Genomic DNA, 144179 nt, shown 5'->3' with positions numbered 1-144179 from the left:
TGGGGTTGAAATGAAACCCCACCACCTTATATATAAATGGAGAATGGCATTCCCGTAGATATTGAAAAAGGTACGATGTGACATAAAGGTAAAAAATAAATAATTATTTACCAGGTGCACAGACCTCCGATTTGCAGTCCGTTTCAGCTTGCGTTTCTCCCAAACAGTGACCGATAATATCAAGATGGAACTCTAGACGACAGTCAATTTTTACAGAACAGCGGCACCAGTCAAAGTACAGACGACAGTCAACAGAAAAATAATTGTTAGTTTGAATCATTCTGGACTAAAAAGACGTTCCTATCGAACCATTCAAACCTCCAAGACACTAGCTCTAGTAAGAAAATACAGACAACGGTGTTTTAAAAGAATTCAGAATCGTTAGAAAGAACCTTTTTTGCCCTTGAGCCATCTTACCTACGGTTCACGACCGAGGTAGCTTTTTAGCCATCTTACCTACGGTTCACGACCGAGGTAGCTTTTTAGCCATCTTACCTACGGTTCACGACTGAGGTAGCTTTTCAGCCATCTTACCTACGGTTCACGACCGAGGTAGCTTTTTAGCCATCTTACCTACGGTTCACGACCGAGGTAGCTTTTTAGCCATCTTACCTGCGGTTCACGACCGAGGTAGCTTTTTAGCCATCTTACCTACGGTTCACGATCGAGGTAGCTTTTTAGCCATCTTACCTACGGTTCACGACCGAGGTAGCTTTTTAGCCATCTTACCTGCGGTTCACGACCGAGGTAGCTTTTTAGCCATCTTACCTACGGTTCACGACCGAGGTAGCTTTTTAGCCATCTTACCTACGGTCCACGACCGAGGTTGCTTTCGAGCCATTTTACCCACAGTCAACTCAGGCTAGGGTCCGTAAGAAGAACATCCGCCGGCAGCCGATTCAAAGGCAAGGACGGAAAGAATCGAGAACGACGCCCGAACGCGCAGCGCAAAGGTCAGGTATTCTTCCTCCTACTCTTTACGTGTCTCTTACTTTTATATGTTTTACATTGCATGTGTTGCGTTAGCAAAAAACGTTTTCAAAACACACACATCACTGTTAAAATAGGAAAGTAGGGGCAACTGTAGACACCGAGTCGGAGGACCTGTGACGAAAACCTGTAAACAAGACGGTCGAAGCGGTTGATTCCCAAAGTTTTAAAACAAAAATATATAATAAGAAAAGAAAAGTTAATGTGAGTCGCGGTCGTCAAGTGGACGGCTCGCGGGTGCTCAGCGACGTGGGGCGAGCGCCTAGCGGCAGCCGACGCGTGTCCGACGACAATTGGACGCACGCCCGGCAGCGCGGGACGCACGCTCGACGTCCGTTGGGCGCGCATGTCCGGCAGCGTGGGGCGTATGCCCGGCAGCGCGGGGCGCGCGCTCGACGAGCGTGGGGCGCGCGCGCCCGACAGCGCGCGGCGCACGCCCGGTGGCTGCTGGGCGAGCACGCCCGGCAGCCGCTGGTCGAGCGCCCAGCGACGTTGGGCGGACGCCCAACGATCGCCGGGCGAACGCCCAACGTCAGTTGGGCGCGCGCGCCCAATGCATTTGAAGGAAGGACTTTTTGGGAGGAGCTTCTCACTCTAAACATTTTTAGAGAGAGAAAATCTTTTTTTGGGAAAAAACATTTTTTTCCTAAAAATTCCAACTTTCCTAAAAGTTAAAATTTTACTAAAAACACAAAAACACCGGGAAAGCACGATTCGTGGAATCAACCGACTTCAACCGTCAATACCGAACTTGAGGTATTATCCGAGGACTAGACTCGTTTTATTTATTTCATTTATTTTATCTTCTTTATATATTTTTTATGTTCTAATTTTATTTATTTAGTTATTCATTTATTTATCACGTTTTATTTATTTCCCGTATTTATTTATTTTTATCCCGTGTTAAAATTCGGTTTTGTTTTAAAATGAAAACCTCGTTTTAATATCCCAATACGAACCGTGATCCGATTCAACGGTAGTTCGAGTATTAAAAACGTTGTAATTATAAGTTTTGAAAAGATATTTCCAAATAACGGTTTAAAATAAAAAAACGTCGTTTTAGGAAACTCCGTTATAGACTATGATCCATTTTTTGTAGTTCGGAGATCTAAAACGATTGAATTAGACTTAATTTAAAGATTTTGAACGAATCTGGAAAGTTTTGGAGTGCTGCTGTAATTCTACCTTTTCTGTCACTAAATACTGTTTACCGACGGATATTCCGTCGGTAAATCTGCTGAAATGTAAAAAATACTGTTTTAGTCCATTTTTCTCAACTTTTAGGCTATTGGTCCTTCATATATATATGTATATTTATGTAATAGATACTTTCAAGCTATTTTTAAATATTTGGCACATATGTTTATTTATATATCTCTTCTTTCATTAATTTGGTTTAATAAACTATATGTATATATTTTCTATTTAATTTAAACTACATTGGGTATTATTTTAGAAGGTTATTTACTTGGGTATTTTGGGGCAATTAACTAGTAGATGTTTTGGGGATAATTAGGTGTTATTTTGATGCTTAATGTATATTTAGGAGAGTTATTTCCCATATATTTATTATAATAGGTATTTCGGGGTTAAAAGTTATTTTCTTATGTAAAAACTATTCTTGGGTCAAATGCCATTTTCTTATTCATAAACCTTATGCATTATTTTTATAAGTTTTAATTAGGATAATAAGCATACTATTCTTAGTATTATTTTCCTTTTTGTTGGTACATACCCATAACTATAGTATATATTAGGTTTTACCTTATTTCTAATCTATAGGTGTAAATACCATTTTATCCAAAATGTATCTATTTTAAAATATATTTAGTGGGGTGAATTTTGGACTTAATTTGCTAATTGTTATAATTATGTTCAAGTAAAGGTTAGTTGAGTGAAAAAGGAAAAATAAACCACAAAAAGAAATTTTAATTTGGCTATTTAAATTAAAGTTTTCTAGATGTTTCTAAAGTGTAAATGCCGTTTTTCTTGACATTTTCAAACCGTTTCTCAAAACATCACGTTTTAAAACCTTAATTCGTTCCAACGACGGATTAAGCGAACCTTATAATTAAATTGTTTTTGTTGTAAATAATAAAGTTTTGAATCGTTTTCTTAAATGATTTGTACAAAATAAATTGACTTGTATGCCTAACCACATTTTCGGGTTAAAATTCTTTATCTCACGTCTTCAAACGCTTGAGTCGTTCCAACGGCGATTCGAGTCGAGGCCATGTAAATCAACGGGGTTTTGAAACGTACCTAAATCGTTCCAACAGCGATTAAGGTACGAACCATGTAAATAAACTCGTTTTCGGGGAGTGAGTTTAGTGTAGAGTTAACATACGAATCGAAGCATAAGACACATTGTAAATAAATCGATTCTTTCTTCTCCCCCCTCTCTCTCCTATGTATTTTGAACTGATGTAAATGGGTGATTCTTTACCAAAGTGGCTTTCAATAATATATGCTCAAAACGGTCTTTCAAAACGAGAAAGAAAAGGTTTCAAATGAATTTTAAACTTAAAGAAATATGCGATTAGTCTGTTATCGCCTAACATGCTGAATAGGAGGCCGGTGGTTCATAACCGGGCGATGTCGGGGTGCCTAGTAGCCTTTCTCCGGAAAGGAGCTAGCCTTCTCGGCTCGTACCTAAGTTTTCCGAACCCTCACCGGTCTCCCGCAAGGGATCGGTGTTCATTTTCCCATTCGTGGGTGACGACTCTTCCATACTCCGATCTCCGGTCCTGCCGAGCAGCTTGATTCCACGATTGGTTGCTTTAGGCACCAATCACCGCTTACGTCGCCATGAGGTGTCAACCGCCCGGTCCGCCCGGGAGATTAGGCCGCGACACCTCGTCTAATAGCCGCCGTAGTAGTTACCATGGAATCCGTGTTGTGAGCTTGGAGGAATGAAGAACTCAGGGCGCCCGGTCCAAAGTTTAACAAGAGTCGGGATGATACAGTTGATGTGGACGCCATGCTCCAATATGGAGGAAGGGTCATGAACGACCGCAAGCGATTCCCTATCTCAGGTCCAAACCGCTCTCCAATGGCCTATGCGCACATGCTGATGAAAGCATCAGGGTTCATACTACTTTCGACGTGCGTTCCAGGAGCAATTGAATCTGTGCGACCGGCACTAGATGGTGTAACTAATGGTGTTTCAATCCCTGAAGAGGGATTCTGATCTCTAGTCGTCATAGTTTCTTAATGTGAACGAAAAACCCTTTGTTTGATTAAGGATTCCACGTTCACCGCACCAATTGATAACTGGTAGGGAAATTCCAATCAACATCCGTCCCTGTGGGGGCGTCGTTGGGTTCGACGGGGGGAAGCTCCGATGCCAAAGTCAGTAAGGTGAATCAAGGAAACAAACTGAATTGACAAAGGTTGTGAGAATGTGTACCTTGATAGCCTAGGTAATCAGGCTATATATAGCTAAGAAGCTGTAACCTTCAGGTAACTAGAAAGCCTCCATTAATGGCGGTTACAAGTTATCTTTAACCTGACGGTTAGCCAATTGATAACTCATTTAATGACCTTTATGGCCGAGTCGGCGACCAGCCGTTACAGTGGCGAATCGGGCGAATGAAGAGATTCGCCTCATAGGTCCGCCAGCGGATCTCTCCAAGCAGATCCGTGGAGATCCGCCTGCCGGCTCCCCTTCGGGGATCAATACGCGGCGTTCTTGAGGTGAATATCCCTTTTAGTCCTTGGGATAATATCACGATGTTATCAAATGGTGATTGAGAGCTCAATATCATAAATTGAGAAATTAGAAAATAATGTGGAAAAATATTCTGTTGTAACATTAGTTCCACAGAAATGAGTGAAACTATATTAACTCATGTTTATAATTAACTCATTTGATAACCAAAGGACTTAATGTGAAATTTTTTCACAAAAAATTGAGGGCTTAATGTGAAAAACTTAGGCAAGTTTATTGTATTAATCTCCTTCAAGGTTTGCTTAACAGTATATTGAAAATGGACTAATTCACCTAAAAAGATTTTGAATTTTCATTTGAAATCTAGAAAAGAAAATATAGCACATTAAGATGAAATAGAAGCTAATTAAAGAAGCATATTCTATGAGTATATTTGTTATATTTGGTCTCTACAATTATTTTCATTAGGCAAAGCAAGTGGATAAGGATATTTATCCCCACTAAAAGTTCCTACAACAATAAAATGTTTCTGTAGAAATCAATAAAATTAAATTTCTATAGTTTTAAGAATTAAGAATGAGTAATTTTAAATTTAATGGAATTGCAGAAATTATTAGACGAATAAAGTTCTCCAACTCAAATGAAGGATGTTCTATAAAAAAATTGGCATGTGTTATATATCTCACAATGCGTTAATAAGTTAAAAAAATCATTTCATCTATTTATATATCAATTTTTGTATGGAGGGTCCTTTATTTATGTTAGAACACTTGATTCCTTTAATAATTTATTCGTAGAATTGAGCCAAATTTATCGTATCAATTTTTTTTTCTTTAGAAAAAATATATTCCCTCCATTCTAGGCGTCGTAGGCTCATCTAAATGTGTTGTAGCAGACATTGTTTTTATTAAAAAGTTTGGTCGAATAATTAATGCACATGTGAAAAATTAGATTGACATGTTGCAAATAACATAGTTTCTATGATTATGAAAAGAAAAATCGAATAGATATTTTAATCCATATATATATATATATATATATATATATATATATATATATATATATATGAGTGAGATCCAGTGTGACAAGAGCTTAAGTTGTGACAATGAATTTATTGTGTGACATAACAAAACTACGTAGTTTTGATGATAATTAAAAAAAGGAAGGTGGCAAATTGGTAAATAAAATGAAAGAAAGGATGGAGAAAATTGTTTTATTTTTTTTCTTTAAAATACATTTTCTCGACATCTCTAACATCATTTTTCAAAATTTTTTATACTATTAGACTCATCTAAATTATACGGTCATTTTAAGATCCCTGAAGTTCAAGTAAAAAAAATTCCGGTGAACGGAATCCGGGTGGGCGTTTTTCGGCGAGAAAAAAAGTGCCCAGAAAATTCTCAAACAATTCCAGAAAATGTAAAACATTATTATAAGAAACTTTAATTCTTGGGTCAAAACAGAATTTCTTATGGTTTAGTCCCAATAAAATGTTTTTCTTAAGTTTATCCATTTTACATGCTTCAACAATTTGTTGGGACTATACCGTAAGAAATCTCGCTTCGACCCAAGAATTAAAGTTTCTTAGAATAATGTTTTACATTTTTTGAAATTTTTTGAGAATTTTCTGGGTACTTTGTTTCTCGCCAGAAAACGCCCACCCGGATTCCGTTCACCGGAATTTTTTTTACTTGAACTTCAGGGATCTTAAAATGACCGTCTAATTTAGACGAGTCTAATAGTATAAAATTTTTCGAAAAACAAGGTTGGAAATATCGGGAAAATATATTTTAAAGTAAATAAATAAAACATTTTTCTGTTGGAACAATACAAGTATTATGCTGGAACAAATGAAACACTGATTTGGAACAAATGGTACACTGATTTGGAACAATGTAAGTAGGACAAAAAACGTCCCCAGAAAATTATCAAAAAATTCGAAAACATGTAAAATATCATTTTAAGAAACTTTAATTCTTGGCTCAAAGCGAAATGCCTTACAGTTTTGACCCAATAAATTGTTGAAGCATGTAAAATTTATAAAATTAAGAAAAAAGTTTTATTGGGACTAAACCGTAAGAAATCCCGCTTCGACCCAAGAATTAAAGTTTCTTAGAATAATGTTTTACATTGTTTGGAATTTTTTTAGAATTTTCTGGGCACTTTTTTTCTTGCCAGAAAACGCCCACTCAGATTCCGTTCACCGGAATTTTTTTTACTTAACCTTCAGGGATCTTAAAATGATTGTTTAATTTAGACGAATCTAATAGTATAAAAATTTTTGAAAAACGAGGTTAGAAATGTCAGAAAATTGTATTTTAAAGAAAAGAAATAAAACAATTTTCTGTTGGAACAATATAAGTATTTTGGTGGAACAAATGGTACATTGATTTGGAACAACGTAAGTAGGACAAAAAATATGTCCAGAAAATTATCAAAAAATTTTAAAACATGTAAAACATTATTTTAAGAAACTTTAATTCTTGGCTCAAAGCGAGATTCCTTACAGTTTTTACCCAACAAATTATTGAAACATGTAAAATGGATAAAATTAAGGAAAATATTTTATTGGGACTAAACCGTAAGAAATATCGCTTCGACCCAAGAATTAAAGTTTCTTAGAATAATATTTTACATTTTCTGGAATTTTTTGAGAATTTTCTGGATACTTCTTTTCTTGCCAGAAAACGCCCACCCGGATTCCGTCCACCGGAATTTTTTTTACTTAAGCTTCATGGATCTTAAAATGACCGTTTAATTAAGACGAGTCCAACGGTATAAAATTTTTTGAAAAACGATGTTGGAAAAGTCGGGAAAATACATTTTAAAGAAAAAAAATAAAACAATTTTCTCTTTCCATTTATTTACAAATTTACCACCTCCTTTTGGTTAATTACAAAATTGGTATTTGTCACACAATAAGGCTTGTCACACCATAAGAGATGTGTCACACCTGATCTCTCATATATATATGACAAATTAATTAAACTACCTAGTTACTGTTATAAATAATTTACCATTAAGGTTAATTATCTTTAATGGATGTCCACCATATTAAATGCATAGCCACCAAATTAAATGTATGTACACCAACAACTAAACATGTATTAAATATACACATCTTATGCTTAAAGATAAGCTTTTAATTTAGGACCACTCATTTTGTAAGTCTACTACTATAAATAGGCTTATACCCCCATTTGTAATGTACACCAAGATTAAGCTTTTATGCTATTATAATCTTTCTCTCAATCTAAGTTCTTCATTATATTATTATTAATCTCCATATATATTTACATATATTTATTAATCTATATATAAGTGTGGTTATAATCACACTATAATTTCGGTAATTTTATAACACGTTATCAGCACGAGTTTGCTCTATTAATTAATTTCGACACAAATTTTATCTTCCAATAATCTCAAGTAAGTGCTATTAATTTTATTTGTTACATATTATAATTTTATTTCTAATACAATTCTTTGTATTATATTGTCCATATACCTCGTATACATATACAGTAGATATACACCGTACATATACACCGTTTTACATATGCTTTAGACGTATCAAATACGTCATTATAATGTCAGCATATTGTCATCATTCTGCCCTAATATATGTACATATCAAATACGTCGTCGTACCATATTTAACCCTAAAACTGACACACTATATAAAGACACTTATATATCTGCTTATCCACGCCTCCATTAACTCAGTGCCTATTCACCATCTCCCATCCTCTCTTCGTCCACACAAAAAAAAAATGGCGAATCCGATAGAGCTAGAATGTCACGTCCGTGACTAAATTTCTAGAATTATGATCTTTCTATTTCACGCCCGATGCCGATTGAGGTTGTTTAGGGTCGGGTGTGACATAGAACCCATAAATGAAATCGGTTACCTCCTACTCACAGAGATAATTCTTCTTGCCGTCCTCCTCATAATATTCGCCTATTTCCTTTCCGAGATCGTTCTCGGTCCTCGATAGGGAGGAAGGAAACAATAGAAGTAGGTAAAATAAAATAAAATATATTTTTGTTGAAGTTATCAAGTGTATTTGAATCACTTGCTATTGTTATTTTCTGCAGAGAGGGATAATGTACTAATCCTTGCAAAAATCATTTTTATCTTCTACTAAAACAGTTTAATCTTTTGATTTATTCTTTTGATTAGCATTAATAGAAATTAAAAGTAGGAAATTATTCATTATCCACTTAATTGAGAATAAATTCTAGTTTGATCCTTATCAAACACTATTATTTTCACCGTAATCTATTACATTAAATTGTAATTATTTAGGTTCTAGATGGGTTGAAATTTTATGTGGAAACAAACCGATTTGAGTTTTAATATATACAGATATTACATGTATTGAACAATGTATAGTATACAAATGCAGAATATTTTTCTTTGAGAAAGGGATAAACAGTTGTTACTACAATATAGTAACACAAAATTAATTGAGGGCTCCAGCAGTGCCAGTATAATCCTACTACAATATCTGGTAACACAAAATTAATTGAAGGCTCCAGAAGAGCCAGTATAATCCTACCAAGAGGAACAAAGTTTATTATAAATAATGCATTATTTTCCCCAAAATCTCACAGAAATTTGCTAAGTTTCAAAGATATTCGCAGAAATGGATATCATATTGAAACAGTAAGTGAAGGAAATCAAGAATGTCTTTATGTTACTAATATAATTTCAGGGAAGAAATGTATGATGGAGAAATTTAATACTTTATCCTCTGGTTTATATTTCACATTCATTAATGTGATTGAAGCAAATCTTACAGTAAACCAGAAGTTTACTGATTCAAATATTTATAAGATTTGGCATGATAGACTGGGTCATCCTGGTTCTATAATGATGAGAAAAATTATAGAAAATGCACATGGGCATCCATTGAAGAGCCAGAAGATTCTTCAAAGGAATGAATATTTTTGTGCTGCTTGTTCGCAAGGCAAATTAATTATAAGGCTCTCGAAGGGTAAGATTGGAATTGAATCACCGATATTTTTAGAACGCCTTCAAGGCGATATATGTGGACCAATTCATCCACCATGTGGACCATTTAGGTACTTTATGGTTCTAATTGATGCTTCTACTCGATGGTCACATGTATGTTTATTATCATCACGCAATATAGCTTTTGCAAGATTACTTGCTCAAATCATTAGATTAAGAGCACAATTTCCTGATTATCCAATTAAGACAATTCGTCTTGATAATGCCGATGAATTCACATCCCAAACGTTTAATGATTATTGTATGTCACTTGGGATACGTGTTGAACATCCTGTAGCTTATGTTCATACACAAAATGGTCTAGCAATATCATTTATTAAACGTCTGCAATTAATCGCTAGACCATTACTCATGCGAACTAATCTTCCTACATCTGTGTGGGGATATGCAATTTTACATGCAGCATCACTTATATCTATTAGACCAACAAGCTATCATGAGTATTCCCCATTACAATTAGCTTTTGGTCATGAGCTTAATATTTCTCATCTAAGAATTTTTGGATGTGCAGTATATGTTCCTATTGCTCCACCACATCGTACTAAAATGGATCCTCAAAGGAGATTAGGAATTTATGTTGGTTATGAATCTCCCTCGATAATTAAATATCTTGAGCCATTAATGGGAGATATGTTTACTGCACGTTTTGCAGATTGTCATTTTGATGAATCCACATTCCCTAAATTAGGGGGAGAAAATAAACATGTGGAAAAGGCAATAACATGGAAAGCTTCATCACTCTCTCACATGGATCCTAAAACAAAGGATTGTGAACAAGAAGTTCAGAAAATAATTCATCTTCAAAATTTAGCAAATCAGTTGCCAGATGCACTTGCTGATCCAAAACGAGTAACAAAATCGCATATACCAGCAGTTAATGCACCAATTCGTATTGAAATTCCTGAAGAAAAACATGATAATCATTCTCAAGCACGCCTGAAGCGTGGACGGCCTATCGGTTCAAAGGATAAAAATCCAAGAAAAAGAAAATCAGTCAATGAAAAGAATGAATCTATTGAAGATGAAAATACTAACATAGACACACTTCCTGAAGAAGTGCAAACCCCTGAAATAGTGCAAACACCTGAAGTTGTACAAACACCTGAAGTTGCACAAACACCTGAAGTTGTTACTGTTGGTCCCTTGTTTAGTTGCAAGTATAGTTCCAAGGGGGTGTTAGGAACTATTTAAACTTTTTATCCAGTTAAGGCAGACTTCTTTTTCTAGAGAAAAAGGTTTTAACAGCGACGCTGAGTAAACAGCAAGATACTGGCTTAGTCAACAGGTGACTAGGTCAGTTTCTTAGCTTGAGTCAGGAGATAGCACTTAGAGTCTATTCCTGAGCTCTTACGTTTAATGCGCACAACTCAACTTGACCTCTTTACTTAGTCAGTTTTTGATTATTTAAGCAAGCAATACAAATAAGGAGTTAAAGGTTTAGGAATACTTCACTCAACAGATTTATCCAGGTTCGGCTTCTTCTAAGCCTACGTCCTGTCCCCGGAACACTTCCGAGATTTCAAATCCTCTACTGAGCTCTTTAAAGGTAGAGCCTCAAACTTTTTACAATATCAGCAATTGAGTATGACAAGAGTACCTTCCTCTATACTTCTACTCAATCCTAATCTCTCCGTTGAGTACTTAAAACCGAGTACTCAGCCTCTCCTTTCTATCTCTAGAAATGATAAGTGTTTTGTCCTAATACAAAGATGTGCTAAGACACTTTAGACGATTTTACAATCAGTCTAGACTTTTACACAGATGAGAAAATTGTAGTGTAAGAAATTTGCTTTGCTTCTTGGCTTGCAGAACTTGTAGAGATTTGGTCAGCGTAATGGCTTGATCAAGTTCTGTGTTTTGTGAAGCTTGTGATGGCACTATTTATAGAGACGTCTGGGTCATCGGTCATTTCGAATTTCGAAATAACCGTTGGAGGGAAACAGCTATGTGTCGTTGTCATCCTGACTTGTATAGAGCTCTCGGCCAATCACAATCGTGTATCTTCTGTCCTCGGTCAGCTCAGCAGATGGTCTCTCCTTTTATGGTAAAGTCAACTGGACAGCACACTGTGTCGTCTGAACTTTGCCAAAAGAGGAAACACTTTGTCTGGAAGTTTTCCTTCGCCAGCTGCTGTCTTGTACGTTTGTCGAGACTACTCAGCAGCTTTATCTTGAAGTTGTTCCCGAAGGACTTCTAGATCCTTCCGTTTGCTGAGTTGCGATTTCATTCAAAACGGCAACGTCTTGACATACGCGGGCCGAGTGTACTGAGTTGTTTGACATGGGCCTTGGATTCCGTATTGGGCTTGGGCCTTCCAATCCTTATGACTTATAACATTTATAACTCAACATTGAACAAACACATTAGTAGAATAAATCAAAGCATTTAACCTTAGTGTGTTTAGAATATGTATATTATACTTAAACAATTTTGTCAAATCAAAATTATGTGGAAAGGTGTTTCAACAAACTCCCCCATTTTGATGTTGGCAAAACTATTCAGCAAGGAACTCAGTATGAGCTCCCCCATGATAGTTGACCTAATATAATTTAGCAAACTCCCCCGTAAGGGTTGAGCTACTGACTTAGTTTTACTTAAAACATTTAAGGATTTAAATGAGTAAGTCTAAGGTCAGTTTTAGGTATAGGTCAGCTATATCACATATTCTATTTACTCAGTGTTAAGCGGAAGGTTTAAACATACAGAGCGCGTGCTGAGTAATTTGTTGAATGAGTTCTTATCAGAATACTTCATAAGTACATGGGTTCATGTCAAACATGTTATCAGCATATCATTTAGTCAATAAACATTGCAAGTTTTAAACATAGCTGATTTAATTGAAGATACATAATAACTCAGTACTTTAATAGCATATATCATAACTCAAGATTTGAATAAGAAAAGTAAGTATGATATATATTGATAGCAGTCAGTAATTACATAGAGAAAAGAAGGAAGACAAATAGATTGCAACTGTTTTGGCCTAAGTTATGCTTATTTCTTTTTCTTGCCCTATGACTGACTTCGCTCGTACTGACGTCACTCATGCTGAGCTCTAGCAGCTTGCGCTTTCTCCCCCGTTTTGTCAACTTCAGGGAGCTTGAACGCATCGGTTAAGACAGCACGAGTCAGTTCTTGTGAAAGCTCTTTTAGCTTGTCGGCACTATCATTGACGCCATAAAAAATGGCAACTCCATCAGCTGATACTTCTACTGGTACTCGAAGATCAGCAGCACTGAGCATATTGATGCTGAACGCTTGAGCTTTGGCTTGCCAGATGAGAGCTTCAGAGAGGCCAGCAAAGACTTGGTGGAATGTCTTCAAGAGAGCTGAGTCATAATGATGACGCTGGAGATTATTATGACGGATGTGGTTGAAAGATTGCTGTGCGAGAGACAACAACTCATTCTGCTTCAACGCATCAGTATCCATCTCTTGCTTGTTGAGGTTAAGTAGCCGGATGGCCTCACCGATTTGCTCGACGGGGCACTGACTATAGGACACCATTTGCTCATTTCTCTTAAGTTGCTCAGTATGAAGCTGAGCAAAAAGCATTTTGAGTTCTGAGGAAGTGGCGTAGTCAGTGTTCACAGCAGATAACTTCTGAACTTGCTGATGGAGAGAGTTCAGGTGTTGAATTGTTGACAGCTGTATCTCTGCCAACTTGGCAAGTGAATCCTGCTTAGCTTGCTGGGCTTGGAATGACAAGACTACATTCAGCAGATCCTTGAGTCCCTTGACTTCGTTGAGAAGTAGAGTGACCTGGGAGAGCTGAGTTGTCTCAGGAATTGAAGATCGAGCAGCAGGCGAAGCGGAATGTTGAAGATCGTGGATGAGTGCTTGTACTGAGTCAATGAGCTTTTTGTCGGACTCAGTGGCATCCCGATGTATATCAGTATGACCAGAAGAAAGTGGAGTGAAGGGAGTGCCCTGGTCAGTGACTGGATGACTTGGCTCAATCTGCACTTGAATTGGAGGTAATGTTGATTGATCAGCAGAGAGGTTTGTTGTGGAAGTAATAACCCGAACACTGTCTGTGCTGACGGCGGAAGGATGGGGAGTCAGCACCATGCTTGAGGAGACGGCATGAGCAGTGGTCGGTTCAACCTGACTAGTTGAAGTGGTTGAAGTGTTATGGTCGGCATGTTCCTGTTGAGAAGAAACAGAGGCTTGTTTTTCCAACGGCGTCGTAGTAGAGGAAGTTGATGGCCGTTTGAAAAACTTTAGTTGAACAGTAGAAGGGTCCTTTGTTGTCTTAGAGAGGACAAGTTCAGGAATAGATGGTGATTGCATAGGAAGTTCACTGACCATCTTCTCACTGGCCTTGACCAGCTTTCGCCTTCTACGTGGTGGAGTGGTATGATGAGCAGGTTCTTCTGAGTGAGTAGGAGAAGGTTCCTTGTGCTCAGTATGAGTCTGGTCATCTTGCTCAACTTGCTCAACTCCAGTAGCTAACTCGGTGTTAGTTTGCACATTTCCACCAGCTAACCCAGTGTTGGCATCCTCAACCTCAATTTCGCTGTCATATTCCTCAGATTCATCAGCGACATCCTGATCGCTGGTTTCAGCTTCTTCTTCAGTAGTGCTGTCTCCATCAAGTTCTTCCTCAACTTGGGAGATGAAGTGGTCATCTAACTGGACCTCATTCTCCTCAGACTCAGCACCTGTACCTTGACACTGGGTGAAGTAAGAATCACCCGGTACAATGAAGTCTGTCGGCATAGCTTCTAGAGGTGCCAGTGTTGAAGGCTTCTGCTTCTTCTGAGGTAGCTCAGCAGCTTCCTCAGTGCCAGGCTCATCTTGCCTGTTTCTCTTCTCAGATGACTTACCAGCTGATCTTTGCCTCTTTATTGGAGACTCAATGTTTGGTAAAGGAGTCTCAGCAGATTTTCTCTTACGAGAAGTTGGGGCCTTAGTTCTTCGCCCTTTCTTAGGCTCAGCAACAGATTCCTCAGCTTGGTCAGTTTGACCAGCAGCAGCTTTTCCCTTCTTCAAGGGCTGTCCAAATTTCAGTGCCCTCAGCGAGGCAGCTGTGATCTCAGTTCCTCTGACGGATTCCTCACCTTCGAGGTCAATCTTGTGGTCGATGAGGATCCTGGTAATAATTGACCCTAACCTTAGTGTACCAGTGCTGCGTAGAAAGCCAGCAACAAGAAAAACTGGTAGGTTGATGGGGGTGTACGTCAGTATGTGCCAGATGAAGCACTGCTCGAAGTTCGTTGCTGATGTAGTGCAATTGATCTTCGGATAGATAAAGTATGGCAGTAGATAGTGAGCCATCTTCTGGTGCTGACCCATTGAAGATGCTGAGACTTCTCCTGAGTAGCCCTCAGGTTTGCAGAAGGTAAGGACATAGTTGGTTTTGTCCTGATCTCCTGACTTCCTCAGCCTTACTCCCTCAGTTTTGAGCTGGGGGAGATTTCCTATGTACAGAGGGTTGATGAAGATGGTTTTCCCTCTTACTTCAGTGCTTAGGTAGTCGGCGGAGTCACTGGCAACCTTGAGGTTGTGGTAAAACTCCCTTACCAAGTCAGGATATGTCTCATCTCTGACTGAGAACAACCCAGTCCATTCGTTCTTAGAAATCCATTCAGCAAATGGTTGTTCATGTTGTACGAAATGCTCAGAGACCCATCTGGAGGGCTCAACCTTCCATTCGTGGACATTTTCGAAGACCTTGGAGTAGGTCCTGATCTTAACAGCTTTCCCTTTGCCAGAAGTTTGGCTAGTTTTACCCTTGCTCGGTGTAGAGGGGTTTTGTGAAGGTTCATCGGAGCTGGACTTTTGGTGGCCGGCACCGGAGACGTTGAAAGATAACTTAGTCATTCTTCGAAGATGGAGGAATTAGAGAGATTTGAGAGAAAGGAAGTTCTAGGTGATTTCTTTGCCTTAAGAATTGATTAAGCGTAAAGAGTAAAAGATGGGGAAATACCCATAATTTATAGACGAAATGAACGGTGTGGATCTTAATCGAATCCATGTGTCAGTTTTGCCTTGGGATCATGTACTGACAATGATCCTGGCATTTATGACACATTACGGCGAATACGTCATCCTAGGCTATACGCGTGCTTTGCATTTATGCTAACGGATCAATCACTCAATATTTAGAATGTCAAACGTTTGATATTCTGATTGGTCAGTGTAGTATTTAAGGATGATTTTAAGTTCAAGTTCTAAACTAATTTACTCAGTGTGCAAGTTTACTCAGTATTGTATTTTCAGTCAGTTTCGATGAGATGCTCAGCAAACAATAAATCATTCAGCATGTAATTCACTCAGCATTCATATTCATTTAGCGTAGGAATTTACTGAAGAGGATTAAACATACCAATTGCTTCTCTCAGTATGCTAAACTGCTCACGGGCCAGTGGCTTCGTGAAGATATCCGCAAGCTGTTCGTCCGTTGGGACAAAGGTCAGCTTGATCTCACCCTTGAGTACATGGTCTCTAATGAAGTGATGTCTGATGCTGACATGCTTCATTCTGCTGTGTTGAATTGGGTTCTTGGAAAGATCAATTGAACTTTTGTTGTCACATTTGACTTCAATTGTCTTCGTTTGAACACCATAATCTTCAAGTTGTTGCTTGATCCATAGGACTTGAGCAACACAATGACCAGCAGCAATGTACTCAGCTTCAGTGGTGGACAAGGCTACCGACGCCTGCTTTTTGCTGAACCAGGATACAAGACAGCTTCCTAAGAAGTGGCATCCTCCAGAGGTGCTTTTTCGTTCCAGCTTATCTTGTCCATAGTCAGCGTCAGTGTATCCAATGAGTGTAAAGTCATGAGTATTTGGATACCATAAACCTGCGTTCACTGAGCTTTGCAAATATCTAAGGATTCTTTTTACAGCAATGTAATGAGATTCCTTAGGGTTAGATTGATATCTAGCACAATAGCATACTAAAAACTGAATGTCCGGTCTACTGGCTGTTAAGTAAAGTAGAGAGCCTATCATACCTTGATGTACTTTGCTGTCTACTGACTTACCATTCTCATCAGCGCAGATGACAGTGTCAGTGCCCATAGGAGTGGATATTGGCTTGCAATTTTTCAAGTCATATTTCTTTAAGATCTCCTTGGCATATTTGGCTTGACTGATGAAGATGCCATTCTTTCCTTGTTTAATTTGAAGACCGAGGAAGAAGTTGAGTTCTCCCATCATGGACATTTCGAACTCGGTCTGCATTTGCTTGCTAAACTCCTTGCACATTGATTCGTTAGTTGCACCAAATATTATATCATCAACATAAATTTGGGCCAGCAGGGTATCTTTACCCTTTTTCTTAATGAATAAGGTTGTATCAGCTTTGCCCCTGACGTAATTTCTAGTCAGCAGGAAACTGGTCAGCCTCTCATACCAAGCACGTGGTGCTTGCTTGAGGCCGTACAGAGCCTTTTTGAGTTTATAAACATGGTTTGGGAATTTAGGGTCCTCAAAACCTGGAGGTTGATTTACATAAACCTCCTCGTTTATAACTCCATTAAGAAATGCACTTTTGACATCCATTTGAAATAATTTAAAATTCATGTAAGATGCATATGCACACAGTATTCTAATTGCCTCTAGCCTTGCCACTGGGGCGAAGGTCTCACCGTAGTCAATACCTTCTTACTGACTGTAGCTCTGAGCTACAAGCCTTGCTTTGTTCCTGACTACGTTTCCTTGTTCGTCCATCTTGTTCCTGAAGACCCATCTTGTTCTGATGGTCTTTTGACTCTTTGGATGAGGCATTAGCTCCCATACATCATTTCTTCTAAATTGATCGAGCTCCTCTTGCATTGCGATCATCCAGAATTCATCGTACTCAGCTTCAGCGAAATTCTTCGGTTCTTGTACTGAGACGAAGGCAACATTGCTGAGGTACTTCCTGAGTTGATTCCTAGTCATCAGGGTATTCCCAGCAGAATCAAGGATTGCACTTTCGGAGTGCCCTCTTGGAATCCTTATTTCTTTGGGTAGATTTATGTCTTGTGCTGTTCCTGTTTCAACAATCTCTGCAGAAGTAGATGGGTCAGCAAAAGTAATCTTAGGTTCACTCTTACTCTTGGTCAGCCTTTTCGTGAATGACTCAGTAGCTGATTCTAGGTCAGCGATGGTTACTGAGTTTGGATCATCTTCGGTCAGCGGCTGGTATCTACCTGCAGGGTCAGTTTCATCGAACTCTACATGTATTGACTCTTCTAGAACTTGAGTTCGCTTATTAAAAACTCTGTATGCTTTGCTGTTTGTTGAGTAGCCCAAAAAGATAGCCTCATCAGCTTTTGAATCAAACTTTGCTAAGCTATCTTTGGTATTTAAAATAAAACATCTACAGCCAAAGGCACGAAAGTATCCAATATTGGGCTTTCGTCCTTTCCAAAGTTCATAGGGGGTTTTCTTGAGTATAGGTCTAACTAGAGCCCTATTAAGAATGTAGCATGCTGTGTTAACAACCTCTCCCCAAAAATACTTTGGAAGCCTATGCTCATCCAGCATTGTCCTGGCTATTTCAACCAGAGTTCTGTTCTTCCTTTCTACAACCCCATTTTGCTGAGGTGTTCTAGGAGCAGAAAAATTGTGGTCAATGCCGCTGGCTTCACAGAATTCAACAAACTTTTGGTTTTTGAATTCTCCACCGTTATCACTACGGATATGAGCTAATTTTAGGTCTTTTTCATTTTCAATTTTTCTAACCAAATTTGAAAATGTCTCAAAAGTCTCATCCTTGCTGGTCAGCAAGATGACCCACGTATACCGAGAGAAGTCATCTACAATGACCAAGGAAAATCTTCTTCCACCCAGACTCAGCGGCTGGACTGGACCAAAGAGATCCAAGTGTAGTAACTCTAACGGACGTTTAGTTGAGACAATGTTTTTACTGTGAAAAGATTGTTTGGTTTGTTTTCCAGCTTGGCAAGCGTGGCATAATTGATCTTTTTGAAATTTAAGTTCGGGCAGTCCCTCAACCAATTGCTTTCATGCTAGTTTGGCCAGGAGGTCCATGCTTACATGACCAAGTCTCATGTGCCATAGCCAGGAATTTTCTTCATTTGTTACTAAGCACACAGTTTTTGAAAACTTTTTTTCTAAGTCTAGCATAAAGACATTATCTATCCGAGGGGCAGTTAAAATTAACTCATTTGTTTTACCCTCGTATATTTTACATCCAGTAGCATCAAATATAACTTTTCTCCCATTGTCACATAGCTGAGCTACGCTGAGTAAGTTATATTTGAGTCCGCTGACTAGGGAGACAGATTCAATAGTAGGATTACCTCCGATGGTTCCTGACCCTACTATCTTACCCTTCTTATTGTCTCCAAAACTTACGCTCCCTCCTCATTTACGCTCAAACGTGATGAACTGAGTTTCATCACCCGTCATATGCCTTGAGCATGTGCTGTCAATATACCACATCTTTGACTTCTCGGCACATCTCAGGCTTACCTGCATTGTAACTAGTACTTTTAGGTACCCAATTCTTTTTGGGTCCTGACTTGTTAGGTGCAACAGGTATAGCATCATATTTTATTTTATGGCGACATACATGGACAGTATGGCCATTCTTTCCACAAAAGTCACAACTGACCTTCTGTTTAGGATTTTTTACTGACTTGTCAGCACCCCAGTGCTAAGCGTGCCAGCACACCTTAGTGGTGTGTCCTAACTTCCCACAAAAGTCACACTGGACTTTTCGCTGGGGATTCCATCTCTGCTGAGTACCTTGGTACTGAGTTCTCAGAGGAATGTTATTTTTCTTAGGAACCTATAGTTGGTTCTGGATAGTTGTGACGTCCTTCCTCAGTTTCTTTGAAACCGACTGGACTTCAGAGACAGACTCAGCAATGATTTTCATATTATCATGCAGAGTTGAGTTGTCCTGAAGAAGGAATCTGAGGTCACTGAGTTTGACCTCTTCCACTTCGTCACAACGCCTGCTGAGTGCTCTAACTTTCTTATTACACTTCTTGACAAGTGTATAGAGATCACTCAGGGCATTAACCATATCATTTCTGAGCTGGGGAAGAGAAATTACCTCATTTGATTGCTCCTCATCATCTGATGCGATAGATGGGTCAGCATGCTTAGAGACGCATGGCTCAGCAAGTTCGTCAGCCATGAAGCATATCTTCGCTGACTCGGTGGCCTCAGTTTCTGTGGATGAAGACTCATCACTGTCGCTCCAAGTAGCCACCATAGCCTTCTTCCCACTCTTCTTGTCTTTCCTCATCGTGGGGCAGTTTGACTTAATATGGCCAGTTTGATGGCACTCAAAGCATGTAATGGGCTTTGAGCTGTCCTTTCTGTATTTGCTGTCACTTGAGTCAGCCTTATACTTATCAAACTTTTTGTAAGGCTTTTTAGAGTATTTGTCACTCTTCCTGAATAGCCTTTTCATCTTCCTTGTGAACATAGCCATCTCCTCATCATCAGTTGAACTCCTGTCAGTGGAGTCAGCTTTCATGACAAGTGACTTCTGCTTCTTGTCATCAGATTTTTCCTTCACCTCAAAGTTTTTCATGGATATCTCATGGGTCAGTAATGAACCGATGAGTTCGTCATATTTGTAGGTGGTTAAATCCTGAGCTTCCTCAACTGCTGTCTTCTTTGCTTGCCAGTCTTTCGGAAGACTCCTGAGTATCTTTTTGACTTGTTCTTCCTCAGTGAAGATTTTCCCAAGTCTCTTGAGCTCATTAATGATGTTGGTGAACCTTGCGTTCATGTCTGAAATGCCCTCATCATTGTTCATCTCGAACAGCTCGTACAGTCTCATCTGCTGATTCACCTTGGATTCTTTTACTTTGTTTGTTCCCTCGTAGGTGACTTCCAGCTTTTTCTAGATCTCTTGTGCCGAGTCACAACCTGAGATTTTATTATATTCTGCAGAATCGAGCACACAGTGAAGCATATTGATAGCCGAAGCATGGTTTTTAAGCTTCTTAAGATCATCCTCTGTCCATTTGGCCTCAGCTTTTATAACTGTTTGGCCAGCCACAACCTCGACAGGTACAAACGGGCCTTGGACTATAGATAGCCAGGCACTCATGTTTGTAGCCTGAATGAAGTTTTTCATCCTATTCTTCCAGAAGGTATAGTTTGACCCGAAGAATAGAGGAGGCCTAGTAATGGACAGCCCCTCAGGCAGTATTTGAGTTGTTTGGTTTCCAGGGAGAAACCGAGTGCTGTTTTCGCCCATGGTAGGGATCAGCTCAAGGTTGTTAGACCTTTTAAAGTGAGCTTTTAAGCTCTGATACCACTTGTTGGTCCCTTGTTTAGTTGCAAGTATAGTTCCAAGGGGGGGGTTAGGAACTATTTAAACTTTTTATCCAGTTAAGGCAGACTTCTTTTTCTAGAGAAAAAGGTTTTAACAGCGGCGCTGAGTAAACAGCAAGATACTGGCTTAGTCAATAGGTGACTAGGTCAGTTTCTTAGCTTGAGTCAGGAGATAGCACTTAGAGTCTATTCCTGAGCTCTTACGTTTAATGCGCACAACTTAACTTGACCTCTTTACTTAGTCAGTTTTTGATTATTTAAGCAAGCAATACAAATAAGGAGTTAAAGGTTTAGGAATACTTCACTCAGCAGATTTATCCAGGTTCGGCTTCTTCTAAGCCTACGTCCTGTCCCCGGAACACTTTCGAGATTTCAAATCCTCTACTGAGCTCTTTAAAGGTAGAGCCTCAAACCTTTTACAATATCAGCAATTGAGTATGACAAGAGTACCTTCCTCTATACTTCTACTCAATCCTAATCTCTCCGTTGAGTACTTAAAACCGAGTACTCAGCCTCTCCTTTCTATCTCTAGAAATGATAAGTGTTTTGTCCTAATACAAAGATGTGCTAAGACACTTTAGACGATTTTACAATCAGTCTAGACTTTTACACAGATGAGAAAATTGTAGTGTAAGAAATTTGCTTTGCTTCTTGGCTTGCAGAACTTGTAGAGATTTGGTCAGCGTAATGGCTTGATCAAGTTCTGTGTTTTGTGAAGCTTGTGATGGCACTATTTATAGAGACGTCTGGGTCATCGGTCATTTTGAATTTCGAAATAACTGTTGGAGGGAAACGGCTATGTGTCGTTGTCATCCTGACTTGTACAGAGCTCTCGGCCAATCACAATCGTGTATCTTCTGTCCTCGGTCAGCTCAGCAGATGGTCTCTCCTTTTATGGTAAAGTCAACTGGACAGCACACTGTGTCGTCTGAACTTTGCCAAAAGAGGAAACACTTTGTCTGGAAGTTTTCCTTCTGTCTTGTACGTTTGTCGAGACTACTCAGCAGCTTTATCTTGAAGTTGTTCCCGAAGGACTTCTAGATCCTTCCGTTTGCTGAGTTGCGATTTCATTCAAAACGGCAACGTCTTGACATACGCGGGCCGAGTGTACTGAGTTGTTTGACATGGGCCTTGGATTCCGTATTGGGCTTGGGCCTTCCAATCCGTATGACTTATAACATTTATAACTCAACATTGAACAAACAAATTAGTAGAATAAATCAAAGCATTTAACCTTAGTGTGTTTAGAATATGTATATTATACTTAAACAATTTTGTCAAATCAAAATTATGTGGAAAGGTGTTTCAACAGTTACAAATGAAGAGATTTTAATAAATTATGTTAGTTCTGAAAAGAGATGTGATAGAAAGAAAATAGTTGTGGATCACATTTTTGCATATAATGTGGCAATGAACATTATAGATGAAAATATGGATCATGAACCACAATCTGTTCAAGAATCTCAAAGTAGAGATGATTGGCAAAAATGGAAAGATGCAATCCAAGCAGAATTAAATTCTCTCAACAAACGCGAGGTTTTTGGACCAGTAGTCCATACACCGAAAGGTGTTAAACCCGTAGGATACAAATGGGTATTTGTTAGAAAGAGAAATGAGAAAAATGAAGTTACGAGATATAAAGCAAGACTTGTTGCACAAGATTTTTCCCAAAGACCTGGAATTGATTATGAGGAGACATATTCTCCTGTTGTGGATGCAATAACTTTCCGATATCTCATTAGCTTGTCAGTACAAGAAAGATTGAGCATGCGCTTAATGGATGTAGTTACAGCTTATCTATATGGCTCACTTGATAACGATATCTACATGAAAATCCCTGAAGGATTTAAGCTGCAAGAAAAATGTGAAAAACGAGAACTTTATTCGATAAAGTTACAAAGATCCATGTATGGACTGAAACAATCTGGGCGCATGTGGTATAATCGTCTTAGTGAATATCTATTGAAAGAGGGTTATAAGAATGATCAAATTTGTCCATGTGTTTTCATAAAGAGATCGGGAACTGGATTTTCTATCATTTCTATTTATGTAGATGATCTGAATATTATTGGAACTCCTGAAGAGATTTCAAAAGCAGTGGATTATTTGAAAAAGGAATTTGAGATGAAAGACCTTGGAAAGACAAAATTTTGTCTTGGGTTACAAATTGATCACCTAGAAAAGGGAATCTTTCTTCATCAATCCACTTACACAGAAAAGATCCTTAAAAGATTTTACATGGACAAAGCACATCCATTGAGTAGCCCAATGGTTGTTCGATCACTTGATGTAATCAAAGATCCTTTCCGACCTCGGGAAGATAAGGAAGAGATTCTTGGTCCTGAAGTACCATATCTGAGTGCAATAGGTGCACTCATGTATCTTGCTAACAATACGAGGTCCGATATTGCTTTTTCTGTCAATTTGTTATCTAGGTACAGCTCTGCACCTACACGAAGGCATTGGAATGGAATTAAGCATATATTCCGCTATCTTCAAGGAACTATTGATTTGGGTTTATTTTATGAATATGAATCCAAACCTAAATTAGTAGGCTATGCAGATGCGGGTTACTTATCTGATCCACACAAAGCTCGATCACAAACAGGCTATTTATTCACATATGGAAGTACAACTATATCTTGGCGTTCTACGAAGCAAACTATTACAGCTACTTCCTCAAATCATGCTGAATTAATATCTATTCATGAAGCAAGCGGAGAATGTGTTTGGCTAAGATCATTAACCAAGCATATACGAGAGTCATGTGGTAAATCATCAGATGAAGGAACACCGACTACAATATATGAAGATAATGCAGCTTGCATTGCTTAACTGAAGGAAGGCTACATTAAAGGAGACAGAATAAAGCACATTTCACCAAAAATTTTCTTTACTCATGATCTTCAAAAGAATGGTGAAATCAGTATCCAGCAAATTCGATCAAGTGACAATCTGGCAGATTTGTTCACAAAGGCATTACCTTCTACAACTTTTAAGAAGTTGGTTTACGGTATTGGAATGCGCCGTCTCAGAGATCTTCAGTAATACTGCGAATAGGGGGAGTAAACACTGTACTCTTTTTCCCTTAACCAATGGTTTTTTCCCACTGGGTTTTACTTGGTAAGGTTTTTAATGAGTATTCGCATGGATGAACATCCAAGGGGGAGTGTTATAAATAATTTACCATTAAGGTTAATTATCTTTAATGGATGTCCACCATATTAAATGCATAGCCACCAAATTAAATGCATGTACACCAACAACTAAACATGTATTAAATATACACATCTTATGCTTAAAGATAAGCTTTTAATTTAGGACCACTCATTTTGTAAGTCTACTACTATAAATAAGCTTATACAAATGTACACCAAGATTAAGCTTTTATGCTATTATAATCTTTCTCTCAATCTAAGTTCTTCATTATATTATTATTAATCTCCATATATATTTACATATATTTATTAATCTATATATAAATGTGGTTATAATCACACTATAATTTTGGTAATTTTATAACAGTTACAAATTTATCATTTATTTGATTATTACAGGAGAAATTCCAAAGTCCATTGGCAATCTTATAAATTTGGAGACATTAGTCATGTGGAAAAATTCCATTGGTGGTCAAATTCCTTCATCTATTAGAAATCTTACTGGGATAACGATTCTTGAGTTAGAGGACAACAAGTTGATAGGTATATATTCTTAATCTTACATGTCAAATTAGAATTAATCTAATTTCAATCTTTACTATTTTATGAATGCAAGAAATTTCTATTAGTAATACTTGATAATAAGGTTACTAATTTATATCAAAGTATTAAGTCTTGACATCTACTTGCATTTACATATTTAAAAAGCTAATTTTATCTTTAGCCCTTTTATTTTGTACTTGTTTAAAAAAAGTTAAATTTCCACCTATACTTAAAAGTTCTATTTACCTCCTGAACTTGCTTAAAGTGATATATTAGCTCTCTAAAATATATTTCTTATCCTCTTGAACTTTCTTCAAGCGATTAGAGATGAACATGATCTGGTTCGATTCAAAAGCTGAACCTAACAAAAAAGTATCGAACCGACTAACATGGTTGAACTGAAATGTAATTCAGTTCATGTTTAAATTGCACTTTCCTTTAGTAATATGTTCCTTTTTTTTAAGTTTTTGCTAATTTTATAACCTTTATCTATAATTAATATGTCATTCCATAATAACTAATAAATATTCATGTGTAATTTATCCAACTATATACTAATATATAATAAATATATATCTTTCTAATGATATTTTGAGAGTAGGGAAGAAAAAGTTGAAAACCTATATAATGATTATATTTATATGTGACAAATATGTTTATTTGAGTTCTAATTATATATATAATAAATATTCATCTGTATCAAAATAAATTGAAACAGAGTTTTAGGTATATATATATATATATATATATTCAAATGTTTCAATTTATCTGAAAGCATGATAGATCAAAGTTGAAAACCTAAAAATAAAAATTTATTTTGGTTTTATACGGTTTTAAACCGAACAAAATCGAACTGACTGAGAAACAAGAACTGAACCGAATTATAGTTTGGTTCGATTTGTTCTGTTCGTTTTTTATTTTCAATTTTTGGTTCGGTTTTACGTAGCCTATAACTGATATATTGGCTCCGTGAAACTTGCTTAAAGTGTATAGATTTTCAACTTTTCAAAATTTCTTCTTAATATGCCACGTGGATTTTAGCAGGTTAATAAGTCACTTTAAACAAATTCGAAGGGTAAATGTTACATTTTAAAAGTATAAGGAGGCAGTTGACTACTTTAAAAAAGTAGTCTGGAATTAGGAATGTATCGGGCCAATTTAAAATCACTTGAAATTATAGCATTAGTTGTGAAGAAATAACCATAAGAACCAAATAAATTAGGATTGAACCAATCAAATTTCCAGTCTTGAAAATCATGTTTTGAATATGGTCCACACGGTTTGAAAGAGTCAAATGATATGTCAGATAAGTTATACCCATAGCCATTGAACTTTACCATATTTCACGATATAGCTACAGAACTTTAAAATGTAACATAAAACCCACTGAATTTTACACTTTGTTACGACCATGGCGAATAAACTTTAACTAACTCCTTAAAATTACCTTTAACAACCTCAAAATGAAAATATTCAAGAATTAAAGTCGTTCACAATAACATTTACCATGAAACCACATTTTTTATTTTCCAAAATCACCATTTTTAGAGATGTATCTCTCTAAAAATTCACTATCTCCTAACCAAACAACACATAAATGACCTCAAAACAAAAATTTCAACAATTAAAGTTGTTTAAAATATCATCAATTCTTATAATTTTTTATTTTGATGCCATCAACGGTTGTTTTGAGGCGTTGAGTGGCCACGAGTCTAACAAAGTTAAAAATCCAGTCGCTTTTATTTTACATTTTAAAGTTCAATGGTCATACTATGAAAATTGGTAAAATCCAGTGGCCATGGGTGTAATTTATCCATGATATTTCATGTCTTTTGATATGCAAAAAAATCTAAGTGGTGAAATTAAAAGGATATTAATGCCAAAATTTAAACCTAACAAAAGTAAATTCAAACAAGCATATTCAGAATTCATTTGGAAATGAAAATTAAAATTTACAACTAATATACCAATTATAACTTTTTTACCCTTATAAAAACATCTCAGACTTGTATGAAAAACCTCAAGTATATATTTTTAGACGAACAATGAACTCGTGTATTATTGTTAGCTCTAACTCCTTGTATTATCTAACTTGGACGTTTAAATTAACAATGAACTATACATCTTTATGAGTGTTAAGTTGATGATGTTCAAAGATTAACAATAAGAAATGAGAATAACACTTCTGTAATTATAGTTGAATTTGGTTAAAATACCAACTTAAAATTTTAGTTGAATTTTTTTTATAAACACAATTTAATTTCTAATTTCTCAAATGAATTGTTACTGCAGGTGGAATTCCCTTTCAAATAGGTAAACTTGCTTACCTAGAAAAATTGCTGCTCGGATTTAACAACCTTGATGGAATGATTCCTTCTAATATTTTTAATATTTCAACATTAAAAGATTTAGATTTAGATAACAATAATCTCTCAGGTAGCCTTCCTTCAAGCTTTGGTCTCCATCTTCCCAATCTTGAGAAATTTTATATTAATGAAAATATCATGGTCCTATTCCCATATCTCTCTAATGTTTCTAGGCTCACTCTAATGGATTTGGATTCAAACATGTTCTTTGGCTCTATACCCCTTGCTCTTGGCAATTTAAAAAATCTTCAAATTCTCAGTTTAGAGAACAATCAACTCACTACTCAATCTTTATTGACTTTATTTTTCTCGTTGGCCAATTGCAAAAATTTGAGAGTTTTAAGGTTGGGTGAAAATCCATTAAATGCTACTCTACCAATTTCCTTAGGAAACCTATCTTCTTCACTTGAACATTTTAGTATGAATGGTTGTGGACTAACAAGAACCATTTCTGATGAAATCGGCAACTTAACTAGCTTGATTTATTTGGGTCTAGGTGATAACAATTTAAAAGGATTCATTCCTAAGACAATGACAAAAATGAGGAAGCTTCAAGCATTACATCTTGAGTCAAATAGAATCCAAGGGTCCACACCTTCTGAATTATGTGGCTTACCGAAATTGACTGATATATATTTTGGGAAAATGAGCTCACTGGAAATATTCCTTCTTGCCTTGGTAATCTCACTTCTCTTAGGAATATTTATTTTCAATCCAACAAACTCAATTCTACTATTCCATCAACTTTTTGGAGGCTTAAAGATCTTATTGAACTCAACCTATCATCAAATTCCATAAGCGGTGAACTTCCAATAGATATTGGCATATTGAGGGCTATTATATTGCTTGATTTGTCTGGAAATCAATTTTCAGGTCGTATCCCACCCACCTTTGGAGGCCTCCAATCTCTAGAGCGTCTCTCTTTATCTAATAATAGATTAGAGGGTTCCATTCCTGAATCATTTAGTGATGCGATAAACTTGGAATTCATGCATTTATCAATCAATAATCTTTCAGGAGAATTACCAAAGTCTCTACAGAAATTAAAATATCTCAAGGTTTTTAATGTGTCCTTCAATGAATTACAAGGAGAAATTCCTAATAGAGGGCCATTTATGAACTTATCAGCGCAATCATTTCTAGAAAATAAAGCACTTTGTGGGGAACCTAAATTCCAAGTCAATCAGTGCAGAACTAGCAATCAGAACCATTCAAAGAAAACCAAGATAACGCTGGTTGCAATTGTACTAATAGGTTTGACACTTGGAATTGTTATTGTCATCCTGATTTGGTGTTGGAAAAGGAAAACAAGATTGTTGACTCCTCGAGTGAATTTTCTAACTTTGTCAATATGGCAAAGAATTTCTATTCATGAGCTTGAACGGGCAACAAATAATTTTGATGAGGTGAACTTGCTTGGCAGAGGGAGTTTTGGTTCAGTATATAGAGGGAATCTTTCAAATGGCTTGTGCGTTGCGATTAAGGTTTTCAATTTAGAGTCAGAACGAGCATTCAAGAGTTTTGATATGGAGTGTGAAATACTACGTGGGATTCGGCATAGAAACCTTGTGAAAATAATCACCAGTTGTTGTACCATTGAATTTAAGGCTTTAATCATGGAGTTCATGCCGAATTGGAGCTTGGAGAAGTGGTTGTATTCTCACAACTACTTTTTAGACATTTTCAGAGATTGAACATAATGATCAATGTTGCATCAGCAGTTGAATATATTCATCATGGTTCTATGAATCCTATTGTTCGTTGTGATTTGAAGCCTAGTAATATCCTTCTAGATGATGATATGGTTGCTCATGTAACTGACTTTGGCATAGCAAAACTCGTCGGAGAAGATCAATCTTTCATACAAACTATAACTCTTGCAACTGTTGGATACATGGCACCAGGTGATGTTTGATTTTTTGTATATATATTATACTTAAAATAGTAATTGCTTTTATGAAACTGATTATATCAAATTCTTATACAGAGTATGGATCAGAAGGACTTGTTTCTATAAAAGGTGATATTTATAGTTTTGGTATTTTGTTGATCGAAACATTCACAAGAAAAAGGCCTACAGATGAGATGTTTAACGAAGATATGAGTATGAAGCAATGGGTTAAAGATTCGTTGCCTTCTGGAGTCACTCAACTTGTTGATCCCAATTTGCTTAGGGTCAACGAACGACATTATTTGGCTAAGACAGATTGTACATGTTCAATTTTGAACTTAGCCTTAAAGTGTTGTGTTGATGTATCTGGGGAGAGGATTAGCAGCAAAGATATTCTAAGTGATCTCAACATGATCAAAGTTAAACTTCTCAATGATGTTTAACAGAGTTAATAAATATGTAATGATTCATATATTCAAATATATCAACAAAAGTTATTTCCAGTGCTAATGTTAGGTATTTTATTTTTATTCTAAATAAATTGATCTAAAGATAGATTATGATACAAAAACTATATAGATGTTAACTAATTTGAATGTCTATAAACTGTGGTTAATTCAATTAGCTAATGAAATTTCCTTTATGGCTTGCTGATGAATGCATTTGTACCGAACAAAGGAAAAATATTAATAAAAAGTAAATTGACTACTCTTAATATGCGTCTGATGATGGAACGTGTTGTATATGCCTGCAAGGAAGGAGATCTGACTTACAAGCAATATTATCAGAACCTGAGGTGTAAAGATATAACGGATAAATGAAGTTTAGAATAACTTGAAATATATCAAAATATTCTATGTCATGAGTGTTGGTCCCTTGCAAGGTTGCAAGTATAGTTCCAAGGGGGGGTTAGGAACTATTTAAACTTTTTCGCAATTAGGGCAGATTTCTTTTTCTCAGGAAAAAGGTTTTAACAGCGGCGCTGAGTAAACAGCAAGACACTGGCTTAGTCAACTGGTGACTAGGTCAGTTTCTTAGCTTGAGTCAGGAGATAGCACTTAGAGTCTATTCCTGAGCTCAGATGTTCAGCGCGCACAACTCTACTTGACCTCTTTACTTGGTCAGTTTTTGGTTATTTTAAGCAAGCAATATATATAAGGAGTTAAAGGTAAGAAATACTTCACTCAGCAGATTTATCCAGGTTCGGCTTCTTCTAAGCCTACGTCCTATCCCCGGAACACGTTCCGAGATTTCGAATCCTCTACTGAGCTCTTTAAAGGTAGAGCCTCAAACCTTTTACAATCTTAGCAACTGAGTATGACAAGAGTACCTTCCTCTATACCTCTACTCAATCCTAATCTCTCGCTGAGTACTAAAACCGAGTACTCAGCCTCTCCTTTCTATCTCTAGAAATGATAAGTGTTTTGTCCTATACAAAGATTTGCTACGAAACTTTAGACGATTGAAACAATCACTCTAGACTTTTACACAGATATAAGAATTGTAGTGTAAGATTTGCTTTGCTTCTTTACTTGCAGAACTTGTGTAGAAATTTGGTCAGCGTAATGGCTTGATCAAGTTCTGTGTAGAATGAAGTTTGTGATGGCACTATTTATAGAGACGTCTGGGCATCGGTCATTTCGAATTTCGAAATAACCATTGGAGGGAAACGGCTTCCTGTCGTTTCCTGACTTGCTCAGAGCTCTCGACCAATCAGAATTGTGTATCTTCTGTCCTCGGTCAGCTCAACAGACTGTCTCTCTTTTTATGGTAAAGTCAACTGGACAGCTGTAGACACCGAGCACGCCCGGCAGCCGCTGGGCGAGCGCCCAGCGACGTTGGGCGGACGCCCAACGATCGTCGGGCGAACGCCCAACGTCAGTTGGGCGTTCGCCCAACGATAGTTGGGCGTTCGCCCAACGATAGTTGGGCGTTCGCCCAACCATGTTGGGCGTCCGCCAACGAAAGTTGGGCGTTCGCCCAACCGACTTTGGGCGACGCCCAATTCTCTTCGGGCGTCGCCCAAAGTTTCCGGGGATCCGGTGCCTATATAAGGCACGGATCCCCATGCATTTGAGGAGAGGACTTTTTGGAGGAGCTTCTCACTCTAAACATTTTTAGAGAGAGAATCTTTTTTTGGGAAAAAAACATTTTTTTTTCCTAAAAATTCCAAATTTCCTAAAAGTTAAAATTTTACTAAAAACAGAAAAACACCGGGAAAGCACGATCCGTGGAATCAACCGACTTCAACCGTCAATACCGAACTGGAGGTATTATCCGAGGACTAGAATCGTTTTATTTATTTCATTTATTTTTTTTATGTTCTAATTTTATTTATTTAGTTATTCATTTATTTATCACGTTTTATTTATTTCCCGTATTTATTTATTTTTATCCCGTGTTAAAATTCGGTTTTGTTTTAAAATAAAAACCTCGTTTTAATATCCCAATACGAACCGTGATCCGATTCAAAGGTAGTTCGGGTATTAAAAACGCTGTAATTATAAGTTTTGAAAAGATATTTCCGAATAACTTTTTAAAATAAAAAACGTCGTTTTAGGAAACTCCGTTATAGACTATGATCCATTTTTGATAGTTCGGAGATCCAAAACGGTTGAAAGACTTAATTTAAAGCTTTTGAACGAATCTGGAAAGTTTTGGAGTGCTGCTGTAATTCTACCTTTTCTGTCACTGATTGCTGTTTACCGACGGATTTTCCGTCGGTAAATCTGCTGAAATGTAAAAAATGCTGTTTTAGTCCATTTTTCTCAACTTTTAGGCTATTGGTCCTTTATTTATATATATATATATATATATTTATGTAATAGATACTTTCAAGCTATTTTTACATAATTGGCACATATGTTTATTTATATATCTCTTCTTTCATTAATTTGGTTTAATAAACTATATGTATATATTTTCTACTTAATTTAAACTACATTGGGTATTATTTTAGAAGGTTATTTACTTGGGTATTTTGGGGTAATTAATTAGTAGATGTTTTGGGGATAATTAGGTGTTATTTTGATGCTTAATGTATATTTAGGAGAGTTATTTCCTATATATTTATTATAATAGGTATTTCGGGGTTAAAAGTTATTTTCTTATGTAAAAACTATTCTTGGGTCAAATGCCATTTTCTTATTCATAAACGTTATGCATTATTTTTGTAAGTTTTAATTAGGATAATAAGCATACTATTCTTAGTATTATTTTCCTTTTTGTTGGTACATACCCATAACTATAGTATATATTAGGTTTTACCTTATTTCTAATCTATAGGTGTAAATACCATTTTATCCAAAATGTATCTATTTTAAAATGTATTTAGTGGGGTGAATTTTGGACTTAATTTGCTAATTATTGTAATTATGTTCAAGTAAAGGTTAGTTGAGTGAAAAAGGGAAAATAAACCACAAAAAGAAATTTTAATTTGGCTATTTAAATTAAAGTTTTCTAGATGTTCCTAAAGTGTAAATGACGTTTTTCTTGACATTTTCAAACCGTTTCTCAAAACATCACGTTTTAAAATCTTAATTCGTTCCAACGACGGATTAAGCGAACCTTGTAATTAAATCGTTTTTGTTGTAAATAATAAAGTTTTGAATCGTTTTCTTAAATGATTTGTACAAAATAAATTGACTTGTATGCCTAACCACATTTTCGGGTTAAAATTCTTTATCTCACGTCTTCAAACGCTTGAGTCGTTCCAACGGCGATTCGAGTCGAGGCCATGTAAATCAACGGGGTTTTGAAACGTACCTAAATCGTTCCAACAGCGATTAAGGTACGAACCATGTAAATAAACTCGTTTTCGGGGAGTGAGTTTAGTGTAGAGTTAACATACGAATCGAAGCATAAGACACATTGTAAATAAATCGATTCTTTCTTCTCCCCCCTCGCTCTCCTATGTATTTTGAACTGATGTAAATGGGTGATTCTTTACCAAAGTGGCTTTCAATAATATATGCTCAAAACGGTTTTTCAAAACGAGAAAGAAAAGGTTTCAAATGAATTTTAAACTTAAAGAAATATGCGATTAGTCCGTTATCGCCTAACATGCTGAGTAGGAGGCCGGTGGTTCATAACCGGGCGATGTAGGCGTGCCTAGTAGCCTTTCTCCAGAAAGGAGCTAGCCTTCTCGGCTCGTACCTAAGTTTCCCGAACCCTCACCGGTCTCCCGCAAGGGATCGGTGTTCATTTTCCCATTCGTGGGTGGCGACTCTTCCATACTCCGAGCTCCGGTCCTGCCGAGCAGCTTGATTCCACGATTGGTTGCTTTCTGCGCCAATCATTGCTTATGTCGCCATGAGGTGTCCACCCCCCGGTCCGCCCGGGAGATTAGGCCGCGGCACCTCGTCTAACAACAGCATACTATGTCGTCTGAACTTTGTCCAAAGGGGAAATACTTTGTCTGGAAGTTTTCCTTCGCCAGCTGTTGTCTTGTACGTTTGTCGAATCTACTCAGCAGCTTCATCTTGAAGTTGTTCCCGAAGGTCTTCTAGATCCTTCTCATGCTGAGTTGCGTTTTGTCTAGAACGACAACGTTTTGACAAACGCGGGCCGAGTTGTACTGAGTTGTTTTACTTGGGCCTAGGCTTCCGTATTGGGAAGTTTTAACTCAACATTGAACAAACACATTAGTAGAATAAATCAAAACATTTAAACTTAGTATATTTAGAATATGTATTTTAAATTATACTTAAACAATTTTGTCAAATCAAAATTATGTGAAAAGGTGTTTCAACAAACTCCCCCATTTTGATGTTGGCAAAACTATTCAGCGAGGAACTCAGTATGAGCTCCCCCATGATAGTTGACCTAGTATAGTTTAGCAAACTCCCCCATAAGGGTTGAGCTACTGACTTAGTTTTACTCAAAACATTTAAAGGTTTAAATGAGTAAGTCTAAGGTCAATTTTCAGATATAGGTCAGCTATTTCAACATATTCTATTTACTCAGTATTAAGCGGAAGGTTTAGTCATATAAAGCGTGCTGAGTAATTTGTTGTTCAATGAGTTCTTATCAGAATGTTTTATAAACACATAGGTCAATGTCAAACATGTTATCAGCATTTGATTTAGTCAATAATGTTACATGTATTAAACATAGCTGATTTAATTGAAGATACATAATGACTCAGTACTTAGTAACATATATCATAACTCAGGAATTGAATAAAGGATGCAGATATGATATATAGATAGAAGTCAGTGATTACACAGCAAAATATATATAGTTAAGGCAAATAGATTACAACTGACTTAGCCTATACTGAGCTAGCCTATCTATTTCTTTTTCTTGTGTTGTGACGACTGACTTCGCTCATGCTGAGCTCTAGCTGCATGTTCTTTCTCCCTCGTTTTGTCAACTTCAGGGAGTTTGAAAGCATCAGTTAAGACAGCTCGAGTCAGTTCTTGGGACAGCTCCTTAAGTTTCTCAGCGCTTTCATTTACTCCATCAGCTGATACCTCTTCGGGTACTTTGAGATCAGCAGCACTGAGCATATTGACGTTAAACACTTGAGCTTTGCCTTGCCAGATAAGAGCTTCAGTAAGACCAGCAAAGATTTGGTGAAAAGTCTTTAAAAGAGCTGTGTCGTAATACTGACGTTGAATGTTGTTATGACGAATGTGGTTGAAAGTTTATTGTGCGAGAGTCAGCATCTCATTCTGCTTCATTACGTCAGTATCCATCTCTTGCTTATTCAGATTAAGCAACCGTATAGCCTCACCAATTTGCTCTACCGAGCACTGACTGTACGAAACCATTTGCTCGTTGGTCTTAAGTTGCTCAGTATGAAGCTGAGCAAAGAGCATCTTGATTTCAGATGAAGTGGCATAGTCAGGATGCGCAGCTGACAAGTTCTGGACTTGTTGGTGGAGAGAGTTCAAGTGTTGCATGGTTGTCAGCTGGATCTCAGCCAGCTTGGCAATTGAATCCTGCTTAGCTTGCTGTGCTTGGAAGGATATGACGACGTTCAGCAGATCCTTGAGTCCCTTAACTTCGTTGAGAAGCTGAGTGACTTGGGAAAGCTGGGTGGTCTCAAGAATTGAAGAGCCAGCAGCAGGAGGAGTGGAATGTTGAAGGTCTCTGATTAATGCTTGCACTGAGTCAATGATCTTTTTGCCGGACTCAGTGGCATTCAGATAGCTTTGTGAACCTTCAGAGACATCAGTATGACCGGAAGGAAGAGGAGTGAAAGGAGTAACCTGGTCAGTGACTGGAATAGTATTCTCAATCTGCACTTGAGTTTTAGGGATAGTTGATTGATCGGTAGAGAGTTGAGTTGGAGAAGTTGTAATACGAATACTGTCTGTGCTGACGGCAGAAGTGTGTGGAGTCAGCACCATGCTAGAGGAAATAGCATGAACAGTAGTCGGCTCAACCTGACTGGTTGATGTTGCAGAAGCATTGGGGTCGGCATGTTCCTGCTGAGAAGAAACAGAGGCTTGCTTTCTAATGGCGCCGATGTAGTGGAGGTTGATTGGCGTTTGAAAAACTTGAGTTTGATGGTAGAAGGGTCCTTAGTTGTCTTTGAGAGGACAAAGTCAGGAAGAGTTGGTGGTTGCATAGGAGGTTCACTGACTAGCTTCTCACTGGCCTTGACCAACTTTCGCCTTCTACGAGGTGGAGTGACAGTATGATCAGGTTCTCCTAAGTGAGAAGGGGAAGATTCTTGTTGCTCAGTATGAGGCTGGTCAGCTTGCTCTTCAGCTGGATCAACAGTGTGTTGGTCGAGTACTTGCTCAACTCCAACATCCAACTCAGTATCGGCATGCTCAACCTCATTCTCACTGGATGTTTCCTCAGAGTCCTCAGCGCCATCCTGACCGCTGGCTTCTTCTTCTTCTTCCTCTGAGCTATCACCATCAAGTTCTTCTTCAACTTGGGAGATAAAATGATCATCCAGTTGTACATCGTGCTTATCATGCTCAGCTACAGTACCTTGACACTGGGTGAAGTGAGAGTCATCCGGTACAATGAAATCAGTTGGTATAGCATTGAGGGGAGTCGGTGTAGAAGGTTTCTGCTTCTTCTGAGGTTGTTCAGCAGCTTCCTCAGTTCTAGGCTCACCTTGCCTGCTTCGTTTCTCAGCTGACTTTCCAGCTGACTTCTGCCTTTTTGCTGGAGACTCAACGTTTTTAGAAGGAGTCTCAGTAGTTTTCCTTTTGTGGGAAGCTGGGGCCTTAGTCCTTCGCCCTTTCTTTGGCTCAGCAGTTCCCTCAGCTTGGCCAACAGTAGCAGCAGCTTTACCTTTCTTCAAAGGCTGTCCAAACTTTAGTGCTCTCAGCGAGGCAGCTGTGATCTCAGTTCCTTGAGTCTTCTCCTCACCTTCGAGATCAACCTTATGGTCAATAAGGATTCTGGTGATGAGTGATCCAAGCCGCATCGTGCCAGTGCTTCGAAGGAAACCAGCAACGAGAAAGACCGGCATGTTGATGGGAGTGTACATCAGCATATGCCATATAAATCATTGCTCGAAATTTGTTGCTGATGTGGTGCAGTTGATCTTTGGGTAGATGAAGTAGGTCAGCAAGTAGTGAGCCATTTTCTGGTGCTGACCCATTGATGAAGCTGAGACTTCTCCTGAGTGGTCCTCAGGTTTGCAGAAGTTGTGTTCATAACCAGTTCCATCCTGATCTCCAAATCTTCTCAGCCTTGCTCCCTCAGTTTTCAAATTGAGCAGATTTCCTATGTAGAGAGGGTTGATGAAAATGGTTTTGTCTTTCACCACTGTGCACAGGTAGTCAGTGTTGTCATTTGCAACTTTGAGGTTGTGATAAAACTCCCTCACCAGGTCAGGATAGGTTTCATCCCTAGCCGAAAACAGCCCAGTCCATCCATTCTGTGAAATCCACTCGCAGAACGGTTGTTCATTTTGCACAAAGTTTTCCGATACCCATCTTGAGGGTTCAACTTTCCATTCACGGACATTCTCGAAAACCTTGGAGTAGGTTCTGATTTTTACGGGTTTTTCCTGACCAGCTTTTCCTTTGCTGGGTGTTGGAGGATTCCTTGTAGGTTCATCGGACCTGGACTTTTGGTGGCCGGCACCGGAGATATTGTAGGATACCTTAGTCATTTTCGAGGATGGGGAAGGTTTAGAAGGATTTTGAGAGAGAAAGAGTTTCTTTGCCTTAGAATTTGATTAAGCGTAAAGAATAAAAAATGGGGAATTACCCATTATTTATAGATGGAATGAGCGGTGTGGATTTAATCGAATCCATGTGTCAGTTTTGCCTTGGGATTGTGTACCGACAAAGATCCTGGCATTTATGACACATACGGCGAATACGTCATCCTAGGGCTATACGCGTGCTATTTCATTTATGCTAACGGATCTAACACTCAGCGTGTAGAATACTAAGCGTTTGATATTCTGAGTGGTCAGTATTGCATTAAACGGATGATTTCTAAGTTTAAAAACTAACTTACTCAGTATGCAAGTTTACTCAGTATTTGCTGTTTAATTAATGTCAATAAGTACACAGCAAAAGACAATCATTCATCATAGTAATTCACTCAGCATGCATATTCATTTAGTTCAGGAATTTACTGAACAGGATTGAACATACCAATAGCTTCTCTCAGTATGCTGAACTGCTCATGGGCCAGTGGCTTCGTGAAGATATCCGCAAGCTGTTCGTCCGTTGGGACAAAGGTCAGCTTGTCTCACCCTTGAGTACATGGTCTCTAATGAAGTGATGTCTGATGCTGACATGCTTCATTCTGCTGTGTTGAATTGGGTTCTTTGAGAGATCAATTACACTTTTGTTGTCACATTTGACTTCAATTGTCTTCATTTGAACACCATAGTCTTCAAGCTGTTGCTTAATCCATAGGACTTGAGCAACACAATGACCAGTAGCAATGTACTCAGCTTCAGTGGTAGACAAGGCTACTGACGCCTGCTTTTTGCTGAACCAGGATACAAGACATCTTCCTAAGAAGTGACATCCTCCAGAGGTGCTTTTACGTTCCAGCTTATCCCGTCCATAGTCAGCGTCAGTGTATCCGATGAGTGTAAAATCATGAGTATTTGGATACCATAAACCTGCGTTCACTGAGCTTGGCAAATATCTAAGGATTCTTTTTATAGCAATGTAATGAGATTCCTTAGGGTTAGATTGATATCTAGCACAGTAGCATACTGAAAACTGAATGTCCGGTCTACTGGCTGTTAAGTAAAGTAGAGAGCCTATCATACCTCGATATAATTTGCTGTCTACTGACTTACCATTCTCGTCAGCACAGAGGACAGTGTCAGCGCCCATAGGAGTGGATATTGGCTTGCAATTTTCCAAGTCATATTTCTTTTATATCTCCTTGGCATATTTGGCTTGACTGATGAAGATGCCATTCTTTCCTTGTTTAATTTGAAGACCGAGGAAGAAGTTGAGTTCTCCCATCATGGACATTTCAAACTCAGTCTGCATTTGTTTGCTAAACTCCTTGCACATTGATTCGTTAGTTGCACCAAATATTATATCATCAACATAAATTTGGGCCAACAGGGTATCTTTACCCTTTCTCTTAATGAATAAGGTTGTATCAGCTTTGCCCCTGACGTAATTTCTAGTTAGCAGGAAACTGGTCAGCCTCTCATACCAAGCACGTGGTGCTTGCTTGAGGCCATACAGAGTCTTTTTGAGTTTGTAAACATGGTTTGGGAACTTAGGGTCCTCAAAACCTGGAGGTTGATTTACATAAACCTCCTCGTTTATAACTCCATTAAGAAATGCACTTTTGACATCCATTAGCATCAAATATAACTTTTCTCCCATTGTCACATAGTTGAGCTACGCTGAGTAAGTTATATTTGAGTCCGCTGACTAGGGAGACAGATTCAATAGTAGGATTACCTCCGATGGTTCCTGACCCTACTATCTTACCCTTCTTGTTGTCTCCAAAACTTACACTTCCTCCTCGTTTACGCTCAAACGTGATGAACTGAGTTTCATCACCCGTCATATGCCTTGAGCATGCGCAGTCAATATACCACATCTTTGACTTCTCGGCACATCTCAGGCTTACCTGCATTGTAACTAGTTACTTTTAGGTACCCAATTCTTTTTGGGTCCTTGCTTGTTAGGTGCAATAGGTAAAGCATCATATTTTATTTTATGGCGACATACATGGACAGTATGGCCATTCTTTCCATAGAAGTCACAACTGACCTTCTGTTTAGGATGTTTCACTGACTTGTCAGCACCCCAGTGCTGAGCGTGCCAGCACACCTTAGTGGTGTGTCCTAACTTCCCACAAAAGTCACACTGGACTTTTTGCTGGGGATTCCATCTCTGCTGAGTACCTTGGTACTGAGTTCTCAGAGGACTGTTTCTTTTATTTGGAACCTTTAGTTGGTTCTGGATAGTTGTGACGTCCTTTCTCAGTTTCTTTGAAACTGACTGGACTTCAGAGACAAACTCATGTATGATCTTCATGTTATCATGCAGAGTTGAGTTGTCCTGAAGAAGGAATATGAGGTCATTCAGTTTGACCTCTTCCACTTCGTCACAACGCCTGCTGAGTGCTCTAACTTTCTTATTACACTTCTTGACAAGTGTATAGAGATCACTCAGGGCATTAACCATATCGTTTCTGAGCTGGGGAAGAGAAATTACCTCATTTGATTGCTCCTCGTCATCTGATAGGTCAGCATGCTCAGAGACGCATGGCTCAGCAAGTTCATCAGCCATGAAGCATATCTTCGCTGACTCGGTGGCCTCAGTTTCTGTAGATGAAGACTCATCGCTGTCGCTCCAAGTAGCCACCATTGCCTTCTTCCCACTCTTCTTATCTTTCCTCAGCGTGGGGCAGTTTGACTTAATATGGCCAGTTTGATGGCACTCAAAGCATGTAATGGGCGTTGAGCTGTCCTTTTTGTATTTGCTGTCACTTGAGTCAGCCTTATACTTATCAAACTTTCTGTAAGGCTTTTTAGAGTATTTGTCACTCTTCCTGAATAACCTTTTCATCTTCCTTGTGAACATAGCCATCTCCTCATCGTCAGTTGAACTCCCGTCAGTGGAGTCAGCTTTCATGACAAGGGATTTCTGCTTCTTGTCTTCAGATTTTTCCTTCACCTCAAAGTTTTTCATGGATATCTCATGGGTCAGCAATGAACCGATGAGTTCGTCATATTTGTAGGTGGTTAAATCCTGAGCTTCCTCAACTGCTGTCTTCTTTGCTTGCCAATCTTTCGGAAGACTCCTGAGTATCTTTTTGACTTGTTCTTCCTCAGTGAAGATTTTCCCAAGTCTCTTGAGCTCATTAATGATGTTGGTAAACCTTGCATTCATGTTTGAAATGCCCTCATCATTGTTCATCTCGAACAGCTCGTACAGTCTCATCTGCTGATTCACCTTGGACTCCTTTACTTTATTGGTTCCCTTGTAGGTGACTTCCAGCTTTTTCCAGATCTCTTGTGCCGACTCACAACCTGAGATTTTATTATATTCTGCAGCATCGAGCGCACAGTGAAGCATATTGATAGCCGAAGCGTGATTTTGAAGCTTCTTAAGATCATCCTCTGTCCATTTGGCCTCAGCTTTTACAACTGTTAGGCCAGCCACAACTTCGACAGGTACAAATGAGCCTTGGACTATAGATAGCCAGGCACTCATGTTTGTAGCCTGAATGAAATTTTTCATCCTATTCTTCCAGAAGGTATAGTTTGACCCGAAGAATAGGGGAGGCCTAGTAATGGACAGCCCCTCAGGCAGTATCTGAGTTGTTTGGTTTCCAGGGAGAAACCGAGTGCTGTTTTCGCCCATGGTAGGGATCAGCTCAAGGTTGTTAGACCTTTTACAGTGAGCTTTTAAGCTCTGATACCACTTGTTGGTCCCTTGTAAGGTTGCAAGTATAGTTCCAAGGGGGGGGGGTTAGGAACTATTTAAACTTTTTCGCAATTAGGGCAGACTTCTTTTTCTAAGGAAAAAGGTTTTAACAGCGGCGCTGAGTAAACAGCAAGACACTGGCTTAGTCAACTGGTGACTAGGTCAGTTTCTTAGCTTGAGTCAGGAGATAGCACTTAGAGTCTATTCCTGAGCTCAGATGTTCAGCGCGCACAACTCTACTTGACCTCTTTACTTGGTCAGTTTTTGGTTATTTTAAGGAAGCAATATATATAAGGAGTTAAAGGTAAGAAATACTTCACTCAGCAGATTTATCCAGGTTCGGCTTCTTCTAAGCCTACATCTTATCCCCGGAACACGTTCCGAGATTTCGAATCCTCTACTGAGCTCTTTAAAGGTAGAGCCTCAAACCTTTTACAATCTTAGCAACTGAGTATGACAAGAGTACCTTCCTCTATACCTCTACTCAATCCTAATCTCTCGCTGAGTACTAAAACCGAGTACTCAGCCTCTCCTTTCTATCTCTAGAAATGATAAGTGTTTTGTCCTATACAAAGATTTGCTAAGACACTTTAGACGATTGAAACAATCACTCTAGACTTTTACACAGATATAAGAATTGTAGTGTAAGATTTGCTTTGGTTCTTTACTTGCAGAACTTGTGTAGAAATTTGGTCAGCGTAATGGCTTGATCAAGTTCTGTGTAGAATGAAGTTTGTGATGGCACTATTTATAGAGACGTCTGGGCATCGGTCATTTCGAATTTCAAAATAACCGTTAGAGGGAAACGTCTTCCTTTCGTTGTCATCCTGACTTGCTCAGAGCTCTCGGCCAATCAGAATTGTGTATCTTCTGTCCTCGGTCAGCTCAGCAGACTGTCTCTCCTTTTATGGTAAAGTCAACTGGACAGCATACTGTGTCGTCTGAACTTTGCCCAAAGGGGAAATACTTTGTCTGGAAGTTTTCCTTCGACAGCTGCTGTCTTGTACGTTTGTCGAATCTACTCAGCAGCTTCATCTTGAAGTTGTTCCCGAAGGTCTTCTAGATCCTTCTCATGCTGAGTTGTGTTTTGTCCAGAACGGCAACGTTTTGACAAACGCGGGCCGAGTTGTACTGAGTTGTTTGACTTGGGCCTAGGCTTCCGTATTGGGCTTGGGCCTTTTAATTCTTATGTCTTATAACAGTTTTAACTCAACATTGAACAAACACGTTAGTAGAATAAATCAAAACATTTAAACTTAGTATATTTAGAATATGTATTTTAAATTATACTTAAACAATTTTGTCAAATCAAAATTATGTGGAAAGGTGTTTCAACAATGAGATCTTTTTAACGATATATTATAAACTCAAAATGGACAAATGATGAATGAGAAATTGATGCTAAAAGTGAACCTCTTGAAATGGTTTGGAAGAAAATAAAAGAAAATTAAGCATTCTCATCCCACGTAGAAAAGAAATGAGAATTTTAACTAATTTATAAGTAAATGACATTTACAATGCTTTGACCAATTACAAGGGGAAAGGCTATCTCATGCACAGGTCACAACGTGGGCGATGCTAATGCAACACCGAGATAAGGTCCCTTTGACTGGCCACTTTTGCTATTAATTAAAGGTTACATTGTGGTTTAAATAATTTCCTATGACCTAAATTTCCTATTTTGATTCCACACCTAAAAGTTCATTCTAGATTCACGTTTTCTTAATTTCAAACTGGTTCCCAGTTGGGTCCCGGTTTAACCCCGGGTCTCTCCGATTTGTTGAGCATTCAACAAATCAGATAGGTTCAGACCGGCTTCCTGGCCGATTCTTGATCCGATCGGACGAATTGGTCGGTCCGATCCAAGCCTGATAACACTTCTTACAAGTACAAAATGTGCGGCAAATTAAGGATAAAAAATACGCCTTAATTCAGTCTTTCACACTACAAGAAGATAAAGACAAAAATAAGGTAATTACACCAATGGCCTTTTGTATATTTTGATGACATACTGATTTACATCCAGACATTAGAAGACCAGGTAGAGCATTTGTGGGTAGAATTTGACCTGTTGAGTAATCATCAGTTGTACGCCAACACCAAGAAATGTGACTTCGTCATGGAGAGTCTAGTATTCCTCGGGTTTTTGGTTAGCAGAGACGGGATCTGAGTGGATGAGGAGATGTGAGAGTTATCAGAGAATACCCTACCCTAGGAATATGGGCGACATTCAGAGTTTTCATGGGCTAGCAACCTTGTATTGATGGTTCATGCGAAACTTCAGCACCCTAGTAGCCCCGCTGACCGGATGGCTGAAGAAAGGAAAAGGATTTAGGTGGGAAAGAGAGCATGAAAACAGTTCTACCTTGATTAAGGAGAAATTAAGTACATTGCCAGTGTTAGCCTTTCCCGATTTCGATAAACTGTTTGAAGTTGAGTGTGATGCTAGTGGAGTTGGGGTTGGGGTTGGAGGTGTCCTAATGTAAGAGATGAGACCCATCACCTACTTTAGTGAAAAGTTATGTGAATCCATCCAGATAGAAGTGGGCTACCTATGATCATGAGTTCTATGTTGTGGTCAGGGCTTTGAAGACAATGGAGCATTACTTGGTGGGGAAAGAACTTGTCCTCTACACAGACCACCTCGGTCTTAAGTATTTAGGAAGTCAAAAGCAGCTCCGAAGCTCCATGTATGCCTGATGGTCCATTGTAGACACTGGAGTCGGAGGACCTATGATAAAAATCTTTAAAGAACGATCAAAATCAGTCATTCTAATTCAGATTAATTAATTAACCAAATGATTAGTTAATCGAACCGAAATTTATTTCAGATTAATTAACAGACCAAATGATTAATCAGATCAAAAATCTTTTTGGATTAATTAACTGATGAAATAGTTAATAAATCGAGCCAAAATTGTTTTCGGATTAATTGATTAGTTACCGAATTAATTAAATGAAGAATTTCCGCGAAGAAAAATTGAAAAAGGAAGAAAATGCATGAAATCTAACGTGAGGCCCGTGAAAACCAGACCATTTCCAGCTCATGGGCCTCGGAGCTCCCGAACTGAACCCCGGGCCCCTGGGTCTAATTTATAAGCCCCGTGAATTAGATGTTGCACTCGTTCCGGAATGGGATGCCCAGAAACCAGGTATTAATCTGAGGAACTAGACCCATTTGAATTCATTTTTATTATTTTTGCACGTATTCTGATTCGTTTAAATTATTCAATAGCGTTTTAAATTAAAAAAACTTCATTTTGAACCCCTTTGCATAAATAGTGACCCGATTAAGGGTAGTTTGAGGGCAAAATGATGATTTAGATTAAATTTGGCCCAAATGGAAAGGGAGTTTTTTTAGTTTTTGGATGTTTAATATATGAATGTTAATAAAGTTGATTAATGTTAATTAGTTTAAGTTTTTTATTATAACTAATTTATTTTATTTTTTGGTTAGTTATAATAATTTATTTACTTGTTATATACATATTAGTTATATTATATACTTTTATCGTGGTGAAGCTCTTAGCCTAGTGGTTGAGAGTTTACCTATGCCTTGGGAAGTCATGGGTTCGAATCACATCCGGGTCTGGTGGGGATTTTTCTTTCTTCTTTAATGTAAGCGCATTGCGCAAATTTTTAAAAAAATATATATTATATACTTTTATTATTTATTTTTTTCTTTGGTGGGGAAAAGAAAAATAAAAACAAAACACCACAACAGTCTAGCCCGAGATTAGCCGAGGAAAGCTAACTCCCACATTATCATCAAAAAGCAAAGAAAGCAGGAATTCAGGGGGAGAATAAAAAATAGACACGCCCAAGACCCTCTCATGGCCCTCCGCAGCAAGACGATCTGCCACCCGATTTTTCTCTCTATAAACATGGAAAAAGTTGATAGAATCGAAAGAGGAGCTAATCCTTCTAATCGCCTTAACTAAATTCTGGCTACCCAAACACAGAGTCCTTTTATCCGAAATCATATTAACCGTTTCGAGATTGTTTGACTCCACGAGCTGCTTTCTAATCCCCAGGTCCTCCGCCATGCTAAGCCTAGAAAAGATACCCCAGAGTTCTGCAATAAATGAAGAACCCAAGCGCAGATTCTGAGAAAAACCTGAAAACCACGCACCTCCCGCATCTCTCAAAACACCACCAGCAGAAATTCTCCCGTTCTCTTTACACGACCCATCGGTATTCAACTTCACCAACCCCTCACCTGGTCTTCCCCAACCTATCAGATGAACAGCCGCCCCTTGGTTAGACCCAGTCAAACTATCTACCTTAAAACTCTCATTTATTGTTTTAATTTTCCTGAAGATGAACTCCAGCATATTAGGAATGAAAACAATTCCCTCTCCAAACACCTCTACATTCCTCCAATGCCAAATTTGGTGGCAGACCACAACAAACAAAATTACTCCATACTCAAACCCAACCAACAGTTTCTATTGTCCTAAAAGTAGACTCTAGCAAGTGTACTAGATACAAGTAATATTTCAGTAAGTAGAGTATCGTCTCCTCAGGGATTGATGAATAACTTTAACAGAAAAACTTTATAAAACAGGGTGTTCGTAGTAACGTAATTTATTTCTTAATTGGAAATGGTCTTGTGGAATTTGCTTGGAAATAAATTAAAAGTGAATGACTTTCTACTAGTTTGTTTAAAAGATAAAGATTTGTCACAATAAAAGGGTGGAACAGGATAAGCCACAACAGGAACATGGTGCTTACAATATAACTTTAGTTTATTTATTCATGAATGTAATATGGTGAGGTCAAGGTCTCTGCTTTGGATTCACTTAAGTCAACTATCATGTGTTCTTAAGATTCTAAGACTTACTATAGCTTCAAGCATCCTTAAAGATGGTTCTTTCTTGCATTAAACACGAAGCAACATTTCATTTTCAGAAAACCCTTTATACAAACCCCTTATATTCCCATTTCGGGTTTTGTATGTTTAATGAGAGATGTGAGAATATAAGCAGTTCCTTATCATTCATTAACACTAGGATACATGTATTGAAACATGCATTTAAGAGCATCATTAAACACCACATGCAATAACTGTTGGGGTTTAGTGTCCTATAGTCAATTGTTCTAGGATATAAACCAGCTGTAAATGAATGGTTCTTTATATCATTTGTTCTAAGATATGGTCTCCATACAAATAGTTTCTTCTTCTAAATTGGATTTCCTCTTCTGAAGTTTGAAGGTAAATAGTAAAGGGTAATTTCGTCATTTCCGAAGTCATAAACGGTAAAAAAATCTAACAAACAGACGGAATGACTAAACAGTTAACTGAGAAAAAGGTTAGGGACCTTACCACGTGTTTTTGAAAATACAGGGACTAAACAGTGTATTTTATCAAAATATAGGGACTAATAAATTAATTACCCTAAGAGAAATTAGGGTTGTAATCGAGCCGAGCCGAGCCCAGCTTTGGCCTGTTCAAGCTCTGCTCGCTATAAAATTAACGAGCTCGAGTCCAAACCGAGCTTTGGCTTGCTCAACGAGCTTGAGTCGAGCTGAGTTTTGGCATGTTCAAGCTGTGCTCGCTATAAAATTAACGAGCTTGACCGGAGCTGAGCTTTGTCCTATTCAAGCTCTGCTCGCTATAAAATTAACGAGCTCGAGTCCGAGCATGGCTTAACTTGACAAATTTTTTTAGGTTAGACCGAAAGAGGTATGTCTGAATTGATAAAATTACCAAAATAGGATCTAATTTCATTAAAGGGTTAATACATGAGGTCCCCTGAATTGAGTCTAAAAAACGAATTAGTCTCCTAAAGTTAAAGAATGTCCGTTAACCTCCTAAAGTGATATTCGCCATGTGTATTTTTACCTGTTTGCCTGTTTGCTCCTATGAACTTATTTACAATCATCTATTAACTTTCTAAACTTATTGAAAGTCATATACATTTCAATTTATGGAAATCCTCTCAAACTTAGAGTGCACTTGGAAACTGAATTGAGAGTCCAAGGTATGAAGGTAGTAATTGACATATTGTGTTGGTACTTTATTGTTAGTTTATATCTAATGAAACTTGGAAGAAGTTTTTTATTTAAAAAAATTAAGGGTTAATTACAAATAACTACCCTGTGGTTTGGCCGATTTGCGATGTGGTACCTGTGGCATTTTTTTTTTGCAAACACAATTTTATGGTTGCAAAATTTTACATGTTTTTTTTACTTTGCCAAATTTGGCCGATAACGACCTCAAAATGAAAATTTTCAAGAATTAAACTTGTTTGGTATCATATTTACTATGAAACTATATTCTTAATTTTTCAAAATTATCATTTTTGAAGTTTTCTCTCTCTAAACATTATTTTTCTCTCTCATAAAAAAAACAACACGTAAATAACCTCAAACCTAAAAAGTTGAAGAAGTAAAGTTGCTTGAAATATAATTTAACTCTTGAAAATTTTCATTTCGAAATCGTTATCGATCAAATTTGGCAAAGTAAAAAAACATGTAAAATTTTACAACCATAGGGCTGTGTTTGCAAAAAAAATACCACAGGTACCACATCGCAAATCGGCCAAAACACAAGGTAGTTATTTGTAATTAATCCAATTAATATATGGAATTTTATATTTTTGAAACCCCACAACTTGTAAGGTCCTAGTGGTGATCTAGGGGAATTCGCTTTGGAGTCGGTCCAACTTCCAAACACGTTTATAGATAAACCGAACAATTTCATACATTTTTCGTTAATTTTTTATAACTATATTAGCAATATAGTAAATATTTTAGATACTTCGACAAAAACAATTATGATTATCAATTATGATTATCAGATTAACTTATATGTGACATACTTAATTATTAATATTTTACTTATTTTTTTAATTGTGTTAGGAACATTAAATAACTTAGATATAATTGCTGTTTTGAAAGTCCAATAGCAGATAAATAACAGTTAAAGCATCATTTTCAAATTTTCAGTAATGTAGGACTAAAATTAATCTTGTTTGGAAATATTAGGATTAAATTTGACCATTGATACATTAGAGATAAATGTACACGTTGTCAAAAACATTAAAATCAAATTTCATCACTATCAGATCTTGAAAATATAAATACAATAAATGACTATTAAAATAATGAATGGCTAATGCAAAATGTTACTCAAACATATGAAATAGTAATATTTTTAATTGGCAAAAAGTATGATCTTTCATTTTTTATTCATTAAATCTTTGATCTTTTATTTAGATATATTAAGTCTCTAATTATTTATTTTTGGTCTTATTAAGCCCTTGATGACCAAATTAGTAAGTTATGAACATCTAATTCAGTTAAAAATACGTTATTAACTTTATCTGTATTTGAAATTATTAAAAAAAATATTTTTTTACAGTTTTAATTAAAGTTTTTACAGTTTTCCTATAACGACATTGTACATCCAAAACTGTTTTCAAACAGTGAAAAAAATACAAATTTCAAATGCAGGTACAATGAATAACAGTATGTTAACCGAATTAGATGTTCACAACTTACTAATTTGGTAATCAAGGGCTAATGAGATTAAAAATAAATTATCAGGGCTTAATATATCCAAATAAAAGATTAAAGGTTTAATGAACTAAAAATAAACGATTAGCCACCTAATCATGCTTTTTGCCTTTTTAAATTTTTTTTTTTCATTTTACTATAATTTTCAAAAAATATATTTCTTCTTTTAATAAGTAAAATGACACGTAGGATGTGGAAAACAACTCCCTTTAGTGGACAATTTGTTCTTTTATTTTGTGTCATCTTACTATTATTGATAATATGGATTGGATAAAAGAAATTAATTTTCTATTCCTCATACATCTTTTTCAGAAAAACCAACCCAATAGAGTGAATAGAAAAATCTATTTATCAATTTCGAACAAAAATTTAATTCTATCATACGAAATTTTTTAGCTTTTAAATAAAATTTAATCTATTTATTTATTCAAAGAATGGAAGTGTGTTTTCTTGGAGTTGGAAAACGTTTCATCTATTGCTTAAACCAATTAGAATTACGTTTATAGATTAAATGGTTTTGAGCCAGTCTAAATTGAAGATAATTTAAGTCCGTTTGTTTACCGGAAAATACTTTTTTGAGTTTTTGGTTTATTTGTTTAGAAAAATAAGTCAATAGGAAATAGGAAATTTGTAAAGAGGGTAAGAAAAATGTTTTATCTTTTGAAAATAGTAAAATATTTTCATAAAAAAGCATAATTAAGTTCTTTATTTGTTTTAAGGATCAAGTCCCCGATATCAATTATTTTTCCACATTAAGCTATTGATAAATGATTTTGTTATGGATCTGGTCCTTATTTAACTTTTTCATCAAGTTTGGGAAAGGATCAATGATAAAAAAAGGGGTCAAATACATAACAGAATCAATGATTAATGGCTTAGTATGGAAAAGTAATTGATGAGGTAAAGTTCAGGGCTTAATTATGTTTTTTGTCAATATTTTCCTATACGTTTGTTACCTTATTCGATTCATTCATACCCATTTAAAAATAATAGTCATCCACCACTTTTTCTCGTTTTTCGGTGGTGTAGCCAAACACTGAAAAACATTTTGTTTTGCAACACAATATTTTCTTTACCCACTATTTTTCAAAATACAATATTTTTCGACAAATAAACGATATCTTACTATAATAATAATTTTTTTATATATAAAATGGCATGTAAGATATAATCATCGGGAAACAGCTCTTTATTATCTGTCGGCTTAATTCTCTAGTTCTCTCCTAATTTTTTTTATTGATGGCTAGTAAATTATTAAAATTAATAAGTCCGGTTAGTGGAAATTTAATTGATTTAATAACAAAAATATAAATATAATAAAAAATAAATAATTTATTAGTATTCTCTTTTTTAGCTAACATACTGTTTAGTTTTTCTATTATAGAAAACACATTATAAGGTTTCAAATTTTTGTCATTTTTAGCTTTTGGTCATTCTATCTATTTGTTTTAGATTTTTAACATATTTGATATAAACTGTCTATTTTTTAGATTTTTTACCTTTATATTTGGTAGAAACAGACAGACAAAGTAACTTGAACATTTTGCATTACCTTATGATTGTCATGAAAGATAAGATGTGTTTGGTTAAAAACCTAAAAAAACAGATAAAATGACCAAAAATTTAACGGTGACAAAATATAGTGATCTTTTAATATGTTTTTTTTTTATAAATTAAATGACTAAACAATATATTATGTAAAAATCAAAAATTAATAAATTATTTATCTTGTAAAATAAGAAATGGATAAAAAAATTGAGTCCTCAAACATCTTTATCGAAATCCCCCTCTCTTTTGAATAGTCAATTCGTCAATTTGTTAGGACTTCTTTTCTCAATCAACTTTTTCGTCAGAGTCAGAGATGTCTTTTTCATAGTTAGCTGATGAGAAAAATCAAGTCATAAAGGAATTTAATCATGCTTAAATAATAAAAATTCAAAATACAACAAGTGGAATTTATTATTTTTGAATAAAACTTGAATTCTATTAATATAAAGTTTTAAGCTTTCTAATAATTTCTTTTCTTCAATTTCACCCATATCTCTTTATTTAATCAAAGAATGAAAGTGTTTTTCGAGTTAAAAAGCGTATTTAATTTATTATTTAAAATCAATTAGCATTAAGTTTGTAGATTAAACAATTTTGAGTATTTTTAAAACAACGATAATTTAACTGCTCAAAATATCTTAATAAACATATAATAAATTATTGGCTTAATACATAAATAACTCTCTGAACTTGTTTAAATGTTGCAACTGTCCTCCTGAAGTTGCAATTGTAACAACTTACCCCTCAAACTTGTCCAATAGTAAAACATAACTCCTCGAACTTGTCCAATTGTAAAACATAACCTCAAATTGATGACATGGACTGCAATTGAAGAAACACGTTAAATACAAAAGTTGCAACACTCGTGAAGTGTGATAATCAGATCTTTGGTGTGATATGAATCTGGGGAAGCGTTTTTACGATTGCTTCGAGTACGAGGTAAAAAAATTTCTTTGGGGTTATATTTTACAACTGGACAAGTTTAAGAGGTAAATTGTTACAATTGAAAGTTGGAGGGGGCAGTTGCAAAATTTGGACAAGTTTAGGAGGTTATTTGTGTATTATAGCCTAAATTATTTGTTGATATTAGATTTTAGAAATTTAAAATATAATTTAACAAAAATGACAAATGCATGGACACTACAACTAAGAGTGGGTCAGATTGGGTTAGATGTCAACATTTAACATTTATGTATTTTTGGAATCTTTATGGACACTTTTTGTTTAATATTTTTCCATAGACTTTTCATTGGTCAAGTTTGCTTGGGGTAAGGAAATAATAGAGTTTTGGATAAATAATTTATTATTCCTCTCCTTTTTACCTAATTCATTGTTTAATCCCTCTATTTTGAAAAACACATTGTAAGATTCCTATCTTTTGTCATTATTAACCATTTGGTCTTTCTATCTAGTTTCTTTTAGATTTTTAACCGAACATATCTTAATTTTCAAGACAGTCATAGTAAATACAAAATGGTCATGTTACTCTGTTATTTTCTGTCTGTCTGTTTATACAAAATATAACGGTTAAAAATCAAGAAAAAATAAACAGAATGACCAAAGAGTTAATATTGACAAAAGATAGAAACCTTACAATGTGTTTTTCAAAACAGGGGACTAAACAGTGGGCTAGGTAAAAAGGAGGGAACTAATAAATTATTTACACAGAGAGTTTTTAGACTAATATAAATGCCATATATTTGGTTGCAAATGTTTTTGGAATATTTATGGACACTTTTTATTAAATATTTTCCATAGACTTTTCATTAGTCAAGTTTGTTTAAGGAATAGGGTAAATGAACAATAGTGTTTTTAGACTGATATAGGTGGTATATTGCAAATGTTTTTGAACTAATAAGGATCAAATTTGATTCTAACGTTTTTGTAAAAATATAGATTTAATCATAACGTATGAAATAGTGCAAATTTAATCCTAATATTTTCAAGCAATATCAATTTTAGCTTTATTTTACTAAAAATTTGAAAAATCTAGTTTAACAATTATTTAATTGTCAAATCTGACCTTCCAAAAAAGTTTGTTGATAAATTGAAACCGTTTTATATATTTTTTTGGTTGGTATTTATCGTTATATTAGTAACATATAAAATATTTTAGACAGTTCGACAAAAAAAAAATTTTGATTAACTTATATGTGGCAAACTTAGTTATTAGCATTTTAACAGTTTTTTTGTAATTGTGTTAGTAACTCTAAATAGAATTGATGTTTCGAAGTTCTGATATTACAGTTAAATAACAGTCAAACCTCTCTTTTCAAATTTACAGTAATGTACGACTAAAATTTGACCTTGTAGCGTTAGATTGAAATTTGGACCATTTTGTATGTTAATGTCAAATCTGCATTTGGGTGAAACGTTTGGCTCAAAATTTCATTTTTCCCACATTGAAAATATAAATACGATAGGCCGACATCTCTGCCCCGCGATTCCGTCGCCCCTCCAGCGATGGCCGGCTCGGCGTCTTTTGCGATTGCTCATCTCTTTGACCGAGCTGCTTTTGCGAAATCCTCCTAATCTATTGCAGAACCCACAACGACGCTGCCGGCTAGCAAGGTTATTCTACCTTCCTTTGCATCCGTGGTTCAGCACACAATTGCGCCAACTGAGCCTCCTTCCTCCTCACAACCTTCAGTTACAGAAGAAGGGGGTTTCAAAGCCATCCGGATTCAACAATCTATTTATGAGGAACGTGTCAAATCATTTCAGCACTCAGTTATTGGTCGGGTCACTATCAACAAAGGCGACCGGCCGTGGAAACACGCAGAACTGAAACAACATCTCAATAGGACTTAGAAGAGGTCGATGGATTGGAAACTTATCTCGCTAGGGAAAGGTTTTTATCACGTTATCATGCCGAATGCGGCTGCAATGCAGACAGTCTGGAGCTTGGGAGCTATTTCACTGAAGCCAGGAATCATGTGGTTCATACCTTGGTCTCCAGGTTTCAACCCCGATTCTCATAAATCCACCTCAGCTCAGGTATGTGTTAGATTTTATAATTTACCTTGGGAATTTTAGGATACTCGCATCATTGCGCGGGTGGTTAGCATCCCCATTCTCTTTGATCAAAACACAGTGAATGGCGAATTTGGACACTATGCACGGGTTTTAGTTGACGTGGATTTATCTAGAGATATTAAGTCCGAGGTTCGGGCAGATACTAACTCTAAAAAACAGTGGGTCTATCTTGAATATGAACATCTTCCCTCTTTATGTGCCACTTGCTCCTCCATTGGGCACTCAACATCACAATGTAGGAAAAACATCCCCAGGGGAATACAGAAGCCGAATAAACATGTTCAGAAAGGCAAAAATGTTGCTGAGCCCAAACAAGATACCACTTTAGAGAAAACAACTGCTGAAACCTCATATTCAGTGCCGTCCGCGAGTGTTGATATGCAAATGGTGCTACATAGCTCCAACATTATTGATCAGACTGAGCCGGAGGTGAACAAAAATAAATGATGGGCTGATTACAGTGATGACGGCAGCAGAGCAGCCTCAGACTCAGAAGGTAATGCTGCTTTGATAATCCCAGAATCACTCTGACATTTTTTTACTCTACCAGAATCTTCTGAATGGGCAAGCCAGATTTGGAAGAAACAGAATGAAGAACCTGACGCAGTGGCATCTGATAAGAAGGAGGAAGAGGCATCAGAATGGTCCATGGTTAGTCGAAAGAAGTCCCAGTCACCCAAATTGGCTAGTGAAACTCACTCTAAGAGGCAGAGTCGGTTACCCTTGCGTGATCGTGCTGTTCTGGAACTGCAGGGGATTCACAACCCCCACACACAGCGTGCCCTTAAACTTTTCTGTAGTGTTAATAAACCGGATCTGGTTTGTCTTGTTGAGCCTATGACTGATTTTGAGAATGTGTCCTCCGCTCTTTGGCTCTCTTTGGGGTTACGTTTAGTCTCCCGCAATGGATGCAACTCCATCTGGCTATTCCATAAAATTGACAGTACTGTTACTAGTAACATCATCATTCAGCACGACCAGCACATCACGATCCAGTATGGTCCAACAGGCTGTAATGTCTCATTTGTTTATGGTAGCACTTCCACTACTTACATGCGAGTGCTGTGGGATTCGCTTTTACTTCACAAAGGGGATGCCTCTTGGCTGGTTCTGGGCGATTTTAACGCCATTACAGGGGCGCATGAGAAAACTGGGAGAGGGCCCATGGGCAGCTCCTGCACGGATTTCAGAAACTTCATAAATAATGGTGCTTTGGTGAATGTTGACACAATGGGTTTTGAATACACATGGACAAATGGAAGACTGGGTTCTGCACACGTGGAAAGTCGTCTTGACAGGGCTCTTGTCAGTGAGAGTTTCATTGACTCTTGGGATAGGATCACTTGCTTTGATTTGCCTCGGCATCAATCTGATCACTGCCCCCTCTTTTTATCCTGTGATACCGGTCTTGTTCGACGGTCTAGATTTCATTTTTTTTATCTATGTGGACTACGCACATTACCCTTCGTGATGTGGTTTCTGATCACTGGCACAAGTCACATATATCCCTGCCTCCCGTGCAACTTCTCTATCACAAGCTAAAATTGCTTCGTCCTATTTTGCGAAATTGGAACAGATCTGTCTTTGGTAGAGTGGATGTCAACATCTCGACAGTAAAAACTCGATTGCAGCAGGTGCAATAAGAAATTTCTGCTCATGGTCTCGATGTAACAAGGAAAACACAAGAATCTTTGGCTCAGGATGATCTTGACCTGCAGCTTTATAGACATGAGCTGCTCTTTCGGGACCGTAGTCGTGTGAATTGGTTGGCGGCGGGCGATCGTAACACGTCCTACTTCCAACGGGCTGCTAAGATTTGGAAGGTTCAGTCCTCTTTATCTACTCTCTCTACTGATGGTCGGCTTACTAGTGATGAAAGCTGTATCACGCAGCATGTTTTGGATTTCTACTCTTCCTTGTTCACTGGTAGCGCCCACAGAATGGAGGAAAATAGCATCGCACAAACAATTCCCAATTTAGTTTCGATGGAAGACAATGAGACGCTCACTAGACGGCCTGCCTATGAAGAGGTTCGGGCCGCGGTTTTCAGCCTCAATAGGGATAGTGTACCAGGGTCGGATGGATTCGGTGGGATCTTTTATCAATTTTTTTGGGATATAATTGGTGATGACGTTTGTGCAATGGTTTTTGATTTTTTTTGATACTGGTTGCATCCTCCCTGGCATGAATTCCAGTCTTATGGTATTGCTTCCCAAGGTGCAGGGGCAAGTGAAATTCATCAATTTAGACCAATAGCAATGGGGAACTTTAACTATAAAGTGATATCTAAGATCCTTGCAGACAGGCTAGCATCTGTGGCATCCAAAATTGTCTCTGACAACCAATTTGGGTTTATTAAGGGTAGAAGTATTCATCAATGCATCACTACGGCATCCGAGGGGATTAATATGTTGGGTAAAAAATGCTCTGGCGGAAATATGGCCATCAAGATTGATATCCGTAAAGCCTTTGATACACTGGACTGAAATTTTCTGCTGTCAGTAATGGAATCTTTTGGGTTCTCGTTGCAATTCAGGGGATGGATTCTAAAATCCTCATATCAGCTCGAATCTCGATCATGCTGGGTGGGAGTGCCAAGGGGTACTTTAGCTGCTCTCGTGGAGTCCTTCAGGGGGACCCCCCTCTCCCCAATACTTTTTGGCATTGCAGAAGATTTCTTCAGCAGATGGTTATCCAGGTTAGAATTGGCTGGTTCTTTCTCACTTATGGCTTACACCTCGCATGCCAATTTCCCCCTCTCATTTGCTTTATGCCGATGATATACTTATCTTTGGGAAGGCTAAATGAGGTAATTGTACTTTTATCCTTACTAATCAAGACCAATTTTATCCTTATCATCTTTGGGAAGGCTAAATGAGGTAATTGTACTTTTATCCTTACTAATCAAGACCAATTTTATCCTTATCTAATAAAACTTTGGACTGTCTCTTCCTTTCTCTGTAAAAAACTGTCGGCCATCCTTCTTTTCCCTTTCTTCTCTTCTATTTCTTTTCTTCTATTTGTCTTCAAACATTTCTCTCTTTTGTGGATCTACTTTGAGGAGGAAGAAGGAAATTCCTTCTTTCTCCTCTCAACTGGTTAGGTTTACTGTTTTTTTATTGTATTTTCTTTAATCAGTGTTTATATATTTTATTGGATTTCTTTTATTCGTTTGAATTGTATCTTCCCTCAATTATTCTGTTATTTATACCTTTTTTCGGATTTAGCAAGAGCGGAAACGATTTATTTTATACGTGGATCAATATATCTACGTGGTTGCAATGAAAGAAAGGACTCAGATCCGAATGTTCGGAATGACCTAAATGATGAAAATTGAATTGCAGTTGCTTTTCTGCGGATTTTGATTTCCATGAAGTATATGTACTTTTGTTTTTCGGTGTGTTTTATACCTTTAATGGCTTTTTATGCTCTTCGTATGGGTAAAATTATATCATTTCATACATCAATAATAAATCTGCACATCCCTAAAAACGATACCGAGACATTTGCACATTATTCATTAAATATAGGCTTAATACATCTGTTGCTACTATACTTCGCTTAAAACTTCAACAACTTCCTAAACTTTTAAAATTAGAATTCCTACATCACCTTCATTTATAAATTGGTTGGCATGTTTCCTCATTTTTATTCTGTTTCAATTGAATCATAATGAATAAAGGGTGAAATTATAAATTCGGGCATCGATCCCGTCAAAGATCAACTTGTTATAGTAATAGTGTCAAATCCAATCAATCACAGACCAAGTAGGGTTGGGAGATACCAAATCTCAATCTACAGGCACTTCACCTAACGTAGCACAACACATTCCAATGCTTATAACTGTGTCTTCCTGTTCGATCATGATATATATAGAGTGAGATACCTCCAAGACATACAACTTCATTTATATTGACTAAACTTATACTTTAGCTTTGATTTACTATTATATTCTGTTGGAAAAATTTGAATAAAATTATATATTAATTTTAGTACCAACAAACATCTCCTTTCATGAATAGTCGTGTCCGTCGTGAACAATCGTGTTCATACGTGAACAGTCGTGTCTGTCCATGTACAGTCGTGTTCGTTCGTGAAAAGACATATATCCTTTCTAATTCTATTTATATAGAATGGATTGTCAAATTCACAGTTAGTTGAAAGTTTTTGAAAAAACTGTTACTCCAGTGATAACTAGGTTACACACGGTTTGAGTTCACTTGCATAATCTGTTGTATCCTGGGAGATGATCGCCAATAGCGACGACATCGTATAAAGGAAACTGCTAATACAAGCCTCAGATTTGTCTAACTCTTTCTTTTTAATTTGTAGTTTTACTGTTTGTAGGTTTTTCTGTGTTCGTTTTGTTCTTTGGTTAGTCACATCCAACATTTTTAAGACAGATATAATTGTTTGTCTAACATATTCATTCTTAAGTCATCTTTAATACTTAATTTAGGTATCAGATTAGATTAGTGAGAATTCAAAATAGGGCTAATTACAAATCTAGCCCAACTAAGAGGGGTCTTCTTCTTCTTCTTCTTCTTCTTCTTCTTCTTCTTCTTCTTCTTCTTCTTCGGTTTATCTTTTTCAATTTCTGATACCAATAGTTAGCGATTTTTGAGATTATTGATGTATTATGTTCAATTTTCCGTAGAAATTGTAAGTTTTTAGCTTATACACCTACTTTTCTCGTTGGTCTTGCCTCTTTCTTCATCTGTAATGGTATCGTTTCAATTTCCTCTATTTTCCACCATTTTCCTCCATCGTTGCCGCATTTGTGATGAAATTTATCGCATTTCGTCACAAATATGATAACAGTTGTCGGATTTCATCGTAAATGCGACAATAGTGTCGTATTTCGTCGCATTCGTCGCAGATGTGACAACTCTTGTCGCAGATGCGACAACTCTTGTCGTATTTGTGGCGAATTCGTCACAAACGCGACATCGCAGCAGTTCAATTGTTATATTTTTTTCTTTCTTATTTTGAGCTTTCCATCCTAATCCTCTTCTACAGACACTAATTCTTCAAAGGTTGAACGAAACATAATTTCTTCTCTCTATAAACCACCGTCTTTTCATCAGTTTGGGATGGTGAAGAAGACTTTGAGAGTCTAAATCCGCTTCTATTGGTCTGAGGGTGCGTCACATGGGAGGCTTTACCGCTTGGTCGGTCCACAAAGCATTCTTTTATGTATGTGAGGAAGAAGGTGAATTGAAATAAGGGTATTCTTGTCCAAAGTGGATGAAAGTGTCTAATATGATACGATGGAAACAAACTGGATTAGATATGTAAATGAATCCTTTTAGTTGGACTAGATTTGTAATTAGCAGTTCAAAATATATACTATTGAAAGTGGACGACTTTGACTTGACCCTACTAATTGAAAGTGGACGACTTTGTATTTTAGTGTGCTTGCACCCTATTAATACTATTCATGTATATCTTGAAGTAGAAGTCGGGTTGGAAGCAAATTTAGGTAAACATATGAAGATGATTGGATCAAACAATTTAGTGGTACATTTGTAATTCAACATTTTCCTTTTGCTTTTGTCTTTTATAAGAAAAGTACAAAAACAAGGTTTTGTGGATTTATGGAGATAATTATCGTGGTTTAAAAGTTTACAAACAGGATGTGTGCTTTTTATATTTTACAAACTCCGTCATTTAAAAAAAAAAAAAGAATTGTTGTGATTATTTATCTAAAAGAAAGCGATTTGGAGCAATTAAAAAGATTGACTTTATAAATTATTTAAAATATAAGAACTAACTTTACAAATTAACTACATAAGTATTATTTTGTCAAAAAATTTGACTTATATAGTTTTTAACTACGAAATTCACAAAGTAGATTACTCCTATTTATGAACTTTTAAACCACGAACACTGTCTTTGCAAATCAGTAAAACCATAAAATTTATTTTTATATGTTTTTTATTGGACTTCATTAATTCATAGATGTCGAGTTGTCTATGATGACGTGCTCAACGATAAGAAAGTGATTCTTACATATGCTTGTAAGTTAAATGCGGAATATGTATTGTATACGTGTTAGATTGTTATTACATAGTTCATAAAATAGATTAAAAGGAAAGCTCTTACTTGCTCAACTATAAAATTTGTCTTCTTTAATATTAGAACCGCAAACCCCGACTTTGTTCGTTTTACTTTTTTTAAAGACGTATGTAATAGCAATTAAGTTGCACTTTTTTTTTGCCACTAAATAATTAATTGATTACATTTTAAACAAGTTTAGAGGGGCTAACTGAACATTTTATGCAAATTTTGTGAGCTATTGAAACACTTTAAAAGTTCAGAGAACAAACTTTTTGAAGGACAAATAATGTATACGCCTGTTATATATGAAATTAGCAATCCAATTCGATACATATTTTATTTGTAAATTTTTATATCATAAATCTATGTTTATAAATAGAGAAAAATAATATTTTATTATTATTATTAGAAATAAGCACCGAATCTAATCTTAATGTTTTTTATAAAGTACAAAATTGGTCATAATCTATGAAATAGTCCAAATTGAACCCTAGCATTTTTAAGTAAGATCAATTTTAACCATGCATAAAAAAAAAATCAAATTACTATTTTCACAGCTATTTAAATCCACATGAGATCTTACAAACATCAATTATATGTAGAATATTTAATGAGTTACGAATACAGATAGAATTGTTTTTTTTTTTTTTGTTAAAATACTAACAATAAAGTCTACAAATCACCATTTTTTTTTTATCAAAAGTCTTTAAAATGTTGAGTATTACTAATAGAGTTAAAAATAACAAACAAAAAAGGTATGAAACTGCTCCAGATTATCAAGACACTTATTTGGAATATTTGATGTGACAGTTAATAGTCGAAACCTTTTTAGTAATATAGGACTAAAATTGATCTCGCTTGAAATCGTTGGATAAATTTACATCATATCATACATTAGGTTAAAACCTGCATTTCTTTAAAAATGTTTGGATCAAATTTATTCTTATCCCTTCTTCTTATTATTATTATTATTATTATTATTATTATTATTATTATTGTTTAGGGGAAGACTTAGTTTAGGGGAAGACTTTGACTTGAGTGGAATGTTTTTTCAAGTGATAATATTGTTTATCTTATAATGGATGACTTTGACAATTGTTTATCTTATAATGGTTGATTTGATTCATTATATATTAAATTATCAAGAATGGCCAATTCCATCATCATACCTCAAAACACAACACTTTGATTTCTAATGGGCAAAATACACTATTTCTTGTTAATATTGACTTAATGAGCTAAAAAAGAAAAAAATTAGAGTCCTCATAATATTTTTCTGCCAAATAATAAAAACAAAAATAATATACTACATTATCTATAAAAATTAAATCTTGCAAATCTAATTTTGTTACTATAAAATTCTCTTCTTTTAGTAATGAATATTATGCATAGTCAAAATAATATTATTATAACTCATTAACATTAATATCTCCTTTCAAAAAATAAAAACATTAACATCTAATAGTAATACATTAAATTAAATACTCCCAATTAGACTTTTCAATGTTTAATGAGTGGGGGTAAGGGAATAATTGAGTTTTTACACCCATGTGGGCTCAGATTGTAAGTATAAATATGTAGTTTAAAATGCTTTTATTCTGTACCAATTCCTCAAAACCTTTCACATTATTGAACTATTGAGTGATTATGGAGAAAAGAATTTTTTTATCATTCATGATTGTTCTGTATTTGATGTGTTTGCTTAAATGTGTAGATGAAATCAGAGCCACGAGTAATATCAGCACTGATAAGGATGCACTGATTGCCTTGAAAGCTCATATCACAGATGATCCACAACATTTGTTAGCATCCAACTGGTCTAATGATGCATCAGTCTGTGATTGGATTGGAATTACTTGTGGAACTCGTCATCGTAGAGTTACACAGATACTGCTTATGAACATGTCTCTAACAGGGACAATTCCTCCACAAATTGGAAACCTTTCGTTTCTAGTCGCTTTCTCTTTAAGCAATAACTTATTCCATGACTCTCTGCCTCTTGAACTTTCCAATTTACGCCGATTGAAGAGGTTTAGCTTGGGATACAATCTTTTCAATAGGATTATTCCCTCATGGATTGGATCTTTCTCCAAGCTTCAATTTCTTAGTCTTTTCTATAACAACTTTACAGGTTAATTTCTTTTTTCCCCTATCTCGGCTTTCTTTCATGTTTTGAAAACATTCCAATCTGTCTAACTTTGGAGATTTGGTCATCACGTACAAAACAATGTAATTTTAAACCTAAGGTTTACGAGATGGTTCAATTTCAAAATTCATGAGTTTTTTTAATGTGTTGTTTTATGTTCTGGCCTAAGGGTGTTCAAAAATCGAACCAAAAATCGATTTTTTGGTTTGGTTTTCCAGTCTATTAGGTTCGGTTTCAGTTTTAAATTTTAAAAAATATCGATAATATCAGTTGGTTCGATTTTTATTATAAAATAACCGAATTAACCAAACCGAAAGAAATAGAAATTAATTAGATTTATAATTTAGGTTGAGAATTTATATGACCGAGACTTTACATTTTCCTCTGACCATCCAATTGACGTAACTATTTATAATTCTTTTAGTCAATGTTAGGTCTAATACATTAATATTGTTGGTTGTAATGCGAATTGTGGTAGTAGAGGATTGGAATTCAACTATTTATACCTTTAAATTTTTGAATCACTTTGATTTGACATCTTTTTCTTGTTGTTATATTTTAATAAAGTTTAATTTTTAATTTTCAAACTTTGCTTACATTTTATGTTGTATGCTACTCAACGTGCGTAACTATTTAAAAGTTTAAATTAAACTAAAGTAATTAAAACTTATAAAATTATATATATATTAATTTTACTAGTTAGTATGTGTTAAAACCGAAACCAAACCAAATATTTTGGTTGGATTCGGTTTACTAATCCAACATGCAATCTTATATATCTTAATTTTACTAGTTAGTATGTCTACAATAAATAATTATTTATATTGCTCATAATTATATTCTTCACTGTGATTATTGGATTTTTTCATAAATTTAATAATCTAACATGCAATCTTTCATTAAATATGTTTATTCATATTCCTGCTTTAGAATTCTTGTCCTAAGAGTGTCAACTCATTTACTGATCCAATTTTTTTTGCACTCCATTGACATGAAATAAGTTACAAATTTTAAGCTTGTTTTTAAACCATTTGTAAGGATATTTAAATATACCTTTTTGGAATTTCACCATGTTTCAAAACTTATATCTTGGCTTTAACTATTTTAAAGGTACCTATAATATTCATTTCCTGATCGGAGATAATTATTATGGAAAAAAAATCATCCAGGGGTAGTTGATCACTCTAATTTTGATATCTTAAGTTCTCGATCTCTTGTTTTTGTTCATGTCTTAAGTTCTCGATCTTTTATTCGTGACGTCTACTTGCATTTTTACATACTTATAGTTACATGAGCATAAGTAACAAATTATTTATTTGATAGGGGAAATTCCGAATTCCATTGGAAATCTTACATATTTGGAGGTGTTAAATGTGAGAAAAAATTTCATAAGTGGCAGGATTCCTTCGTCTATTGGAAATCTGACACAGTTAAAGGAACTTATCTTGTCAGAAAATATGTTGACAGGTATTAATATCGTAACACTTTATCATATTGGTACATTCATAAGAGCGCAATATGATGAATTTTTAATAGCAGTTATATGATATGACATGTTTGTAAAATTTGTTCACTTTTGCTATTGGGTTTAAATATCTTAAAATTTGGTTGAATTTTTTGGTAAATATATTTTTAATTTAGAATTTCATCCCAATAAATTGTTATAGTTGATAATTGGTTATCAAAACAACCTTCTTCAGAAACACATCTTCACTTTAATTATTGAATTTCATTATTGGTTATCAAATCATCCCATGTTGTTTTTGTTTACTCTTTAACACAGACTAAAACAGTACAGATATAAGAAGTCCTCCATAATTAATTTTCAAGTTCGCAAACTGTTTAGTCTCTGTATTTTTTACTATTTTTTTAAAGGGTAACTAATTTATTAGTCTTCTAAATTGGATTTCCTCTTATAAAGTTTGAAGATAAATAGTAAAGAGTAATTTAGCCATTTCCGAAGTCATAAACGGTAAAAAATCTAACAAACAGACAGAACGACTAAACAATTCACTCAGAAAAAAGTTAGGGACCTTACCATGTGTTTTTAAAAATACATGGACTAAACAGTGCGTTTTGTCAAAATATAGGGACTAATAAATTAATTACCTTTGAGTAATTATATGTTTAGCTGCAAATACTTTATTGGCCTAATGCTTCCACAACCCCCTTAACTTGTCCAAATTAGTTTTATCCCCTCAACTCCATAAAAGTGGTATTTCTCACCCCCTCAACTTGCCATTTAGCACCCCAACTCATAGAATGTCCTATTTACCCCATTAACTCCATAAAAGTGGTATTTCTCACCCCTTACAATCTGTTATCGATGCCTAAATTGATACCTTTTTTAAACGTTAAACATATATTGGTGTTATTTTGTAAGTGGAACCTAAATTCATACTTCTCCAAAAATCATAGGCCTATTTTGGTACCTTATCCCTACATATAATGTATTTAACTTGTTTAACAAAATAAAAAGTTGATATTAAAAAAAATATATTTTCAAACTCATTTGAATAAGTCCTATTAATTTTGCACTATAAAGGGGTAAGAAATACTACTTTTATGGAGTTAATGGCGTAAATAGGACATTCAATGAGTTGTGAAGGGGTAAAATGACCAATCCGGACAAGTTAAGGGTACCATTTTTAAGGAGTTAAAAGGGTAAATAGGATATTCGATGAGTTGGAGGGGAAAAATGGCCAATTTAGACAAGTTAAGGGGCTGTAGAATCATTAGGCCTACTTTATTTTATCACAATTATGTTAATGTATACATAAATTGACCATACCACCAATGCAATCTTATAAATTTGAAGTTCTATCTGAAAAGGAACTCTACATATGGTAAAGTTCCTTTATCAATAGAAAATCTAACTCATGTAAGAATTATTTGCTTTAGAGAAAATAGGTTAACAAATTACAAGTATAAATTTATAAGACCGTGAGATGTTAAATTTATATTCACCTATAGATTATTGGTATGATATGACATATTCATAAAATATCTTTAATTTTTTTATTTGGTTTAAATATCTTCCTTAAATTTTAATTGAATTTTTTATAAATGCAATTTTAATTTAGAATTTCTCAATGAATTGTCACTGCAGGTAGCATTCCTGTTGAAATGGGTAACATTATTTACATGGAGGAGCTACATCTTGGATATAACAACCTTGCTGGAATGGTTCCCTCTAACATTTTTAATAGTTCAACATTAATAGGGCTGTCCTTGCTTTTTAACCATCTCTCAGGAAGTCTTCCTCCAACATTTGGTCTCCATCTTCCAAATCTTAAGGGAATTTATATTGAAAACAATAAGTTCCACGGTCATATTCCCACATCTCTCTCTAACGCCTCTAAACTCGTTGACATAGACTTCAGTTTAAACATGTTCTCTGGCTCTATTCCCTTTCTTGGTAATTTAAGAAACCTTCGAGCTCTCAATTTACCACTAAATCATCTCACTAGTCAATCTTTATTAACTTTATTTTCCTCATTGGTCAATTGCAAAAATTTGATACGTTTAGACTTGGGTGACAATCCATTGAATGCTACTCTGCCAATTTCTATAGGAAACCTATCTTCTTCCCTTGAATATTTCGGAATGTATAATTCTCGACTAACAGGAAGCATTCCTAAGGAAATTGGTAACTTAACTAGCTTGATTTCATTGGATCTAGGACAAAACAATTTACAGGGATTCATTCCTAAGACAATTAGAAAACTGAGGAAGCTTCAAGGATTACTTCTTCTGGAAAATATGATCCAAGGGTCCATACCTTCTGAATTATGTGGTTTACAGAGATTGATAGCTATAGATTTTGAGAGAAATGAGCACTCTGGAAATATTCCTTTTTGCTTGGATAATCTCACTTCTCTTCAATATCTCTATTTGGTATCCAACAAACTTAATTCTACTATTCCGTCAACTTTGTGGAGGCTTAAAGATGTCTTTCAACTCAACCTATCATCAAATTCCTTAAGCAGTGATCTTCCAATAGATATCGACAATTTGAGAGCCATTACATTACTTGATTTGTCTGGAAATCAATTATCAGGTAGTATCCCACCCACCTTTGGAGGACTCCAATCTCTAGAGCGTCTCTCTTTATCTAATAATAGATTGGAGGGTTCCATTCCTGAATCATTTAGTGATGCGATAAACTTGGAATTTATAGATTTATCAATCAACAATCTCTCAGGAGAATTGCCAAAGTCTCTCGAGAAATTAAAACATCTCAAGGTTTTTAATGTGTCCTTCAATGAATTACAAGGAGAAATTCCTAATGGAGGGCCATTTATGAACTTACCGGCCCAATCATTTCTAGGAAATAAAGCACTTTGTGGGAAACCTAAATTCCAAGTCAATCTATGCAGAACTAACAATCAGAACCATTCAAAGAAAACCAAGATAACACTGGTTGCAATTGTATTAACAGCTTTGGCACTTGGAATTGTTATTGTCATCCTAATTTGGTATTGGAAAAGGAAAACAAGATTGTTGACTCACCAAGTGAATTTTCCACCTTTACCAATATGGCAAAGAATTTCTATTCATGAGCTTCAACGGGCAACACAAAAATTTGATGAGGTGAACTTGTTTGGTAGGGGGAGTTTTGGTTCGGTATATAGAGGGAATCTTTCAAATGGCATGTCTGTTGCAATTAAGGTTTTCAATTTGGAGTCAGAAGGAGCATTCCGGAGTTTTGATGTGGAGTGTGAAGTATTGCGTGAGATTCGACATAGAAACCTTGTGAAAATAATCACGAGTTGTTGTACCACTGAATTTAAGGCTTTAGTCATGGAGTTCATGCCTAATTGGAGCCTGGAAAAGTGGTTGTATTCTCACAACTACTTTTTGGACATTTTTCAGAGATTGAACATAATGATTGATGTTGCATCAGCAGTTGAATATATTCATCATGGTTCTATGACTCCTATTGTTCATTGTGATTTGAAGCCCAGTAATATCCTTCTAGATGATGATATGGTTGCTCATGTAACTGATTTTGGCATAGCAAAGCTCGTAGGAGAAGATCAATCTTTCTTACAAACTATAACTCTTGCAACTAATTATTTTCTTGCCGAGATTGACTAAATCAAATTCTAATGCAGAGTATGGATCTGAAGGACTTGTTTCTATAAAGGGCGATATATATAGTTTTGGTATTCTGTTGATCGAAACTTTCACAAGAAAAAGGCCTACAGATGAGATGTTTAACGAAGATATGAGTATGAGACAATGGGTTAAAGCGTCTTTGCCTTCTGGAGTCAATCAACTTGTAGATGACAATTTGATTAGGGTCGACGAACGTCACTATTTAGCTAAGATAGATCAAAGTTAAACTTCTTAATGATGTTCAATAGTCTTAATAAGTATGTAATCGTCCATATAATAAAATATATTAATAAAAGTTAATTTATAGTGCTAATGTTTTAGTTAATTTTCCTTTTATTCTAACAATGTTTTCATTAATTAATATTGTCGGGTTCATTATTTCAGTTATTAATTCCACAAATTAATGAGGTTGCCAAAACTCAAACCCTCGACTGTTTGGTCCTAGAGGCTCTGATACCATGTCATGGAACCGATTGAACTAAAAGCTCGAGCTGATAGTTAAGGCCCAATCATATATCTTATATTGATTTCTGACATTTACAAAATGTTTTTACCTTAATAATGCTAAGAAAAATTAAGCAAACATAAAAAGAATAATTCAGTTTTTTTGCTCCTGGCCTATTCCAATTAATGAAATTTTGCGCAATTTAGATGGAGACATAGCAAAACCGTCAAGTCATTGACACATGGTGATAGGTCGATACTTGAATTTGATAGGTTTTAAATTAGGGATTTGTGTTTTACTATTTACTTTTTTACTGTAATTAATTATTTTGACATAATGAAATTTATGGGGAAACAAAACTTTAAAACATGCCACATGTCAAAATATCATCACGTGTTAGATGCATAATGATTCTGTCGAGTCTACATCCAAATTGGGTGAAATTTTACTAATTGGAATACATCGGAAACCAAATGTAATGAAATACTAGACTAGGAATCCAACTACGAAATTTTGAATAGATAAAGAACTATTACCTTTCCTTTCCTCTCTAGTAGATTTTACGTCTCCTCCTTATTCCTTCTTTTTTTTTACTTTCTATATTTTGATTTATTCATAACAATCTATACATTTTATGATAATTCCTACTAAAAACCATCAAAAAAAATTACTAAACTGAAAATACAAATTTCTTAATAAATTATGGATATAGCAAAGATTGAATGAATAATAACCAAATAATAATAATAAATAATCAACTTTCAAATCACATCATTTTAAACATTAAGGAAAATAAACAAAAACTCTGAAATCGCAACTTGAAATAGGAAAATAATATAAAATTAAAGATAAAAACAAAAAACGTTTTAAGGAAAAAATAGGGGCACTAAGAGTTCCATAATTCACATTTATGAGAGTTTCATACACATGTCAACATATGTTTGGAGAAAGTTACATTTGACATGGAACTCGAGGAACCGAGCCCCATAAGCTTTAAAATGAGTAATCATCGGTTAACACATAAATCTATGTTTATAAATATAATATTATTTTTTTATTTAATCTTCGAAATAACATTTAATTATTCTTATTAGAAATAACATTTAAATATTCTTATTTACGATTAACGCTTTTGATCTTAACATTTTTGGTGAACTGCATATTTGGCTCTAACATATGAAATAGTCTAAATTTAATCGTAACGTTTCCAAGTAAGATCAATTTTATTCGTACCTTACTAAAAATTTAAAAATACTCTTTCGACAGTTATTTAACTGTCATATCAGACATTCCAAACATCATTATGACTAAAAGGGTAAATTTTATCAATGGTGTAAATTTCATGCTGTCTTCGAAGAGAAAAAGATGAAGAAGTTTTAGTATAGGCGGCACATGCACAAGTAGACGTCATTTCCCTTGAACTGTTATTGAATAAATTGCATACTCCGTTAAAATTGAAACCCATGTTTGGCAGAGAGTGAGTTGGGCAAAGAAACAGAGCTAGTAAGTAATAATTGGATATAATTTGAGGGAGACGAGTACGAAGTGAAGATAGGAAGAAATAATTTGAAGAAAGAGAAAGAAATTTGAATCCAAATAGGAGGAAGAAGATGAAAAGGGAGAGGAGTTAGAGAGAGAAATTGAGAAATGGGTAATAAAGGAAAAGGGTAAAAAGGTCGATTAACTTTTTAGGAGTTGAAAAATGATGAGGTGGCGTGTTGACCAAACGTTGACTAGTTATTTTGACGTGTTGTACACCAAAATAGAAGGTCACCTATAAGGTCATACATATTACTGAGATAAAATGAAGGTTGTACATCAAAGTGCGAAATGAGGCAAAAGTTGTACACCATTGATAAAACTTATCCAAATATTTAATGTGTAACTAACATAATTATAAAAAAAAACTTGTTAAAAATCCTAATGATTTAGTATGTCACATATAAGTTAATCATATTTTTTTAGGGAGAATTACAAAACTAGCATCTTTTAAGGTGTTAGTTTACTCTTCTAACTCATTTTAAAACACTAACCAAAACTAACACATTTTAAAAAGTAACTTCCAAGTTTACTGTTGAGCGATTTCCGCAAGTGCACGGTTTCGCTTGTAGTAATAAAAATATCGATCCCACAGGGATACGTTTTTTAACGAAAAACTTATTTTTGAATTAATTTCGAACTTGTTAGATTTACTATTGAATGTAAATGAAAAGTGAAATTTGTCTAATTGAATTTAGGAAATTGTTTAATTGAATTTGTGGACTTTGAATATTTGAAAATGCTGGAATAAGATTTTATATTTAGAATAAATCGATTGTTAGAAAGATCTTCTGATTTAGGGATGAATTTTACAAAACAGGAACATTTAGAACTTTTTAGAAAAAACAATGAATGTATTCATTTGCATTAAGCAAAGAAAACAACTTAAACTTTGTATCAATTATGATGATGAAATAAATGACGGAACCTCTAATTATTTGGCTTTGAACGCGACAAAACCCTTTCGGGATAGTTGCCCTTACTCAAATTAAAACTCTTTCGAGATGATAATTTGCCTAAGTGTTCAACAAAGTTTCCTTGTAATGATTTTGAATTTAACTACGTATTAATGAAAACACCAGCCTCACTTCATTGGATTGGTTACCATAAGTGCTGCATAACGATTTGTCGAATAGAACAGACTTTATTAGATGAAAAATAAATTGATACAAGTTTACAGAGAACATGGAGCATCGAGTTCTTCGAGGGCGTGCAAGTGAACGGCTGATCAGTCCTTTCCTTGGGTTTCCTTAGAGGTTGTCAGGCTCAGGGGCGAACACTCTACTCAATCTTCTCGCTGTAACTTCGTAATAGGGATTCGGTCGGCCACTACCATGATGCAAACTAAAACTGGAACAATGTCTAAACGCTACTGCGTTGTAATTAAACTATAAACAATATGTGTACCTCATCTTGTTTTGTACAGAATCTAATTTCTAACTCTCGAATTGTTTTTACTTAGAGCTTAGACATTAGTTCTACGCTCTGATTTTATATCTATATTACATAATATTACATTGCATTTTTTCTCAACATCAACTCTTTATTTATAGAGATTGAAGGGTTGAGATTGAAGTGATGTATCCTTTGTGAAAAATTGTATCCGTTGGTTAAGAGTCGTGTCCGTTGTGAAAGGACGTCTTTATCCACTCGAACGAACGTGTTTCTTGGATTTTAACATGTGTTAATTGCATCTGGCAGAATTTCTGCACTTACCGAGAATGGGAATCCTCGGCCGTGAATGGGGGAACATTAAGTTGAACATTGGACGAAGGGAGGAAATATGAACCACGCGTGTCGCGACCGCGGGTGGGAGATTCGCTGTCGCGGCACGGTGAGTTTTCCATTTCTTTGCTTTCGCTCGTGTCCTCGACTTGGTGCTTTTGATTTACGTCGTCTTTGACTGCTTTTGTAGGGTTTTTCTTCTGTTTTAGATCCTTTTTCGTTCCTATTTGGATTTTACCAAATATCTAGGTACCTTACAAGAAAGAAAGATATTTGAGAGTAAAAGTAATCTAAACAGATATAAACAACATAAATTTGTAATAAAAATGATGTAAATGTTAATGATATTTTAGGTATATTTTGGGCTTAACAAATCTCCACACTTAATCTTTTGCTAGTCCCGAGCAAAATTTCACTGAATTTATTCCTTAACTAATCTCTTTATGAAAATAAAACATATATCTTTGTTTTTACCTTTTAAATTAGTTAAGCCGAAAAGACTAACTTCGCATGGCAAATTTATACGCAAAGTATCAAACTAACTTAGTATAAATACAATATATCATTCGTCTTGTATTTCAATGTTTAAATTGAAGTATTCGGGACGATGTAAGCACGCATGTTATTGAGTCTTTCATCTCAAGGCTTTTCAAAGCACCAAATTTCCTTTTCCAAACCTGAATTATTATATATGATTTTAGGTTTAATTTATTTGCTTAGTTACGCCCGTGATAAGGGTGGTCTCGATCGTAACTTTATATGCATTTTATTTGTGTTCGCTTAAGAGGTACCGACCATGCCATGGGTGGACGCAATCGTTACTTTAAACTTTAAACACGCTTAATTTTTTTCTTATTTAAACGTTCCTTTCATACCTCGATTGTGATAAGGGTGGTCGCAACCGTGGCCAAAAGTACGCTTCACTTATTTATTTCTTCCCTTTCATACCTCGACTGTGATAAGGTTGGTCTCAATCGTGGCCAAAAGTTAAGCATACGATTTATTGATTAATTAATATGAATTGGGAAAAAGAAAGTTAGCACATTCATCCTATATTGACTTAAAATTCAACATGTATTATGGCTATAGTTTCCATAAAAACTTCAATTGGTGTTAATGTAAGACAAAATCAAAACCGAGCTAAAAAATTGTTAGTTCAATTTAATGCCTATAAACCTAATTGAAAATTTAAAATAAGATTTATTGTATCATGAATTTCATGATATGAAATAGAGATTAAAATTTAAAGAATTTTTACTTAAATACATTTACTCGAGACAATTTTTACTTAAAATCGTGTCGAAGATTTTGTGAAATTTTTTGAAAAATAGTACCCGTATAGAAATATATATTTCTATCGATAATGATAACCTAAAAATAATCATAAAAATTTTAACTTATGATTAATTTATAAATGTATAAAAATGTTAAGTTTATAAAAGTGTTGCAATATACGTTGCATTTGTAAAAATATATATTTTTTTTGTTTTTTTTTTGTTGCATTCATTCGTATGTCTAAAATGATATATGTATATCTCCTCCCACACTTAAATTGGACCATGTCCTCATTGGTGCAAAAGTGAGATAAAACATTAAAGATAAAACAGACGAAAATAAAAGAAAGATTAGAAAAGAAAAACATTCAACATAAAATTAAATTAAAATTGTACGAAACATAATAAATAGAAATGTATGAAACTAAAATGAAAACAAGATAAGAGAAAAATGAAAGATAAAACCTAAACATTCGGCGGGGAATCCGGAGGTGTTGGTGAAGTCTCCACATTTCGGCGACGGAAAAACGAAAGCATCCGATGCCGAGTCGATCTATGCTCACGCCTCAAAGTATTGAGGTTGTCATTCATCACCATGTTGTTCTCCACCAAATCATCAATTCGTAAATTCATTTGTCTATTATTTGCATTGATTTAGTTCAAAATTCTCCTTAAATCCACCGGATCATTATCTTAAGGTGCTTGGGCTTGTGGTGCGTCTTCCGCTCCTTCCTCCGCACCTCCTTCTTCGGTACCTACATTTTGGGAACTAGAAGCACCTCCACCCATAGTGCCACGAAGATGTGCAATACGTGTAGCATAAGAAATAAAAACGGGAGGAGCCGCAGAAACCAACAAATGAGCCCGCTCAAGAGCTGCAATGTCCAAAACTGGAACATACCCATGGTAGGTGGACATGTCATAAGTTTCCAATTCATCCCGTGCTCCCAAAACAATAGCGGTGATTAAATTACCGAGAGGGACTTGAGTGGTATGAGCCCTCGAAGTACGATACAAATTGTCAAATATCATTCCAATGCTATCAATCCCAAACAAACAAATCCCGGACTTGAATCTTCGAACTCTCAACACGACCAAATAGTGAAAAACTCAAATATTTGTGAAAGAAGAACACACAATTGTCCTTAATCAATTTGCTTGAAGTGTTTTTAGAGTCGAAAGAAGTTTGATTAGAAAAGAGCTTGCCAAAAAGAGTTATTGTCAAAATCCTTAGGCTTAGCATAAAAATCACTAGTAGGGAAACCAAACATATTTCCCATAGCCTCATAATCAATGGTATAGGTAGTACCATTATTCCTAAAAGAAATTTCCGTTTTCTTTTTGTTCATCTTCAAAGTAACCAAAAACTCAACCACATATTCTGTAATTTAGGGAAAACGCATAGAAGCAAAAGTTTCCCACCCCAAAGTCTCAATAAAAGCATCAATTTGAGTAGTAAAGTTCAACTTCCTTACCGAATCAAAGTCAAGAAACTGCATGTCCACGAACTTACGATTGGCGTGTGAAAAATGCTTGAAACGTCCAACTTCTCCTCGGAATGAATGTCGAAATAAGCCCCGCAACTAATACGAAGGCGATTAGCCTCGGTGATAGCCAGCTTGTGTCCAACACGCTTTGCTCTAGGCATGGTTATGGTGGTTAGGGTAAAAAAAAAAATAAAAGATGAAAAAGAGAAGAGCTTGAGGTTGAAGATGAAGTAGAAGTGTTGTATGGAGTCTTGAATTTGAAAGGTGTAGGTGATTGAAAAGGGTAATGAATAAATTGGGAAGAGTAAAAGTAAGGTATTGGGAAGAGGTTAGAGTAGGTGATTGGTTAAAAATTGGAGGTGATGTAAGGTTTGTGTAAGTAATAGGGATATATAGGGTTGAATAGGAAGATTAATAGGTAGAGTAGGAATAGGAAGAGTAATAGGTATAGTTGGAATAGGAAGAGATGGAAGAAATAGGCAAAAATCCGGACTAAGAAGTCCCTAAATGACGCGTGTCGTGACCGAGGACGCACATCCGCGGCCGCGGCTCGCGTTTTGCAGCCAAAATTTTTTTTCTGAATTTTTGAGAGAATTTGCTGAAGTTACCGAGAATGTATGCATTCGCGGCCGCGGATCACTCACTGGTCACCCAAAATCGGCATATTAACTTCATTTTGTGCAATTTCCTGATAAATTCTATCCTGAACTCCTGGAAAATGTTATCTGTACTTAAAAACATAAATGTAAAACATTAAATGATAAGGAAACCAAATGTTTATCCTTATTAATGGGAAAAATAAATGAAAATGCTTTAAATGAATCATTATTTTAGGAATTAAAACTTAGTTATTAACATTTAATTAGTCATGAATTTACTAAGTTTATATTTAATAGATTCATTAGTGTAGAATAATGAAATTTAGTGTAACCATGTAATCAAAAACAGGATATAAAGCAAAAGAGAAAGTTTTATTAAATAGAAATATGTACAATATATTTACAAACAAAAGAAACAAAGTTTATGCTAGAAATTCGTCCCTTTCAATTGGGATTTTCTTAGTCTTATAGCGGTCTATTTTCATCTGCACGAAAGCTTGACGTTCTAGTGCAGAAAGAAAATGTGGGCCTGATCGAAATACTCGTTTCACTAGACTTTCATATTCTAAAAATTCATAGTCTAGTGTTGGGAAAGATTCAGCATCACTCCAAGGAACAGAAATACTTCCCTTGGTTCCTAGAATTATTCCACATATGATATTCCCGAATCCAACCTTCTTAGCCTTGGATCTAGACGCGGCAACAAGACCCTCCATCAGAATCTTTGAAGAATCAACCATGTTGCCTTGAAATATATCTCCAAGTACATAAAGATCAGTTTCTTGGACGATACTACTGAATGTGCGACCGAACAGACTGTGACTCAGAAATTTATGCAAATACAGCATAGAGTTGGAATAAAAAGACTTATTATAGGCAAGTTTAGGATTGAAAGGCCAGATGCCGGTGAGCATTCGCCAAATATCAGTGGATGTCATGTCTCTTCCAGGATGACGTTTGATAGTATCCTTTAAGGGAAAACCAAACCAAGCATGCAATTCAGGATATCCAAAAGTAAAGGTTTTGCCATCCCGACGAAAGCTAAGACGCACCCGACGCTTGTTAACAAAACGAACCGTACATAAGAATTCGAATATCCAGTCTCCAATTATAGGAAACTTCATATCAACGAATTTGGTCCATCCTAAACGCTCCATGTAGCGACTCATATCGTCTTTAATTCCCAATTGATCGTTAAGAAAGTCATCCATGTATAACATTCCGACAAAGAATGTATATCGAAGCCTCAAGAAGCGCCTTCCTTCATCATGATTGAAGATAGGAAAGTTACATCCATAGCGCTCTGATATATCTGTATTTTTATTGCGTGAAGCAACAACTTTCTTAGATGGTGTGTTTTTAGAAGTCATGGTGTTTGGAATGAGTAAGGAAGCAAAAGGTTCTGAACTTAGTTTCTGGTTTGATGAATTGTAAGAATATCAGAGAATTGTTCTGACAGAGATGAAAAGAATGTGACAGAAAACTGAACCTCTAGAACCTATTTATAAAATCCTAGGATGAAAAGAGGTGTTGTTTTGAAGTAAAAAGGCATAAAATCAGACCTCTTAAAAATGAAGAAACTCAATTTTTCGTTTCTGAAAAGTTGTGTCTCACTACAAGAAAATTAACATTTTATGACATTTTCTTTAGTGACACATAATATTTCGTCACCAATAATTACTTATTAATGACAAAGAATTAAAAATTGTCATTATTTTGGTTTTTTTATGACAACTTTTTCTTATGTCTTGAATAATACACAATTTAATATGTTTTGTGACGATAGAAAAATATCGTAGCTTAATAAATTTAGAGGCACTTTTCTTGACAAAATAATATTAATGGTGACAATTATATCGTCATCATAGAAAAAAAATCACAAAGGCTTTTTTATTCGTCATAAATTAATTGAATAAAATTGAGACAAACTAGATTTCGTCATTTATCATTAACTTGTAATGACATTTTTATTTTTTTGTCATGTATTATAATATCATTGTGACAATTTTTTAATAACTGTCACCATTATATTAATTGATGACAATGTTATGTCGTCATAATACATAGTATTTTCTACGACGAATTTGTTTTTGTCATAAATAATTGTTATTAACTTTAACAATAATAACCTATATTATTTTGTGATGATTCATTTTCATCATAAATTAATTGAGAAAATTCATGACAAAGACTTTGACATTTTTATCTTATTATATTGAGATCAGTTATTGACATTCATATAAACATATTCATGTGACTTATATATAAATCATCGTCACATAATGTTAACTCAAGACAAATTTACGTCATTATATATTAAACTATTTTTAATTAGAGTAAATAATTTATTAGTTCCTAACTGTTTATTTAACGCACCGTTTAGTCCCTCTATTTTGAAAAATACATTATATGGTCCTTATATTTTGTCACTGTTAACTCTTTGGTCACTTTGCCTATTTTTTAAGATTTTTAACCAAACATATCTTAGCTTTCAGAACTCCATAGTGTGATACAAAATGATAATGTTACTCAGTTATTTTCTTTCTATTTATGCGGAATATAACGGTTAAAATTCGAAAAAATAGACAGAATGATCAAAATATTAACATTGGCAACAAATGTTGACCTTATAATGTGTTAAGTAAAAATGGGAGAACTAATAAATTATCTCTCCTTTTAATTAAGATATTTTTTTCATAAAATAATTATGAATTTGTGTTCTATATTTTTAAATTTTTTTAGAGTGGTTAAACTTTTGGTTTTTATATAGTATTAGCTCAAGGACCAGTTTAAAGTTGATCAATGTGATCGAACATGTTTTATTTAGAAACACATCACTAAAATAACAAAAAAAAAAATTATTTAATAATTAAATGACATTTAAATTTTCATAAAGAAAAACTCTAGTTTATTACTATATATGGTTTATCATTAATATATATATATTTTTCAACTGCCTAACTCCTCTCTCTCTTCCCATTTCTCTATAATTCTAATTCTGATTCTGATGATTTTTTCTTTCTTTCTCTCCGGCAATCATCTCTTTCTTCTCCATATCTGCGTTTTTGTCGTCGTTTCGAGCAGCAAAGCAGCATCCTCGCCAGTTTTGTTGAAGAAGATGAAAGAAAACCAACGAAGTGTCATCGGATCATAGACTCCCCATGCCTAACCACCAAAATCTTGGTTAGATCTGTTCCCTCTTTTTTTTTGCCTTTTTATTTATTTTTACCATTTCAATTTTTTTCTTCATCTCTCTTTCTGAATTCTGGCCTTTATGTTCCTTACCTTTTTAATTATTTTTGTTAATTGATAAATTAGACTAATTAATCACATAATGACTAATGAGTCTACTTCTCTTTCTGATGAACAGGTGATAACATATCTTTTTATTAGAGTATGGGATCATGAATTTCATAAAACTTGGATAGGTGGCTAAAGGATTCACATGTATGATGATTTTTTTTTATCATTATATCCAATTCCTAATATATTTTGAAATCATTTTTTATATAACTTCCAAATTTTTCTTGTTTTTGTGTTCATTGATCAACATAAAGCTTCTCTTAATTTTTTTTATCTATTCCAACTTCTTTAATGTTCTATTTTTCTGAATTCCTAATTTTCTTCTTACTCTTGCAGTTACTTTTTAAGTGAGAAATGCAATTCAAATGGGAGGACTTGTCTAGAAAGTGAATTTCTGGAAAGGAACATTCGCTTAAATTTCTGGATTTTTGTTTACATTTGATCAAATTGAAGTATATAAAGTTTTAGATGTTTAAATCATAGGCTTGTGGTGTTAGGTGTTATTAATTTTATGAAATTTTTATGGATTGTTGTATCAGATCTTTATGTATGGGTTATATATGAAAGTCAATTCCAATTTCATATTTTTATTGCTTTTATATTATCATCTCAAGTTACAAAGATATTTTTATTATATATGTTCTTATTCATTTTTATATACCATTTTAACTTGATGACCAAGTCCAATAATTTATCATTTGTCATAATTTAAAAAATTATGAATTAAATTAATTAAGTTAAATAACCTAAAAGCATTGTTTCGAAAAAAAAAACTAAAAAAATTATACATATAAATGACAAGTCTTAAATAATTAAATTATTAAAAATATTATTTTTCAAAGTCATAATATAATGACAATTACCAATTCTTGCTAATTAAACTCTTATAATGCATGAAATGTTAATGTGACGATAATGTGAATTATTTGTGACATCTACAATGGCATTGAAGCTACATTTTTTCGGTCTAATTTTGATATTTGTCACCATAGACACCAATTTAGATGACAAAAATGTTAAATTCGTTATCATATTATTTAGTTTTCATGACAAAAACATTATGAAGTGACAAAATTATATTACTAAAAGTGACGAAATATATGTCACAAAAAATGAAAAATAGAGTGACACAAGTTTTTTTCGTCATATAAAGATAACTATTTGATGACGGAATCAAAAGTAGTCACATATACAAAATACCACGCTCATACCGTGACGTTCACTATGACGATGAATTTTCGTCATCGATTATGTATTGTGACGAAAAATTGAGTTTCCATGACAATATTAGTGCGTCATGAAATGACAAATTTCTTGTAGTGTCTGCTGGAAAATGAAGAACAAGGGTCGGATTTCTGCAGAAATTCACCATGTCGCGACCGAGGATTCTGACCCGCGGTCGCGACACGCTGATTTCCTTGCGGAAATCAGGCGTCAAAAACCCCTAATCTCTGATCCTCTACCGAGAATCCCTATCCTCGGTAAGTTCAGAAATTCCAAATTCTCAACTGAGAATCACAAAATTTCTTCTAACTCACATTAAAAGTTCCTAAAAATTAAAAAATAATGTCTTGAATATATTTTTATATATCTAAAATTTCTAACATAAAATGATATAATCTAAAACAAAATAAAAATAAATAAATAAATACTATATGTAGAAAAACGAAATGATTTATATGTCAGGAAATCTTGTTACGAAATTAGTTCCTATTTCGGAAATATTTTCGTAATAAATTTTACATCGATTACCATTAACTTTGAAACGATTGCCGTTAGTTTCCTCAAGTTCTAAAGAACCATAGTCGAATGTTTTGACGACTAAATACGGTCCGGTCCATCTGGACTTAAGTTTTCCTGGAAATATACGAAGCCGTGAATTAAATAACAGCACCTTATCTCCAATATTAAAGTGTTTGACTTTGATCTTGACATCGTGCCATTTTTTCACTCTTTCTTTATAAATCCTCGCATTTTCATACGATAGATGACGTAACTCATCTAACTCATTTAAATTGAGCAAACGTTTCTTTCCTGCTTGTTGTAAATCGAAATTAAGTTTAATAGCCCAATAGGCTTTATGTTCTAATTCTACTAGTAAATGACATGCTTTTCCATATACTAAACGATATGGAGTCATTCCTATTGGTGACTTAAATGCAGTACGGTATGCCCATAGCGCATTATTGAGTTTTTGTGACCAATCTTTTCTTGATGATGAAACAGTTTTCTCTAGAATCCATTTGAGTTCTCTATTCGAGATCTCCGCCTGACCATTTGACTGAGGATGGTATGGCGTTGACACGCGGTGGCGTACTCCATACCTTTTCATAAGCATATCAAAATTTCGATTCATGAAATGGGTACCGCCATCGCTAACAACGAATCTAGGACAACCAAATCTACAAAATATATCGTCAAGAAAATTAACAACTACTTTAGAATCATTCGTAGGGGTTGCAATTGCTTCAACCCACTTCGAAACATAATCAACGGCTACTAATATGTAAGTTTTACCATTGGAAGGCGGAAAAGGTCCCATGAAATCAATTCCCCACATGTCGAAGATTTCAACTTCTAATATGTTTGTGAGGGGCATCTCATCTTTCCTTCCTAAATTTCCCGTTCTTTGGCATTTATCACAATGAGTAATAAATGAACCAATGTCTTTAAACATCGTAGGCCAAAAGAAACCACATTCCAATATTTTAGCTACCGTTTTATTAACTCCATTATGTCCTCCATATGAGCTGGAATGACATTCCGTTATTATAGATTCATATTCATTTTCTCCAACACATCTCCTAATTATCCCGTCGCCACATGATTTGAACAGAAAGGGATCTTCCCAAAAATACTGTTTAATATCGAAGAAAAACTTCCTCCTTTGTTGGGAAGATAATCCTTCCGGAACAATATCGGTTGCAAGATAATTAGCAAAATCTGCATACCATGGTGACATGATACTTTCTACTTGATAGAGATGTTCATCGGGGAAATCATCTCGTATACCGATAGTTTCACCTATAGGACCGTTTTCATCTTCTAGTCTCGATAGATGATCGGCGATAAGGTTTTCCACTCCCTTTTTGTCTTTAATTTCTATATCAAATTCTTGTAACAACAAAACCCATCTAATCAGATGCGGTTTTGCATCTTTCTTAGCAAACAGATAACGTAAAGCTGCGTGATCTGTATAAATAATAACTTTAGATCCTAACAAGTATGACCTAAACTTATCACATGCAAATACTACGGCTAACATCTCTTTTTCTGTTGTTGTGTAATTTAACTGTGCACCGGACAATGTGTGACTTGCATAATAAATAACATGTAATCTTTTATCCTTTCTTTGACCTAAAACACATCCTACAGTTAGGTCACTTGCATCGCACATGATTTCAAAAGGTAAATCCCAATCGGGTTTAGCGATTATGGGTGCACTGACTAAGGCTGTTTTCAATGTCTCGAAAGCTTTAATGCAATCTTCATTAAAATCGAAGGTTGAATCCTTCATAAGCAAATTAGTAAGTGGTTTGGAAATCACAGAAAAGTTTTTTATAAATCGTCTATAAAAACCTGCATGTCCTAGAAATGATCTTACTCCCTTGACAGTTGTTGGTGGGGGTAATTTTTCTATTACTGAAGTTTTTGCTCTATCCACTTCTAATCCTTTTTCAGATATTTTATGACCTAAAACAATTCCTTCGTCAACCATGAAATGACATTTTTCCCAATTTAATACTAAATTCGTTTCTTCGCATCTAGAAAGAACTTTATCTAAGTTTTTTAAACATGCATCAAAAGAATCTCCATAAACTGAAAAATCATCCATAAATACTTCCATGATATCTTCGATGAAATCATTAAAAATTGCAGTCATACAACGTTGAAAAGTTGCTGGTGCATTACATAGACCAAAAGGCATTCTTCTATATGCAAATGTTCCATAAGGACATGTGAAGGTTGTTTTATCTTGGTCATCCGGGTAAATATATATTTGAAAGAATCCGGAATAACCATCAAGAAAACAATAAAATGCATGACCGGCTATCCTTTCGATCATTTGATCAATGAAAGGTAAAGGAAAATGATCTTTCCTAGTTGCCTTATTTAGGTTCCTATAATCTATACAAACCCTCCAACCGGTGGTGGTTCGCGTAGGTATTAATTCACCTTCATCATTCCTTACTACAGTTATGCCTCCCTTTTTGGGTACACAATGGATTGGACTAACCCATTCACTATCCGAAATAGGATAAATGATTCCATTGTCTAAAAGTTTAGTAATCTCATTTTTGACTACTTCTTTCATATTCGGATTTAAACGTCTTTGTCTATCCGCTTTAGGTGGCTTATCTTCTTCTAAGTGAATCCTATGCATTACAATACTAGGATTAATTCCTTTTAAATCTGAAATCTGCCATCCCATACTTCCTATTCTATTTCTAACAACTTCTTTCAATTTTTCTTCTTGATTTTCTGTTAATTTGTTATAGATGATTATAGGTAGAGTATCACTTCCGCCTAGGAAAGTGTATCTCAGATGGTTTGGTAATTCTTTAAGTTCTAGTTTAGGTGGAACTACTACTGAAGGCGAAACTAGTCCATCTTCTCGAATCAAAGGCTCTGGGTCCTTATCTTCTAATTCTTCACCCATTATAGGTTCTATTATTTCTTCTCTTTGAACAATGTCATTAACACATTCTTCAACTAAATCAAGCTTCATACAAGCGAAATCCTCCATAGGATATTTCATTGCTTGATTCATATCGAACTCGATCTTATCGTCACCTATTCTTAAAACTACTTTTCCTTCCAACACATCAACTAGAGCACGTCCCGTATTCATGAACGGTCTACCAAAGATTAGCGGACAGTTAATGTCATAAGCAAAATCTAAGATAACAAAATCAGTAGGAAAAATAAACTTGTCAACTTTTACTAAAACGTCTTCAATTATACCATATGGTCTTTTAGTGGATTGATCCGCTAATTGCAAAACCATATTGGTACGTTTGATGTCGTCTTCTAAACCTAATTTTTCAAAAATAGACAATGGCATCAAGTTTATACTAGCTCCTAAATCACAAAGACAACTTGGGAATTCCATATTTTCCAATTTACACGGAATGGTAAAGCATCCGGGATCTTTGAGTTTAGTAGGTAATTTGCTCGATACTATCGAACTACAATCTTCAGTAAGTGAAATGGATGAAATTCCTTCCCAACTAATTTTTTTTGAAATTAAATCCTTCAAGAATTTTCCATAGTTAGGAATTTGCGTAATTGCATCCATGAATGTTAAATTTATATGCAAATTTTTAAGTTTATCTAAAAAAAATAAAAGTTGTTTATCATGGTCCTTATTTCGGACCCTATGTGGAAAAGGTGGCTTTGGTACAAAAGGTTTCGTACTAGAGTCAATTGGTGTATCTTTTTGTTTTAATGTATCTTCTTTGGATTTTAGTAAATCATTTCCAGGTAAAGTTGAATTTCCGGGCATTTCCGGACCTAAATAGTTTTTCCCTGAGCGAAGAGTGATAGCCTTAACATGCTCTTTCGGATTTTCTTCCGTTTGGCTGGGAAGACTTCCCTCTTTGCGGGATGGAATTGATTTAGCAAGTTGTCCAATTTGAACCTCCAAATTATGGATGCTAGATGATTGGTTTTTGATAAGCTGATCGAATTTACTTTCGATCCGTTTAAAACCATCATCTTGATTACTTACCTTTCCATTCATAGCATCTATAAATTTGTCGATTTTTGAAGATAAAGTGCTAATCGTATCTCTTGTTTGATTTTGATAATTATTTACACGATATTGATTAGCATTTGCATTATTATTATTATTACCATCTTTCCAGTTAAAGTTAGGATGATTTCTCCATCCAGGATTATAAGTATTAGAATAAGGATTAGTAGTTTGGTTTTGTCCTTGGACAAAATTTACCTGTTCTATCTCATTCATAACTTCGTAATCAATGTCTCTTTGGATTGGATCATTAGGATCGCACGGTGCCATAAACCTATCAACTTTGTGCGATAAGGCAGAAACTTGGGCTTGTAACATCGCAACTGGATCAAGATTCATTATACCTTTAACCGATGATGTACCTGAGGATGATAGTTTCGCCATTGGTATATGTCCACGCTCTGCGGGCCACATACTGCTGTTGATTGCCATTTCCTCCAAAAGTTCTCTTGCTTGGACAGACGTCTTCTTCATAAATAACCCTCCAGACATAGCATCTAATGAACCTCTAGTTGTAGGATTTAATCCATTATAGAATGTCTGCATTAAAAGTGCATCTGGCAGTTGGTGGTGTGGGCATAAACGTTGAAGTTCTTTAAAACGTTCACAAGCTTCATAAAGAGTTTCATTATCATTTTGTGTAAAAGATGTCAATTCTTTGATGACTCTTGCGGTTTTTGCTAAGGGAAAATATTTTGATAAAAACGCTTGGGCTAATTGGTCCCAAGTTTCAAATGTTGCAGCAGGCATAGAAGTTAACCAAATTTTTGCCTTATCCTTCAAAGTGAAAGGAAAGAGGCGAAGTTTGATTGCTTCGGCTGTTACATCAGTAATTTTAAAAGTGTCACAAATTTCTAAGAAATTTGTCAAATGGGCATTAGGGTTTTCGTTAGGTAGTCCGTAAAACGTTACGTTGTTTTGCAACATATTAAGCAAAGCAGGCTTAATTTCAAATTGATTTGCGTTTATACGGGGTCTAACTACACTATTAGTTACACCGGCCATTCCTGGCCTAGCATAATCCATAAGTGTCGGTGGATCGGCCATATTTTCTAGCTGGACTACTTTGGTTTTTATGGGCGTCTTGTCTTTGTTTTTGTTGTTTTTGTTGTTTTTCTTAAGTGTTCTTTCAATTTCTGGATCAAAAGGGTCTAGTGGCGTGCCCGAATTTCGCGAACTGCGCATGGACTTGAAATTGTTACACGAGCCAAACTACCTTCAAAACAAAATTGAAAACAAATATGTTATATAAACTGAAAATAAATAAAATATAAAAGTTGTATAAAAAATAATGTGTAAACCTAGATTCGAAAATAAAATACGAAAAATAAAAAATTTTGTCAAAAATTTTGGCGTATCCCCGGCAACGGCGCCAAAAACTTATTGAGCGATTTCCGCAAGTGCACGGTTTCGCTTGTAGTAATAAAAATATCGATCCCACAGGGATACGTTTTTTAACGAAAAACTTATTTTTGAATTAATTTCGAACTTGTTAGATTTACTATTGAATGTAAATGAAAAGTGAAATTTGTCTAATTGAATTTAGGAAATTGTTTAATTGAATTTGTGGACTTTGAATATTTGAAAATGCTGGAATAAGATTTTATATTTAGAATAAATCGATTGTTAGAAAGATCTTCTGATTTAGGGATGAATTTTACAAAACAGGAACATTTAGAACTTTTTAGAAAAAACAATGAATGTATTCATTTGCATTAAGCAAAGAAAACAACTTAAACTTTGTATCAATTATGATGATGAAATAAATGACGGAACCTCTAATTATTTGGCTTTGAACGCGACAAAACCCTTTCGGGATAGTTGCCCTTACTCAAATTAAAACTCTTTTGAGATGATAATTTGCCTAAGTGTTCAACAAAGTTTCCTTGTAATGATTTTGAATTTAACTACATATTAATGAAAACACCAGCCTCACTTCATTGGATTGGTTACCATAAGTGCTGCATAACGATTTGTCGAATAGAACGGACTTTATTAGATGAAAAATAAATTGATACAAGTTTACAGAGAACATGGAGCATCGAGTTCTTCGAGGGCATGCAAGTGAACGGCTGATCAGTCCTTTCCTTGGGTTTCCTTAGAGGTTGTCAGGCTCAGGGGCGAACACTCTACTCAATCTTCTCGCTGTAACTTCGTAATAGGGATTCGATCGGCGACTACCATGATGCAAACTAAAACTGGAACAATGTCTAAACGCTACTGCGTTGTAATTAAACTATAAACAATATGTGTACCTCATCTTGTTTTGTACAGAATCTAATTTCTAACTCTCGAATTGTTTTTACTTAGAGCTTAGACATTAGTTCTACGCTCTGATTCTATATCTATATTACATAACATTACATTGCATTTTTTCTCAACATCAACTCTTTATTTATAGAGATTGAAGGGTTGAGATTGAAGTGATGTATCCTTTGTGAAAAATTGTATCCGTTGGTTAAGAGTTGTGTCCGTTGTGAAAGGACGTCTTTATCCACTCGAACGAACGCGTTTCTTGGATTTCAACATGTGTTAATTGCATCTGGCAGAATTTCTGCACTTACCGAGAATGGGAATCCTCGGCCGTGAATGGGGGAACATTAAGTTGAACGTTGGACGAAGGGAGGAAATATGAACCACGCGTGTCGCGGCCGCGGGTGGGAGATTCGCTGTGGCGGCACGGTGAGTTTTCCATTTCTTTGCCTTCGCTCGTGTCCTCGACTTGATGCTTTTGATTTACGTCGTCTTTGACTCCTTTTGTAGGGTTTTTCTTCTGTTTTAGATCCTTTTTCGTTCCTATTTGGATTTTACCAAATATCTAGGTACCTTGCAAGAAAGAAAGATATTTGAGAGTAAAAGTAATCTAAACAGATATAAACAACATAAATTTGTAATAAAAATGATGTAAATGTTAATGATATTTTAGGTATATTTTGGGCTTAACATTTACCCTCGTCTTCTTCCTTAACATAACTGTGTGTCTTTGTCTTTCCCCCTCTCTCTCGTGCTCTCTCTCTCTCTAAAGAACAAAATAATCTACAGAACGACTACAAATACTACAACAATTAATCCAACTCACAGTTCATACAACAAAATTTCTACAATCATATAAGTTTTTCATTGGTTTTTAGTTTCATTGAAAAGATTTAAAACTTAGTCCATTCATCGTTAAGATCTAGCAGGTTGTTTCTCTACAACCCAATGTATATTGTTTCTCTTCATTTTTCATGTTTTTACTGATCGTGCGAACCCCAAAAACATTAGCATTGTTGTCTGAAAATACACGTTGGTTGGAATATCAGTTTCAGACATTTTTCCCCGATAGTGTCGATATCTGTAGATATTTACAATATTTGTCGATATCGACAACATATATCTACAAATATCTACAGATATCGACAACACATATCTACAGATATCTACATATATCTATAAATATCTACGGATATCTATAAATATCTATAATATCTACAGATGTCTACAAATATCTACATATATCTACAAATATCGACAAATATCTATAGATATCAACACTGTCGGGGAAAAATCTGAAACTAATATTCCAACCAAAATGCATTTTCAGATAACAATGCCACAGTTTTTGGGGTTTGCACAACCAGGAAAAACATGAAAAAGGAAGAGAAACAATATATATTGGGACGAGATTGCCGGAAAAAGGGTCGCCTTCTTCCTCCTCTTCCGTTCGCCGTTTGCCTTCTCCTCCTCCTCTTTGATACGGATTAAATAAATCTGAAAGTTTTAAACCGTAAACTCACAAAGGCTAACAACTTATCTAGCTAAACTAGAAGGAGTGGATCCTAATTCATGGACTAAATCCATAGGAATAGTGAAATCCCCATTGTTGAAGGATAAAACCTTAACAAACTTCACAAGGAAGAAGATGATAAATTGTATTTCATAAAAGTTAACCTATTACAAAAAGAAAGAGATGAATTTATAGCATCTCAAAAACCTAATTGCCAAATTACAAAAAGGGTAAACTATCTACTAATTACAATACAAATATAAAAGGGTAAAGTAGGGTTAATGATAAAGGGGTGGCATGCTTGTAAATAAGGAGTGGTAAAGTTGTAAATAGGGAGTGGCAAAGGTGTAATTAAAGAGTGGTCCCAAGCATGAAGAACTTGGTAAAGAAGTTTACTCCAGGCAGGACACGCCCCGCATGGGTCTTGATACGCCCCGCGTGGAAGAGACACGCCCCGCGTATGAGGAGGCACGCCCCACGTGTTCGAGCTCCTAGAATTGGTTCTCTTTGAAGGTTCGATCCACGCCCCGCGTGTTGGACAACACGCCCCGCGTGGAATGCCTAAGAGACCCTTTTTCCCACGTGGTTTCCTCCTTTCTCTTGGCTCCGGATTCACGCCCCGCGTGTCCTCTCTCACGCCCTGCGTCCAGGGACAAGATGCCCTCATCATTCTCCTCTTCTTCAAAAGAGTTGGACCCCAACTCAACTATAGAACAAGACTTGTGCTCGGTAGGGGTTAGCCACTCCATATACTGTCGGCTTCCTCCTCTCGTTATGCACTCTTCCCACACCTCAACTCGTGTCTTGCCCTCGGTGCTTATCCCCCATAAGACTCGCCTCAATATCCGACCGACATCGAACGGAATATCTCGACGAAGTTGATCAAACCAATCCGTCCCAATGTCTTGGAAGCTCCTCCACACTCCCACGACATGTCTAACCGACCAACCCCAGATTTCCTCTTTGTCCACTTCACAAACATGGACATTAATCCCAACTTTATTCCGCTCATAGCCGACATCAAATGGGATGTCCCGACAACATTTGTCAACCCACTTCGTAGTGATCCCAAGAACACTTGTATCGATCCCTTCTTTGTCTTGGGTTAACAATCTCGCGGCTTCTCGAGTCGCCTCTCCACTAACTTTGCCACTATCCCGCCATTCTTGAATCTCTTCCATTCTCTCTACATCATCCGGACGGCCGCTCCCGTTCACCAAATATTCTTTGAAGTTTACTCTCTTCACCATCACATCACTCCTTATGGACTCCTCATAGGGTTGATGTCCCCCCAACAAACATAACATATATCCCAACACATGCATCTCAATCAAGAACAAAATATCAAGTTCCGAATTTACCAAGTGGAAGGCTCGGTTCATTCCTAGTGTGCATGTGCTAGGAATCTCATTTCTTCCTAGAGGTGTCACAACGTACTCTTTATCCATTTCCTTTAAGCTCAAATGATCATGAGGAAGACATAGCATAGGACCTCTCGGATCCCATGCAATGTCACGCGGTATCTTCCCCAAAGGTAGAATGCCCCATGGCTGTCCGTTGAAAGACTCATACTCCCCATCTTCGGACATTGGTCCCACGTCTCCACTTTCCTCCATTCCCTTCCGGAACTCTCGCTCATAGTAGTCAAGTTCATCATCATTAAGTAGCTCAATTTCGAAGTTTCCTTCTCCATCAATCTCCTTTCTAAGTTCATCTTCTTCTTGGACATACGGAATTTTGCTTCCCTCTTCATCCACAATCCGCTCTCTCCCACGACCTATCATTCCTATTGGCTTCTCTCCATAGCTCAAGCCGACTATCCCACATGCTAAACCGCTTGACTCAAAAGACATGCAACCACCCATCATGGTGGAACCACCAACATCTCTCCCATCACCATATTCATCAACCTCCACACAATAAGTGGGTTCTTCATCATCCGACAAGAGGTTAACAAGCCCAAGGTCACTCTCCCCTTCTTCAAGAATAATACCCCCACTTTCCTCACACACATAAGTAAAGTTAGGCTTAAGGGGTATTTCATTAATTTTTAGTTTTCAAACTTTGCTTAAATTTTATGTTGTATGCTACTCAACATACGTAACTATGTAAAATTATAAATTAAACTAAATTAATTAAAACTTATAAAATTATATATATTAATTTTACTAGTTAGCATGTGTTAACCGAAAACCAAACCAAATATTTTGGTTCGATTCGGCTTGCTAATATTATTTGGTTAGGTTCGTTCACATTTTAGTTGGTATTTGGTTTTTTGTTATTTCGGTTCGGTTAGGTTTTTAAACTGAAACGACCAATAAACACCCATATAATATTAGCAATCTTTATATTCTTCAAGTTCGATATTTATACAATAAATAATTATTTATATTCTTCACTGTGATTATTGGATTTTTTCATAAATTTAATAATTTAATTTGCAATCTTTCATTAAATATGTTTATTCATATTTCTGCTTTAGAATTCTTGTCTTAGAGTGTCAACTCATTCACTGGTCCAATTTTTTTTGCACTCCATTCACATGAAATAAGTTACAAATTTTAAGATTGTTTTTCAACCATTTGTAAAGACATTTAAATAGACATTTTTGAAATTTCACCATGCTTCAAAACTTATATCTTGGCTTTAACTATTTTAAAGGTACCTATAACATTCATTTCCTGATCGGAGATAATTACTATGGAAAAAAAAATCATCCAAGGGTAGTTGATCATTCTAATTTTGATGTCTTAAGTTCTGGATCTTTTGAATTATTATTATTATTATTTGGATAACGTTTCAAAAACAACATTTTCAGACTAGTCTTTTTATATTTTTATAAGGATAGAGATTGATTATACATAGTGAATTTTTATAATAAAAAAAATAAACTATAAATATGGATAAAAATATGATAAAAGAGGCCTAATTGCATGAATTAAAAGAATTGGGGTTAAATTGAAATTATGCATATTATACAAATCCTAACTCTAATTAAGAATTCATAGGGAATTGAATAAGAATTCACAGTGAATTGAAATTTAGTTATGTGTGAGAAGTAGTGGAATCTACTGGAAGAAGAATTCACTTTATAGGGAATGAGGATCTAGGGGTTGAAAAAAAAAAAAGGCTTAATACTTCTCCAGCCTCCTTAACTTGTCCAAATTGGTCATTTTACCTTTCTAACTCATCGAATGTCCTATTTACCCCATTAACTCCATAAAAATGGTATTGCTCACCCTCTTAACTTGTCCAAATTTGTCATTTTACCCCTTCTCAACTAATCGAATATCCTATTTACCCCCTTAACTCCATAAAAGTGGTATTTTTCACCACTTATAATCCTATTTACCCTCTTAATCATCAAATCATGAACTCAAATATATTCTTCCACTTTATTTCTCATTGATCACTACCATCGGTATCTCTCTAAACATCATTTATATAACTCTCAATAATTCTAAACCTCAACCCGATAAAGTTTGACAATAGATCTGTACTTTGAATTCAAATATCATTTATTCAAATTAAGATTTCATAACTTATTAAACTCCTATCATAATCTCCAATTTATAATCAACCTCCAAAACAATTAATTGAAATCTCCACATTTTCGCTTTCTTAATCACATATGTATTAACTTCAAAACTCATCATATCATTTCAAAGTCTCTTAACCTTACTTCACATCTGAGATACGTATATTTTTCAGCTAACTATTAAACTCCCAAATATCAATTCCAAGTCACACTAAGGAGAAAAATCAAAAGAAAAACCAAATTCTAAAATGACCAACATATGTCGTTTCCAGCTTAACTTCTTATACGGAGTCCGATTAAGGCGATTCAAAAACCTCTAGAAACGTAAGACAAAAATAAAGATCTTTCATTTAGGACTCCATGACAGATTTCACATATATCTGGTCAAAACATGCATCACAAGATTCAGGTACGAATCTGATTTTCCAATAGCACCTATATAGACAATTCTCTATATTTCTAGCTCAAAGTTATGACTTACTCATAACCCATATCACCAAAATTTCATACATTTAGATATTGCTAACCATCAAATCTTATTTTTACACCTCATTAGCTAGGTACTCAATTCTCGAAAAATTCCAAATTATTTCTTAGCTATCACCATATATCCATATTCCTCGATTACTATCGATTATTTCTTAGGTATTACCAAATATCGATATTCCTCAATTACTATCAACCTTAGGTCAGAAGAATTTAATCTAGGCTCTGATACCAAACTGTCACACCCGACCCTAGACGACCTCAATCGGCATCGGGCGTGAAATAGAAAGATCATAATCAATACTTAAGAGTCTCCAAATTATCCAACGCCATTATATTACAATTGAACTACGAAAGTTCTAACCATAATTCTCTAATAAGCAGCCAACTTCCAAACCCCGCCTAAACGGTCGGTAACCTTCTCTATATCCTGTACTTTCTCACCTAAAAACATTAAAACGTTTAAAAACGTGAGACAAAAATCTCAGTAAGAAACTATCAGCTATAAAAACCAACTTTACTTAACATAGCTACATATATACATTTATAAAGGGATTTAATCAAAACATTATAAAAGAGTGTAATCAAATAAATGTTTTATCAAACCAACTCGTATTTAATCAAACGTAAAACCTTATATCAAACATAATCCAAATGAACTTAAAACATTGTATCCATCCCCGAGTTTCTCCCCTTAAGTATCAATCCACAACCACATATATAGTCGAGACGTCTCTTAACATTGCCTATCCCATATGGTCTTACCCAACACTTCACTGCCATACCCAATAGGTCTTCAGACTGTGTATACAGGACATGTCCCTCACTGAAATGGTCTTCAAATATAAAACCACCGATCCGGATAACTCTCGATGGATATAAAATCATAAAATCATAACGTACTCAAATATCCTTTCACAATCAAATTGCAAACTATTTCATAATCATAAATCATTTGGCTTCAATTAGCCCTTTTGTATCATAAAAATCATATTTGGACTTCAACCCAAAATAATAACAACAATAACCGCAACAGATTTCTCAATCCAAAAACAATTCGTAAGAAATCATCAAATTCATTTTGTTCAATATAGATATATATTGAAACCAAAAACATATATGTATATATGTAAATCAACCAAATTAAGCCTTAAATCAAAATAATCAAGTAAATTATGAAATTCACAAAGAAGCATAGGCAATAGCTTCATTTGAACCATAATTTCACAATAAAAAGCAAAATCGTGAAAAACCCCAATTTTACAAAAGACCCGTATAAACCCTGAAATATCAATTTCTGAATTTTTTTTTTGATTATATATATCTATATACATAAAACTCAAAATATAGTTGATAGTTACTTACCTTAACTACTAATTGAGGAAAATACACCCGTTCAATTCTCCTCTAAATCCTGTCTAAAACGTTTCCCTCCAAACACTACCGAAACTCAAAAACTCTTCGGTTAGGACTTAGATCTATAGATAAGGATGTTATGTTTCCAATTTCGAGTGATTCGGACGGTCGAATATCCGTAAATCAAAGAAACGGTAGAGAAACGGTTCAGAGAAAATTGATGAATAAAAAAGAAAATAGAAAAAAGAAAAGAAAAAGAAAAAGAATCAGATAATGATCCTATCTCCCTGTTCTTCGAATATATATAAATCCATATTGATAAATATCCAGTTTGGTCCTCCATCTTTATATAATCTTTTAAAACTTATCCTAAACTTTTAATTTACACCTAAAACTATCAAATTTACTCCAAACTTTTCCCATAGCACCAAATAAAAATCACACACCTAATAATTATAATATATACTAATATCAAAATATAAATTTTAGAAATTTAGACACGGACGTGACAACAATCAAACCAGCTTTTTTAAAATTTTGTAATGTCAAACTAAAATTGATCTTACTTAGAAACGTTATGATTAAATTTACAACATTTCATACATTATGACTAAATCTGCATTTTTTTTAAACGTTAGTATGCCATTTACAATTCACTACTCTAAAATCTAAAATTGTATCTATCTAGTTACATTGTTAGTTACTTGAATTTTATGGTTGACTCAAAATGGTCACTCAATTTCAATTTATCTCAATAAAAGTATTTAATTTTGATTTTTGTCTCAACTAAATCACTCTAACGACTTTAAGAGCAAAAATACATCAAAAAAGTGACGTGGTTATCACATCATCAATAGTCAACTTGCATTGTTGACCGAAAGGACAAGTGGCTAGCTACCACCTAGATGACATTTGGTTACCAACTAGTTGAGTGAAACAACACGTGTCAGCTAGGTGGAAGTCATATGTCGTTCGGTTAGTTAACTGATAGTCACACGTCATTTCGATCAATAGTGAAAATTGATTAGTGCTGATGTGGAAACTAAATCATCTTTCGAGTATTTTTTATTTTTGAAATCGCTGCATTGAAATAAAATTTAAAATTAAATAATTTTATTAAGAAAAATTGAAATTAACCTATCATTTTGTGATAATTAAAAAAAATTCAATCACAATTGATAATATTTATCCCTATCTAAAATTTGTAAATAGTGTTTATCCATGGAAAATGTTAGTGGACGACTTTGACTATTGTAAAAGCATTTTCCAAGTGATAATATTGTTTATCTTGTAAACCATCTACCACATAATATTTGTTTTTTCTGACAAAAAAAATAAAATAAAATAAGAAAAATAATTAATTTTAACGGAAAGAATTTGTTATCTTTATATTAATTACATCCACTAATTAATTTTATTTATTTTTAAAATAAAAAGATAATTTAAATAGAGTATAAAATATCAATTCATGTATATAGATATTGAATCAAAACGGCAAATGTTATGGAACAAAACAATTTCACTAGAAAGACAAATATTGTAAAACGGAAGGAGCATTATATGTTTGTTTCAAAAAATTTAAATGATTATTAATTAATTAGAGAGAATTCCATTTAGTTGGAAGAAATGGTCATTTCATTCTGTATTAAGTTAGGAAAATTATAAAATTGAGTCAAATGGAAGACACATTTCCATATTTAGACCATTTATCCAACCTACTACATATGTGGACTATATTATTGTGACTTTGCCAAAATACTTCAACCTTTCATCTTTCCCTTCCCTTCATCTTCCATTTGCATGGTTTCCTTCTCCTTCCCTTCATCTTCTATTTCACTAGTATAGAAATGACCTATGGCCACGGCTTAGTTGCCACGGTTCTGTTAGGAACCATGGTAAATAATGGTATTTGCCACGGTCCTACAAGGAATCGTGGCAAATAACACAATATTTACCACGGTTGCTACAAGGACCGTGGCGAATAAGATGTTATTTGCCACGGTTCCTTGTAGGACTGTGACAAAAAATGTTATTTGCCACGGTCCTATAAGGAACCATGGCAAATAAATTTTCCACGGTTATTACATGGACCGTAGTAAATAAAGTTGTTATGAACCCGTGGCAAATAATATTAATTTAATAATACATCAATATTAAATATAATTAATTATTCATTTATCTAATCTAATTTATTTATTTAACTAACTTATTTAATAATTTGTGAATTTTATAACTTAAATTATATATAACACGTACATAAAAAGAATTTCCAAAATTTAGTTTAAATATATATAATCATAATTATATTTAATAGTTTTGATTTAAATTTTTTATAATTTATTTTATTTATATAACTTTTATAATAATTTATATTTTCATGCTTTTATAATTAACTAGTATAAAACCCCGTGCAATGTACGGAATATATTAAAATATTTATATTAATAATAAGGCCTAATGCTTCCCCAGCCCTCTTAACTTGTCCAAATTGGTCACTTTACCCCCTCAACTCATCGAATGTCCTATTTACCCTCTTGACTCCATAAAAGTGGTATTTCTCACCCCCTCAACTTGTCCAGTTATCCCTCCAACTCATAAAATGTTCTATTTACCCACCTTAACTCCATAAAAGTGATATTTTTTACCCCTTACAATTCATTATCGAAGCCTAAATTAATAAGTTTTTTTAAACGTTAAACCTATATTTATGCTATTTTGTAAGTGGAACCTAAATTGATACTTCCCCAAAAATCATAGGCCTATTTTGGTACATTAACTTGTTTATATTAATGTTCTTATTATTTGTATTTTTTATTCGTTCTTTCTCTTTTCAACTTTTTTGACTACTATAAATGGATAAAAAATACCATTTTTATGGAGTTAAGAGGGTAAATAGGATCATAAGTGGTGAGAAATATCACTTTTATGGAGTTAATGGGGTAAATAAGATATTCAATGAGTTGAGAATGAGTAAAATGATAAATTTGGACAAGTTAAGGGGGTGAGAAATACCATTTTTATGGAGTTAAGGGGGTAAATAGGACATTCGATGAGTTGGAGGGGTAAAATGACCAATTTAGATAAGTTAAGGGGCTGGAGAAGCATTAAGCGTAATAATAACAAAAATTAAACCGTACCACATTTAGTAAAAGAAAAAAAAAGAACTTTATGTTATGTTTTTTTAAACAAATTAATAAATTAGAGATAATATAAGTCCTTACAAAAAAAAAAGTGTAAATGATTTTGTAAAACTAATCTATGTTATGATCTTATGCATAAAAAACAAAAAAATTGTCCTTTTTATTTATATTAGATTCACATTTGATTGACACCACCACCAGGACGTATAGCATTCTCACATTTTTTTTACAACAATATTATCTCACATTATTCTACTATTTGAAGGTCTAAGCATCTGCCCTATTATTGATTTAGTGCAAGAAAATACAGGTAAATAATCTCATGCTTCCCTCTCACCATACATCAACATGAAATTCATCCTCCCAGGTTTAAAGTGAGCTTTGTTTAATACTGATGTGAATGATGTGATATTGGTTATGAAAGAGAGATAATAAACAAATCAACAAGTTTTCCCGATCTATCTTAAGGAAGTAATAGAATCAAATAACAAACATAAATTGGTGATAACAAACCAATCCCAAATAATTAAAGACAATGAAAGGAGATCTAACCTTACACCTTCGAATAATTAAATTGGAACGTAAGTGTTTGGCGATTCACAAGTACCTTACCAAAATACTTGTTCACGATCAAGATAATATTGCAAGAATGATGACCCGGTCTCTCAAGCTCACAATAAAGAATTCAGTCCCGGATTGAAAATAATTCCCAAAGGAAAAGAAGAACTTTTGTTCATAAAAATATTAATGTCTGATTGATGAAAATAATGAAGAATACAAGCCTTTATATAGGCTACAAAATAAACCTAAACCTAAACTAAAAAGGAAGTTGAATCCTAGTGCACAAAGGTAAAAGAAATCCTAATTAGACAAGAAAAAACATTAAATTCGTTTTTGTCCTTTACAGCCCAATTTCAGTCCACTAATTAACATTATTTGGGCCTTTTAATTAGCTAGAAATAAGCCCAATTAACCCTATAAGGTTATAACATTAATTTTAATGAGTCTCAATGGGTTTTGCACATGCCAAACACATGCAAGTCCAAAGCTTCTCTTAAAATATGATCAACCTTTTTACATATCACTATTATGGGCTTAGGTTTGAATACAACATATAACTTCGCTAAAATCCATTCCTTGCTTAAAGAAGCTTAAGACGAGTCCATTAAGCATTTGTTGGTCATTCTTTGCATGATTCTTCGTCATAGGTCTAATTGACAACTCCAATGGATCCTTCATGCTTATACTGGTCTCCTTTAACTCTAAGCTCCTTTGTTCCATGCTCTTGTGATTTTGATATCACATCAGATAAACCCTACAAAACTTCAAAAATTCACCAAAACATGGAAAGTCACTAAGATTAAAAAGGTTTTCTTATATATAGTCTCCAAACCTTGCATATGATATGGAAAATTTCAAAAAACTAATTTAGGCCCAAGTTATCTTGGAGTTTAAAAAACAATGCAATATTTGCATATGATCTGGGAAATAAAAGAAAGCTAACTTATCAAAAGCATAGTTGAATTTTTAACTTCATCACCATCAAATAAAAAAAATGGACTAATTTATTCTTTAATTTCTCCATTTTGGGTTCATCGGTGGCTTATCCTGCTATTGGAAGCCTTCTACTTGTACTTTTTTCTCCTTCATTTGAAAAAAAAACAGATAGAGTTAAAAGCCTCATCTAAAATTCCAAAATTATCAACTATTAAATTAATTCATAACAGTGTAAAAAATATGAATTAAGGGTCAAAAATATGAATCAAGTTGGCAAACAGCATTATTTTAGCACAAGTCTAAATTTAGATATCAATTCAGTTTTGAAGCTGGTAAAAATTGACAAATTAGCTAAAAAGCAAACAATTTTAATACCTAAAAGTTTATTAATTTTAGGCTACGCAAATAATTACATCAGGAAGAATAACTAAACAAATGATCCACTACAGCTTCATGTATTCACTCATGATATGGATATTTTTTCAAATGCATCAGCAAATGCTTATTCGATTTTTTGGAGGAGTCGAAGAGTCGATATGTTAAAGAGTTCACGACATATCAATTCTGGTGTAAATCTATCTATTAAAGACGTTGTGAAGTAAGAAAAGTAGTTATCCTTACAATCATGTTTACATAGAAATTTTAAATAGAAATTCATAATAATAAATGTGTAAAATATACTCGTAACATAACAGCTATGCCAATAAGACAATCATGAACATCAATTTCACCTTACCAAAAATGAAACAGCAAAACAAAAAGGCTTAATACATCATTTGCCCCCTGAACTTGTCGAAAATAGTTGATTGGCCCCTTGAACTTTCAAAGTATCTCGAAAGCCTCCTGAATTTGCATAAAATGTTCAGTTAGCCCCCTGAACTTGCGTAAAATGTAATCAATTAATCATTCGGTTGTAAAAAATAAATCAAATGCGGAAGATATATTACACGTACCTTAGAGTGTTATTATATACTTTACAAAATAGATTAAAACATGTTAAAAAGGAATTTCTTACTTATTTAACTATAAAACATTTTCTTGTCTAATATTATAATCGCATACTCCGACCTTAGTCGTTTTACTTTTTTAAGATGCGTGCAACATATCTTTAGCATTTAACCTACTTTTTTTACAACCGAGTGATTAATTGATTACATTTTATGCAAGTTCAGCGAGCTAACTGAACATTTTATGCAAGTTCAGGGGCTGTCGAGACACTTTAAAAGTTCAGGGGGCCAATCAACCATTTTGGACAAATTCAGGGGCAAATGATGCATTAAGCCAAACAAAAAAAACTAAAAGAAAAATTCATATGGAACTTGATTTGATACTTGAGGATGAATTGAAGGATGGAGGGATTTAATTGAATCAAATTTAAACAATAAGGATTTGATTGAAGAATAAAGGACTAAATGAGAAATAACAAAAGTAGGGCATAAATTCCTACTTTCAGCACTGCGGTTTTCTCCTCTCTTCCTTTATCCCTTCAAACGCATTTGAGATAAAAAAAAACACAGCACCGTCGTTCGAGCTCCGTGGCTTCCTGCCCTTCCGAATTCATTGTGGCCGTTCAGTATGCCTCCTCATCTCCTACTGTTTTGCGGCTCCGTCGTCCATTGTTCGCTGCTACATCGCCCTCTATTCCGCCATCCGAGCTTGTTGCCTTCGGTCGAAGCTCCTGTTCATCCGTAGTCTACTCCGGTTGAGGTTAGGTTTTTATTTATTTTTGTTTTCTGTTGTTTATTTTTTATTTAATTTCTGTTATTTATTAAAAAAACATAGCACCCTTGGCTAGCGTATTCATACGAGTCTGTTTTTAACTGATATTGTTTCGAGAATTTATGGAATCTTAGGTTATTGTTTTGTTTTTCAGGAATTGGAAGCTTGATGCACCGATGAAAGTAAGTCCTTCTTTTTTTGTTATTTATTTTCCAATGAGCAAAATGGTTGGAATTTTAGGGTATTGTTTTGTTTTTCAGGAATTACACTGATGAAAGTAATGCCTTATGTTGTGGTCCCTATCCATTACTATTGGAACTTTTGGAAGCTATATTTTTAGGGGAAAGGCTATGGGGTAATTACATATCTTCCCCCTTTCTTAATCCTGAAAAATGTTTCTCAATTAAGAATGTTATTTAGGCTGCTGTCTTTTTATGTTTATATTAGTGCATTGATGAAATATGTGTGATTTTCACCAATTTGCCAACCTATATGCATAGGCAATCATCTATATGCATAGGCAATCACCAATTTACTTGTTTGCAATATCTCTATGTGGCTATCAAATTGCCAACTCCTTAGATCCATTAAAGTGTTGAAAACGTAGAAACATGCATTACTCTCCTGTGTTGTATCATCATATGTATATAGGAATCGATCTTACGTGTGTGTTTTAACTTAAAAAATGAATTTGTGTTCCTTCGGGTGATGTTCATTTTTCTGAAAAATGCAGGGTAGAGGTCGGGTTCCAGCTATGGTGTTGTACTTTTGATGCAGGGCCTACTAGCTCGAACCTTTGAGTAAAAAATGTTTAAGAAATATTTACAAGAAATTTATTATAGATTTTAGTGTGGAAGGATGTAATATTCATTTCAAATTTTGATGTCCTTTGTAATTTAATTATTTTCTGGAATCATTAGCACTTGGATCATAACCAAAATTTTGAAGGAATTTTTTTAATCTCCTCGTCTTTTTAATTTTTTGTTAGTTGGTTGCTTTATCTTTTAATTTAGTGTAGCTCCCTTCAATCCAAATACTTATGATAATTTTAATACCATATATGAATGAAATGTTATTGACATCAGTCGCGGTTGTTACAACAACCGACTCCAATGATCACAGCATTGCAGTCGGTTGTTACAAACAACCATGGCTAAAGACCCCTTCAGCCAGGTTTTTTGCAACAACCATTGCAAAAACGTAAAGCATTAGTCGGTTATTCGTAAAAACCGACTCTAATGCCCCTTTGGCCACAATCATACAACCGTGGCTAATGATGCCTAGCATTTGCCACGCCCCCCTTTGGCCATGGTCGTACAACCATGGCTAATGATGGTAAACAACCGTGGCTAATGATGCCTAGCATTTGCCACGCCCCCTTTGGCCATGGTCGTACAACCATGGCTAATGATGGTAAACAACCGTGGCTAATGATGCCTAGCATTTGCCACGCCCCCCTTTGGCCATGGTCGTACAACCATGGCTAATGATGGTAAACGACCGTGGCCATAGGCCATTTCTGTACTAGTCTCTTCCTTTATATTGCGAAATTTGTACCAAATGCTTCATCACCATGTCTTTCTCTTTTTTCTCTCTATATCTCTTTTTTCTTTATCTTTCTATTTCTAGAAAATTAAGCCATGGTTCTTCATCTTCATGTTTCTTCTCGTCTCTTGGTTTCTTTCTCACTACACCATAGATGGTCTCTTGCAACCTAAAATACATGTGTTGCCTGTAATGTGTTACATTTTTTCTGATTTTTTTCGATCTTTTGCAACATGGTTTATAAAATGTTGCAAAAGACATGTCAAACTCACATAACTTTGATATTTTAGAACACTAATTATAAAGTGTTGCAAGAGATGTACCAAAATTGAAACACTTTTGATCTTTTTTCATTCTAATGGATGCAAAACGACGTCGTTTTGTATATCTCAGGATTAAAAAAAATTGTTTTATGAAGGACCCTTTTTGTACTTGTGAAATTATGGAGGGAAAAAATATTTTATTTGCCCCTAAAAATTAGACCTAAAAAATCAAAACCTAAAAAACTCTAAGGATTAAAAATTAGGAGGGAACGCATATTTTACTTCCCGGTCGTTTTGTATCTCTGAGGGTTAAAAAATCAAAACCTAAAAAACTCTATCGCTAAGAACTTGCTCTCTCAAAGTTCTCTTCTCTCTCAACGCTACTCTGCCATGGCTCGCCTTATGTAAAAGAGTGCCGAGCTTTTTCCGATCAGCCGCTCCGTCCTTGCTGTTGAGGTTTTCTGTTATGAGGCTTTTCAATTCTTCCGTTGAGGTAAGCCTTGATCTCCCCATTTGTTATTTCAGCGATACAACATCTGTAATGTATATTTCACACTCGTATAACAAACTTGATGTTTCTGGCATTTAGTTCAGAATTATTACCTTAATTCTTTTTACTTTAGTGAACATGTGTGTTTTGTTTTGTTTTCTCTGTGATTTGGGAAACTTTTTCTATTTTTTATGGGTTGAAACCTTCATGTTTTAATCGTTTAAGCATGAGATTTTTTTAATTTTTCTAATTGATGAGAACTGGGTATTTTTCACCTTGAAAATTATACAGTGAATGTAGTATTGAAGCGTTTTCACACAAAGAAACTCAACTTACGAATCCCAACAAGAAGAAGAAACTGACCGCCCTCGACGAATGTGAGGCCAAACACACCCCAATTCACTTCTTCTTCTCTTTCTCTTTGAAATTTCTTCTTTTGTATCCATCTTTTCTAAGTTACATAACTAGCTCAAACTCATTGTGCTGGCTACTGTCTTTTATTGAGAAGGCTACCAATGGTACCCCTACCTCTTTTGATATTATATCGAACTTCCCAGTTGCCTCCAATCCTTCCTTCAGTACTAGCATGTTATCTCTATTTTACATTTCACATTTTATTGAATTCTATATGCAGCAAAACATTAGGTAATATCATAATAGAATTTCTCACCTCAAAACCCAATCGAATCAGTTGATAATATTGAGCAATGGCTTGACTAGATCCTGCAACATAATAATGATGAAGATTGTAGGTAGCATTTTGGGGTACTAAAAGTGGTAGTAAATATGTGTACCTTTAGAGAAGTTGAGGGTGAGGGCGGGCTGGTCAGCACCAAGATAATTAATATGGAAGATAAACTCTTCAGGCAAGTCCTCTTTATTTCTCCAAATGACCCAACCAATTCCAACATAAACAAGTCCATATTTATGTCCACTTACATTAATACTCTTCACTAATGGTAATCTAAAATCCCACTCCAGTTCTGGATATAAAAATGGTGCTATAAACCCACCACTTGCTCCACATGGACTGGAGTATCCCATCTACACAAAATCAATTTCATCTAATTAATTCTCATATCCCATCTACATTAGAAGAATCTGATTACTCTGTTCCAAACTGATTAGACATCCTTTTAGGTCACTAGGATTCATATTCGGAACTCTCTAGTTTAAGTTTGAGTAAGCACTATATACTTATTTAGACAAAAAGAAAGAGGAGCAAGTATATATGTACCCAATTTCTTGACATCTTCAATTTCATCTTCATTGTTTTTGTCTCCTACTATGAATGTATGTACCTTGTCTTTTACTTCTATCCAACTTATTCCAGGCTCCTTCTTCAATATGTTGTCTTTCATGAACCTTCTCACCTTTGCCACATCATCCCACATTCCAGTGGATGCATAAATGTTCGCAAGAAGAACATGAGTGCCTGAATTTACAGGTTCTAGTGAGAAGAGCATCTGAGCAGCTTTTTCTCCGAGCTCAATGTTCTTATGGATTCGGGCAGCACCGAGAAGGGCAGCCCAAGCATGAGCATCTGCCATGAATCCGAACTTCAAGATGTGAACATGTATTTGTTTCCCTTGTTCATATGCTGACAAATTCGCACACGCATTCAGAAGAGAACTGCAGAGAAAAGAATCCGGCTTGATTCCCTTATCTTGCATTTGAAGATAAAGCTTTAAAGCTTCTTCACCTTGTCCATCTTGGGAATAACCTGTTATCATGGATGTGAAAGCCACCAAATCTACAATTGGATTTTCTTTGAACACTCTGGTCGCGTCTTGCACGTGACCACATTTTCCTTACATATCTATAAGGCTGTTCGCCACATAGTTGTGGAATTCAAATCCTGATTTTATAGAAAGTCCATGTAATCAAGTCCTTCTCCGGCATCAACTTAAAGACCGATACTTGCATCAGTCATTAAGTTGCATTTGGAATACATATCTACGAGTCCAACACCGAGAAAAGTATCTTTTCCCAAATCCATCTTTATTAAGCTGGTGTGCAACTGTCTCCCCAAATCCCCAAGACACATTGCAGCACAAGCTTTAAGAGCACTTGACATGGTAAACATATTGGGGCGTATTTCGCATCTTTCATTTTCCCAAACAACTCTACGGCTAAGGGATGGTGTTCACGGAGAACACAGCTAGGAATAACAGCATTCCACGAAACAATATCAGGTTTGGCGATTCCTACGAAAACACTAATAGCCTCTTCAAGAGATCCCACTTTTCCATACATGTCAACAAGAGCATTCGCCCAGTATAAATTGAATTCATATGCAAGCTTTATTAAGTACCCATGAATCTTTTTTCCTTGAGCAATATCTTCTAAGCCAGTGCAAGCATTTATCATAGAGGATAAACTAAACTCATTAGGTCTTATTCCACTCAAAATCATATCCCCAAACAAACCAATTGCTTCTACACACAAATCACTCTGCACATAACAAGATAACAATGCATTCCAAGACACAACACTCCATACAGGAATTGCATCAAAAAGCCTACTAGAATTCCTGAAATCCCTACATTTTGCATACAAACCAACTAAACTATTTGCAACAAACTCGTCATTTTCAAAGCCTGTAACCACCACAGACCCGTGGACCTGCTTCCCTAGCCATAAATCCCTGGTGACCGTACACGCCTTAAGTACACTTGGAAAGGTAAATTCATTGCATATAACCCCCAACAAACGCATCTGTTGGAAGGCCAAAATTGCTTCTTTACCAAACCCATTTTGTGAATACCCAGAAATCAAAGCAGACCAAGAAACCAAATCTGGTTCAGTACTTTCATCAGCCAGTTTCTGTGCATGCTTAGAAAAACTGGCATTTGGAGTAAAAATTGATTAAAAGGTTTCTTATTTTAGGGTCTTGGGATAAAGCAAATCTGATAAGATGGGAATGGATAACCTTGCCTAGAGTCAGATTTTGAAGCAGTGAATTGAGAGAGTAATTTAGAGTAGGATAATGAAGTGGGTAGAGAATAAAAATGGCAGCTTTGGGCTGCCGTAGAGAAAGCAATGATTTTTGAGTGCTGGGTAAATATAATAGATTTAGAACAGTGTAGGAATTTGGATTTAAAAAGTAGGTAATGCCGTTGGTTATTCAAGGAGTGTACATAACAGAGGTTCATCCTCCATTTGATCATATTAACCAGCATTTATTCTTCACTTATTCATTTGTTTGGTTAGAAATGTAGGATTTTATAAAGTGATTTTCATTAACTGCTTCCTTAATTAATTCCCTTGAAAGTGTTGATTTCAATGATGATTAGTGCATCAGTTTGGTAAGATTTTTCACCTGGTGCTGATTAGTGCATCAGTGGTGCTGAATAGAGGGGTAATGAGCTTTTTTTCATTTATTTTAGCCCAAGTTGAGCATATTTTATGCTATCTTCATTTTTTCTATTACTTCAATAGATACAAATATATAAAATAGAAAAAGTTGAATTTTGGATTCACTATTGTTGCACTCGAAACTGGTTTCTTAATTGGCAACTTTGGTTAATCCATACATACTATCCTTGAACTTTTGTTCATTCAAATTATGAATAGTAACTTACAAATAAATAAAAAAAATGAAAGACCATAAAACTATCAACAATTCAAATTAATCTACATTCAAGTTAGTATATATGTGCTAGTAATTCAATTTATTAGGCATTAAAAGTGGAGGGACTAACTATGAAAAAATTGAAATTTAAAACTAATCAATTGAGCCACATGTCTGAACCATTCATGTCTTTATAACATCATTAACTTTATTCCTCTATCGTTTTTGTTCTTGTTTGTTAGGAATTTCATATTTTTAATAAACTGCATATTATTTTCATGTGCCTTAAATTATATAATTTTACCATTAAGTTAAGCAAATTTTAGCCTTAATGAAAAAAGCCCCCTTCATCTTTTAAATTTTGATGCATATGAAATATCAGAATTCCAGTTTATTAATAGTTTAATTTGTTGAATTAAGAGCAGCAACTCTACAAGTCTGAAACCACTTGTTTCCTAATGTCACCTTTATTCACAATCATGAAGTATACCGCGATTTGCGATGTCATTTGGCTCCCAAGGTGTTTAATTCTTTATTAAGTATGAACACCACACAATATTCAATTGAAATCCTGCACTGTTATAATGTACTTTACTTGTTTGTTAAAGTTGCAAAATCAGATATTTTTGAGCTTACCACTATCATTATTCTAATTCTATCCTTTATAATGTACTCCAACTCCATGTTTTATCAAGAAATATGCTTTAAAGAGATAATCTATAAAAGTAAGCAAGTTTCCAATTTTTTTAGATTAGAGAAGCCTGGCCCGAAACATAAGGTTTTGGTTTCTAAAAGTACTTTCTATTATAATGAGAAAGTACTTTCTATTATACATCAAGAGTTAACTATCACATTTTTCATGCTTACAGTAATGAGATTATTTTCTATTAGAATTCATGTGGATCTGTTTTGCTTGTATTATTGGATCAATGATGCAGTCATTAATTATCAAGATAAGATGTGGCTAGAACTGTCTACAGTGATGAATATCTCAATGGGATGAATGCTTTTCTAGGAAATGCATTTGCCAATTTTGCCATAGGGAATGAAGTGCTGTGCCCTTGTAAAAAATGTCATAATCGTCAATGGAGGAGAAAGTGATTCAAATTGAAGCAGCAATGGAGGAGAAAGTGATTCAAATTGAGGGAGCAATGGAGGAGAAAATAAAACAAGAAGTGCATCAAAAAGTGAGGAAGGGCTTGACATTGATCATAAACAAATTGGTAGAAGTCAATCTCAATCTCAACATTGATATTGAGGAAATATGTGGTTGCATTTCAAATGAAAATGAGAATGTCTAGTTTGAAGAATAGGTTACATTGTGACTTTATTATACTCTTTTTATTATGTGTTTTGGATCATTTGAGAATTTTAAATTCTATTGTTAACATATTGACATATTATGGATTTATAATTGCAATTAAGGATTTGTTCTGCTATTATTTAAACTAGAAAATTTCTTTTAATTTTTTTTTAGTGTTCCACGTGTTAAATATTATATTGCAAATATTAAGGTGTTACATTAAAAACTGTTAAATTTATAAAAAAAAAAAGTGTTGCTAAGAACATAATATGAAATAGTTGCCTGAAACAAAAAAAAATGTTAAATTAAAAAGTGTTAAATTAAAAAATGTTGCAAATTGTAAATGAAAGAGTTGCTCATAACAAAAAATGTTAAATTTAAAAGTGTTGCAATACTACATAAAAAGGGTTGCATCTAAAAAATAATGTTGCATAAAAATCTATTGCAATTAAGTTCAAAAGTGTTGCTTTAATTTTATTCGATAATTGTGTTACCTGTTATATCGTTTAGGCAACACTTTCATTTCAGTTGCCATTAGGTAGGAATGTGTTGCCAAAGATACGTGTAGCAACACTTGTACTGATGTTGCTAAAAATGTGAAAACATGTTGCTAAACACCTCTTTGGCAACAAGCGAAAAAGCAACACCTTTTTTTGGAAAATCATGTTGCCTAAACATGTTTAGCAACACTATAACGACTTTAGCCAACACTTGTTCGGTGTTGCAACAGACCATCTATGGTGTAGTGTCTTTTTGTGCGGATCAGAGACATCATTATTCGACGTTATTTTGAATTTTTTTTCTGCGTTTATCATATGGTTATTGAAGATTTCAATGGTAAAAGGTGGAAAAATGTAAGTATCTACTGTTTAAACTTCATCTTTTTTTCCAGAAAATCACTTCGCGAAATGAGCTTTGCGAAGGTCTGCGAGGAAAAAGAGACCGAAAATGACGATTTTACTTCGCGAAAATAGATTACCCGAAGTTTGTGAAGAGAAATGTTTCATGATTTTTATCTTCGCAGACTTCGCGTAATTTTTTTCGCGAAGTAAAATCGTCCTTTTATTGTTACTTTTCTCTTCGTAGACTTCATGTAATCTTTTTTCGCGAAGTAAATCGTCCTTTTATTGTTACTTTTCTCATTCCAGACTTCGCGTAATCTTCTTTCGCGATGCCAAATTGTTATTTTTTTTTGCTAACACGACTTAATTTTTGTGAAGGTAGTTGAATGCAAAACATCAAATTCAAGTACCCATTTAGCTTGAATACAAGGCATCAATCACAGTAGGCAATGTACTGGGATGTATGGGAGGTGGGAACATGTCGATTTTTCTTGGATTCTTTCTCGAAAAGAAAAAAAAAATCACCACAAACTTTGGGTTGCATTTCTCAAACCTTGGGTTCCATTTCTGATCTCAAAAGGACGCTTACTCCGCTGATTTTTCTTGCTCCTAGTTCATTCTGCTTCTGGGATTTAGGGTTTGAATTATTGTTTGAATCTTGTTGTAAATTTTGATAATGCTATGATTTTAATGTTTATTGTTGTGATCTTGTTGTAAATTTTGATAATGTTATGATTTTAATATTAGAATGATTGTTGCAATCTTGTTGTTATGATTTGAATGTTATATACCAATTCGCATATTTTGCAATATGCGAAGTATACGAAGATAATATTGATGGAAAACACGACTATTAATTCGCATATTTGGAAATATGCGAAGTAAAAGTCACTTTGCGAATTAGCATATTGAGAAATATGCGAATTAAATTTCATGTCCTTATGTATTCTTACCTTCGCAAACTTCAAATATTGCGAAATTTGCGAAGTCAATTTCATGTTCTTAATCAATATCGTCTTCGTAGACTTCGCATATTTCGCAATATGCGAAGTCAGACGGAAGGAAGAAAGAATAAAGACTAAAAAATTTCTAAGTATTATATATATAATAAGATCAGATCCTCCTATACATTTTTTTTAAGTATTGTTTTTTTTTTTGTCTTTCTTTGCTTTATGGTTGAGCTAATTTGGTGACTAAAGATCCTAGTTAAGTCTTCGGATCAGGAATACGAAAACCAAATGCCTCAACACGAAGAATGCTCATAATCTTACACGAAAAAAGTAATACAAAAACAAAAACTAATTCAATTCTCAATAGAAAATGAGAGAAGTAAGAACAACTTTAGTGGTAAATAAAAAAAAATTAATTGTTTTGGTATTACTTAGAATTTAGTAACAAAATAAAGATAATTAATTGTTTTCGTATTACCTAGAATTTAGTAACAAAATAAAGATAACATTTCACTCGAAGTAATTGATGCTTCAAAAGTGTGTGGGGTAAAAAAATATATTAACTAATAAGGAAGGACTATAAGAGAAATATGTTGGGTAGCAAGAACGGATATTATTATGGCTTTATGAGGATCTAACGCCTCCATGTGCCTCAATCCCCTTTTTTTCCTTTGGTTGTTGCTATTTACCGTCCCTAAATTACTTATACCGTCTCCATTTGGATAATTTTGCCTTTTTGATAAATTTTTTTATTTTTTTGAAAAAAAGCCCAAATTTTAATGCAGGAGAGTGCTTGGCACAATGTAGGCTTTTTAGTGACGGAAAATGTTAAATCGTTCACTTTTTTACAACGAAAAATACAAAATTTTCCAAATTTTTGTGACGAAAAATGTTAATCGTCAGAAAAAATATGTATTATGTTCATGATTTTTTTTTATAAAAAAATGTAAATTTAAATTTCCGACTCGTAATCATCCATTTTCGAGATTCGGGTTGTCACATTTCAATTATTTTCAAAATTTTAATTATTGTTGTTCGAGTTTGTGATTTTGGAAAAAAAAAATTCAGTTTTTTATCAAAATTATGAAAAGGGCAAAAAAGTTCAAATGGAAACAGTAACTAGTAATTTGAGAACGGTATTTAACAATTCACTTTTTTTTTGTACCCGGTAACAATTACTATTTGTTACCACAGTTGGTAACAAATTGAGATTGGGGAGAACCATTTTAATGGTTGGTTACAATTTTTTGAGCAAAAGTAACCAAGAAATTACATTCATTGGACATGCTCTAACTACAATAAGGAAAATACAGTTAACTTATTCAATAAGTTATATCTAGGGGTAGAGACAAAGGGAGGCCTAGACCCCTGGCCACCAGAACCACCCCTACCGTGGATCCATAGTTTTCGGTCCCATGTGGTTCGAACTATCCGTATTATGGATGGTTTTGGCCTCATGGTTTCCACAAATTAAGGTATGGAGTGGTTAATTAACTCATTGAGACTGTATATTTAATTACAAATCCAATTGGATTAATATATGATATGCGATAAATTTCTCTAAGTTTGTCCAAAACAACTCAATCTTACTTGTGTAGTCCAAATCTAGCTTAATTTTTAGAAGTTTGATATTGTTATGTAAAAATTGGTTCTCGATAGATGATAACGCTTAAGTTCAGTTTAGCATAATAAGTTAAGTTAAGTTCAGTTTAGCATAATAAATTTAATGCATCCACGTATAAAATTGATCCCAATCTTATATTTGCCACTGATTATACCTCTATGTTGCTTTTACCAAAACCAAATTTCGTACATGACAGAAGAAGGGTCATAGTCTTATGAGACAATTCTTACCAATATATCTATGGTTAATAGTAAAACATTCACTATACAAGGTGAAAGGCTAGTGACAAGTCCTGCCCCTAAAAATACCTGCTAAAGTCTAACCTGAAATAAGAAATAAACCACACAATACATTTACTCTATCTTCCAATTCATCATGTGGGTTGCTATATACCGTCCCTATTTTTCCACTTACCGCCATGTTTTTACCATTTTTGCCCCTCCCACATTTTTTTCAAAATAAAGATTTTGAACCCCTCCCCCCACTTTTCAAACTCTTTCCTCTTTCTCTCCTCATTTGAACATTACAATCCGAACACTTCATCGCGGGTCGTGGAGGCAGAGGAAAAGGCGTGATCCGTCCCCCGATAAGTTTCTCAACTTAACATTAAATTTTCTTTTTTTATTTTTGTCTTGGAGGGTCAGTGACCCGCCATTATTGAAGAACGGGCGGGCCGAAACGCCCACCCTTTGTGTTATAGTGGCGGGTCACGAACCCGCAAAGGCCAAAATCCCCTGGATTTTGGCCAAAATCGGCGAAAATCCAGGGGATTTTTATATACAGGGCTTGCGGGTGCCGGACCCACCAGCCCTGCATAAGTGGCGGGCCTTTCGGCCCGCCACATGTATTTTGCCCAAGGTAAAATCCCTTGATTTTGCCTTGGCTGGCCGGCCCGTCTAGGCAAAATCCCTGCCTTGGGGGGCCGTTTGGTCCGCCACTACGCCTGGGCGAGCTGTTTTGGCCCACCCGGGCAATATATATATATATTTTTTTAATTTTTAATTTTTTTTATTTTGTAATTTTAATTTTGTTATATTTTTGCAGCTTGATGTTTTAGCTATTGATCGTGAACCAAATAAGCGTGGTATCACAACTTCTGCTTGGAGGACCAAAGGAGCAAATAAATTGATGGCAGATGTACAGAGGGCGCACGAGACAGTGCATCAGCCCGTGGACGAGGATTACGTTGCTGTAGATGCTGATAATGAGTCTTTTGAAGACGAGTCTTCCGATGACGATACTGTCCAAGTTCTTTAGTTGTCGAAGGCGAGAGGTGGTCGTTTTGTTCATTCTGAGTCATCTGGTAAATAATTTAAATTATTTTTTATTTTATTATTACTTGTCTGTCATTGTTTAAATGTTATATGTGTAATATAATTGCAGGGAGCAGCAGCAAACGATCTAGGGATGCTGAAGAGGATTGGATAGTGACGGATCTGATCCCAGGTGGACCAGTAGACGGTTCTGTGATTTCCCAGCTTTTTGGGACATGTTGCTTCTAGGATGTGGAGCGGGGAGCTGAGGACCCAGCTCAGGGGCCATACTAGGGGGCACTTTTGCAAGAAACTGATGACATGGTACACGATAGCTAGTCCACAGGTCAAGAAGCTTTTATGGGATTCGAGACTGTCACACCTTTCGAGTATCATGTACCCACACATTGATATGCCCCTGATATGTGCGTTTATCGAGCGTTGGCAGACGGATACGTCATCACAAGAGTGGCGACTATATCCGACCCGTAATCTTGCCAGAGGTGCAGGATGGAGGTAGAGGGCGTGGGTGGATACTCATGGGGCTCAGCTACACTAGCATACCTATACCGTCAGCTAGGTATTGCTAGTAGAGGAGATTGTTCATAGATCATGGGATGCCTGACTCTTCTTCAGGCGTGGATATACGAGTATTTCCCGTGTTTCAGACCTCAGCGAGAGGGATACACCCCCCGACCGAATGATCCACAAGCTCGGATCTGGTCATCGACAAAGCAGCCCAAGACTGATCAGCGGTTGAGAGAGTTACGTCTTCGTATTGACAAATTGACTGCGTCGAGATACATTTTTCACTTAATTATATCAATAATGTATTGAAAATTTATTAATTTACTTGTGTATGTGTGCAGGTGATGTGGCTCCCGTACGGTCGTGATATAGTAGTCTACACTCCTAAGACTATTTATAGGGGATGGATAAGGTACCGGGATATAATGGACCCGTATATGCCCGATCGATGCCTCCGTCAGCTGGGTTATGTCCAGATCGTGTCCATACAGATTTTCACACCCACGAGGGTTGTACGTGATTGGAGTAGCTCTCGGTATCGGTTAGAGCATGAAACTGTGGTTGCCCATGATAGTTGGGAATTTTTTCCAGCGGCGTCTACGCTTATGATGCTGATATACACTGTCGCTGATACTCAGCCACCATGTGATGAGGCGTACATGTCGTGGTACTTTCGATATTCACATTCACAGCTCTTGCGCGATACGCAGGCACAACCATAGGAGGTTCTTATTCGTTCGAACAGTGAGGTTGTAAGTCATTTTGATTTTAGTTGTTAATTTTAAACTAAATGTTAATTGACATTCTCAATTAATTATTGTTTTTCCAGGGGGTTACGCGCTTTTCTAGCGTGTGTCGTGGCGTGATAGAAGATTTACGACAGTTCGATGCGGATAAGTCAGCTGATTGGATGGAGATCCTGGAGCAGGCTATGAGTCATTGGGAGTTGGCCAAATGATTAGGGACTTTTTTTTAAGTCGTTTTATTACTAAAGAGTATTTTGGGACTATTTATTACTCTTCAGTATTTTGTATTACCAATATTTTGGGACTATTTGTTACTCTTCAGTATTTTGTATTACCAATATTTTGGGACAATTTGTTACTCTTCAGTATTTTGTATTACCAATATTTTGGGACTATTTGTTAGTCTTCAGTAAATTGTATTATCTAAATAGTAATTTCACTAAACGGTAATATCACTTAACGGTAATAGCATTGAATGGTAATATTACTGAACAGTAATATCACTAAACCGTAATATCACTGAACAGTAATATCACTGAACCTTAATATCACTGAACAGTAATATCACTGAACATTAATATTACTAAACATTAATATTACTGAACTGTAATATCACTGAACGGTAATTTCAATGAACATTAATATCACTGAACAGTAATATCACTGAATAGTAATATTACTAAACCGTAATATAACTGAACATTAATATTACTAAACAGTAATAGCATTGAACGGTGATAACATTGAGATATTATCCTGAGGATCAAAAGGGATATTCACCTCAAAGTACGCCGCGTAGTGGTCTCCAAAAGGAAGCTGGTTGGCGGATCTCCCCAGATCAGCTCAGAGAGATCCGCTGGCGGACCTATAGGGCGAATCTCTCCCTTCGCCACTATAACGGCTGGCCGCTGACTCGGCCATAAAAGATCATTAATGAGTTATTAATTAGCTAATCCGCCAGGTTCAGAATAACCCGTAACCGCCATTAATGAGGCATTAATGGAGACTTTCTAGTTACCTGAAGGTTACAACTTCCCAGCTATATATAGCCTGATCCCCTAGGTTATCAAGGTACACACACACACACATTCTCACCATTCTTGTCAATTCCGTTGGTTTCCTTGATCCATCTTACTGACTTTGGCATCGGAGTGTCCCCAGCCGATCCCAACGGCACCTCACAGGGAAGTGCTCCGATCAAGGATTTTTCCTCAAGTTAACATTGGTGCGGTGAACGTGGAATCCTTAATCAAACAAAGGGTTTTTTCGTTCACGCTGAAAACGCAATGACCAACGGAGGTGAAAATCCCTCCTCAGGGATTGAAACACAGTTAGTTACGCCATCTAGTGCTGGTCGCACCGATATAACCGCTCCAATAACGCATGTCGACAATAACATGCCTACCGCTGCTTTGATCAATATGTGTGCACAAGATATTGAGGCGCGATATGGACTCGAGATAGGAAATCGCCTTCGAACATACATGACTCTTCCTCCGCGTTAGAGTACGACGTCTACTTCAACTGTTTCATCTTTGCCTTTGTTAAACTTTGGCCTTGGACCAGGTGCCCATAGCTCCTCGTTCCTTCAAGCTCACAACACGGATTCCATGTTAACGGCCATGACATCAGGTGGCGAGCGACCAATTAATCGGGAGTTATTCCCTGGTGAAGGAAGTCAAAGAAATGATACGACCCTTCCTGGCGGATCTAGGGGTCCGGGGTTGAATCTTGGTGGGTCCGATATACCTAGGCGTCCACGGACGAATTTATCCCTTGGCGGATCTAAAGGGCCAACTCGCAAGAAGCATAGAAAAGAGAAGGATAAGCGGATAAGGTCACCTTCGCCCCGACGAGCAAGATCCTCCCGTCGTGGCAGATCGCCCCCATCTACTGGCCGTAGGCGAAGTAAAAGGCCAGAAAAGGCATCCCATGCAAGTGGACCACCACCGTCGCCGCCTTCAGGAACTGTTGGACACATCCCGTCAGGAGGCCAGGGGGGAGGAAGCGGTCCGACTCCCCCAGGTGGAGGAAATGGAGGGAGAGGTGGTGGTGGAGGAGGAGGCGGAGGAGGAAGTGGATGCGGTAATGAAGGAAGACGTTTGCCATCAGATCCATCGTCTGATTCAAGTTCTTCTTCTTCTTCTTCTTCTCTAAGCAGATCGCCACGAAGAGGCCGTCCCAGGGCGGATCCGGAAAATTTTGATGATAGGGTAAGGGCCCTGGTGCTCCGTATGAATGAAGAAAATGCCAGGCACAACCCGTTCGCCAATAGAGATTCGCCTTTTGCAGCTTGGATTGAGGCGGAGGAGACAGAAAGAGCTTTTAAGATTCCCAATCTCGCAATATACACAGGCAAAGATAATCCAGAAGCTCACGTTCGAAAGTATCGAATACTGGCCAGGCTCAACCGAGCCACCGAGCCTGTGCTCTGCAAAATGTTTGTCACCATGCTGGGGGGCCCAGCCTATTTGTGGTTTCAATCTCTACCTCCGGGCTCGATAAACAGATTCGATCAATTGAGCAGGGAATTTTGTGCTAAATTCGCCGGTTGTATTCCTGCAGTGGTGAAATCTGGAAAGCTTTTTGAGTTAAAGCAGAAAGCGAATGAACCCCTTCGGGAATATGTGGACACTTTCAACCAATTGTGCATACAAATCGTTGATGTGGATATCTCCGTAGCTGTGGAATGTTTCGTAAGAAACACTACCTGCAAGAGTTTGCAGGAAGATCTCATCCGAAAGAAACCCACCAGCATGGCGGAGCTGATGGAGCGTTGTAAAGATTTTATAGAGGTGGACGACATTCGCTGAGGTTCACCATCATCGCCAAAAAGAGACAGGGCGAATCTCGTCTTCGAGATCGGGACAAAGACAAGCGCCAGGATCCTTCCTCCCGAAACAAGCGAAGAGATTCTAGGAATAAATCAACGTTTGTCACCTCCTTTACACCTCTCAATGCTTCTAAGAGTGAAGTTCTTATGTGGATCGAGAACAGCCAACACAAGCGGAGCATTTCATACCCCGAGCCAAAGGGGGGGGGAGTATACCAATAATGGTAAAAACCCTAAAAACTATTGTAAGTACCACAGGAAAAATGGCCATGACACTGATGCATACTGGGAATTAGCTCGAGAAATTGAGCGTCTCATAAAAAGGGGCAAATTGGATCGGTTCATCCAAATAGAAGGCAAAAGAGGAGAAGGTGACAGACCCAAGGAGGACCCAAAAAAGAAAGGAAAGGGTACCATCAATGTCATAGCAGGCGGACCTGGGTACCAGCCAACGTTGAAAAAGGCAAGGACTACTGCCCTTGACAGGACGTCATTAAATCGCCTCTTTTCAGATGCAGGTCCTGAGATACCACCCCATGCAGATGCTCTGGTCGTCACTATGATGGTTGAAGACTGGGAGATGAAAAGGGTAATGATTGATACTGGAAGTTCATGCAATGTCATTACTCGAGGAGCTTTCGCCAAACTCAGGATTGATCCTGTTCAAGTAGAGCCAACCGTGGTCGATATCTTGGGAGTAACGGGGCATACTATTCAAACAAAAGGCCAAGTTACTTTGGACTGTGAGCTTACAGACGATGATCAAGTTTGGAGGGGAGATTTAGAGTTTTCGGTCTTGGATGGTCAGTTAGCTTACAATATCATCCTCGGACGAACTTTTATCTCTAAAGTTGCAGCTCTTATCTCCATTCGTCACTTAATGCTTTACATTCCCACGGTCAAGGGAGGTGTAATGATCAAAGGTAGCCAAAAGGTGGCCCAAGAGACGTATTCGGCATCATTAATGATGCGCCCCCAGTCTAAAGAGGAAGATGAAGAGGAGCGCGTCACAATGGCCTTAGGTGAGACCGAAATGTACCTTATGGCGGATGGAAAGCAGGTGCGAATGGCTAAGGGGCTCAAAGGCGAGATTAAAGATGCAATCACCAAAGTGCTCTGTGAGGCGGAGGATGTCTTTGCATGGAAGGATAAAATTCTCCCCGGAATCAGCCCAGACGTAATCACTCACAAACTCAACATTGATAAGGATGCAGTTCCTGTGCCTCAGAAATGGAGAAATCATGGCCCGGAAAGGCAGAAGGTGATTGAGGAAGAGATCGTCAAGCTCCAGAGGGCGGATGCCATCGAGGAGGTACTTTACACTCAGTGGTTGGCGAACGTCGTGTTGGTGAAAAAAGCTGGCGGATCTTACCGTATGTGCATTGACTTTACAGATCTCAATAAAGCTTGCCCCAAGGACAACTATCCTTTGCCATATATTGACATGCTTGTAGATGGAACCGCCGGTCACGCAATGTATTCCTTTACTGATGTGAAGTCAAGTTATCATCAGATCCCTATGGAGCCCTCAGATAGAATCAAGACCTCGTTCGTAACACACCAAGCCACTTATTGTTTCAAAGTTATGCCCTTGGGCTTAAGAACGCAGGTGCAACTTATCAGAGGATGATGAACAAGATATTCGCAGATAGTAAAAGGGGTAATTATTCTGTCTATGTGGATGATATGATCATCAAAAGTACGACCGTAGAAAAGCATGCAGATGATATAAAGGAGGTACTGGACGTACTCCGACGCCACAAAATTAAGTTAAACCCAGAGAAGTGCACTTTCGGGGCAACCTATGGAAAATTCTTAGGGTTCATGATCAGCGAAAAAGGAGTTAGCCCAAATCCTGACAAAGTTAAGGCAGTCCTAGAAATGCAAGCGCCACGGAATATCAGAGAGGTACAACGCCTTAATGGGCGTATCATAGCCTTGGGCAGGTTTATCTCTTGTTCAGCTCGCAGATGCCAGCCCTTTTACGAAGTCATCAAGAAACAAAAGGCATTCGAGTGGAATGAGGATTGTGAAAGAGCCTTCGAAGGAATCAAGCAGTTCCTCACAGAGCCACCCATGATGAGTCGACCTTTGAAGGGAGAAGATCTCTACATGTATGTATCGGTCACAGACAAAGCCGTATGCACGGTCATGATACGAGAAGAGGATGGCCAGTAGTTTCCGATTTATTACGTGAGCAAGGTTTTGAAAGACGCCGAAACCAGGTATTCAAAGCTTGATAAAATGGCACTGGCTGTTGTAACCACGGCAATCCGCCTTAGGCCATATTTTCAGGCGCATACTGTAGTGGTTCGAACAAATAAACCAATGAGAAAGGTGTTGCAGAAACCAGACACTTCAGGAAGGTTGATGGAGTGGGTAGTTCGCCTTGGTGAATTCGATGTGAGGTATGAAAGCAGGTCAGCTTTAAAAAGTCAGGTCCTGGCGGACTTCGTGAATGAATTCACTGACGAAGGGATAGATCATCCCAAGCCTCCGATAGAGGAATGGTCAATGTACACCGATGGAGCCTCCTCGGCGGAAGGAGCGGGTGCAGGCGTTGTGATCAAAGGTCCCCAATACATAAAATTACGATACGCAGCAAAATTAAATTTCCATGCCACTAATAATGCTGCTGAATATGAAGCTCTGATACTGGGATTACGCCTACTCCAAGAAATCACTCTAGAGCGGATCGTAATCTATAGCGACTCTAAACTAATGGTCAACCAAGTAATCAAGAATTACGAGGTGAAAGACGAGGTTCTGGCCAAATACGTAGCGGAAGTCAAAAAGTTGCTGGATCACCTTGAAGCTAAGGAAACTAAATGGGAGCTGATTCACGTACCAAGGGAGTCCAACACAGAGGCTGATCATTTGGCCAAAATGGCCTCTTGTGAAGAAAACTGGACAGATCCGGATTGTCCCTTCGAAGTTAAAACAGCTCCAGCATTTGCCTCAGAGGAGGTATCCCTACTCACAACGGTAGAAGATGATTGGAGATCGGTCATTCGCCAATATCTGCTAAATGGAACCTTACCTGAAGACAAGGAAGAGGCACGGCGGATAGTCAGGAGAGCAGCTTATTTCTCCTTGATCAATGACGGCCTTTACAGAAAGTCCTTTAGTCATCCTTGGTTGAAATGCATTCTACCGAAAGAAGGGCAACAGATCCTCAAAGAGCTACATGAGGGATCATGTGGGGCACATGAAGCATCCGCCGCCATCTTGAAAAAATCCAGGTTAGCAGGTTTCTACTGGCCCACGGCTGAATTGGATGCCCAAAAATTGGTAGAATCTTGTCACAATTGTCAGATTCATGCGAATGAATCACATACTACCAAACACATTCAGAGGCCAATCATAGACGGACGTCTGTTTGCCCTCTGGGGAATAGATATTATCGGCCCATTTCCCCCGACTCGTCGGCAAAGAAGGTACGTGGTAGTGGCAGTGGACCATTTCACCAAATGGGTAGAAGCCGAAGCTGTTTCCTCCATTACTGCAGAACGAATGGTGGAATTCGTCAAAGACAACATAGTAGGAAGATACGGTGTTCCACATACCATCATCACCGATAATGGAACACAGTTCAACTATGGCGAATTCAAGGCTTTCTGTGAGGGGTTGGGCATCCTGAACAGATTCGCCTCCGTTTATTATCCCCAGTCCAATGGAATGACCGAAGTAACCAATCGAACGATCGTAAAGGGGATAAAGAAAAGATTGGGAGAGCACGATAAGAAATGGGCGGATCAACTAACAAGTGTTTTATGGGCTTATCGCACCACCCCAAGGACGGCTACAGGGGAAACACCGTTCGCCCTTTCTCATGGCGTTGAAGCCGTTATTCCAGTCGAAATACAGGTCCCTAGTGACCGAGTGGCCTTTTATTGTGAAGAGGACAACGGCAAACGACTAAGGGAGCACCTAGATCAGATTGAAGATCGCAGGGATCAATCCTATGTACGCATGGCAGCATACAAACAGCGGATTGCAGCTTACCATGATAAAAACGCCAAACTTGTGGATCTAAATGTGGGAGATCTCGTGCTCCATAAAGCTGATAAAGTCCAATCTCGAGAAGGCAAGGGCAAGCTAGGACTTAACTGGACGGGTCCATATCAGATAGTGGACAAGATTGGACCAGCCACGTTTAAAATACAGGACATGGAGGGCAATACACTGCCATGCACGTGGAACCTCCAAAATCTCCGCAAGTACTTTGTCAGAAAATGAAGTGTATACACGGTCTTGAGTACTCTTTTTCCTTTAATAAGCTTTTTCCCATGTGGTTTTTCTTATTAAAGGTTTTAACGAGGCTCACTTATAAGACCTACTTGCTGTAATAAGGTTTCTCCCATTAATAAACATCATTTGTTCTATTATCTATGTTCTTTTTATTGTTTACTGCAGCAATATCAATATTCCAGTCTTAAAAAGAGGGGGGGCATCCAACGCTCTCCACATTTGCAATGTATCGCTGTCTTAGAGATACGTCCTCGATGCCCTTAAAAAAACATAAGAGGATCAATCTTATGGGCGGATCCGCCTCTAGGCGGATCCCAATCTCCAATAGAGTTAAAACGATCCTTGGACGCAAGGTCTTTACACTCTCTTATCCTTCCCAGAAAGGAATTCACAAGTCCTATGGGCGGATCATTTCACCTCAAAGATAGGTAGCAAATCGATCCCCTGGGCAGCTTTACTTCCTCTAGAATGAATAGAACAGCTTTCAAACCTTCACAAAGGTTCATACAGTGGAGTATGGCTGGCCACCTACTCCAAATCCTAGGTGTCTATATATTTCCTTATGCAAACGTGAAGGTAAAATAACATAGTTTCCATAAAGGATCAAAACAAATTGTACTTAGAAATGTTTTTACAATATCCCAAATAAAAGCAAGCTAAACAACAATAGGAGCATCCTCCTTTGCGCTTTCTCCGCCCACGGTGCTTGCTTGGGGATCCTCCTTCTCCACATTCGCAGATACGCCATCAGGAGATACCTTCTTATTCACCAAAGATGCGGGACCAAGTGGAAGAGCCTGGTCAGGAATTGGTTCTACATCCACCTTAAGGGGCACTTCATCAAGCTCATCCACCAAGACCGTAGTAGAGGGTTTGGTTTCCTCCATAGGTCCCTTCATCCATCTCCGAACGTAATCACGGAGGTACTCCTTAGCGTCTGGCATTTTATTGAACTTCGCCACATCTTCCGGTTCAGGGACGGCGAATTGCGGATCTGTGAAGTTAATCTCAAGATGCACCAAGGAGAAGTACGCCATAAGCATCTCGCCGTAATAAAAAGCTTGCACACCCGCCGTGTATTCAGCTTCTCCAAGGGCGTCTTCGTGGCTCTTGGCATCAGATGCAATCTTTGCCTTTAGACTCTTAATCTCCTCATCCTTGAGAATTAAGGCGGCTGTGGCAGAAGCAAGGTTTGCATTCGCAGAAGCAAGACCTGCATTAATAGAAGCAATAGTGGAATTGGCTTCCACTATCTCTTTCTCCAACCTCTCAATAGTTGCCTTATCCGCCACATTCTGAAGGAGCTCATTTTCCATGGTGCGAAGGCGAGCATACAACTGTCAAAAACAAACGATTCAATCAAAAAGCAAAAGGACTAAGGAACTAATACTTTCTACATCTTTTCTAAAAGAAACTCACCGAAAGGAGCTCCGTCTTCCCCTTTTGGGCATGAATTGAATCAGGAATCTGGTCATAGTTCCTCTGCACTTTAGGGGTGAGCATCAGTTCGGTTCGGTTACTAACCGAACCGAACTTTCGGTTAACCGAACCGAAGTTTGTGTTATTTTCATAACCGAACCGAATAAGATTGGTAACCGAATTTTATTTAACCGAAAAGTTTCGGTTCGGTTCGGTTACCGACCGAATAACCAAAAATTCATAATATTTAATTTTTGTATATTTTTATTTAATTGGTTTTCAAATAATGCATATGTATAAAAGTTACAATTGATGAAATTAAAGACTAATGAACCAAATTTTATATATATAAAGATAAAAGTATATTTTTTATAGGTTAGATTTTATATTTTATAAGTTATTTATATATATATATAAATAAAATTATATTTTTTATATTTATATACCAAGTTCGGTTCGGTTATCGGTTATACCGATATATTTTTTCAGTAACCGAACAAATAACCGATTACCAAACTAAGCTAAAATTAAAACCGAACCGAACCAGAATGTTAAAATAACCGAACCAAACTAAAACTTCGGTTCGGTTATTGGTTTGGTAATCGGTTACCGGTTATTTTGCTCACCCATACTGCACTTCGCCCACCTGACCCAAGGCCTCATCCAGATCATTTAGGATGGATTCGTTCTCGAAAGAACCTTGGGCTCCCAATTTGGTGGACCAGTATCCACCAATATCAGGCTTCGCCGTCTACACAAACATGAAAGAGTCATACTCCGGTCCGAAACTTGATGAACGAAAGGAAATCCAAAGGTAGACTACATGTGCAATCTCCTCAGCAGGTTTGGCGGACCTCATGGCGTCCGCCATAAGCTTAAGGCCCCCAGTGGTGTTGGACTTCCTCCTCTTTAGTGGCGGATCAACCACCTTCTCTGCGGGACGTTTACCAGTATCAGCTTGAGGATTCACCGCTTGACCTTTCTTGCGTACTTCAGCCTCCAAAAACTTCCTGCGTGTCTCTGCAAGAGCGTGATTGGCCTTAGATACACCCCTGCCAAAGAAAATATTAAAGTAATCAAAGTTCACGAAGAAATGAAGGGTACCTTGGTCAAATTGTGCAATCTTTGAGTAAATAAATTTATCCTCTTCCCGGCGAATCAATGGGATATCACTCATCATGAAAGCTAAGGCATCTGCATAAGTCCATGCATCCGCCTTAATCTGCTTCATGAGCTCCGCCACCTCCTCATCACTGTTTGTTAAAATTCGCATGTCACCCGCCATATGTAGCGGCCTGGGATTCCAGACTGAAGGAAAGCCCAATGGTTCGCCATCCTTTATCTTCACGTAGAAGAATTTCTCATCCCAGCAATGAACATTAGATATTTTTTCGCTAAAAGGCGAATAAGCTCCGAACTTGGCGAACGTGAGATAAGATTCGGACTTCCTTTTTGAGGGTTTGTGAAAAGCTCTAAAGATACGGACCGTGTATACCACTCCTAAATTCGAGGCAAGGTAGCAGTCTAAAGCAATGTCCAACCAGCAGTTAGGATGTAGCTGGCTGACTGTGATGTCAAAGTAAGAGAGGATGTCCGCCATCATCTTTGGAAGAGGAAGTCGGAACCCTCTCTCCACATGACTACTATACACTGTGAGGAAGCCGCTAGGCGGACAGAAAGGACATTGATGAGATGCGGCGAGCTGGGTCTCATAATTTTTGATCCAGGGAAAGCGATCCGCCAGATTCGCTAGATCCGCGGCATTCATGCGGGACGGAGTGGACTCCGCTCGGGGATTCTTTTTCTTGGGAGGAATCGAAGAAGAGGCCATTGATCCTCGGAACCACCTAGGGTCACCGGCCGGAGTAGCACCGGAGATAGAAGTAAAAAGAGAGGGATTCCTAGTGGAACGAGTCTGGTAATGATTACGCGCCGAGTTATCAAACTCAGCTAAATCGGAATTAACCGTATCCTCGGAAGAAGGGGAGTTCTCCGATGACGATGTAGTCCAGCTAAAATCTACTTCAATTTCAGGAGGAGAAGAGGAATTAAAAAGTTCTGAAGTTGATCTAGAAGATGAAGACGAACTTCTAAACATCCAGGAAAAGTTAAAGTGAAAAGAAAAACTTACATGAGAAATCGGAAGCTTGGTGCAAAACCCAGAAGAAATCCTAGAAAAACTTCGAGCGCAGGAGAAAAATGGGGAAATGAGGAAGAAAGAGAAAGCGTAAGAAGAAGAAAGAAGTTTTCTTCTTCCTGGGACAGTGTGTCCACTACACGTATCAGTCATCCAATGGCATTGAACAATGTGCTCATTAATGCGAGTGTTTATGACGGCGCGCGGAAGTTCAAAAGCCCTAAAGGACTTTAAGGACATTTTGGGGGGGCTTCTGATAACATTGAGATATTATCCTGAGGATCAAAAGGGATATTCACCTCAAAGTACGCCGCGTAGTGGTCTCCAAAAGGAAGCTGGTTGGCGGATCTCCCCAGATCAGCTCAGAGAGATCCGCTGGCGGACCTATAGGGCGAATCTCTCCCTTCGCCACTATAACGGCTGGCCGCTGACTCGGCCATAAAAGATCATTAATGAGTTATTAATTAGCTAATCCGCCAGGTTCAGAATAACCCGTAACCGCCATTAATGAGGCATTAGTGGAGACTTTCTAGTTACCTGAAGGTTACAACTTCCCAGCTATATATAGCCTGATCCCCTAGGTTATCAAGGTACACACACACACACATTCTCACCATTCTTGTCAATTCCGTTGGTTTCCTTGATCCATCTTACTGACTTTGGCATCGGAGTGTCCGCAGCCGATCCCAACGGCACCTCACAGGGAAGTGCTCCGATCAAGGATTTTTCCTCAAGTTAACAAACGGTAATATCAATGAACGATAATATTACTAAACATTAATATTACTAAACAGTAATATTACTGAACTGTAGTATCACTGAACATAAAAAAAATCACTGAACATTAATATCACTAAACATTAATATTACTAAACATTAATATTACTGAACTGTAATATAACTGAACGGTAATTTCACTGAACAGTAATATCACTGAACGGTAATTTCACTGAACAGTAATATCACTGAACAGTAATTTCACTGAACAGTAATATCACTGAATGATAATATTACTAAACATTAATATTACTAAACTATAGTATCACTGAACATTAAAATCACTGAACAGTAATATCACTAAACAATAATATTACTAAACATTAATATCACTGAACATTAATATCACTAAAATTAATATTACCAAACATTAATATCACTGAACAGTAATATTACAGAACCGTAATAGCATTGAACGGTAATATTACTGAACAGTAATATCACTGAAAAGTAATATCACTGAACCTTAATATCACTGAAAGCATGATATCATATGGTGTCACATCGGTACCTATGGTAATATAATTTTTTACAGTTTATAGACAATAAGTGGATGGAAACAATAAAGAAAAACACATGAGTATGTAAATTAAAAATTAAAGTAAAAATTACCAGTAGAGCGGATCGAAGAGCCACATCCACGATGACTGTCACGTTACTCCCACGCACTCGGCATATGTTTGGTTAATAAACTCCCCTTCGGTTATTCTCGGACATCAATTTTTACTTCCGGTTCACAATATCCAGCTTCGTCTGGGTGAAGTTGATCATGAATCAATTGAGAAATGTTGTTGGGTCGCTTTTATCGACTTCATCAATAAGAGAATGATAGTATGCCTGATCCTCCGTCCCATCAGCATAGTCTACATTGTCAGTAGTGTCAGAATTACCATAGACAAGTGTCTTCTAGAATCTGTGTAATACTAACCGGTTTACGTCCGAGCTTCAATCTGCTAAGCTCGCATGCACACGGGATATGCTGAGAGGTTCTCAAAATGCAGCCACAACGTTCATCCACTTCATGACTCAACTTTTTCATACGCAAATATTCACTCCCGAGCAACTCCAAACAGTGGTGGGACACTTTAAATTATAGGTGGTTAATGGAAATCCGGAGTACAATAAATGTTTACCCTGTCTTGAAGACTCAAGACTACCACTGATATGAATAAAATTGTATTAACAATCAAAACATGTCCTAATAAATGCAAATATAATGGTAACAGTAGCAAAATGGAATAAATGTATACCTGATCTTGATTACTTGCAATTCAATCTCATTGTGAACCTTCGCCCAAACTGTATTGAGGGCTCCACTGGAGGAATTCACCTATTTCTTTAAAGAAGAATGTTCACTCTCCACTCTGCATGTAGTTGTGTTTCTAAAATGAAGGAAATTTTTTGTCCACGCAACAACGAACTTCTCCTTGTGGCATAACCACGTCTTCTCAACATAAGATATCACATGACCATACATTCTTATTTGATCTTTCATCTTCGCCACATTAAGGTCAAATTCATCTACTGTTAGAGAATTAATTATTTTCTTCCATCTTCCATTCTTAAAACCAGCTGCAAATTTCATGTCTTCGCCCATAAATTTGTAGACCCTATTTTCTACATCCTTGTTGATATGCCAGGTACATAACATGTGTGAAGAATCTGGAAATACCTCACTAACAGGCGTCATCAATCCCAACTCTTTATCAGTCAAAATAACAGTCGGGTTAACATCAAACCCGATCAAAGATCTCAACCGCTCCATGACCCAACGACAGCTCGACTTGGTCTCATCCTTCATAATAGCATAAACTATCTTGAAGTTTTCATTACATGGATTCATCCCAACAATTTTAAAGAATGGCATTCTATACTTGTTGGTTTTGTACGTTGAATCCATTCCAACATACCAGTAATATGTTCGAAATGACTTAACAGAAGATGGATGTTCCATAAATACATGAGTTAACATACATGTTTTTGGATCAGCAACACTAGAGTGAGAATAATTATTCTCCACCACAAGATGGAAAAACTGACTAATCATATCTCTACCCTCAAACCCATCCTTCCTCAATCGGTCTTTGTAATTATATACATGCTTTATTGTTGGATTGTCTCCGGGATGTTATGTACGAAGTGCTATCATAATAGCACACGACTTTGCTTGATAAGAACTCATTTCATGCGCAATTTATTTCGATGCAGGACTGAGTCCGCTCATATGTCGATGTCCTTGTGGATGAACACACAAGTAATGATTATGCTTACCCTTCTCTCCAGCATAAACAATGATCTCCCAACCCAAAAAATCTTTCAACTGTTTGAATTTAATCCAGAAAGGACACCCACACGCCTTAGTTTTAATTTTCCTACGTGAATCATCTTCTAAAGGATTCGTATTTCCTCTATATTGTTCGCCACGTGAACATCTTAGAAACTTTTCCATTCTGTCGTGTTTGTGCGAAGAAATAACAATCTCGAAACCATTTTTAATTGCCACGGCTTTAGCCCACTGAATCGCTTCTATACTTGTCTGGAAAAATACGCTTGGAATGAAACATGGACTATAATCAATCCCGTCACCAATCCAAACGTTGTCCGATTCCTGAAATTAAAAAAAATTCATGAATATATTTAAACTAAACAAGAAAAAATAGGCCAAATACGGTTAAAACAGCGGCTTTCAGAGCCGCTCTATTTGGCTTGGGCAGGTCCATGACCCGCCCCTAGTCATTGACAGGAAGGTCAAATGACCCGCCTGTCTTTAAGAGATGGCGGGTCACGGACCCGCCTGTCTGTAAGACATGGCGGGTCCATGACCCAGCAGTATCTACATAATGGCGGGTCTTGGACCCGCCATCACTCTTGTACGAACGGGTTTAGACTCGTCCACACACGAGTAATGGCGGGTCCAAGACCCGCCATTACTATGTTGATGGTGGGTTCCGGACCCGCCGCCATAAATAAAAATTCTGAAAATTTTTCAAATTTTTCGGAATTTTCAGAATTTTTGCAAAAATTATAAATTTTTTCAATTTTTTCTGAAAAAATTTATATTTAAAGATTTAGGCTCGGATTCCGGGGTTCTCCGATCCATTTTCCGTTACTTTTTGTTTTGTTTGGAAGAGAGGGAAAGAGTTTCAATTTTTTAGGTAAAACAAGGAGGGGTGGCAAAAATGGTAAAAACATGGCGGTAAGTGGGAAAATAGGGGAGGTATATAGCAACACCCTTAATCATCGAAACCACATGACTTAATATGGAATTGGTACCTAATGCAAACCAACGAGAATGGTGCCCTGAAAATCCGACAATTAGATTTGATGCTTAGAAAAGCCAAGGAATCAGGGTCGAACGAAAGAATCCTTGTAAAACTGAGTTGCAAAACTTCGAGTCTATCTCTAACAATCATAAATTAAACCCGAATGTTCAATTATGACGGAAACCCAATTTATAGCCTAGAACCAGCGATAATTTGAATCCGAATTCTTTAATTGTAGTACCAAAAAAAAATACAAGAGAACCATCACTTAAACTTCAACAGAAAAAATTCTAAAATTTAATTTCAATCGCTTACAACTTATTAGGAAACAAGACTTTAATACTTAAATCTAATTAGCTAAAGTTGGACGGAATAGTAAAACAAAGAATAATAAAAGTAAATGGCTTAAAATATCATTTTTCCCTCAACTTGTTCAAAAAATTTGCTTAGTCCTTGAAGTTTCAAAGTTTCTTGATAATTCCTGAATTTGTATAAGTTGTTCAGTTAGTCTCCTCAACTTGTATAAAATATAATAAATTAACCACTCGATTGCAAAAAAAAATAAGTTAAATACGGAATATGTATTGCACGCATATTAAAATGTTACTACATAATTCACAAAATAGATTAAGAAAGAAGTTATTATTTACTCAATTATAAAACTTGCCTTTTCTAATATTAGAAATGTATACCTCGATCTTAATGGTTTTACTTTTTTTAGGACACGTGCAATGCATCTTCCAAATTTAACTTACTTTTTTTACAACCGAATGATCAATTCATTACTTTTTATGCAAGTTCAGTGAACTAAATGAACATTTTATGCAAGTTTAAAGAGCTATCGGGATACTTTGAAAGTTTAGGAGGCCAATAAAGTTATTTGGAAAAATTCAGGAGGCAAATGATGTATTAACCCCAAAGTAAATTAACGAGATATTAGTAACTTATTTAATTAAAAGAAAAGTTAAAAAAACAAACTTAATTCTTGTTGATGGCATACAATGTAATTAACGTTTTCTGCATATGGAATAACAGTAACATTCACCTGGACCCTGAGTGACCAAATGAATTTGGTCATTCACCGTTAGATATATGTTTATTAAATCTACACCTTAAAATGTTTTGGATATCCACCGTGTTAGCCTATCACTATACACTTCATTTTACTATAGGGGTAATACACATATTTGCCCTTGTATTTGTCCGTTTTAACACATATACCCATATATCAAATAAACACATAAATATATCCTTATATTTTTTCAATTACACCAAAAATGCTCTTATCTAAACAGTAGGCTTATGTGGCCTAACACCGTTAGTCTAGTCATCCCATAATTACATTTAACATATTACAAATCATTAAAACTAATTTTAAATCCTAATAAAAATTATAATACATGACACATGAATATAAAAAATGAAAAAACCCTAATACTCATCGAGCAAACTCTTCCCTTTCTCTCATTGAAATCCAATGCACCTTTGAGCCACGAAGCAGTCAGAATTGAAAAGATCTTGAGCTCTGTTTGAGCGACGATCTACGGGAATGATTGAGTGAGAGTGGAAACAAAAAAAAAGCAACGGTGATTTCTTCTCTGAGAGCGGCATAGAACGACGGAAGTAGGTGAGTAGGTGATTTTTCTTCAGTTCAGACCGTTTCAATAAGTCACTCTTTCACTCTTTCTCTATCTTTCTTTCTCATGGGTTTTTTTGATGGATTTGCTTTGTTTGAGAACAAAGAAGAAAACTCTAAAAGGGAACAAATCCTGTTTAATTTTGTTTGCTAAGCTGACTTCGACCCTCTGCCGTGTGAGGAGTTCTGTAAGTGAATATTAGTAAATGATCTAGTAAACAAGGAAAATTGCTACAGTCACGTTTGTTGAAATATGGTCTTTTGTTTGATATTGTTGTGAGGAGCTTCTTTTTTTGGATTGTATGCAAAGTGCAGTTCTTTTGAGTATGCCATACAGGTGTTCGATGAAATGCCTGACACAGATGTGGCGAGTTGGAATGGGAGAATCTGGGTTTGATTTTGTTTAAGTAGCTTTAGTTCACGGACGTCAAGCAGCTCGAACACCTGTAGAGGAGCGAGGGAGAAGGCTCAAAGGGCAGCCACTTTGGTGATTTCCGGCCGGCTAGTCACCTGAAGTAGGTATTTCCTGATCTGATTTAAGGCTCTTCTAGTTGTTGTCCTTTCCCTCTTTGGTCTATGCCTAGTACGATTTGCTCTTTAAGCTTTCGCTTTCCATTGGACTTGGACAAGGCTACTGTAAGAAGTTCTGATCTCAAGCACCTATCACGGTTTTTTCGAGTAGCTCTGATCCACCGGAGCAGTTACAATTGCTTCATTTGGAACTGCGACAATTGCTTTAGCAGGCTACCCTATGAGTTGAAGTCGCTAGCCTATAGTAGCTACTGATCTAAGGGAGCTCATTCGATACCAGACAAGCGCTCATTGGCTACCAGGGCACTAACAGAACTACTTAGATCTTCGCTTCCTAACTCTGTAGTGCGTATAAGTGAGAGAATCATGTTCTAGAGAACTATGAGGAAGCAGAACCTAGTAAGAAGAACAACTTTGACAAGAAGGAGATCCCAACAACGGATCTTTGAACACTACTTACTGTACCAGCGGTAGCTGATTCAATTGGCTTAGATTCAATAGTTGCCGAGTCGATAACCAGATTCTTCAATACGGATACAAAAGCTCACTCATTCCGGAATGGTCGAGTAGATTCATGAGAAGCAAGAGCAGGAACCACACCTTGACTGGAAAGATGAAAGGCGGAAAAGGGCTCTTTAACCCACTAACTCTTAAACCCAAAGAAAGAAAAAGGTTGGCTGTCCTAATGAGGAAAGGCACTTTACTGACTTAATCCCTTAGAGCACCTTGGTAACATTAATATATTTTTGAGCTCGTACCTATGCGCAAAGGAAATTTTCATGTTATTGTATAACATGTATTATTTTCTACTAGTGGCACCTCCGTTTTCTCAATTTCATCGGGACCATTACTCTGAAATAAGTTCCTTCCATATGTAGAATGAAGTTACATAATTGGCTGAAAATAAACTGGCAAAAATTGATTTCTCTTGCAAAATATATTTGCATGATATACACTGGTTAATAGTGTCCATTATGATGAGTTAAGACCTCATACATTTTCGCAGGTGCTGGACTTTATAAGTGATGTAGTTGTTTCAATGAATACATTTGTGAGGGTAAATTTCACCCATGGTGTACAACCCTTACTCTATTTCACACTTTCGTGTACAACCTTCAATTTGTCTTATGTACGAACTTAGGGGTGACCTCCCACTGTGGTGTATGGCCGGTGAAAATGACCGGTCAACGCCAGTCAACGCGCCACATCACCATTTTTCAACTTTAATTAAACACATTCTATATGCAATTACCTAAATACTCTGTATCTAAAAAATAAAAAAATAAAAAAACATTCTTTCCTTTTTTTCAACTCTCTCTCTTTCCCATAGCTCCTTTCTCACTCTAACTCTTCTCCCTCTTTAACTTCTTTATCTCTCTAACTCTTTCTCTCTCTAATTTAGGCTGTTTTTTTTATCTCTAATCTGTGTCTGTAGAGATAATTTAGCTTAGAGATAATTTAGCTAATGAAATTTACATCAGCTAATGAAATTTTCTTCCCAAACCCACCTTTAACGTTGGTTATCTTTGTGTCCCTTAGTCTTCTATCTCTTACATTACATTATCAAATAGATGCATGTATGTAGGTCTTTTGTACATAATTGAGATGAATCTAATGCTTGATTTCTTGGATTTTGGATTTCTTTCTTCTATGTGCATATCCATGGACTGGGTTAGGAAAAATCTTCCTGAAAGACAGCGAAAGTGAAAGGGAGAATAAGAAAACGCATGAAGCAAAAGAGAGGCAAACTGAATAGAGAAAAAACTCTGCCATTATCGCAATCAACTTCATCAAAAATCAAGATCAATGGGAAGAAGGGAAAGCAAACTGAATAGAGAGAAAAATAATAAATCTGCCATTATGGATTTGATTTCATCTATATCAAGATCCACGATTTATGGATTCTTCGAGTACGGAAGAAGATGAAACTCTAAATTCTAATTTGAAAAATATTGAAAGAAAAATCAAAACTGACTTTTTTATTTTGCTGTTATATTAATCCAATCAACCCCATGGTCAAGCGGTTGCTTTAGCGCGAGGACCTTCCAGAACTTGAATTCGCCATCAGCAGTCGAAGCATACACGGACAACATCAACGTAATAGCTTTTAAAAAAATCAAACTTTTTCAGTCTTATACAAGTTTCATAATTGCAAAAAAAAAACGATTCATTTATTTGGGTTTTTAGAGAGAGGAGAGATGATTTAGAGAGAGAAAGGGAAGAGAGAGTGATTGCAATGGAGGGGATGTGGGTATTTTAGTAATTTTAAAAGGGAGAAGAGTATTTTTGTAATCTTTTAAGAAGTGGGTCCCACATTTTTAAATGGGAAGATGAAAAATGGTGAGGTGGCGCGTTGACTGGTCATTTTCACCGGCCATACACTACAGTGGGAGGTCACCCATAAGTTCGTACATATTAGTGAGACAAATTGAAGGTTGTACACGAAAGTGTGAAATAGAGCAAAGGTTGTACACCATGGGTGAAATTTACCCACATTTGTGATATGGGATATCTTCTAACCAAGCTACATTTCATAGTTCATTGCTTCATTTTTTTTCCTTTTCTCCTATTCATTTCATCCCGATTTTGTGTTCTGTGCATGATTAGGAAGTAGGAAATTTCATATTATACCACTTGTCTTGCGGGTAAATTACCCCTTGTCTTGCTGTAGACAATTTGGCTTACTAAAGCACTTTTCTATATGCATATTAGTTTGTGTACTTCTGTGGTGAGAATTAGACTAGATCCTTCAAACATAACTTCACAAAAAAAAGAACTTTTGTTATTTGTTTAGATTGCAATGTGTTTTATTCAAGTAAGTTTCAAGTTACTAATACCCCTACCTGTGATTTCCATTTCAACCATCGATCCTGTTGATGAAGCAGCGACAAAGCTTAAAATGGAGATTACTTCTAAACCTATTGAACTGGATGAGATAGACAGAGTTGTTCTAAAATTGGAGATGGAGAAGTTATCTCTGAAACTGACACTGATAAAGCATCCAAAGAGAGGTTAAGCAAGCTTGACAGTGATTTGGATGAGCTTAAACAGAAGTTTACGGATCAATTGTGTACTTAGGTATCAATTTTATGACTTCTGTAATTCTAGAAATAACACTTGTAATATATCATTTTCGATCTATTTATGAAATTTTAAATTTTTTGATATTATATGCTCTATTTCAAATGATTTGGATGTTTTGTTGATTTAAATTTAAGTAATTGGTTAATTATTATTATAGGTATAAAATTTATTTATAAATATAATATAAAAATAAACAAATTACTAACAGGGCCACTTAAAATCGTCCCTACAGCTAAATCTGCACATTTAGAATTACTGTATAGAGGACGAATTTCGTCGCTAATCTGTAGTGTAGGGATGAATTTCGTCGCTAATCTAGGTATGGTCCCATTTGGCGACAGATTTAGAGTGCTTGATGTGAAATTTTCGTCGTGTAATGTTTGTCCAAAATTTCGTCGGGAAAAATTTCGTAGTGTAGCTGTTTGAGGTGGCAAGTGATGTGGAGGCTGACGTGTTGCACCGTTAGTGACACATCATTAATCTGTTAGATTAGGGCATTTTTTTTGTAATTTGAAAAGTTTAAGGATATATTTATTAGTTTATTTGATATAAGGGCAAATGTGCTAAAACGGACAAATACAGGGACAAATATGTATATTAACCCTTTTACTATATACACATGGGATTATTATGTTCCTCACCACACCTTAGCTTTGTTTCTTTACTTTTACCTGTATTTTACTTTTACCCAAATGTATAGAATCTATTAGCAAGTATAAAAGCAAAGGTTGCCTAATAGTTTCTTTTGAAGAATACAATATCTACTCCTTTCTAGATGGTATCGGAGAATTAGGTTTCTAATGGTAAGAACTCAAAGAAATCAGCAGATTCATGATGAGGATGAAAATCCTTTTCATAATGAGGTTGAAGATGATCAATCTTATGAATCAACAAGAAGATTCTCATCTGGATCTGAAAATCCAGGTTTGGTTCTCATCAACATTTCATTCACTAGTACGAATTATCTATCATGGAGCAATGCGATGATTCGTGTACTCACCACGAAAGGAAAACTGAGCTTCATTACCAATGATGAAGAAATACCTGCATCCGGAACTCCGGAGTATAAATGATGGCAAAAGAACGATTGCCTTGTGTCATCCTGGATAATTAACACGATTTCGAAGGAAGTTGCAGACGGATTTGTCTATGTCGTTTCTTCAAGAGATCTATGGCTAGAGCTTAAGCGAAGATTCGGTGACAGTAATGGTCCCCTGCTGTACAAGACTAAGCAAGGGATCGGGTCATTTCATCAAGGTAATCTTACAGTTATGCTTTATTTCAACAAATTAAAGCGATATTGGGATGAATTGTTGTTGTTACGCCCTATTCCCAAATGTCACTGTAATGCTGCTCGAGAATGCGTTTGCAATGCTTTTAAGAAGATTACAGAACTGATGGAGGAAGAAAAGTTGATTCAATTTTGAATGGGCCTAAATGAGTATTATGATCACGTTAAAAGTCAGATTCTCCTTATGGATCCACTTCCTGATATCAATAAAGCGTATTCCATGATTTTACGTGTGGAAAAACAGAATGGAGTTTCAATAGATCATCATCTGGAAATTGCTAATTTCAGTAAATCTTCATCCAATCTCAATGATAACAAAGGCAAGAACAAACGTGATCAGGAGGATCGATTTTGTGACCATTGCAACGTACTCGTACATGTGAAGTCTTCTTGTTTCAAGATCATAGGATATCCTGATTGGTGGAAGGATCCTAAGTTACGAGGCAAGAAGCCAGCCAAGGCATGTGCAGTTCAAACCTCAACAAAACAACATTCTGTGTTCCAATCAAATAAATCGGATGATGATTCAATTTATATCAAAGGCATGAATCGAATGATGGCAGAGATGTATAAAATGCTTAAGGGAAAGGATAATGCGGCTGAATCTCCAATCCTTGATTTCAATGCATTTGTTGGTTCTTCAGGTAATAAAATTCCATGCCCCTCGTCCTTTTGGATAATTGATAGCGGTGCCACATCGCATATGTGTTATGAGCAACATTGGTTTGCTGAAATGCACAAAACTACTGCAAATCAGTTGATTACTCTTCCTGATGGAAGTCTTAAAATTGTGAATCATTTTGGTTCAGTTATACTTAACCAGTCATTGACCCTTAGGGATGTGTTATATATTCCTATTTTCAAATACAATCTCTTATCAGTAGGACAGCTCTGTAGGCAATCTAAAATTGAGATTGTGTTCTCTGAAAATTACTGCTATTTGCAGGACCTCACCTCACATAAAATTCTTGTTGTTGCTTGGAAAGTTGCAGGCTTATACCTCCTTGATCGTACTTCTTTCTCACCACATGTTATTCATACTTTCCAAACCTGTAATTCCATTCAGTTTCCTATTGCTTGTAGTATTTCAAATACTGTTGACAATTGGCATTTGAAGTTGGGTCATGCCTCTTTTGATTGTTTAAGCCATATTCCTGGTATCAAATTAGTTAGTAATTCCGCTGCTTGTGAAATCTATACTTGTGCTAAAATGCATCGAATTCCTTTTGGTACTAGTGAAATCAAATCAATAAGCACCTTTCAGTTGTTACATGTTGATGTGTGGGGTCCTTATAAAACACCTTCTTTAACTGGGGCTAAGTTTTTCCTTACTCTTGTGGATGATTATAGTAGAGTTACTTGGGTAATTTTGCTGAAGTCTAAATCCCAAGTTCATACAGCCTTGTGCACTTTTCTGGCAATGGTTCATAACCAATACCATACTTTGGTTAAGATTATCCGTAGTGATAATGGATGGGAGTTTCTTAGTTCTTCTTGTAAAGAATTATTTTCTACACACGGTATTCTACACCAAACAACTTGTTCTTACACACCCCAACAAAACGGGGTTGTAGAACGCAAACACCGTCATCTACTTGAGGTAGCACGTGCAATAACCTTTCAAGCATGTTTGCCTTCTAATTTTTGGGGGGAGGGTGTGATGATGGCAGCGTCCATTATCAATGTGCTGCCTAGCAGGGTACTTGATTGGCAAAGTCCCCATCAACATTTTTTTCAGACTGAAGTTGATTACACCTCATTCCACATTTTCGGTTGTTTGGTGTTCCACAAAACCTTACATGTTCTTAATAAAATGGCTCCTCGAGCAGCAAAGGGAATTTTCTTGGGCTTCACTTATGGTAAAAAAGGGTACAAGATGTTTGATTTAGCCAGCTGCACCACAGTCACATCTCGTGATGTTATTTTCCATAAGGATTCATTCCCTTATAAATCTAAAACATCTATTCATAGTGATTCAGATCATTTTGTCCCAACACAGGATGATTCAACTTTTTCAAATCCACCTGACCCATCAAATCATGTCGATATACACCCTGAATAATCAAATCTTGTCGATATCCACCCTGAACCATATACCCCCACCTCAAACAATTCTAATCCCATTCATGATGTCCAACACACTAGAAAGTCTAACCGCATTTCCAATCCTCCTTTATGGATGAAAGATTTTGTTGCTAACTATATTGCCTATACTACTGATCATGTCATATCTATTCCTCATCTGCAGGTTTTTAGCGCAGCGCAGATCACAGTGCTTTTGTAGCAAATTTGCTTCAACATAAGGAACCTAAAAATTACAAAGAAGCTCTAACCTGTCCTGCCTGGATAGAAGCGATGTAGGCTGAAATTTTAGCTTTGGGAAAAAATGAAACATGGATTCTTACTCCTCTTCCTACAGGCAAATGACCAATTTCATCTGGTTGGGTATTCCACATAAAATACAAGGCGAATGGTGAAGTGGACAGATTCAAAGCCTGCCTTATGGCAAAAGAGTATAATCAAATCTTTGGAATTGATTTTGACGAGTCCTTTAGCCTAGTAGCTCGCACTGTCACCGTCAGACTCTTCCTTGTCATTGGTACCAGTAAGAATTGGTTGATACATCAAATTGATGTTAACAACGCCTATTTACATGGTATAGTGGATGAAGAACTCTATATGACCCCTCCTTCTGGATATACCAAAGCGGCTCCCGGTCAATTTTGCAAACTAGTTAAATCCTCGTATGGACTTAAGCAGGCTGGTCGTCAATGGCATCGAGAATTGTCATCGTATTTACTCACTTTTGGCTTTACACGTTCTGAGAATGATCATTGTTTATTTTTGTATCAATCTGATCAGATATTTACAGCCCTCCTCATATGTGGATAACATCCTGCTAACTAGTTCTTCTAAAGCTCATATACAAGTTGTCAAGGATTATCTTCACAAATTGTTCACAATCAAGGACATTGGTCCTGTAAAATATTTCTTGGGCATAGAAATTGCAAGAGCAGAAGATGGTCTCCTTTTTTCTCAAACTAAGTACATCACTGATCTGTTGCGTGATGTCTGTCTACAAAATGCTAAAGCTGTTCCTAGCCCACTACCATCGGGTGTTCAACTGTCTCAACCTGGTGAACTTCTCTCTGATCATGCTCTTTATCGCCAAATCACTGGCAAACTCCTGTACCTTGGGTTTTCTCGGCCTGATATTACATATTCAACGCAGCAGCTCAGCCAATATATGCAGGCCCCATGTGTCCATCACTTAGACGCTGCTGTCCATGTCCTTAAGTACATTAAGGACACTATCAATTATGGTATCTTCTACCCTATCAATACTAATCTTCATCTTACAGCTTATTGTGATTCTGATTGGGGTGGTTGCAAAGCCACACGAAAGTCGTTAACTGGTTACTGTATTTTTGTGGGCTCCTCCTTAATATCCTGGAAAACGAAGAAACAATCCACCATCAGTCGTTCATCTACAGAAGCTGAATATCGCAGTATGGCTTCCACTTGTTGTGAATTGAAATGGGTCACTTATCTCCTTCAAGATTTCTGCATTCCTGTCAAATTGCCAATTCCCCTGTCTTGCGACAGTGAAGCTGCCATCGCCATCGCTAAAAACCCTGTTTCTCATGAAAAAATCAAACATGTTGCAATTGATTGTCACTTCTTCAGAGACACTGTGTTGAAGAAGGCTTTAGTGTTGAAACACCTTTCCACATAATTTTGATTTGACAAAATTGTTTAAGTATAATTTAAAATACATATTCTAAACACACTAAGTTTAAATGCTTTGATTTATTCTACTAATGTGTTTGTTCAATGTTGAGTTAAAACTCTTATAAGACATAAGGATTAAAAGGCCCAAACCCAATACGGAAGCCAAGGCCCAAGTCAAACAACTCAGTATAACTCGACCCGCGTTTGTCAAAACGTTGCCGTTCTGAACGGAACGCAACTCAGCATGAGAAGGATCTAGAAGACCTTCGGGAAAAACTTCAAGATGAAGCTGCTGAGTAAGTCTCGACAAAGCGTACAAGACAGCAGCTGGCAAAGGAAAACTTCCAGACAAAGTATTTCCCCTTTGGGCAAAGTTCAGACGACACAGTATGCTGTCCAGTTGACTTTACCATAAAAGGAGAGACAGTCTGCTGAGCTGACCGAGGACAGAAGATACACAATTCTGATTGGCCGAGAGCTCTGAGCAAGTCAGGATGACAACGACATGTAGCCGTTTCCCTCCAACGGTTATTTCGAAATTCGAAATGACCGATGCCCAGACGTCTCTATAAATAGTGCCATCAGAAGCTTCACTCAACACAGAACTTGATCAAACCATTATGCTGACCAAATTTCTACAAGTTCTGCAAGCAAAGAAGCAAAGCAATATCTTACACTACAATTCGTATATCTGTGTAAAAGTCTAGAGTGATTGTTTCAATCGTCTAAAGTGTCTTAGCAAATATTTGTATAGGAAAAAACACTTATCATTTCTAGAGATAGAAAGGAGAGGCTGAGTACTCGGTTTTAGTACTCAGCGAGAGATTAGGATTGAGTAGAAGTATAGAGGAAGGTACTCTTGTCATACTCAGTTGCTGATATTGTAAAAGGTTTGAGGCTCTACCTTTAAAGAGCTCAGTAGAGGATTTGAAATCTCGGAACGTGTTCCGGGGACAGGGCATAGGCTTAGAAGAAGCCGAACCTGGATAAATCTGCTGAGTGAAGTATTTCTTACCTTTAACTCCTTACTTATATTGCTTGCTTAAAATAACCAAAAACTGACCAAGTAAAGAGGTCAAGTAGAGTTGTGCGCATTGAATGTCTGAGCTCAGGAATAGACTCTAAGTGATATCTCCTGACTCAAGCTAAGAAACTGACCTAGTCACCAGTTGACTAAGCCAGTATCTTGCTGTTTACTCAGCGCCGCTGTTAAAACCTTTTTCCTTAGAAAAAGAAGTCTGCCCTAATTGCGAAAAAGTTTGAATAGTTCCTAACCCCCCCTTGGAACTATACTTGCAACCTTACAAGGGACCAACAAGTGGTATCAGAGCTTAAAAGCTCACTGTTAAAGGTCTAACAACCTTGAGCTGATCCCTACCATGGGCGAAAACAGCACTCGGTTTCTCCCTGGAAACCAAACAACTCAGATACTGCCTGAGGGGCTGTCCATTACTAGGCCTCCCCTATTCTTCGGGTCAAACTATACCTTCTGGAAGAATAGGATGAAAAATTTCATTCAGGCTACAAACATGAGTGCTTGGCTATCGATAGTCCAAGGGCCATTTGTACCGGCCGAAGTTGTGGCTGGCCAAACAGTTGTAAAAGCTGAGGCCAAATGGACAGAGGATGATTTAAAGAAGCTCCAAAACCATGATTTGGCTATCAATATGCTTCACTGTGTGCTTGATGCTGCAGAATATAACAAAATCTCAGGTTGTGAGTCGGCGCAAGAGATCTGGAAAAAGCTGGAAGTCACCTACGAGGGAACAAATAAAGTAAAGGAGTCCAAGGTGAATCAGCAGATGAGACTGTACGAGCTGTTCGAGATGAACAATGATGAGGGCATTTCAGACATAAATGCAAGATTTACCAACATCATTAATGAGCTCAAGAGACTTGGGAAAATCTTCACTGAGGAAGAACAAGTCAAAAAGATACTCAGGAGTCTTCCTAAAGATTGGCAAGCAAAGAAGACAGCAGTTGAGGAAGCTCAGGATTTAACCACCTACAAATATGATGAACTCATCGGTTCATTGCTGACCCATGAGATATCCATGAAAAACTTTGAGGTGAAGGAAAAATCTGAAGACAAGAAGCAGAAATCCCTTGTCATGAAAGCTGACTCCACTGACGAGAGTTCAACTGACGATGAGGAGATGGCTATGTTCACAAGAAAGATGAAAAGGCTATTCAGGAAGAGTGACAAATACTCTAAAAAGCCTTACAGAAAGTTTTATAAGTATAAGGCTGACTCAAGTGACAGCAAATACAAAAAGGACAGCTCAAAGCCCATTACATGCTTTGAGTGCCATCAAACTGGCCATATTAAGTCAAACTTCCCCACGCTGAGGAAAGATAAGAAGAGTGGGAAGAAGGCAATGGTGGCTACATGGAGCGACAGTGATGAGTCTTCATCTACAGAAACTGAGGCCATCGAGTCAGCGAAGATATACTTCATGGCTGATGAACTTGCTGAGCCATGCGTCTCTGAGCATGCTGACCCATCCATCGCATCAGATGATGAGGAGCAATCAAATGAGGTAATTTCTCTTCCCCAGCTCAGAAACGATATGGTTAATGCCCTGAGTGATCTCTACACACTTGTCAAGAAGTGTAATAAGAAAGTTAGAGCACTCATCAGGCGCTGTGACGAAGTGGAAGAGGTCAAACTGAGTGACCTCAGATTCCTTCTTCAGGACAATTCAACTCTGCATGATAATATGAAAATCATACATGAGTCTGTCTCTGAAGTCCAGTCAGTTTCAAAGAAACTAAGGAAGGACGTCACAACTATCCAGAACCAACTAAAGGTTCCAAATAAAAATAACATTCCTCTGAGAACTCAGTACCAAGGTACTCAGCAGAGATGGAATCCCCAGCAAAAAGTCCAATGTGACTTTTGTGGGAAGAAAGGACACACCACTAAGGTGTGCTGGCACGCTCAGCACTGGGGTGCTGACAAGTCAGTGAAAAATCCTAAACAGAAGGTCAGCTGTGACTTCTGTGGAAAGAATGGCCATACTGTCCATGTATGTCGCCATAAAATAAAATATGATGTTATACCTGTTGCACCTAACAAGTCAGGACCCAAAAAGAATTGGGTACCTAAAAGTAACTAGTTACAATGCAGGTAAGCCTGAGATGTGTCGAGAAGTCAAAGATGTGGTATATTGACAGCGCATGCTCAAGGCATATGACGGGTGATGAAACTCAGTTCATCACGTTTGAACGTAAACGAGGAGGGAGCGTAAGTTTTGGAGACAACAAGAAGGGTAAGATAGTAGGGTCAGGAACCATCGGAGGTAATCCTATTATTGAATCTGTCTCCCTAGTCAGCGGACTCAAATATAACTTACTCAGCATAGCTCAGCTATGTGACAATGGGAGAAAAGTTATATTTGATGCTACTGGATGTAAAATATACGAGGGTAAAACAAATGAGTCAATTTTAACTGCCCCTCGGATAGATAATGTCTTTATGCTAGACTTAGAGAAAAAGTTTTCAAAAACTGTGTGCTTAGTATCAAAGGAAGAAAATTCCTGGCTATGGCACATGAGACTTGGTCATGTAAGCATGGACCTCCTGGCCAAACTAGCAAGAAAGCAATTGGTTGAGGGACTTCCTGAACTTAAATTTCAAAAAGATCAATTATGCCACGCTTGCCAAGCTGGAAAACAAACCAAACAATCTTTTCATAGCAAAAATATTGTCTCAACTAAGCGTCCGTTAGAATTACTACACTTGGATCTCTTCGGTCCAGTCCAGCCGCTGAGTCTGGGTGGAAGAAGATTTTCCTTGGTCATTGTAGATGACTTCTCTCGGTACACATGGGTTATCTTGCTGACCAGCAAGGATGAGACCTTTGAGACATTTTCAAATTTGGTGAGAAAAATTGAAAATGAAAAAGACCTAAAATTAGCTCACATCCGTAGTGATAACGGTGGAGAATTCAAAAACCAAAAGCTTGTTGAATTCTATGAAGCCAGCGGCATTGACCATAATTTTTCTGCTCCTAGAACACCTTAACAAAATGGGGTTGTAGAAAGGAAGAACAGAACTCTGGTTGAAATAGCCAGGACAATGCTAGATGAGCATATGCTTCCAAAGTATTTTTGGGGAGAGGCTGTTAACACAGCATGCTATATTCTTAATAGGGCTCTAGTTAGACCTATACTCAAGAAAACCCCCTATGAACTTTGGAAAGGACGAAAGCCCAATATTGGATACTTTCGTGCCTTTGGCTGTAGATGTTTTATTTTAAATACCAAAGATAGCTTAGCAAAGTTTGATTCAAAAGCTGATGAGGCTATCTTTTTGGGCTACTCAACAAACAGCAAAGCATACAGAGTTTTTAATAAGCGAACTCAAGTTTTAGAAGAGTCAGTACATGTAGAGTTCGACGAAACTGACCCTACAGGTAGATACCAGCCGCTGACCGAAGATGATCCACACTCAGTAACCACCGCTGACCAAGAACCAGCTACTGAGTCATTCACCGAAAGGCTGACCAAAAGTAAGAGTGAACCTAAGATTACTTTTACTGACCCATCTACTTCTGCAGAGATTGTTGAAACAGAAACAACACAAGACATGAATCTACCTAAAGAGATAAGGATCCCAAGAGGGCACTCAGAAAGTGCAATCATTGATTCTGCTGGGAATACCCTGATGACGAGGAATCAACTCAGGAAGTACCTCAGCAATGTTGCCTTCGTCTCAGTACAAGAATCGAAGAATTTCGCCGAAGCTGAGTACGATGAATTCTGGATGATCGCAATGCAAGAGGAGCTCGATCAATTTAGAAGAAACGATGTATGGGAGTTAGTGCCTCATCCAAAGAGTCAAAAGACCATTGGAACAAGATGGGTCTTCAGGAACAAGATGGATGAACAAGGAAACATAGTCAGAAACAAAGCAAGGCTTGTAACTCAGGGCTATAGTCAGCAAGAAGGTATTGACTACGGTGAGACCTTTGCCCTAGTGGCAAGGCTAGAGGCAATTAGAATCAACCTCCAGGTTTTGAGGATCTAAAATTCCCAAACCATGTTTATAAACTCAAAAAGGCTCTGTACGACCTCAAGCAAGCACCACGTGCTTGGTATGAGAGGCTGACCAGTTTCCTGCTGACTAGAAATTACTTCAGGGGCAAAGCTGATACAACCTTATTCATTAAGAAAAAGGGTAAAGATACCCTGCTGGCCCAAATTTATGTTGATGATATAATATTTGGTGCAACTAACGAATCAATGTGCAAGGAATTTAGCAAACAAATGCAGACTGAGTTTGAAATGTCCATGATGGGAGAACTCAACTTCTTCCTCGGTCTTCAAATTAAACAAGGAAAGAATGGCATATTCATCAGTCAAGCAAAATATGCTAAGGAGATATTAAAGAAATATGACTTGGAAAATTGCAAGCCAATATCCACTCCTATGGGCACTGATACTATCCTCTGCGCTGATGAGAATGGTAAGTCGGTAGACAGCAAATTGTATCGAGGTATGATAGGCTCTCTACTTTACTTAACAGCCAGTAGACCGGACATTCAGTTTTCAGTATGCTACTGTGCTAGATATCAATCTAACCCTAAGGAATCTCATTACATTGCTGTAAAAAGAATCCTTAGATATTTGCAAAGCTCGGTGAACGTAGGTTTATGGTATCCAAATACTCATGATTTTACACTCATCGGATACACTGACGCTGACTATGGACGAGATAAGCTGGAACATAAGAGCACCTCTGGAGGATGTCACTTCTTAGGAAGTTGTCTTGTATCCCGGTTCAGGCGTCAGTAGCCTTGTCCACCACTGAAGCTGAGTACATTGCTGCTGGTCATTGTGTTGCTCAAGTCCTATGGATTAAGCAACAGCTTGAAGACTATGGTGTTCAAACGAAGACAATTGAAGTCAAGTGTGACAACAAAAGTGCAATTGATCTTTCAAAGAACCCAATTCAACATAGCAGAATGAAGCATGTCAGCATCAGACATCACTTCATTAGAGACCATGTACTCAAGGGTGAGATCAAGCTGACCTTTGTCCCAATGGACGAACAGCTTGCGGATATCTTCATGAAGCCACTGGCCCGTGAGCAGTTCAGCATACTGAGAGAAGCAATTGGTATGTTTAATCCTCTTCAGTAAATTCACGTGCTAAATGAATTTGAATGCTCAGTGAATTACTATGCTGAATGATTGATTGTTTGCTGAAAAACTCATCGAAACTGACTGAACATCAAATACTGAGTAAACTTGCACACTGAGTAAATTAGTTTAAACTTAAACTTTAAAATCATCCGTAAATGTAATACTGACCACGCATAATATCAAACGCTTGACATTCTAAACGTTAAGTGTTAGATCCGTTAGCATAAATGCAATAGCACGCGTATAGCCCTAGGATGACGTATTTGCCGTATGTGTCATAAATGCCAGGATCTTTGTCGGTACACAATCCCAAGGCAAAATTGACACATGGATTTGATTAAATCCACACCGCTCTTTCTATCTATAAATAATGGGTAATTTCCCATCTTTTATTCTTTACGCTTAAACAAATTCTAAGGCAAAGAAACTCTCTCTCTCTCAAGATCCTTTTGAACCTTCCTCATCCTCAAAAATGACTAAGGTATCCTATAACATCTCCGGTGCCGGCCACCAAAAGACCAGCTCCGATGAACTTACTCAAAATCCTTCTACGCCGAGCAAAGGAAAAGCTGGCCAAACCTCTGGTCAAGGAAAGCCCGTAAGGGTCAGGACCTACTCCAAAGTCTTTGAGAATGTCCGCGAATGGAAGGTTGAGCCCTCAAGATGGGTATCGGAAAACTTCGTGCAAAATGAATAGCCGTTCTGCGAGTGGATTTCACAGAATGGATGGACTGGGCTGTTCTCGGTTAGGGATGAAACCTATCCTGACCTAGTGAGGGAATTTTACCACAACCTAAAAGTTGCAAATGACAACACCGACTACCTATGCACTGAGGTGAAAGGCAAAACCATCTTCATCAACCCTCTCTACATAGGAAATCTTCTCCAGCTAAAAACTGAGGGAGCAAGGCTGAGAAGATCGGGAGATGTACACACCTTCTGCAAACCTGAGGGCTACTTAGGAGAAGTCTCAGCCTCATCAATGGGTCAGCACCAGAAGATGGCTCACTACTTGCTGACCTATTTTATCTACCCGAAGATCAACTGCACTACATCAGCAACAAACTTCGAGCAGTGCTTTATATGGCACATGCTGACGTACACTCCCATCAACATGCTGGTCTTTCTCGTTGCTGGTTTCCTTCGAAGAACTGGCACGATGCGGCTTGGATCACTCATCACCAGAATCCTCATTGACCATAAGGTTGATCTTAAAGGTGAGGAGAAAAATCGAGGAACTGAGATCACAGCAGCCTCGCTGAGGGCATTGAAGTTTGGACAGCCTTTGAAGAAAGGTAAAGCTGATGCTGCTGCTGCTGGCCAAGCTGAGGAAACTGCTAAGCCAAAGAAAGGGCGAAGAACTAAGGCCCCAGCTTCCCGCAAGAGGAAAACTACTGAGACTCCATCTAAAAACGTTGAGTCTCCAGTAAAGAGGCAGAAGTCAGCTGGTAAGTCAGCTGAGAAAAGAAGCAGGCAAGGTGAGCCTAGAACTGAGGAAGCTACTGAGCAACCTCAGAAGAAGCAGAAGCCTTCAACACTGACTCCCCTCAACGCTATACCTACGGACTTCTTTGTACCGGGTGACTCTCACTTCACCCAGTGTCAAGGTACTGTAGCTGAGCATGACGAAAATGAGGTTCAGCCAGATGATCACTTCATCTCTCAAGTTGAAGAAGAATTTGATGGTGACAGTACCGAAGAAGAAGAGGAAGAAGCCAGCGGTCAGGATGACGCTGAGGATTCTGAAGAAACAGCCAGTGAGCATGAGGCTGAGGATGCTAATACTGGGTTAGCTGGTGGAGATGTGCATGCCGATACTGAGTTGGCTGCGGGAGTTGAGCAAGTACTTGACCAACACACTGTTGATCAAGTTGAAGAGCAAGCTGACTAGACTCACACTGAGCAACAAATATCTTCCCCTACTCACTTAGGAGAACCTGCTCATACTAACACTCCACCTCGTAGAAGGCGAAAGTTGGTCAAGGCCAGTGAGAAGCCAGTTAGTGAACCTCCTGTGCAACTACCACCTCTTCCTGACTTTTTCGTCTCAAAGACAACTAAGGACCCTTCTACCGTCAAACTCACGTTTTTCAAACGCCAATCCACTTCCACTACATCGGCGCCATTAGAAAAA

General features: G+C 36.4%; 1 protein-coding gene, 1 long non-coding RNA gene, 1 other non-coding gene and 1 pseudogene across 3 annotated transcripts; 3 read left to right on the top strand and 1 right to left on the bottom strand.

Moving 5' to 3' along the window:
• The first annotated feature begins 60548 nt into the window (after window positions 1-60548).
• LOC136204164 (probable LRR receptor-like serine/threonine-protein kinase At3g47570) lies at window positions 60549-66335 on the top strand. Its single transcript, XM_065995360.1, has 3 exons — window positions 60549-61059; window positions 62398-62541; window positions 64184-66335. The coding sequence occupies exons 1-3, from the start codon at window positions 60576-60578 to the stop codon at window positions 66172-66174; spliced, it is 2619 nt and encodes an 872-aa protein (XP_065851432.1). The 5' UTR covers window positions 60549-60575; the 3' UTR covers window positions 66175-66335.
• Window positions 66336-76178: 9843 nt separating this feature from the next.
• Window positions 76179-77143, top strand: LOC136203993 (uncharacterized). The gene is made up of 3 exons (XR_010675001.1): window positions 76179-76447; window positions 76635-76711; window positions 76904-77143. It is a non-coding gene; the product is annotated as an uncharacterized lncRNA (long non-coding RNA).
• Window positions 77144-82884: 5741 nt separating this feature from the next.
• On the top strand, window positions 82885-82991 carry LOC136204370 (small nucleolar RNA R71). The gene has a single exon (XR_010675213.1). It is a non-coding gene; the product is annotated as a small nucleolar RNA R71 (small nucleolar RNA).
• Window positions 82992-95818: 12827 nt separating this feature from the next.
• Window positions 95819-104380, bottom strand: LOC136204051 (pentatricopeptide repeat-containing protein At3g09040, mitochondrial-like; annotated as a pseudogene).
• Window positions 104381-144179: the final 39799 nt, after the last annotated feature.

This window comes from Euphorbia lathyris, chromosome 8, assembly GCF_963576675.1.
Source record: "Euphorbia lathyris chromosome 8, ddEupLath1.1, whole genome shotgun sequence".
In the NCBI taxonomy this organism is placed as follows: domain Eukaryota; kingdom Viridiplantae; phylum Streptophyta; class Magnoliopsida; order Malpighiales; family Euphorbiaceae; genus Euphorbia; species Euphorbia lathyris.
The sequence above is the reverse complement of the archived record's forward strand: the minus strand, read 5'-3'. Positions and strand labels throughout refer to the sequence as shown.

What these genes read in the sequence shown, in the direction of transcription:
- LOC136204164 (XM_065995360.1), top strand. Translation starts at nt 60,576, where the DNA reads ATGGAGAAAAGAATTTTTTTATCATTCATGATTGTTCTGTATTTGATG. An exon ending in TTTCTATAACAACTTTACAG is followed by an intron (nt 61,060 to 62,397) that starts GTTAATTTCTTT and finishes TTTATTTGATAG; the next exon opens with GGGAAATTCCGAATTCCATT. An exon ending in GTCAGAAAATATGTTGACAG is followed by an intron (nt 62,542 to 64,183) that starts GTATTAATATCG and finishes TTGTCACTGCAG; the next exon opens with GTAGCATTCCTGTTGAAATG.